This window comes from Falco punctatus (assembly GCF_963210335.1).
Source record: "Falco punctatus genome assembly, chromosome: Z".
NCBI lineage: Eukaryota > Metazoa > Chordata > Aves > Falconiformes > Falconidae > Falco > Falco punctatus.
This window is the reverse complement of record NC_137586.1, coordinates 54,418,609-54,521,696: the sequence shown is the minus strand read 5'-3', so window position 1 is coordinate 54,521,696 and position 103,088 is coordinate 54,418,609. Positions and strand designations below refer to the sequence as shown.

The window sequence follows — 103,088 nt, the reverse complement described above, 5'->3', positions numbered from 1 at the left end:
AATAATCACATTTGCATTTTGGTCGCCAGGGAATCCAGCAATTGCACCCCACAACTGCAAGAAATAAGACTGCCCCTTCTCCTGCTTAGCTACTCCCTCTCTGTGACATTAATACAGTTGTCCTACCATGCAAGTGGTGACTTCAGCCCCCTCCAGCCCTCCTTGTCTGCCTGATCTGCCCAGTGCTGTAGGCCTTTCTTTAGTCACATGGTCTTTGTCCTACTGACAATTTCTCATGGTGCAAAAATCCTCTTTCCTGGGTCCCTGTGAACAGTGGTGATGGACAATGTCGATAAGCAATTACAATGCTGAAGCAGGAAATGTAGCTACATTCTTCCATGACATATGAACTTACCAATATAACCTTCCTAAGTAAGGAATCCCAGACAGTCTTTTTATTACCTTTATAGCCTTCTTGCCTTACATCTCTCCCTTTTCGGAGCCCAAGTCTTCATTTTAAAATGAACTAACTTCAAAGTTCACCCACAGGTGCCAGTTGTTCAGTAGCACTGTCTTTGATTTACTTTAAAGTTAGGTACTTATTAATAGCTAAACACCACATTCTTTATGTTAAGAAATACCAACATGTAATGTAAGCACCTCTTGTTTTAGAAACCAGCTTCCTCTCTGACACTTCTTCCACAAATACGTGTATACAGGAGAAAGGTCTTTCTGTGTTGATTTTCACTGCTGGGAAATGCCATGCTGTATCAAGCTGGCATCATAAACCTGCTCATCTTAACACTCAGGCAGTATTCAGCTGTTTAGCTTAAGAAAGAAGAAAATGAGAAAGTCTAGCAGGCATAAAGAATGCAGGCTGTTTGCCCATTTGCTGACTGAAGTATGCACTTTGTCAAATTTGATGCCCAATAGCCAAGGCATCACCAAGGGAGAAGCTGAAGCTATACAAGGGTCATTAATAAGACGTGCCAGTGGATGCAGAGAGATCAGAAAGTGCTGCTTGTCACGGTGCAGGCACAGGAAACAAGAAAGTGTCAGCAGGCAAATTTTTAAAAGCAGGAGTATTTGTGAGGCGGGAAGAAAGAGTAACTTAGCTGTCTTTAGTCACCTAAGGTAATGAATCAGCATTGTCAAACTGCGGCATCAGTCAATTCTCAAAGAGGTTTTCAAGTGCTTGTATTTTCAGGATAAACCTCTTCCAATACCCTGTAGCTAGAACTTCTCGCTTTGATAGCTTCATCACCGATTAACAGCCTGCCAGGCAGATGTACCCACTTGCCCCCCTGCTGGGACAGGCTAGCTGCTCCTGCATGGGCCAGCGTCACCCTGCATCAAACCTGGGTCCACTCTTCTCCATGCCCAGAATCGACTAGACCTCCAAGACCATTGCTTGGGGGAGGTGTCCCAGCTTGCTTCTGCAATGGCAGGGTGCTGTGTTTTTTATGGGGTGAAGCTGGGAGTCAGATGTTGTGTGCCCTGGGAAAGAGCAGAGGGTGGCAGAGGGAACTCAGCCTGCCTGGGTGGGTGCAGGGAGCCAAGCCAGGGACAGTGTCACCCGATAGAAGCTGGTCCCTGAAACAGACTAACCTGCATCACTGCGTTTCGGTTACCTGTGTTCACACCTGCCTGTTGCATGTGATTTGCCAAGCAGAAAAACAAAACCGTCCAGGCTTTTTACAGTTTCATTTCTTAAAATGGGTGGACCTATTGCTTCGTCTGCCATTGGGGCATTTATGAAGCCTCACAGATTTCCAAGGTCTGATAAGGCAGACATTTGCCTTGCTGCTTCCAGCCTCTCATAGGCCTTCCCCACTTTACTCAAGTCATGCAGCATTGCTGCATGTCTGCCATGTTTCTTTGTAGCTGACAAGGGGATTAAAACATCAAAACAGACTGACATTGACATATAGACACTATGAGCCTGCAAGTTCTATTTCTAGAAGAAATCAGGCAAGGAGTCCTTAAATCTGGTTGCAGAAGCTTATCTGAACTGGTAAACTGACAAAGTTTCCTTGTCTGAGCTTTCTTTTCATTTCCAAAACAGCTTCTGACACATCCATCAAGCCAAAGGAGGATTAAGCAAGATTTCTCCCTTACTTTAGCCATTCTCAGTGCCTATTTTCTCAAAGTGTAGATGTAGAATCAGGTTTGGGTCATAGAAACACTGAAATTGGCTGAGCTTTCAGAAGATTTTTAAAGGTCACCAGTGTTCCTGATAGCGGGGAGGGGGGAAAGAGGACTATTTTGTGTCCCTTTTAATGACTTCTGAAAGCTTTCAGTGAGCACAAGAATGACTGTAACTAAGAAGCAAGAACTGTCAAGAAGATGAGATTTCTATATAGCACTTAGTAATAATGGGTTTCTGTTCCTTGAATGCCTCTACTATTAGGGCAGGCATCCTAGTGTTCTCTTTTATTGAAGCAGAAGTCTTGCATTACCCACTCCATTTTGAACTGCAGCAGACTGAACTGTGAGTTTCATTACCAGCATACCCAGAACACCAGAACCACGCAGTATATTTGCTACAAAAGGAAGGAGGGATTTTTTTCTTTGTTTTTCCCTCTGATTTGTGTGGGGGTTTATTTGTAATAGTAATTAAGCTCAGACCCAAAAATTCTGCAAGGAAGAACTAATTATGACAAATCAAATCTCTTTTTTCAAGCAAAACGGAAAGTAGGTGAAGAGGGCACCCCTCAGCCACTGAAACCATCTCTTTCCCATCATCTGCCTTCTATAAACCTGTCACACTCCATCTTGCTGTTCCAAAAAGATGACTTGCAGTTGCTAGAAAGCTGCTAATTTCCACCCTCAGCATATCGGTGACCCCTTGTTCATGTGCCAGCACTGCGTGTCATCCAGCTTAGCTCCTCTCACTCCCAGCTGGTTTTCCACCCCCTTGCGCTGATGACTTTGTAGAGGACACTGTCATTGCACCTTGGCCCCTTTCGGCTGTGCTGCACCCACCCAGATTATAATTTGTCACTCCTGACCTCATTTCAATATTGCAAGTGACCAGCGCTGCTCACAATGTTTCAAAGGACGCCTCAGTAGGTCGCTTGTGACTCTGAGCATCTCTTTCCTCCCTGCTAGCAATGGCCAGGACATAGCTGAAGAGCTTCTCTGCAATTGTGCCCCACCAGTGCTCTGATCATCTTGTAACCACCTGGCATGCTGTCACATGTTTCATTTCTCCTACACCACCTCTGAGGTATTTCCAGCTGATAACAAAGATTCTGGCTGCTGGTTCTCAAGAGCATAATCTTACCGCTTTAGGTTACTGAAACTTATGCCGTATCATTGTTCTCACCTCCTTAAATAATCCAGTTCTAATTCTTGTGCCAAAAATCATTAGTAAAAATGTAAACAAGTTATGACTCATAGGACATCACAGATCGGTCCTGTTTCTGAATGGGCTACTGCGGTCAGCACCTACTGCCTCTGTCCTTCTCTAAATCAGTTATTCCTCAGCAGCCCAAACTCAATAACAGTAAGTCTGTCTTCCTCATTTTGTTGTTTTAACATGACTTTACAAAACAGACATTTTCTTTCTTTCTGAACCTTACCGTTTCCCTTACTAGGTGAGGAAAATAATCCTCTCCATCTGACAACAGGTTTCACCACCACTATGCTTCTCTCCCTGGACATTTCTATCAATTGTGTTACCCTGGTTTTATCTGGTCCTATGTCCCCTTCCTGAGTACTGAAGGCAACAACAAAAAATATTCTTTGGCTTTTCCTCAAACTGTAGCTGTAGCAATCTTAGTTATTAACTGCTTAGAAGTCCTTTATTAGCTTGCAAGTCTGTCAGGAGAAAAATGTATCAAAGTTGTCTCGGTTTTCCTCAAGCAGTTGAAGTATGAGTTAACAATGGAAGCAGTCATAAAAAGGACATTAAAAGGGGGAAAGAAACAACACACCCTTGACAGTAGAAGTATGGAAATTTAGAGCTGCAAACAAAGACACCAGGTTATAAGCACGGTACTTCAGGATATACCATCTATCCAGATGCAGCAGCATCTTGCTATCAGTTTCTTGCTGCCTGCAGTACTTGAAGAATATTCAAAGGTGAGAGAGGAGAAAATCTATTACAGGAGGAAGGGGTTTAGGGAGAACAGAGCATTATGAAATACTGACAGTCAGAAAGAATGAAGCCGTTTCTACAAGGAAGGCTCCAAAACCACAAAGAAATAATCCCTTCACCAAGCCATGGTTCCTAGAAAGCAACCCTTCCTTCTATATGGAAGAATATACCATTTCTTCAAAGACTGTACACTGTCTATTAACTTTAAAAAAAAAAAATTGGCAAACAAGAAAAAACACATAAATGGCCAAACAGTGCCATCTGGGGACTGCTGTCATAAAAATAGGATGAGAAAAAGGCAGTAAAGTTATCTAAGGACCTGCTTTTCCCACTCAGAATGAGCAGAACCTTTTCTGTAAGAAGATTCAACTATTGGGACCAGCAGTGACCAGCACACACTGCTGCGTTGACAGCCAGACTGCTCCAGGGAAGGGACACCAACACACCTCTGAAGTGAAGAGCTGTACTCAAACAGCAGCTTTGTTACATTTTCTCAATACAGAGAATTTTTTCATTTTAAGTTTGTAGGGAACAAGAAACTACATGGAAATCAAGGAAAGGACAACATGACATAGCACCGAGGGAGAAATTCTTTCAGACCTTCGTGTTTTATTATGCTAATAAACAAGATTTTATTTCACAAAGCCTCCAGAGCACACTGTTCCCCCATTTAAACCAAATATTTTCAAGTGAGTCTCTGAGATTTTCCTTAAGGACTGTAGTGAAATGGCAGCAGCTGACAGGTACCTTTTTAAGATTGTGCTAGGAGTCCTGCATTATTTTATCTCTGCTGATATTTGCTGCAATGAAGGTGGTTCACCTCTTGGACAAGGCGCAGGTGTTTGCATCAGTGTATCACCCTATAGAGATGTCCCATAGAGATGGGACACAGCAAGCACAACCATGCAGCTGTTCATACAAGCAGGGGGAATACATTTGTTCTCCAGGCTGGTGCAGCTGATATGAATCCTGTTCTGGGAGCAGAGCTCTCTTGGAAGGACAGATGCATTGTTTCAGAACTGGCATGGGGCAAAGGCAAGTGCACGAGCAAAGCACCTGGTAGTGACTTCGATCAGCCAGAGATCCAGTCTGGGCTCTTGCAGGAATGCAAGCTTGATAGATGCCTGAAGAATGTAGGGAAAGTTTCCAGGCTTTTCAGCAGAATGTAGAACCCCCAGAGACAGACCAGATCTGCTGAGCTGGGTGTTGTGTGAACACAATACAGAGTGGCTGCTTTTATCACACAGTTGTATATACAAAAATAAGCAGGAAAGTAACAAAGGCGGTACATTTTTGCATTTCTTTCAGAGGCCTTAGTTTTCTTTGAAGGATTATGAGTATTATGTCAACACTTTCGAGCTTAAGCTGGATCAAATAGAAAAGAGGAACCAGAGAATGTGGGCTTCAGCAAGAAGCTATGGAAGCAATGCAGACTTTGTTTGTTAGTTTTACTCAAACTAACAAGGTAGAGAGCCAGGCTAGTTCTTGTAAAATGAAGGTAACAAAACTAGACTGTATCAGAAGTCTGTGCAGTGTCTGGCTACCCATCTGTGGTATTTTAACATCTTCAAGCTTACAAAATATTTGGTACAAGTATTCTCTTCTGTTTTATTTATAGAATTTATATCACATGCTATTTCTTTTGTTTAATATTTGTAGTGCATGCATTTCAATTCATCTGCTGTAATATACCGTTCATTTTCAATACATTACTTCTAATTTCAGTTCCTTTGCAAAGTTTGCCTTCTCTTGAGTTAATCCCTGGAACTCAGTTCTCATCTAGAGACCAGAGGCTGGGAAATCTGCTGAATCAACAGCACACGCTCTGCATCCTCACGAACTTGCCTGATATTTAGGGTCACCACAGAGCTGACGTTGTACCTGCTGAGTCTGGAGGGAGAACAGCAGGCACCAATCTCCTTCCCTCTTACATGTGCAAGGAAAGCCAAAGAAGTCACCCAACCATTTCTGCTAGAGTGAAGCCCATTTCTTCACCTTCTCACTCGGTCTGAGCAAACGTAAGCAATGTTTTGGCCATCTCTCTGTTGTGGTCACAGTCACCGTAGTGCAGCCCTGAAGATAACATTTATTAGAATGACTTGGCCTTATGACTTAAAAAAAAAAGAAAATTTCTTTCTGCCTTTACCTGTCCCATGTGAGAAGGCATATTCTGGACAGTCTGTGACAGTAACAAAGATCAACTGTTTTCACAGGAAGATTTGGCCATTGTACATTTCATGGAAAACTAAAATCATTTTGGAAATTAAAGACTGCTAAAGAACTTTTGTTTCTGTTTCCCAAAAAAGAAAACCTGTGCTGATACCCAGTGAGGTAACCAGATTCCTTTACCAACAGTGGTGGAAGGTATTTCCTTTGGAATAAACTAGAGTATACAGATATGGGCAGATACATCCCAGCCCACCTCTAGGCTGCCAGGAGGCACAGCACAGCATTTCCAGTATAGGAAAAGCTGCTTCCCAGGTCTTCTGTGAACAACTCCCAGTCCAAGCCACAGTCCTGCTGACTTGACAGCAGAGAGGTGTTCATAGTGAGGAGCTGCTGTGTCATGCTCAAAGGGACAGGCTGAGTCAATACTCAGACTCCTCCGTGCGCTGTTTAGCAACTGACTCTTGCTTTGAAGGGAGTTCTCTGTATTAACTTACAGGATCCTCTGGAGGGTCCCCTCCAGGTGAGAGCTGCTGAATGCCAGGGCTCAAAATGCCTGAACCCCTTGGTCAAGGAAAAAATGCTGTGTCTAAATTCATTGTCAAGCAGTTCCTCTTTTTTTTTTTTTTATATCACTTTATTTGACCAGGGTTCAGTGACTCTTGCAGTATATCGTGCACTAGCTGCTCAAACATCAGCACAAACCGTAGATATGATAACAGCATTTGCACTTCTAGGACAGTTTTTGTGGGTCTGCAGAGGAACAGCTGTGTCTCACTGTGCTGCAGTTTGTCTGTATCTCATCTTCTCACTGCCCTGTATTTCGAAGAAAGAAAAAAAAAATCAAAACCAAAGGAAGCTTATGATGCAGTCACAAGGGGGAGAACTGTCCGGATCATCTGTAATGTTGCATTTGGGTTGCCAAAACTGAGGGAACAACATTTCCGCATCCCAGAGTGCACGCAGGGAGTGCTCTCCATTCTGGAGCTGTGGTTCACACACTTCTGTGCATTGTAACAGAGGTGTTTAAGCAGGGGTCCTCAAACTACGGCCCATGGGCCAGATACAGCCCCCCAGGGTCCTCAATCCGGCCCCCGGTATTTGCAGACCCCCCTGCCCCCCCCCCGCCAGGGGTTGGGGGGGAAACCAAGCAGCCGCAGATGGCTGCCTGCCACTGCATCCGCGCCGGCCCCTGGTTAAAAGTGTGAGGACCCCTGGTTTCAGGAAGGACTGGTGGTCACCCTGGAGCTCAATTTCCTGAATGAATATCCAGCACTTCTGAGATCCTGTGGCAGTGAGAGCTGCAGGTACCAGCTACCAAGGCATATTTCAAGGTAGGTTTTTTTGCATTTTCTGCAGCTATACTGTCTGAGGACACACAGGGAGCCTTTGCATCTCCCTCTCTCCCAGCGGCTGTTTGCTGAAGAGCTGTCTGTTGCAGATGTACCCAGGGCAGGAGAGTGTCATGTAGAGTACTGTCTTCCTACATCAAGATCAGGCCAGGAACTCATGCAATTTTTGTTTCTGTGCAACTACCTCCTACCCAGAAACCTATTGAAAAGAGGGAGAAACAAACCCTCTTTATTCTCATCAGCAGAGAGGAGACTTTGTAAGCTACTAGGTAACAGGTGTGAGGGGGTGGTGAGGAGTTACTACCTTCGTAAGTTTTTTTTTTTAACAGCTGTTTGGCTTGCAGTGTTGCTTGGAACAACTGAACATGAGTATTACCCCTGCTCCCTGGGGTTCTCATTGATCAACCCACACGCAGGGATCCAGATCAGAGCTAAAGACCTGTCTAACAGCTTCAAGCCTTTCCTGTATTATGAAAAGGAACTACAAGGCAGTTTTTCTCAGGGGCTATTATGCTACCAGTACAGCTTGACCATTTGAGCCCTGAAAACAGGCCGCCACAGAAAGCACCAGAACATCAGCTGGCCACAGAGCTTAACGGGAGCTCAGCAGAAAGCTGCCAAGTTAGAGAGGAGCAAGGCTCTGCAGGGCTGTGTCTTGGTCTGTGCTCTCCAGCTCCCCACTGCTCTCATTTAGAGATCCCTTTCCAAGAAGAACCTGGTTGTGTTTGGTGGATGCAGCAGCTTCCCACATCTCAAGCACCACCTTGGACACCTTGCTCCCCTGCCATTCTGCAACAGCATTTTAGGCATGTGGTGAGAAACACGCTGCCCTGGGTTAGCCAGAGGAGAGAGTCTCCTGTTTGTCTGTAAGGCAAATCTGAATCCCTGGGTCCAACACCCTCACCAAGCAGGGAGGAGAAGGAAGCAGTGGGTTTCCCTGGAGGTTTTTTTTCTCCACCAGCCTGGGGAAAAACCCTTTTATCAGGAACCAGTTCCCAGCAGTGGAGGAGCAGGGTAACAGGCACCTGAGAGAAAAGCGCCACTCTGCGATGTTAGTTAGTGTAATACTCACCAACAATCCCCTGCCCCCCTCCCCAGCTTAGCTGGATTGAGATTCAGTTTATGAAGGAAGGGTACAGAGCTCCCAATGAGCCTCTCTGCAGAGGCCAGGCCCCACCACACTCTACCCAAGGCCCATCAGTTCCTTCTTGGGGTGTGCTGGGACTGGAAGAGACACAGCTCCAACCCAGAGTCTGGCAGTGGAGCACTTTGGGGGCTAGATCAGATGGGAGAGGTCCCTTTTCCTAACTCTGAGAGCATTTGGAAGAGGAGCACTGACCCCCAGACCTGAGAGATTTTCTTCAGAAGACTTTCTTAGTGCCAAAGCCAGTTACTCCACTTTCCCATCAGTGCCCTGATGAACGAGCCTGCAGGAGCTTTGCAAGGTGGGAGGAAGCCATCACCCATCTGTGGTGTGAGGCTGTGTTTGGGACTCATGCGAGTAGGGCAATACCCTAGCTCCAGCCCCAGCTCGGGGGTGGCGTATTGTCCAAGGAGGGCAAGATGGAGCTAAAACCTACCTGGGATGCTCCCACCTCCATCCAGCCAGAAGGACACGTCAGGGAGGTAGGGCTGTGCCCAGTCTCTAAAGGACTCTCACAAGAGGAACTGGGGACATCAGGATACTACAGGAGCTTCAATTAAAAGTCAGTCACAGGGCAGCTGAGTCATATCTGTTTCTCATGAGTCTTCTCTTTCCCTGCTGTGATGAAGAGGAGTGGAGATGGAGTACTGATTAACCCATGGATGATGCTGGGACATGATCTTGCACGGGACTTTACCAGCTCTTCAGGACAGAACGTGGTGAAGGAAGAAGATGGAAATTTCCAGGTCACTGTGAGGGCTGGCTGGGTTTCACAGACCATTCAGAGATCTGAGAAGTGGCTGAACTTCACAGGGAGGGGAGTTTTGGGGATCTAGGGGGGAATAACTCTTGCCAGGCCAGCAGTGATCTGGGAACTGCATCAGTAATAGCATAAAGGACAGACTGTATGGATAATCATATCAGAAATACCAAACTTGGGTATGAATGTGTTATCCCAAATCTGGGTTCTTCACCCGGTGTGCAAGAGCCAGTCCACGCACGGACCTCAGATAAGTGTTGACGGCACATCTGTCTGGAGATGGGTGCTAGGTGGTGAATCCACAAAGCTGACACCCCTTCTAATACGTGGTGAAACACTTTATACTCTTTGAGCGATTATTTACAATTATGTTTAGTCACATGGGTGGATCTTTTAGTCTGCTAATTAGGACAGTTCACACACAGTTCCAGTAATTTTCTGTTTAGTCTCATTAACAATTTGGCTCTCCTTGAGCTTATCTTGTTTCTCCTTACCTTGTCGTATTTATGGTGTCTATTCCTTCTCCCAAGGCCATGTTCTGTTAAATTTGTAAGGGTTAACTAACAGTCTCTGTTTTTCAAATTCTTTCTTGTTTTTCACTATAGGTATTTACATATTTATTTTTTCCCTCTTTTTCTTTTTAAAAGTAAATAATTCTTTGATCAAATTGCCCCTTTGAGACTGTATAAGCAAAGAATTTATATTTCCCCCTTGTATTAGTCTCAACTTTTCATTAATCAATCTACCCAAGATAAAACATCTCCATGTAAATTGAATTAATACATATAGTTACAGATATTAGAACTCTTACAGTCCCAATACATACTATTTTCTTTATCCACAAACTTAAATCTGATACCCAAGAAGTCAGCCATTTCCACATTTCAGCAAAGCCAATAGAATTGTCAGCCTTTTGTATCTCATGTTAGATATTCTATTGCTTTGGTACGCACACACCCCTTAGATGCGAATAGCATGTCAGTCTAACTTAACTGTTCCTTCTGGGGGATTGCATCTTTGGAAACAAGTGCAATAATTTTCTGGGAGATCAGGGACAGTTATTTCCCATTCCTCTTCTATTCCTCAGCTTATAGTAGAGGATGTTATTTGTCCATAATTCTCCCCAAGGTACATTAGAAAGGTATTCCTCTTTCCAAGGCTTCTGGGAACTGTGTACAGGCCCAGAAATTGGTTCTGCTTACTATTTGTATTGTTTTCTGCCTTTGTTTAAAAATGCATATTTTCCTCCCAAGGCATCCCTTAATGGCTGCCTCTCAGGTTCCTGCATTGCTCTGTTGTTGTAACTAAGCAAAGGACAGCCGTTTTAGTGCCATTTCTCATTACAAGGAAGTTAATATTTTTCTGGATGCACTCTGTTACTACTACAGTTCTTATTACTAGCGTCCAATAATACGGAATTAATCCTTAAGTACAATCTAATTCAAGGCATGGTTTTCCAGAATCCTTTGTACAGTTCATCGAACTTCAGTAAATTTCAGTTTACAGTCCATGGTTTGTTCAGTGGCCCACTGTTTTGTTATAGGTGCCTTCTTCACATGGGTATAATTATCCAGGAGTTGACTCCTAATTCCACGCCTGTGTAGGTAGTCAGTAAAACTCTTTATGGTCCTTTCCACTTTCCTTTTAGTGGTTCATCTTGCCAATTTCTGAGGTAAACTAAATCTCTTGGTTGAAACGATGTACTGGCAAACCCAAAGGCAAAAGAGCTCTTTGATTTACGTATTTATGTTAAGAATTATAAGATTCGTCACAGAGACGTTAAATATCTCCTTAACATTTCTTCTTTTTCAATATGCATTTTGTCCTTTGTTGTGGTTAGGCTGTTAACTGGGTATGGTTTCCCGTATAAAGTTTTAAATGGCCTTACCCCCTTAATTTGTTCCAGGAGCAACCCTAAGTCTTACTAATATATTAATATCACAGGTAATACCTCAATCCACTTCATACGAGTTTCCTGGCACAATTTTGTTATTAGTCTCTTAACTGTTTGACTCATCCTTTCTATTTTCCTGCTAGATTTTAGTCTCCAAGGGGTGTGCAAATCACATTTAAACTGGAGGAATTTGGATACTCCTTGGATTATCTCTGCAACAAAATGGGGTCTGTTATCAGAAGAAAATACTTCCGGAATCCCAAATCCAGGAATTATTTCTTTTAATATTACCTTAACAACTTCTCTTGCCCAATTGGTACAGCAAGGGAAAGCTTCTGGCCATCCTGAAAAGGCGTCTACTAAAACAGGTAAATACTTACACTGATTGCATCTTGGTAACTCAGAAAAATCTATTTGCCAGTGTTCCGCAGGAGCAATTCCTCTCTTCACATCTGCTGCTGGTAATTTCTTTCGGATTTTAGGATTATTCATAGAGCAGATCTGGCAATTCTTCACAGTGATGTCCGCAAGGGTCTGCATTTTTGTTCCTAATGCGTATCTTTTGATCATATGTCACCCACCATCCTTCAGAATTTTTGGAACATTTTAGTGTTGTGGCTAATTCATCTTCCTTTTCAGTGTATTTTGGTTACCCCAAACTCATTTTTCTTTCAGGTGTCAGTGCTTCCAGTAATGAGCCTTTTATTGCCGTCCTTCTTGACATTGCATCTGCTTGTTGATTTCCCAAGATTAGATTCTTGTCCTGGCAGGGTCAATAGGGTGGCAGAGTTCAGGGACGTTACTGTTTTAAGATTGGTGTCAGCTCGTTCCAGCAACGCGGCTTGGTATCTCGCTAGTCACTGTTCTAAAATGGCTATTACTGCATGAGGCACCAGGACAGTTACTGGTTGTCCTAAAGCTGATTTTCAGTTAGCAATGCTATAGAAGCTACAGATCATAGGCAAGCCTTTACTTACTTCATTTAATTGTTTAGAAAAGTAAGTGACTGGCCACTTCCAACGACCAGGCAGCTGAGTTAACAGCCCCAATGCCACCTGCTGTCTTTCATGTACGTAGAGCTGAAGGGGCTTATTCATGTTAGGTAAGCCCAAAGCTGGAGCTTCCATCAATTTTGATTTTACTTCATATTGAAGCACAGTAATGTTGTGGTATTTACCTTGCTGTGGCTCCATTTCCTTTGCAGATACATTACCAAACAGAGTGGGGCTGTTCTTGAAACCTTGTGGGAGCACGGTCCAGCATAACTGCACTTTTCTTCCAGTGGTCAGGTTCTCCCATTCAAAGGCAAAGACAGTCTGACACTGCTCAGCAACAGGTATGGAGAAGAAAACATCTTTCAAATCCAGAACTGTAAAATAAACATTTGTCTCAGGTACAGTGTCTGAAAGCATATATGGATTTGGCACCATAGGATGAACAACTACAGTTATCCAATTTATTTCCCTTAAGCTTTGAACCAACCTGTACTCATGAGTCTTGGGTTTCTTGGGTCCCAAGACCTACCAGATTCCCGATTTATAGTCTTAAATTTCCACTTTTTCTTGTGCGCAAATCTGCATATGAGTGCGTGCATAACCCTCAGCAGCTTCAAATGCACGTGCAGGGAAGCAGGGAGACCTTCACAGTGTGAGACACTCTTCAAAGATCTCTGGTTAGGTTGATCAGGTCAAAAGCTGCAGTGATACAACAAACGTTGCAGGTGCAACTTCAAACTGACACTCTAAAAATGGATTAGAAGAAAAATAGACACTGTTATCAAACTTATCAGGAAAGCTGGAACACAGAGGGGAGGTCTGCTTGCATTAACTAAGAACAGAAAGAGCAGATGACCAAAAGGAAACCTGGAGTCAAAGCCAGTTGATGAGAGAGGAAACTGATTATAGAATCTTTCTTGAATGAAAATGCAAAGTGAAGTGTGAGCAGCAGTAAGCACCTCTTTAAGTCAACCTTCAAATGTTCCTATTTTCATACACAATTAGCCTCACTAGAGCAGTAAGAGCTGCCTGAAGCCTCTTTAATGTAATCATTGCTTGCGGAAAATTTCCTCTTGCATCTTTGTTACAGTTTCTCCCACAACATTTCTCTCTGAATAGGTGATCATTTCAGTGAGTGGGAGGAAACATCTGGGCCCATCTGGCTCAATTAAAGTGCCTTGTTCCAAAAGCATAACCCATCATTTTCTGTTCATCTTGTTGTATTTTAACTTTTGTCTGAAATTAGGACACACTTGGAAACGCTAATTATTTCATGAACCATCTAACATCAGAATTAATACATCTTTGTTGTTGTTATGCAGAACCCTTACTTTTGATTCTTTTGTCCACTGATACCCAGTGTAAGGCTCTTGGGCTTATCTCATTTCACAGCTCCTAAAGCCTTCCCAGCAGCAACATGGGCTGTGCGCACCACAGCGTGATCTGCATACCCAGCACGCCTCCTCACTAGCAAATTAAGTCTTTGTGCACTCTGGAATAAAGGAAGGGAGAGAGGAGAGGGCAGATCATGCTGTGCGGGTGACAGAAAGGAAACGTTAGCCAGTTCCCACCACCCAACAGATGGGGTGCATTGCACCAGGGCTCTACATCATTTGTAACCCATCAAGCCTTTCATGCAGACAAGCATCAGGACTCCAAAGTACATACCTAAAACCTGTTCTGGGGCCAAAGCACACTCATTCTAGGCACAGACCTCACCACCTCAGGCCCAGCCACCGGGCAGCTCCTCAGGCAGACAGTGGGAAGCATTAGAAGGTGCCCTGTGGCTCAGAGCAATCGTTGGATGCAGGGGGAGCAGGAGGGGAGCCTGTGGGAAGTGCAAGCCCCTCTGCAGCACTGAGGAAGGACCAGACTGAACAGCAGAGCCTCTTGTGCTGTTGTGTTAGGCACAGATGTGTCTGTTGCAGAAGGGCACGTAGAAGACTTGAGAAATGCAACTTGGGATCATGAGGAAAACATGTCCCATGCTTTGTAGCTGTTGTGACGGGAAGAAGAGCAGGGATCACCTCCCTCTCCTAGGCATTTGGGACAGGATTTACAGGGCACACAGAAGTGGATAGGTTCCTTTGGTGTCCTGCCCCACCCAGCATGATGTATGGCATGGGGAAGCAGCAGAAGCAGGACAGCATGTGTCTCCGCAGGGCTGGCAGATGGCACCCAATTCCTTTCACTCAGTCCCTTGCCCCATGGCACAAAAGGGTACGTTGCCATGACATGAGCCTCTGGAGAAGGGCAGATCCTCTCTCTGACTCTGAACCTGTGTTTGCATGGTTGGCTGTTCCAATGCTTCAGACTCACACCATCACAGTATTATCAGGGAACTTTCCAGAAACCCTGAGGTCTGATCCGTCCACAAGAGCAAATGCACCAAGACCCTGTTCCAGAGGCCCAGACCACACAAGGCAGGTGGTGTAGGACAGAGTCCCTGGGGAAGCAATGTGCAGATTTCCAGGCATCATATGATGTGTTTCCAAAATATCTGCCCTGATGTCAGAGGTCTGAGACTGCAGCAGGTACCCAGCATCCCAGAGCCACTTTGCTCCCTGCAGCAGCCCCTGCAAGCCACAGAGCAAGCTCCTGCAAACAGTTCTCCCTGCAGTGATGTTAAGCCAGCTCCCTTGTCAGATTTCAGTGCTGAATCTGCAGCAGCAGGAGTAGAATCAGTTCTGCCTAGCAAGGTATTTCTGCTAGCCAGCAGTGGCTCATGCTGCACAGGATGTGCCTAATCCTGGTGACTATGCAAATGGTGATGTTGCAAGCAGAAAGGAGGGAACTGGCTCATTCCACCTCATCCTCCATGCCTCTAGAGCTGAACGGTCCGTACTAGCATATCTGGAAGCAGGAAAGATGCTAAGTGGATGTGTTATTTGCTAGAGATCAATTGTGGACCAGGGTAAATAGCTGAAATACTCAATTCACTTATTATGCAATTTATTGGAGGCTTATTCAGACAGCTCAGCTGGGTCTTACTAACGCTTCGATATTTATTCTGCCCCTTAGCAAAAAGCAGAACTGCAAAGCATAAGTTTCTTACTAAACTCTCCTGCTGGGAAGACAGCATGTTGCTAATGCCACAGAATCCCTCTCTGTCCTCCACAAAGGGCTATGGCCTCCCACAGACCCACCCCTGGGCCCAGCTTGGTTCACACAGGGCCTGCAGCAGCACTGCTCCCACATAGGCAGGCCCTGGCACCACCTATAATGCTTTCCTCGCACCTACGTGCCCTTTCCACAAGCTCTCCTATACAGGCTGCAGGGAATTTTCTTGCACAGGACTCAAGCTATTTCCAAGAAAAGAGAAGAAGAAAAATGTTTGGCTTTGCTCACACTGAACCCTAGGGACTCCCCGGGAGAAAGTGTAGGGGTGGCACAGGTGGGAGCTGCAGGGGTGTGTGTGCCTTCTCCTGTGCACTCTCCAGCAGGGATCATTAAAAATGATGCAGCCTTCATCCAATTAAGGGATGCAAAGGTCACCCATGTTCTGCAGACCTGTGCATGGTCTTTTACCATCTCCTTCTTTGTATGCTTCTGCACAAACAACAAATGCTTGTGCTAGGAAAAGTGCCTTTGGGAAATGCATTAGCTTTTCAGTCTGTCTGCGGAGAAGAGTAAGAAGTATTACATGCCACCGTGGATCACAGCAATAGATCTTCCACCCTATGCTAATCTTCCAGCTGATGCTGATCTTCCAGCATCAGGAGTAATCTTCTAATAGTATTTGCATAGCGTTGAAATTAAAGAACTGCATTTATCATTTCTCAGTTGAAGCAGACATGTTACACTTGACAGCAACAGAAGTAGAAGCTGAAGCTCATCTGATTTTATTTACCATACACAAGACACTTGATCATATTAAAGATGCAGTTTCCAACTAGTCCTCCAGGTAAAACTCAAAGTTAGCTTTTAAGGTCTTGGTATCAAATCTGTGTGAATTTCTGTCAGTTAGGCTGAATGTAGGAAGGTCTACTTCCTGCATGCCAGGTCAAATTTGCTTTGAAGTTGCTGGCATCTTTCTTTGGGCAGGAAACTTCCCAGTGCAGAACTTAATTCAGCACTCTAGGTATTTAACATGCCAGCCAGATGAATTTTGCGGCATTCATGGTGGGACATAGGAGCACTAGTGACGTAGCGGGACATAGGAGCATCTTTTCTATGAGAGCATGTGTCAAGGGTGCCACCTCTAAGCCTTGTGCTTGACAGTGCAGGCAAGCATCCTTCACAGCCACCCAGGAGCAGGTGATGGCTCAACCACCTCAGCGTAGGTGAAGCAGCCTGGGCTGAACAGTCGGCACAGCTTCATTTACTGGGGGCTTCAAGCAAGTATTGGGACAGTATAGCAGACTGTGCCACCAAGAAGCTTTGGCTCCCGAGTTTATTCTTCCTCCCTTTGTTGCAGGCAACTATGTCTGAGTATCTGCACTCTAAATACTTGCACATGTGTACCGAGGGTCACATCTATTCACCATAGCCCGGCATTTCCAGTCCACAGCCCTGTGATCTCCCTGCTTACTCCTTAGCCCTCTGCTCTCCTACGCAGTTTTCAGTCACATCCCCACGCACCCCAGTTCAGTGACTCCTGTAGTGCACGTCTCCCCCTTTTCTCCAGCTCTAAAGATGACCAACAGCAAGGTAGATTACTTGCTCCTGCTTCAAGTAGTGGATGCCCTGTTAAACTGGGGTAGCAGTTAAAAAGCAGCAGTGGTTGAGCCTGTGGGCTCCTGGAGGGGGAAAACCAGCAGCAGTGCCCCGGCTTGAAACGGCACCAGTGGCACAGCATGTTCCCCAGCAAAGCTTGGGGAGATGAGCTGGGTGCCTCTGCTGCTCTTCCAGCCCCATAGACAGCTGTGAGTCTTTCCTCAGGCATCATCAGCTCTATGAATTCAGACATCCAAAACCAGCCCCTTTTTTTGCAGCATTCACACACAAAACACTGAAACACATGCAAAATGATTAGTGGCACAGGTTTTGTTACAAACAAACAAAAAAAAACCCACAAAAAACACAAAAAACCCCAACCCAAAAACCTAAAACCCAACCCAAAACCTGTGAAATGCCTACGAACCTATCCTTCTTCCAGCAGATGGCTATCAAAATAAAGGAACATGATTACATCCGATTATTAATTCCACTGGTCAGGTTCATTTTATTGAAGTGAGAAATGCAGCTGCCACCCACCCTGAGGGGTGCACAGTAGAGGGTTGATGCTTCTCACCCCCCAGCTCCTGCCCCCTCTCCAGCAGGGACTGCAGCTGTCTCTTCTGGCAGAGCTGTGCTGGCCACAGTCCTGCCTGCCATCAGAAGGGCTGGCTCAGGGCAGCTGCCTCCCCATCACTTCCCCTCCTCCTCTCCCGGCAGGATGGAGAAGAACACTTACTGTGGAGCCCACAAGGCCAAGGACAGGCTGAGAAGAGCTGCCTGCATTAGGAAAAGCAGACCACAGAATGGAGTCCCTTCTGGCTCTCCTCCTTAGCTGAATTCCTAGGAAGATTTTACAGTCCCAGGAAATTACCATCTCTAGATGTAAAAAACCAGGGAACAATTGCAGCTCAACTCTCCATGGGGGGTGTGCTCCTCATGATGCCTCACACACAAGTAAAGAAACACAGAGGTCTGAAAGTGACCCATACCCTGCACATGTGGGGAAGCAGCTGCAGCAGGTGGGCACAGAAACAGATAAGGAACTGCCAGGTCTAATAGGTGTTAGACTCGTGCTGGTAGGGGCAGCAGAAAAGCCCGGTGAGGAAGTGGGGGAGTGGGAGAAGGAAAAGGGAGAGCAGCTTCCATGGTGAAGTGACAGTTGTGGGGGAAAAAAAAAAAAAAAAAAAAAGGTATTGGTAATAAAATCCCCGCACTCATCCCTGGTTTCATGGTGACCCGGTGAAGACAGGAGAGGCAAGTTTAGTCATAATATACAAAAAAGTCTCAGAGTGAAATTACACAGAACACACAGTGTTTCAAGAACCTTAATTCAATCCATTGAAACAGTTGTGAGGTTCCGGTTCTCATGGTTCATACGTGCCTGTAACAAACCCGACACCTCCGATTTGCTGGGTGAACCACAGCTAGGATTCAGACAGAGCAGGGATGCAGCAGGAAAGGAGGATCCATGACACACCACAGCTGCTTGCTGCTGCAGGTTACTGTTTCTGGTTCTGCTTTGCTGCCGGTCAGTTTCCACATGACGTCTTACGAACCCTTTGCCTTAGAAATTCCAGAAGCCTGGAGGAAGCTGGAGTCTTGGAACCAAAGACAACGGGAAAGGCTCTGGGTCAAGCACTCCATTAACAGCTACTAGCAAGGCTGTCAACATCACTTTGCATTTTTGAGCTTCATAATGAAACTGACTGGCCCCAGCTAGCAGAGATCGGGAGAGGAGCCAACCCAACGGAAGCACCGAGCTCAAACACTAAGCTAGGGAACACTCAGCACCTCACAGCACACAACATGCCCACGTTAACAAGCACCAACTACAACTAGCTCTCCTGATTTCCCTGGGTTTTGAGGCATTTTGATTCTACTTTCTACGTAAGTTGTTTCACAAACACAGTATTCCTCTTTCCAAAGCCAGCAAGGTTTTGGCCGGTGCTCAAAATTCACAGCTATGTACTTCAGTTTGTTTCATACAGGAGAAATAAACAGATTTAGCAGCTGCAATCTTAAACCTTTGAAGAGGCTTATAATTTAAATTAGCTTCCTGAGCAACTTGGATGAGCTGTCCTTTCAGGTTTCATCTTGCATGTTAGAAGTCTGCTGAATACAATGCATATTGTTTGGCAGGGAGGCAGCACACTGACAACCCCATCTCCTCAGAGTGCTTCTGCTGTCCTGCTTCTCACCAAAACCACGAACAAGGAAGCAAACAGCGAAGTTCACCCGTTAATAATGGCCAAGTGAAGCCTTGCTAAGCATGAGCCCCCAAACACCCACACAAAGAGAACTACTTAATTCTTGTGTCTGTCAGCAGCATTCCACACCGAAGAACTTCTGAAACATCATTCTGTATGTGCCTGGACCTTCGACTAGGAGCAGAAGCCAGCCCAGGAGAACAGCCAGCATTGTTCTACAGATTACAGGAGCTGAAGAACCCCTTGCAAGTTTGTTCTAACAGGGATCATTCCAGTTCAATCTTCACCTACCCATGTGCTCCATTTTCCCTTCTTCAGCGCTTTTTGCTCTGTTCTTCCATAGAAGGTAAAAATCTGTTTGAAATCCTCCTCTCACCCTCACGACAGAGGGTGGTGCTGAGGCAGGGCAAATCGAATCCTCTTCATCACTCCAGCATCCGGATCAGGTGTCTATGGTGCGAACTTTGAATGCTTTGGCTCGTATTTGCTGCAAGCTGCTCTGCACTCCACAGTACACAGTGTTCTGCACAGCGTTTCTTGTTGCCTTTTTTGAATCCCTCCATTTGCTCTTGCCATTTTATTTGCCCTACCTGAAATTGAATTTAAGGCCATGCTACTTCTTTGTTACAACATTCTGGTGTAATTACTACCTACCTGGTGTGATTACTTACTGACACCTGCCAGCTTGACACTGCAGGGCTTCCATCTGCTGTGGATTGTACTCCCAACTCAAGTCTTTCTAAATACACGTTGGGAGTAGACAGAGGCTTTGTATATGGCAAAGAAAGGTGCAACTGACTGTCATTACCCTTCCTCGCTGCAGCAGTAAAGGATTGGAAGCAGCTAGCAACACATTTTTCAGCAGCTTTGCACACTGAACAGATTAACAGCCAAAGGAGCAGCATGTTCTTTATGGGATACAGGTAGAAAAATTATTTGATAAAAAAATGCTAGAAAAGCTATCTTATATTAAGTTCTTGTAACTTCATCAGACTATTCAGAACGGTAAGCAGAATATGCAAAACATTAGCAATGGCAACAGCCTTTCCCTAACAGAGCTTTGCTTTGCTTGCTTCTCAGCTTGCTAACGCTTCTCCTCCCTGCCCTATGCTTATCCCACCCATGCTCCTTTGGTTACGTCTCCATTTTTCCCTGTCCTCCCTGTTTTCCACCCTTCTCCTTGGGGATCCTCTGTGGTAGTTCTACATTGCTATGCTTTTCTTTTTTTTAAAAAATAAACTTTTTTTAATGTCACCAAGTGCTTTGTTCCCAACTCTGAAAGATTCCACTTCCCTTATTCTTGTTTGAGAGCATGGAGCCAAAAGACACTTCTTGGCACATTGTAAGTACTGTCCCAGCAGTGACTCCTCCTCCTCCTGCGTTCCCTCACAGATTCCCCATATCCATGAAGACCTTCATCACTGTACGTTACACACCCCCACTCCCACCGCCCATCTCCCTTCAGGCTGCTCATTCCTCCCTCAGTCTTGTCCACTTGTTCCTGTTCTCCTTCCCTTTGAGTCCTGTCACGCAGATATGCAAGCTTCTTGTTTCTCTTAGGGGATGGGAGAGTAAGTTTCTCTTGGGGGATGGGATGGCATTGCATTACACCAAGTCCTGTGCAAGAACCCCTGACAGCACCATACAGGCAGTCTAAGAAATTCAGCTGCCAAACCACAGAGCACACTGCAGGGACTCTTCAACAGAAGAGACACTTCTGATGACACACTTGGTTTCTAAGAGGTTCAGTCAACTAATGAGAACCACTTCTCTAACACTCGCATATTGTTCTGAAAGAGGCAGTGTAAATGCTTTGTGTATTCGGGTTGCTTCTCCCTTGGGAAAGAAAAAACATGCAAAGTCATTTTGTTTGTTTTAATTGATCACTGGTTAAGTTGTAATACATTTCAAAGCAAAATATTCTGTGCAAGGACATTGTGCTAAACATCAAACCTACTTTGAAACAAGGCTTAATTTGACAATATTACCATTATATACATACAGGTATAATTTTCTTTTCACTATTAGCAAAATTACTCAGTACATTGCATTTCCTGAAAGATTGCAAAGAATGAATATCTGTTCTGTCCTTCCACATCCCCAAACTAGAAAAATCACAGGTATAGAAAGTACAATCACAACTACAGGTAAATACAATAAGGATCTCAGAACAACTAAGTCCTTATCAGAGATGACAATCGCTTCTAGAAGTCTACATTGCAAATATACAGTACATTCCACTAAAGAGTTTTGGGAGTTCTCACAATGCCTCTTAATCCTCTTTTGGTAATAAAAAGTTCCTGTGACAACATGTATCCTTTATAAAAATGACTGAATTCTTATTTTTGGAGCGTATGTTAGAAGCTTAATGCAGTCTGAACTGCAGCCTACAATAAACTCACCCAAACAGAGAGCAAGTGAGCACTGCAAGATTCATCAAGATCAGAACCACAGCTCAGCTGAGTCACACCCTTTGCTCCTTGTCACTGGGCATTCTGCACCAGGGACAGACTCAAGGGGCAATAAATGATACATTCCTTATACAGCTTTCGCAGGTCAATCACCCGCAAATCCTTGACAGAAAATGTCAACCAACTCACAAAGCACAGGCATCTGTAACAAGACTAATCTGAACTTATTTACAAAGCATTTGTTACATTGCAATTGTTATACAGTTAAGGTCACAGCTAAGGAGCAACAAGGCTTCCCCATTTATGCTACCCCGAAATATTCCTGTGAGCAACAGAAAACGCAACAGCCAATCACTACGCAAACATACTGCTGCTGCTGTGGCAACTGCAGTCTGGCCCTGAGACGTGGAACGGTGCATGCAACCTGGCCATCTCAGTCCTGGGCATGCAGCTTTGGGACTTAGCCTGCATTCAGGAAGGAACTGTTACTCTGTGCTTGGCAAGACAACATTGGAGGAACTTTCCAGAATTAGCAAGAAAGTGGAGGTAAACAAGCCATTTTTCATGAACACTAGTTACCCTCACAGGTGGAATGCCAAGGGCTTAGCCTCTATTTGAAGGAAATGCACTTCAGTACCGTTGTAGGTTTTCCATTCTGTACTTGCTGAATGAAGTTACCACTGATTAGCAAACTACCTGAACTTTACCCAAACGACAATGCAGAGGAAGTTTTCCTCCCAGGTTTGATGTTTGGCAATCGCTACCCACTAACAATACGGAGTATAACCCTGTGATCTAATATGAATGTATGCTCATTTTCTTTCTCTTCCCTGTTGTGAAGTTCAAGGAAATTTGACAGCATCAGGAAACATCAGAGGCATGCCCAAGGTTAAAGACACCAAGCGATTTCCTCCAACATGGTCAAAACACACCACTCTTCCACATGCGGCAGGTTCTAGTCACACGCACTCCTAACACAGATTCTTCTTCACAGATCTCCATTTTAAGGTAGCCTCCAGATCTAACAGCAATGTAACATAAGCAACTTAATTCAGAAATAACTAGTGGAAACCTGCCCTACCATTTTATAAGCCCTGCTTTATAGCAACTTCTGCAGAAAAGCCTAGCACTTGGTACTGCCGCTTGTCTATAGCTTACCAGTAGCACTTCTAAAAGGCCTGGAAAAGCAGGCTACAAACCTTTCTAGGTTCATTCTACCAGTCTAGACGACATTTTAGCAGAGGAAGGTAGGAATAGGTCAACTTCAGAAAAAAATCTGAGATGCAGATTAGAATCGGGATGTTCTTCTCTACTCTTTCCTTAATTTACGCTGCATTGTTTTTCTGTGCTCCTGCAATAACCGTGTCAAGCTACTGACTTTGAAAAACTGGATCCTGGTAGGCTACAAAGGCGGCATGGTATGAGTCAGTTGTCACTAACAGACAAAAGAACTTAGAAACATGGGCCAAAAGGCACTGTGATTTGCTACAAGAGTAAAGGAGATCACAACAGAACTTCAAGTGCCACATGTGAAGTCTGGTAGACACATTAACCTATTGGCAACATTCAGTCACCTCAACCTCAAGCTTTGCAGGCAGCAGAAGCAGATATAAAGTCTAGCTTTCAGGGCACAATTTCACTTCAACATTTCAAAATCTAACTGTGCAATGAATAATAATATAAGCATGAATGGAAAATACACATTTTAAGCCCACAGACAATTCACAGTATCTAATCAAGTCTCAGCTTAATCATTTTTTTTCTGTAGCCTGTTCTAAAAGCTTTTCAGCTTGTGGACATTAAGAATATAGCTACAGTGAAATGGGTATGTAATAGTTTGAGTGCAGTCCTAGCCGGTACAGCAGACAACCAACTAACAATGAAGTACAGAGCATGAGAAAGGCTGAAAAGCCCTCATTCCCAGTTGGTTGTTTTGGGGTTTTTTTACCACTTCTTACTGCTTTAAGATAACTTCAAATGGAACTTCTGGATTTTTCTTCCAAATGACCCTCTCCTTTAGAAGGAACATTAAGACTCAACATATGTTTCTAGAGGATTTACCTTAGCTTCCCTCCCCCCAGACTGCTATAACTAAAAAAATAATAATAATATAAGCCTTATGAAACATCTTTATTGGTCCTCATGCTGCTTTATCTTCTACAGAAAACAAATCTTCGGTTCACTATGTTCATCAGTGCATGGCAGTGGAAAGCCTCATCCAGAACTGTTCAGTTGGAATTAAAAAAAAATCTCACGTTTTCTCTTCAGATGTTGTTCAGCTGAACAGGTACCTCTGATAACGGTACAGCTTCACTCTCAGTTCAGCATGCAAAATGTGTAAAACAGTGAGATGATAAAAATATCCCCTTAAATGCCCAACTGTACTTTCTTCAAGAGACTGCTGCCAAAGCTTTAATACCACAACACTTAATTTTCTACATTTTCAACTTGATACAAAAATTGCATTTTGTTATTACACAGAGTATAACAGTCATTGGTCATTTGCATTCATTCACCCCAGCACTAGTGAAAAACCGCCTTCTGGACAGGGATGAGAAAACATGGCAAGTTTTGTTACGAAGTTTGTGTCTACTCATCTTGCACTAGCCAGTGCACGGAAGGTAGGTGAGCAGATATGCAACAGTCTACCAATACACTCTGTATTTTCATGTACACTGATGTCATGCATATCTCAAAAATACGTAAGTTCAGACATGCAGCAAAATGTGTTAAAGCACTTCAAATGCTCCCCAGATGGTAGTGAGTAATGTAGTATTACTCAGACAAATCAAAGCAGAGTAAAATGTTTTGTGCTTACACTTCAAGTTTCAGAGTAACATTATTTCTATCAGAGTAGCTGAAAGTCCAATGGAAGGAACGTTCCACTGAAATCAGAAGCAAGAGACACCATTTTAAGAGCTAGGAAAGTAAGTTCTCATCAGAGTACTGCCTTCCAAAGGTTCACAATAAATAACAAAACAGCAGGAACATGCAGACCTTAAATTTAGTCAGGATTTGTTTCTAGATTCATGGTATGTAAGAAGACTAAAGATCAAGAACAACCCTGGCTTACTGTCCCATATTTGGGGTCTTTTTGGCTAAACACCTGTTACTTTGTTGTAAGAAACACAGGTATTGCCAGAAAACATTATTTACAGAATGATTATCAGATTGATTACAGAAAATACAGATAAAAATATACACCTTCAGCTCTGAGATAAGCCAAGCAAATTCACTGCTGATAACCAAAACTCAGTAAGGCGACAGGCAGCAAACAAAAAATGAATGACAAAACTACTGAAAGATAGTAGACAAATTGAGGAAAGCAGAGGGAAAACAAAGACTGATGAAATTGGAATGATTTCTAATTAATACTAGTATACCAGAAATCATGGAGCTTCATTAAAAATCTATTTTACCATATACAAATCTGAAAGGAAATCTTTACTCCCAGGCTGATTTCTTCAAGTACTAAGCAGCTGGTTTTTTTAATGCATCTGTGTAATGCTTTGTACTCTACATCTTCCAAAATACATCACCACACTAATGAATTAATAGAAACTGCTGAAATCATGATAAAGCTCTTCATAAATCATAGGCACAATAAAGTCACAACAATGCTCAGCTCCAGCTTTTGGAAGCAGTTCTGGAACAGATTAAGTTTTAAAAAAGGGATTTTGATCCCTGGTTTTCAAACTCTGACCATGCATCATTCAATTCCATGAAGATCATTTTGGCATACTGCTCATAAGGTTGTCCTGTGGCCTGAAAAAAACCAGAACACATTAGAAGCTTAAAAAGAATAGAAGTTGTGTGACTCGGGAAAGATCTCACCCCTTTTATATTTGCTATCTTATTCAACAACTTTAGACTGCTGCGTGAATATAATTTTGCAGACCCACAGCTCTCTCCAATCTTATCCAAAGTTTGGCATGATTATTTTAAACAAAGCCGAAGTCTTGGTTTCCTTACATCACTTCAAACTTTTAGTGCAATTCATAAACAACTTAAAGATTTTGAAGCCGTTCTTTTCATAAATAGTTTTAGTGAGTATTAGTTAATGATCAAATCCAGTCATTTTGGGGATTGCTTCCTGACAGACCTTGCAGTAATGTACAAGAATAACATTTAAGCACTATTTAAGATGACCCCTTTGGGACAGATTTCCTGGAGAAAAATCTGTTGCTTATTGTGAATGATACTAAGATTCAACATTAACTACATAGCACCTCCTGTGCATATGCCTCCATATTCAAATGAAGATGGTATGCTCCTGATTCCCTGCCTGTTTCACATCAGCCCTGCCTCTGGGCCAACCCAACCCTCATGCTTAGTAAAGATTCAGTCCCACAAGACGAGCCATTTTAACAGGTTCTTTCCAACACAAAAAGGAAGCCCCAGAGCCCTCTCCATTATCCCTCCCTTTCTCCTGCTGCTTGGCTCTTGCCAGCTGCAGTACTTTAGACACTTCTACGGACTGCTTTAAGTCAAAGTGGCAAACAAAAAAACAAAAAAAAAAAAAAGAGGAAGAAAATGCCTCTAAAGACCTGCATTCTGACACTGATGCACTAAGGGGCTTACAGAAAGCACCAAAAAAACCACCACAACGGTGGAGGAAGGCACATGGCCAAGAACAGCAACATGGCCAAAATCAGCAAAGGACTGGGGGGAAGAAAAGAATGAACAACGTCTTGTTTCTTTGTTACAGATACAGGAAAACATATGGCTTAGAATATGGCTCACTGAACCACCAGTGATACAAAACCCTTAAAATTCAAACCAGGTATATTCAATGTTTATCTTTTTATCTCAAACACAGCCTAGAGCAGTAACTCAGGATAAGAAGCTACCTTTATACATTGGGAGAATAACAAACAGCAACAGAATGCATTAAATATTTTTAAAAGACAACTGGAATGTCACATTCATCAAGTATTTTTTAACTGCTAATTTGTTTACTCTAGTAAAGTTTACTTTTTCTGGTTCCTAGTAAAGTTGTTTATTAAAGGAGGCTCAGCAGGTTTTTTCCACCAGTTTTGCTGTGGTGGCCTCCAAGTCTTCATACACTGGTGAATAGTCCTAAAAGACCTGAAGTATCAGCTGGCAGAAATAAAGCAGATTCTACTAATCAGCATTAAACCTGCCTGCAGTCAGTCAGAACTCAGCATAACTGACTTTGGTGCTCAGTACAACCTTAATGGGATCTTTCATTTGTTAACATTTACCTGTTGGAACTCTGCACTGTGACAGGGTGACAAGAAAAATCCTGTACTACCTGAACACAGGAGGACACCAAATCCAGAAGACAACAGAAGCAAAGTGAAGAGCATCTAGTGTGCTAATCAAGAAATAAGGCTGCATCACCTCAGGGACTAGCATGGTGTGGTAAAAACAGTTCACATTCCTTCTTAGAAGGAAACAAGATCCGAGGAACATGCTCACCTTGTCTGGATGTACTACAAGCACTGCTTTCCTGTAGCACTTCTTTACTTGTTCAGGAGTTACTAGATCTGCCATGCTGACTGGTTTCCACTTATTTTCCCCTTCCCAAAGCACTGTATGAAGCGTGGATATTAATGCTCTGATATTTCTCTCCTTTCCTTCAATCCATTCAAGAATCTGGGAAAAACAGAACGTATAGAATGATGCAGCACTGTAAACGTTCTCAGTCTGTCTGAAGACATAATCTTCACTCTGTACAGGACTACAAGATTAAGACCCAAGTACGGTTGTCTTGCTGCATTCACCCCAGAGGTCCAACTGCCCTACTACATTTTTTCTTTCTGGTACCCAGACCATTAACCACCTAAAAGTGGTATTTTACATCTGTCATTACAGAGTAGCTCGTTGTTACCAGTTCACTGCAGAAATTCAGCTGTTGCAAGATAAATTATGAGAGTAACATTATTACAAAACCTTGTAGAATTAATGACAAGAAAACTGACTGGAGTAATTAAGAACATCTGTCACAATTACATTAACTCCCTGTCAAGCCACACAGCATTAGTTTACTAAAATTCTTTCTTTATTTGTACAAAAGTTTCAGATCATGTATATTAATAGTTAATGTTTACTTACGCAACCTGCAGGGGTGCACAAACTGAAGTGTTCTTTCAGATACCCCCAGGAAAGTTGATTAGAGTAACTAGCTGTTTTAGAGACTTCAAGAGAAATATTCAAGTCACTGTGATACAGTGACACAGTGTCTTCACTGAACACTGGTTTCAGTAATCTGAAAATCTCTGCCCTCTATCAGCAACAAGTACTGTAAATAAAAATCTGTATGTATTTCCATTTATGGTGATTTGTGTGAAAAGGTAACCATGCAAGCTGTGTACACTCTCTTCAAGTAAAACACTTTGTGAAAACAAATTTCATCATCCCTCCAAAGTTCTTTTATTAATTTCTGAAGCACCATAAAGACTACAAAACTGGAAGTTACTAATATTTGATATTATGAGTAATACATCAAAAAATCTGAACAGCCAATCAGGCAACACCCCACAGATTAGTTCTACAGCCTATCTCCAGAACTGTACCTTTTCATAATTTCTTAGGTTAGCACTTGTTAACCGGTAAATGCAAGGAAGTGGTCACCCTGAAGACAACTACTCACCCACCTGTTTTTTGAAAGTGTAGTTTTGTATTATCAGCCAAACCCACCTTTTCTAAGGAGACCTTTAGGAATATTAGAGATAAAGAACAGTCTGGGCTTCAAGAAATGGACAAAATCCCAGGTTCTTAATTCTCCAAGCTTAGCTGAAACAAACAGGAACTCAAGTTCCATCCACACACTTCTTGTGCTATATTCACTGCCAACTGCTTCTTGCTCATGCTAATTAACTTTTACAGTTATATTCGTTTAAATACAGATAGAACTTCATTCTGTTCTATTAGTTTGCTCTGTTAATCATTGTATCCTTCTGCTGTTATCAGTAGTTCCAATCACGAGTGCAGCTTTTCACTATAAACCAAAATCAACATTAAACAAACCTTGAGTTTCAAGGGATCCATATCTTTGGACATTTCTTGTTTTCTCATCTCAGCAATGGTCTTTGGTCCCTTTTTATCAGATTTAGTTGAAAACCCTTGATTAGATAAAAGATCCTCAAAGTCATTTTCTGAAACTTTTGGCTTTTGACCTATGAAAGAAGAAAAACATTAAATGAAAAGTTTAATAGAAGAATACATTAACGGGGAAAACACACTGCACTTAGACATACCTGCATGAGATGTCACTACCATGACAAATATTCTTCAGTGGCCTGATAAATGAATTACAAGACTACGGAAGGATAAGAACAAGAGGGGTTACTGACAAGTTCTCAGCCCAGCAGAGCAGATAACCTCGTGTGTGTACATGTGACTAAATACTTATACATCCTCTTTTTTAAAAAATGGAGCACGAGGGAATACACACCTACCTATTTATGATTTTGGAAACAGTTCCACTTCTCCACCATAAAGTAATTCTAACTGCCGCGCAGCAGTTTTTCAAGTGACCATATACTCACTCTAGTCCAAAGTATTTACTCAACATTTAAGTATGTTGAAACAAGCACAATAATGAAGGGATAAAACATGAATAGTCATTATAGAACCAACAAATTTCAGAGAGCTGTAGAATAATTAAATTCTGAAGATGTGTTTGGATGTCATCCAGCCCAATGCCCAATCAAAACAAGGACAACAAGATAAGTTTCTCAGGTCCTTGTCCAGTTGAGGTCCACCTATTTTCAAGGACAAGGAACCACAAGATCCATTTCCCCATTTCAGCATTTCATGATGCTAAATGAAATTTTTTTTCCCTGTTCTCCAGACTTCCCTGGGCTGCAACTTATGCCCACTGCCTCTCTATCCTGTCACCTCTTTGCAGATACAGATCAACAGAATTACTTCAACATACATAAGTACCTACTGCTCACCATAATCCTAATAAAATAAAATAAAATTTTCCAAGAAGGTTAACATAGAAGAGGCTATGCCCATCCCTATATGTCTAGGCTTGCCTGTTCAGTGGGAATATCTTAAGGAACTAGTTCCAGGAATGACTCCACCTGTTCCTGTCCCCATCCTTGTTGGAAACACAAGAATTTCCAGTAAGTTTAACCTCAACCTTTCTTAAGGGTAGCTGCTATTCTTCAGGTGGGAAGAATGTTGCATCCTTTTACCTGTGTATCACAAGTGGACTAGCATGAAGCAACATTACCAACCACCTCCCCCTGGATAGGTCAAATTTACCTTTTTAACCCAGTGATGCAAAACCAGTACCCATGTGGGTTAGTGAATATAGCCTTGAGACTTTATACCCGCACCTGCAAATATTTTGGGGTCATGGCCAGTTTATCTCTGTGATATTCCAGTGTAGTTTTGCAAAAGCAGGACACCAGATTTGCCAAGCTTTTTTCTGATTTCTACTAGATAATAATCTGAACAGAAATTAAAAAATGAAGGTACAAGAGCGTCTGCAGCTAACAGAGCATCTGACTAACTTCAGCAGGCCATTATAAGCGATGCCTTCAGAAAACTTACCAAAGCTCAGGGTTCTGACTCCTCTTTCTTCTCGTCCCCCAATGACACTGAAGTTTACTGTGTAATTGGGTTTAGCTGCTGTGCTGGATTTAGGCTGGGACTGCCATGAAGTACTTTGTGGTTTCGTCGATTTCTGCCACTGATTTCCCAGCTTCTGAGATGGAGCAGTCTTCTGACCAAAGCCACTACTTGAAAGTCCACCACTGGAGGAACCTAACAATAAACACCTAATTAAGTTTTTCAGCTCAGTATCTGTCACCTGTTTAATACAAGTAAGACAGTTTAGTTTTGACATCCAACCACATCGTTTATAGTGATACCATTATACAAGAGAACACTTACAGAAAAACTTGTATAAAATGAATTGAAGAGTCTCATTAACGAGTAACTTGGATGGCAGGAGCTAGAACTGTTACTGAAAGTCTCGGTCTCTTATCATTAAAGTTCTCAACTGTTAGTTTTAGCAGAAGCATCTGCTCTTGCCTGGTCAGCTAGGCTTGTGTAAGGTCAGAAAATAATTTGGCAGTGACATTAGTTCTGCCTCCCAATTCATTATACTTCAACAATCGTTAATATGCAGAGGACAATGAAAATATTCTCAATATATTACATTTTCTTGATCATAGAATTAGTTTTTCAAATAAATGCTTTCAAAGTTTCTAGTGATTTCTTGCACTACTGTTTAAGAAAGATGAAAACATTATCCTACAGCAGCATTAGCAGGGAATGTTGCACATGAGTAAAAAAAGCACTGAAACCTGCAGGAGACTGTTGTAATCACCTTGGTGTAATCAACAAGCCTCTGTATCAACACAATATTGACTCAGTTTTTAGTATCCCATTTCCTTTCATTAAACCAGTATAAAATAACCCTGCTTAGCAGCTTCGCTGCTCCTTACTTTGGGAAGAACGTACAGGGCCTTTTCTCAACTCTACAATACTCATTGTAAACAAATTGAGCTCCAACCTTCTAAATTCATTATTCAGCTTTTTGTCTCACTGAAGAAAATAAACCTGATTTTTTTTTATTCTAAACCAAGCCACCATTCAGTTGCCCTTGACTGACTTCCTTTGGAAAGATTCCTAGAAACCGAGTTCCCTTGACAAGTTGCATATACCTGGCATTATACCGAGGCAAAAAATAGAATGACGACTGAATGTAGATACATATAGATTTTTTTGTAAGAGAAACATTTGATATATGTGGCATCCTAAACAGCTTAAGACTTCTTCATGTTGGAAGAATTCCCTAAAAGTGAGAGAACCACAAATTCAAGACTAGTGGTCAAATGTAATTACACACCTGAAGCCAGTCAGGAAGTCTAATATGAATGAAATACCAACACTTCAAAACCAGAAATCTTTATCACTGGTCTTGAATGACAAACTTATGATCCCATCTCATTATTTCTTGGAAGAAGGTAGATTATTATTTGAATCTCCACATACATTACTGATCAGCTGCTGCTGCTTAGAACCGAACTTTCAGATCAAACATATCCCAAGCCAGCTTAAACTTACTTGTTCTTATTTTTATCCCCTTTGATTCAGCCTAAAGCCTCAGAAAAAACACCCAAGCTTGTCTGTGTAGACACAGCAATGTAAACTTCGTTTCTTCTTTCAAAACTCGTTCCCCACACCTCAGATCTCTTGATAGCTCTTTCTGGTAGCCACTGCTCATAGTTGTAACAGTTTACACAAAAAGTCTCCCCAGGGCCACCTACAAGATACCATACTATACCTCTAATACCATACCTGATAAAACCTGGTACTGCAATACAACACCTGATAGAATCTACAATTGCACTAGTTTTTTTATGAAAGCATACAATTGCATAGAAGTGATTGAAGACTCAGTTAACTAATGTGTGAAATTCACAGGAATAAAAAATAAAATAGCCCCGTCACTTGTCAGAGTACATAACCTTCCACACTGAAAAATAATCTCATTCTACTACTCTTTCCAAGCATTCTACATTCCTTATTTCATTCTTGAAAGCCAATAAATTCTTCCTGTAGAACAAGCTAATGCCTCACTAGCAACTTTTCAACACTACACTCCTACTTTCTGGTACAAGATCATCCCTAGAAATGAAGGGTGTGAGAACAACTATTACAGAACAGTCTTGGTATCCCACCACTAGCCTCATACACCACTAACACCTCCCTCTAGCTATTGCTTGTTTTCTGTTTAGGTAGCACTCCCAATTAAGCAGCTTTCATTATGACTTTTATATGAAGGCCAAAACTCCTATGAAAAATACAACACCGAGTCTAAACTCCAGTTGCTATAACTCCCTGAAAATTCTGTTCATGCCTAAGAAGGTTAACTAGCACAGTGACACCTGGCTACTTTCTAATGCAGTCATTTTTCCTATTGAAAGTTACCTGAAAGAATAACAAATTGATCTAAATCCTGCTAAAATCAGTAAATTTCTCCCACTGGTTCAGTATGTCAAAGATAAGTTGATTTTTTTTAATGTCACACTATCTATAGATTTAAAAAGTCCATAATAACCTGAATTATTAAGCTAGAAAGTTTTTGTCAACTGTTTACTGCAGAGCAGCCTTATTGGTACTGCTTCAACACCGAAATTTTGCAAGTAATTATGCACAGGCAACATAAAGAAGCCAAATAGTGTATGTTACCTATGTTTACATAAGATAATTCCACCAAGAGGGTACTCAATGCAATACACAACGCTAATCGCCAAGGCAACAGGATAAAACCTCTGTCAGCTCCAAGCTAAGGGAAAAGCACATCTCTGTAATTCAGCAGCTCAACAAATACAGGCTGTTCCAAATCATTCCTTGGACTCTTGGCAGCTAGGCAAATTTAGCAGCTACAAATCAGCCATTTGCTATGGCAGTGTGGTCCTGAAATGCACGGACCTCAGCTCTTTTCATTGTCCTTAGTTTTTCTGCTGTTTGAGAATGCTGCAGGGCTAATTCCTGAGTCTGGGGTGAAGATAACATCCTGGAACAAGTGTTACTCCACGTTGTGTCTTATCTTCCATAATTTCTTGTGCACAGCAGTGCAAACTGACAAATAATGCTTATGCTATAGGTGTACAAGTATGGGCTTGATTTGTGCTCATCTTGAACATGACAGATTTGAGCAGCGGAGCTACAAAGGCCTACTGAAATAAAACAACTGCTGCTTTGGATCTAAAAGAATTTAACTCAGGTTTCACTTTATATCCTTCACAGCACAGCATCAATCAATGCTGGATAAGAAACTTCATGCTCAGTTACTTAATCAGCAACCCTGGGTTTCTCTTACCCTCTGAACTAGATTCTGAAGCTCTACGTATTACACTGTTTCTAAGTCACAGTGTGGTTATCTTCTTAAATACTATTCTGGATGTTTCATGCAATCTGAGTAAAAATTCAGTCTTTTCTTGTTACTTGTCTGCTCCCAGCAACTGCCTCAAGCTGTTTGTTAATTAAAAGAAAATGGTTTACATAAGCTATCAGTTACATTTATTGGTACAAGAAGCAAATCAAATGTTAGTGGCATTATGTATAGTCTCTTAAAAGTAACATCTTACCTGGAAGACCAGATCCAAGATTGGCAAGATCAGCAAAAGGATCAAAGTTCTGAGACTTAGCCTGGCTGAAAGACAGACCTGAAGACACACTGGACTGGCTCCCTGTGGTAAAAGCTTGGCCTATGTGATAAGAAAACATATCATGCACCTGGTGTATTTGGAAATTGAGAAAATGAGTAAACACACTATTCCCACAACGCCTCATGTAAACCTCCCCACCATTCTGCCCCACAACATCTTTCACCATGGCAAGAATCACCATTACTATAGACAACAAACTATTTGGTTCCTCAGCCTTGAATGTACTTTGAAAAACTACACAGGTGCCTTACTAAAGAGGCATTTAAGCACAAGAGCATGGAGTCCTTTAAGCAACAGAGCAAAAAGGCATGAAGGCATGTTCAGCAGTATCAGATGATTAAACTAAGTCTGGAGTATTTCTTATTCCCTTTAATGGAAGAATTTAATACCTTCAAAAAGAGGCTTCAACTGTGGTGATGCTACATCACTCGTTGCCGAGGAATCTGCCCAAGAATCCCATCCACCTAAGAGATCTGGATGGCTTGCAGAAGATGCTATTTTAGGTGGCTCTGGTGTCAAATTCCCTACAGAAAAAGAAAACCATCACAATAATTGATATCCTGCCAATACCAATAGAACTGTGTACCACATTGCCAGCTACAATGACCAACTACACAGCTTGCTTAAACTTCCCCGTAACACAGCCATGCAGTCTTACACAGGACTCAGAAGGGTTTTACCACTGGAATTCCTTCTTTTGTATTTGAAACATCTCATGCACTTCATAGAGGAGGTATTTTCATGCATAGGCAGTGCTACGATTTTAACAACTTCGGTCTCCGGGGCAAAAGGACTAGCTAAGGGTTGGCTTCAGGGCACACTGATGATCCTGACAACACAACGGCTAACGAGAAAGCAGCAGTGCTTAAGAAACAGTGCTCCATATCACTCAGCAGTCTGGGTGCTACACAGGTGGAGCCAGGTCATTTCAAACTGCAGGTTTGACTACTCCAGGCCTCATGTGACAAAGGGAGCTCTTGACAAACTAATAGCCCTTTTCAGTTCAATACATGAATGAATGCATGCAATTAAAAAGCAGAATACAGGAAGAGTGATCTCTTCTGCGAAAAGATTGAGAATCACTAGCTCAGTGGATAAAAGCTGCTTTTCTATGTGCAAAGCAAAAGCACCATGCTAACTGAGAACAGATAATGAAACAGTCACATTCAAAAGGATGCAAGGCTGCTTCCACTAACTTCTAGAATGTGCCCTATCCCATACAGGGTTATAACTGCCACCACCTGACAAAAAATGATTTTGCACTTTCTGACACACAGAGTATGAGGTGAGCCATCCTTGGAATGAGAAGTCCTAGATAAGGAACACTCAAAAGCTGCATGCCAGCTCTGAGCATTCCCTTCAAGCACAGCTTGCAGAGACAAAGCAGAACCGCCCCTTCAATGCTATGACAACAGTCAGTGCTACAGAGCAAAGGTGGTATTTCAAAGCCAGTATGTTTAGTGGTACTCGAAGACATTTCCAAAGACCTAGAATTTGGAAAGCTAACCCAGCCATCCTTTCAGAAATTGTGATGTTTTGATGCTTTGGATGTTCAGACACTACATCACAGCTTTTCACTTCTCTCAGCTTTACATTCTGAATAGCTACCAAGTCACAGAAACTATTTTATCTTACTTGAGGAAATAACTTGAAGCAAATTAAATATCCCTTCCACCACCTCAATCCACTAATTGTATTTATACTTAGATCTTATGGTTGCAAACAGAGAACATTAAATACTCTGCAGGAAATGTCTGCCAAGAGCCTGTATTTCAGCATTATCATCTCTGCTGCATGTGAAGGAAAATATCAAAATAAAATGCACAAAGACTCCAAAGTCTTCTGAAGGTATGGTACAATTTTCAGCCCTTTCTCCAGACTTAAGCTTGAGAGAAATAAGAGTAAGCTAGACTAAACTACAGCTGAATGCACTTGAAAGACTGAGAACACACTATGGGAATCAGCTCTTTTATAACTGCTAGTTTAAGAGCAATCAAATTCATCACATCCCCCACCCTGAACAAAGCAGGGAGCAGCCTAGTTGTTCAGCAGTAAATTCACTATAAATAGTACAAGCTTACACTCATCCGTTACGCTTTTATCACAAAAATCTGAAACAATGGAGTACAATGTGCAATACACTGAACAGGTAAGATGTTCCTTCTGCAACTGTTTATTCTTATGCTACATTCTTTCTAGTTGTACAATTTGGGCATTACAATAGATTTCACATCAAGAAATAGTGCTACCAACATGATACTCCTACCTCTACATATTTTTGAAGAGACCGCATGCTGAATCCCTGATTTTTGTAACCTGGCACACTGGAATCATACAGATACATTACGGTAAAGGAGCAGAATATCTAAAGAAAGAGTAAAACATGAAGCATAGCTAAACGTTCAGAAAGTTGAAGCAATTTATTACGGGCAAGGAGATCCATAGCTGCTTGCCCCTTAAGTTCTTCTTTAATGCACATGTATAATCCTTAGCCATAAAGCAGTAAACTGCTGAAGGTCAGAGCATAGTGCTTTACTAACAGTGCTCCAACCAAGCTAAGATACAAGAATAAGTTGGTGGTAATCAGATCACACTTCCCAGCTTCCCAAAATAAGAGCCCTACATTTTAGTCTATCAAACACACCACCTCACATTAGGTTTTCTTTATTTAACTTGTCATCTCTACAGGAAATCCTTTAATCACAGAGGGCAACAGGATTTTCTGTGGACCAAGAGGCTGGTTTAATATGACGCAAGGTTTTTTTAACCTTCTCTAAAGCCTGACTGAGAACAGCCTGAAACTAACTTCTACACAGGAGAATACTACATTGGTCAATCAGCTTTCTTTTGATCACCTTCTGCATCTCCTGCTATCTCTTGATCAGATCAGTTCATTCTTGCAAAGGGAAATACATTCCTGACTCAACTTGCATTAGAGATGACCACCTACTTGCATATCCAAACAAATCATTTCTGTTCTCAAAAATGCTCGCTGAGCAGGTACCTACTAAGGAAAAAAGGATACTCCTCCAGCTACTGGTGACAGCTTGTATTTGCAAGTGTGGCCACTCAAGTGCAGGTTATCGATTCTGAACTCAGTCATCCTACTAGCTTCTCTAAATTACTAGTTTTTTCACAGAAAATTAAAATACCGTGTTAACATACTGCCATTTAGCAAAACTGATCAACATTTTTATAGTACAGGATAGAATGCCTTAACAGATCAGATATTCTTTAAGACCCATCTTTCCTACAAATTGAAATCACATTTTAACACTCCTATGATTTTAAATTTCAAGGCACCCTAAGAAATACAAGCCTAAAATTCTAATTCTTGATTACGCTCACTGAAACCGCTTTTCTCCTGTTATCTGTAGAGGTTCAGTAACTGTTTACTACTCCAGAAAGCTTACCCATCACTAAAATTTAATTCTAGACACGTATTACCGCTCTAACAGTAGATTCACCATGTCTCATGGCTGCAGCTTATTTTGAATGAACACTGACATTACTACTAATTTTTTTAGTGTGTTTAAAATTGTTCCTCACTTTAATGACTTCCTGTTTGCACTTTCTTCTGCTTGCTCAACATAATTCTTCCAAATACGTCATTTGAAAACATGCTCTCATTTGCCCTCTTCTCCAGTTGCTAGTTATCACGTCCTTTCACTCACTCACGTTAGAAGCATTACAGCTATTAATTTTTCTAACTTCCCTGCTAAATACCTGAGCCTTTAGCATTCCATCTGGTCACAAATACATACTCCATTTCAGCTGAACACAGAAAAGTTGTCCATTTTAAAGTCGTCCTTTTGGTAAAGATAAGGAGCATGAAATATTATCCCAAGTCCTCCACTCCCACAGGGTTTTTAAAGCCTGAATATCAATGGAGAAAAATTGGGAAATCCCTGTATAACTGTAGACTAAACAAGAAGATGGGTACATTTTAAGCATCTTTTCCTTGTGTTGACAGAAAGCTCCAGAAATCACATTAAAATAGCAGTATGCTAATGCATTTACCACAGTGCAAGTTTTCAGCCAAAATAAGGAATAGTACACATGAAACAATAAGCAGTGAAGTCACGTGTCAAAATATTTCTTTTCTTCTGTACTTGCTCAGATGTTACTAACAGCTGAACATTGATGGTGGTCTCCTAGAGGTTGCAGGGAAACATTCAGAGAGCAGAAAATCAAGTTTATGTATTTTTACAACTTAAATTTAGTATATGAAAGAGTTCTCTGTCATATAGGGATTGAAGCACCTCTGATATGAGGACAGGCTGAAGATCCTGGTATTGTTTAATCTGGAGAAGAGAAGGACTGGGGGTGGGCAATCTTATCAATGTGTATAAATACTTAACAGGAAGAAATAAAGACAGCCAGGCTTCTTAGTGCTGTTCAGTGGAAGGGCAAGAGGGCAACAGGCACAAACTGAAACACAGGAAACCCCATCTAAGCAGTAGTTTTTTCTGTAAGAGTAGTCAAGTACTGGCACACAAGTTGCCCATAGAGGTTGTTGAGTCTTGTTAAAGACTGCATCCTTGGAAACAATGAAAATCAGCAAGGTCATGGTCTTGAGCAGCCTGCTCTACCTGACCCTGCTTTGTGCAGGTCAACTAGATAATCTTCAGAGGTCCCTGACTCTTGAGTGAGATGAGATTTTTTGGCCAAGATGATGCTCCACAGATCAGTATTGATTAAAACTTCTACTTTACAGGAAAAAAAAAAGTATCATCTGCTTGGTAATCTCATGTAGTGACAATGAAAGTCTCATAATTAAAAAAGTGGCAAAAAACTGGCAACTATACAACTATAAAACACAGCTGTTACTGTATCCAGGCCAGAACAAAAATGCTGCAAAGAAAGCAGCAAGTGGGATCTTCTCAGCAGAATCAACCACAGCTCAAATATAATGCTTAAATACATGGTAGAGAGGCTAATCAGCTGGCTAGTCTTATTTCAAGGATGAAGGCCTCATCTCAGACAGGCAAATACTGCATTTTTTTAAACCAGTTTCTCTGTAGCTAACACTCAGACTGCATCACTCAAAGGCAGGGTCAACTAGACAAGACTGTCCAACAATGATGGCAACTCAAAACTGCATGCAGTAAGTGCTGGGAAGAAAATGCTGCTGGATTCAGGGTGAGGAATGTGATACCACCATTCCTAACTACATCCAATTTCTAAGTAGGGGTCTGCAAGGGCAGACTCTGTGAGGAGAGGCCTAACTGCTCCATGCTGGACACAACCAGCTCCAATAGACCCACTGCAGGATACAGCTGCCAAGTGCTGCTCAGCCAAGAGGGGATGTTTTCACCTCTGGAAACACATACATAAATAAGAAAGGGTAAAAAACACTGCACGGCAGCTGTGAGAAGAGTGAGAAAAACGAATGAAAACCAGCCCTGCAGACACCAAGGCCAATGGATGAAGGGGAGGAGGTGTTCCAGGTGCCAGAGCAGAGATTTCCCCACAGCCTGTGGAGAAAATCACAGTGGAGTAAAAATATCCATACTGCAGCCTGTAGATGAGCCCGTGCAGATGGATGTACGCTGGACACAGACACAGCCCATGGAGAGGAGCCCACACAGCAGCAGGCTCCTGGCAGGAGCTGCAGCCCCTGGAGGACCCACACTGGAGCAGTCTGCTCCTGAAGGACTGTACCCTACAGAGACCCAGGTTCCTGAAAGCCTACCCCATGGGAAGGGCCTACACAGGAGCAGGGAACAGTGCGGGATGAGACAGCAGCAAAGAGCTGTTACAGACTGGCCACAAGCTCCATTCCTATGGAGAGGACCTACACTTGTCTTTGAAAGTCAGATTTAAAATGCCAACACTTCTGGCTCTACCACTCCGTTTCTGTAAGGGTATGCTTCTCTAAAGAATGAGCATGCTCAGAAGCTCTACTTAGTAACACTTTGAAAATAATGTGTTTAGCAAGGAGATATGAGAAGACCGAACAGATCACAAAGCTTTTTGTTTAATGACAAATAGATTTTAAAATAAATGCATGAGGAAAAGACATCACCAAGAATACGTCAGAAATTAAATGAAAGAAATAAGATTAGAGTATTACATAATGTACTCCATAAGTGTATTACCAGAACACGTTCAGATCAAGAAGGTCCAAGCTAGCTTCAGCTTGCATTTAAATAATTGGCTATATTATAATTTGACTTGCTCATTTCTTTTCCAAGTCTTTCAGAAAAAATCTTTAAAAACTGAATACAATCAAAATAGCATTGTCATTAACTTTGCAGGTGTTTGTGTACTCTCATTTCTAAGTACTCTCAGAGGAAACTCCAGCTCCCAACAGAAGGTGAGCAATGCTAGAAATCCTCTCGCCTCATAAATATTAGCATGACATTATACAGGAGACTCTCACTACTTGGTGCATTTGTATTTGCATTCCCAGAACATGGAGCTAATTAAAACAGCAGTCAAAACAAGTGGATCTGTTAAGACACTAATCCACCTTGACTAAGCTGAAAGACAAATGCACAGAGCAGCAGCAACTGTTCAGAAACAGAACACCAGAAGCACACTTACCTAAATTTAAGAAGTCTGAGCTGGAAGAAGGCGGAAGCGAACTGTGTGTGGAAGGAACTGTACTAGGTGTAGATACCGAGCTTGGATTAAGGAAGTCCCCAAAGAGGTCTGGACCAGACAGGGCTTGATTCTCTGAAGTTGATGACATTGTGAATGGGTCAAAAGGATCAGCTAAAAAAGAAGCAAAACCAAAAATTATCTTATGACAAATTTCAGAATAAACAAAGTTGAAAAAGCCTTACTCCTCTGGAAGCACAGACAAAAAGCAAAGTTCATGTCAGTAACTGCAGTAGCCTTCTAAGACTTTTTCCTGGTACAGAGTCACCATTTGTCCCTTCCTCTAGACATCTGTACTTCAATGTTGGTACATACACAATACGAACAGCTATGTTTTCAAACAAAAGTCCTTGAAAAGGCTGCATACTTTCAGTAACATTGTTAACTTCATCCATGTAAGAAACATCTTAAATTTTACCGATCAACTGCAAACAGAAGAATTACATTTTTTAGATGCTCTATAATGCCAAACCTCCAAAGAATTTAAACAAATCTACTATCAAACTACTAAAAAGATAAACTAAAACATTCATACCACCGTTTCGACTTGAAGGCATTAGTGACTGGGGTAGAAAGCACGTCAACTCAAAAATGAAAACCAAAAGAAGCCAGGCTTTCAACAAGTCTCTAGTGATCACAATGAAAAAAAAACTAAGTGGAAGAGTATTTATAGTCAGCATGGGGTAACACGTGACAGTCAGCTGGAATCAAGGCTCGAGATCTTCTGCTGCCCTCTAGGGTCAAAATCCTCAAAAGCCCAGGGGCTCCTGCCACAATTCACTCAAACTGAAGAAAGGAATAACCCTGCCATAGTGCCCTAGCACATCCTGAGGTGATGGCCACATTGTACAAGACTCAGTAACACTTCGAAGAAACAAACCCTGGATTGTCATCAAGCTATCTTAATATAGTATCAGACGTACACAAAATCTCAAGTACAAGTTTGATGTGTAAACTAAAATACAACAAAAGTCCAAATATTCTCACTTCTGCCATTATCTTTCTCTTATCCAATTCAAAGGTAAAATTAGATCCATACATGGCTACTACCCAGGTGTTTCCTGGAGTAGATATAAGAAAGGCATAGTTAAAGTATTAAAGATTCTCTTTTATGGACTTCTGCCGGTGTAAAAAAGGTAAATTGATTCCTCATTCATCACAGTATAATACTGCACTGCTTCAGAATAACAGTATTTGAAATCACCTAAATGTTCTACAAAAACACTTTACAGCTGTATGTAGATCAAAGCTTTTAGTCTAAATGAATTATCTTTGTGCAAATAAGCTAAATCTTGTAACAGTTACCCAGATTATTAGACTTAATATTCTCAGAAATCTTAGCGTTAACATCAGGCAGAGAGTTGCTGTTCCCTAAAGTTTAGTCATGTGACAGGGCTAATGATCCATTGCTAAGAGGAGCAGAACCTCTGAACTGGAATGTCTTGTTTCAAATACCAAATACAACAGGACGTAACATTCTCTTTCAGGATACAGACCTGCCAACAACATCAGTAAAACCAGCAAGAAACACCTTTTAGCAGTACCCTTATCCTACTGGTTTGAACAACAACCTACAGAATTTCCAGCTGCCTAGCAATCTTACACGATTAACACAAAAAACCCACACAGATGCTTGACCTAAACTCACAGCTCTGTACCACACCTAATGCTACTGCTTTCTCCCACTTCGTGTAAAGCAGTAAGTTACTACAAGTCTATGCCTTAGTAGGAAAAGTTATTTACACATGGATTTAGAAAAGGATGTAGCATGTAATGTTTGTATGGGGAGGTTATGGATTCTTTAAAAATACCGAGTCCCCTTTAAATTCAAAATTTGATTCTTTTCCATTTACATGGTTTGAAGTTAACAGGATACTAGCAACATAACAAAATACTTGGGTAATATACAGCAACTTCTCTCATTCATGCAGTAAAACACCTGCTCTATGTAGATTCTTGCTATAGACCAACAGGGCTTCACTGGACCAATAAAAATACAGTACTCATTTTCCAAACACAATGCAAGCAGCAGCTTTTATCTTTTGGCCAGCTGAAGAGTACTAATGTTAATTTTATGTACCTGAAGACATGGTTGCTGCTGAAGACACACCCTGAGTAGCAGCTGGACACTGACTGCTGAAAAAGAAATCTGTTCCTTGTCCAAGGAGATCTCCAGTGGGCTCTTCTGAAATCTGTGATGCATTATTCACAAACAGATTGTTCAGCAAGTCTGCATTACTTGATGAAGAGTTTATTTCTGAGATAGGTTGTTTCTGTTCTGGTGAAATGTCGGAATGTAGTCCAAGTAAGTCTACATTCTCTTCAGGAAGAGATTTTTGTAATGGTGCAGATGGAGCTTCAAAATTTGCTTCAAAAAGCAACTCGCCTTCTGGAGTAACACAGTCTTTTTCATTATCAGCGACTGCACTTTCTTCACCTGGAAATGTAGGGAATTCCTCATCTGAAGGATCACTCTCCTCCCTATCATCAGATAGCTGAACACGATCATTTTTAGATGAACTGTCCTCTATTCCACTTTCTGGACTTTTTCCTTCTTGAATAAAAAGAAACAGCTTTAGATTACCAGGATTCTTCTGTCAACTAGGATAAGACAGACTTACACAGTGACATCATATGAAACCAATCATTAATTAAACAAAGCTCACAAAAGCACTGACGAAAAAAGAACTTTTGCCTACCACCTCTTTATACAGGGCAGGCAAAGGGGCAGCTCACTACCACGCTTGCCACTCTGCATGGTCAGGTGTTAGGAACTTTTTCAAAATGAGACTGACTTGGACATTCACCTCTGGACATAGTACCACTTATGGCTTAGAAGATGTCCTGGTTTCAGCTGGAACATGCAGTGCTGTGTTCCAGATTTGGTGTGAGAACGGTGTTGATAACACACTGATCTTTTTAGTTGTTGCTAGGTAATATTTATACCAGGACTTTTTAGTTTCTCAGGCCTTGCCTGCAAAAGGGCTGGAGTGACATGAGAAATTGGGAGGGAGCACAGCCAGGACAGCTGACACAAACTAGACAAAGAGGTATTCCATACCATGGGACATCATGCTTGGTATATAAACAGGGAAGGGTCAGCTGGGGCCTGCCAATAGTTGCTCAGGGGCTGACAGGGCATCTGTCAGTGGATGGTGAGCAACCATACTGTGCATCACTTGTTTTCTTTTCTCCCTTCCCTTTGGATTTCATTCCTCTCCTCTCCTCCGTCCTTTTCACCATAACTGTTATTATTATTATTCTTTGGGGTTTATTTTATTTCAATTATTAAACAGTTCTTATCTCAACCCTTAAGTTTTACATTCCAGTTCTCCTCCCCATCCTTCTGGGTGAGGCTGGGGTGAGTGAAAGACTGTGTGGTACTTAGTTACCGGCTCAGGCTAAGCCACGACAGGGTAACATACTAACATTTCCAGTTGTTGCTAAGTAATGTTTATAGGAAGTCAAAGAGTTCCCAGTTTCTCAGGCCCTACCAGCAAGAAGATTGGAGGAGCACAAGAAATTGTGAGGGGACACAGCCAGGACAGCTGGCCTGAACTAGCCAAAGGGATACTCCATACCACAGAATGTGATGCTAAGTATATAAACTTGGGGGAGTTGGCCAGGGCCCACCAATCGCTGCTTGGGGACTGGCTGGGCATCAGTCAGCGGCTGACAAAGCAATTGTACATTACTTGGGGGTTTTTTCCTCCTTTCCTTTGGATGTTATTCCTCTTCTCCCTTCTTTTCATTACAATTGTTACTATTATTATTAATTATTTTATTTCAACTATTAAATTATTCTTATCTCAGCCCTCAAGTTTTACCCTTTCCCTGGTTCTCCTCCCCATCCTGGGGCAGGGTGTGTGTGAAACGAGCAAGTGGTTGTGTGGTGCTTAGTTGCCAGCTAGGGTTAAACCACAACAGATCACTAACTGCTGCTCCAACTCAACGATAACATCAGCGACAGCATGAGCAGTTACTGATATTTTTGCCAATAAAGCAGAACCCAGAAAAAGGACTTACACATGCACTACAAATTTACATTTTCTCAGTCCAAACACTGATCTGGACTCCACCGGCTAGTCTACTTTTTCTCTGTTCCTCAGCCAGCCTAAGGGGGCTGTGGGAAGGCAAAGGTTTCCTTGCAGACCTTTAAGGTTAAGATTTGTGCAGAAAAAGAAAAACTTAGCTCTGCGTTTAAGCCACACACAACACCAAAACAAACCATTACTTTACACAAATGAAGCAGAATGGCCTGTAGAGCTCACTCTTTAAATAGTTTTTTGTCATGGTCTGGTGAAATAGTGACTTCTGCTGCATAAGAAGATTTAAGCGCTCATTGGAAGGTGTATAAGACAACAAGCATAACAAATAGTTACTTCAGAGGAAAACCCATACCTTTCCAGTCCAGAGAATGAAAGAAGTTATTTGCATCAGTACTACTGCTGTGTGGGGATTCTGTATCAGTAGGTGCACTTTCTGAAGACTGCTCCAGCTGGGATGCTTCTGCTTCATATTGTGCAGTTGAACCTGGTTGTCTAGGAAGCTCTGGTTTCCCTATAAAATAGAGTTTAAGTCAGAACCCTTGGGGAGAAACTTCCAAAACTCAATCCTGGTCATAGCAGCTAGTATTTGGCTTACAGAATGACTGCTGTACCACAACAGTCTCAAAGTGCCTATTATTCTACAAAGGCACAAAATTCCCTCCCTCACACTCCATTCGAAATTGGCATTATTGTTTCAACTGCAAAAGCTATCAAGACCCTGTTTTCAACTTTAACATCAGATTACATCAGATTCATAGCAAAGCACTCAAGCATTCTGACATTTGAAGGAAAATGTAATTGACACCTCACTTGTGCCATTGTATAGAATATGCAAGAGCTAGGAACAACATCCGCAATACAGAACAGAACAGCAGGAAAGAGCAAATGCAGCTACAGGAAAAAAAACAACCAAGCAGAGTATAAAGCCAGAGAAGAACATGGCAGTTGTTAACAAACATCTCCAAGGAGTTAAGTAATACACTGTGTTCTGTGATTAACTACTCCTTACATTTATTATTTTACTGAGGTCACCAGATTATGTGACTCTCGTGTAAGACTGAGTTAGGCTGAGTTACCTACTGCTGTATCAGCTCTCAAAAAGGAGATTTCTCCAAGGCAAATATGTAGACTCCCTAAACTAGTAAGTGTTCATTCACTGTTTGAAAAGAATGTGATGAATCCTTGGAAGAAAGCTAGCTGTCTAAATCTAAATACCAAACCAGGAGAGCACCCTCTTTCCACATATTCAGTTGTAGCTTACAGAGAAGCTGAAAAAAGTCTGTCTCAGAAAACATACATGAAAGGTCATGAATAATGGAATAGTACAAATTCAATTTTAATAAGCAAGTTTTATAAAACCTATCGTCCTTATCCTATATCCTTCCCACCAGTTTTAAGAAATATTTTTAGTGAGATTTGAAACTCTTACATTTCATTTATCAATCAGAAAATGAAAACAACTTTAAAAATGAGTAATTGTTACAATCCTCATTGTCAATGAAACAACTTTAGTGAGTTGTGTTCAGAGATTTTTAAAATATACATAACCTAAGTTAAATAGAAAATTATCTATATCATAATACTAACCAAACATAACCTGCTAAAAAAAAAAATAAATGTAAGACAGCAGCAACTACCTTGTATCAAAAGAAATGTAATTAAGATGTACCATATTAAGAGCAGAGACTAAGATGTCGTGTATGGTGTACTAAAACCACCACAGTAATCTCCATCATGCTTTTTATTCTGGAAGCACAGAGAAGGTTTAAGAGCCTTAATGAAAATGTCAAAGCTCATTACTGATACCAGGAGAAGAAGAAAGATCCTGAACAGCATTAACCAGAATTAATGCAGACATCTACAGATGAAGCACAGAATACGTAGTACCAGAAAAACTGAACATCTGCTGGAGCACAATAGAGAAAGTTGAGAAATTGAATTATGACATTACTTGGCTATACGCAATTAAAAATATTTTTATGTTTTATTCTTAAGACCATTTGTGAGGAACGCTCAGATGATTTTAAGTGAAATAATGGTGCCGGTTAGCCAAGTGAAGTTCTTTCAAGACATTTTGCCTACAAATCCTGGTTGTTACAATTCCATTTGCTAAAATCCCTGCAAATAGGATATTCATAGCTATCAAATAGTAAAGCAAGCAAATGTAATGACAGTGGATAAAGTGTAAAGACAAGGAAAATTATAATCCCTTATTGAAGGATAATTTATACTCTTTCATATAATGGAAAATTTTAAGTGATATTTACAAAAAAATACACCTTTTAAATTTCTTTCATTTAAAGGAATGTCAGAAATGAAACAAAAGCCTCAAACGTTAAGGACATTAGAAACTTTAGCATGTTCTCTAGTTTTTCAAAAGATTCATTACCAAATTTTGATAAAATCTCTTGTTGCTCCTCTCGGGTGGAGAAGAGGATCTTGGGATTCAGTCCCTTTATATTCATGTTATCCCATGGTGGCTGTTCACAGCTAGGTCTGCCTCTGGGCTCCACCTCTACTTCCAGATTGACTTGAAATAAATCAGGATATTTTTCTTGTATGTCACAGGCATCCAGATCATACCTGAAAAGATGCATACAAGTAGGTTCTTGATACTGATTGCTAACTAGATTAAGTTCACCACAGTCCAAGGCAATTTTTTAAAGGAGTTAGTATCAGGCTGTATCAGTATCAGTTAGTATCAAGCTGTATTTGTATACTTTTTCTACAAATTTTAAACAGATGGTATATTGGTATGTGGGGTTTTTTTGCTGTATTATGAACAAAACCTTCAGTTTCCTTCAGATGAGAAAACAAAAGAACCGTATTGCAATCAAAGTCATTTACTTCCTACACTAACCATATTTCCTCCCCCTGCCACATGTTGGTTTGGCAGACTAAACAGTTTCAAATAAAACTTCTGCCAGATTCCTACATAGGAACGGGTGTCAACATACTTGGCAAATTTCACTGTGGTAGCATTTCGGGGCACAAAACCTGTGTGGAACTGTATCTGAAACATCTTCATTGAAGCCATCTGTTGAAAACAAGAAATACAGGGAAAATAGATAAATCCACATGATTAGTATTCTGCATAGTGTTCTGCCTTCATTACAAAACAAAATATTTTCAGTATTAAAATATTTAAAGTGTTTGTTTTGCTACCATTTCACCTTAATTCTACGTATACTTTATCTTGAGAGACTTAAATGCAGCTTGAGACAGAATGTAGACAAACCTATTACTACCAGAAACAAACCAAAAGACCTCAAACCAGCTATGTCTCACTAACCTAAGGCTATCAAAGTCTGTTAAGCACTTCCAGACCCTGTTCTAGAGGCTGAAACTGCATGACCTCTGTTGCTTTCCTGAATATCATACACCCAGAAAACCTCATTGTGCAATACACTAATCAGGAAATATACATATAGACAGGAGTCCATTCAGAACAGTTTTAAATGTAGCACATTCTAACGGACACTTCGTAAGAAACGCAGAGCTCTTTCCTATGCAACTTCAAGTCAACCATCCATCCCAGAGAGAATTATAGGGCTTGTCCAAACTGATTCATTATAGCCATTCAACTTTCCCAACTCTTTTTTTTCTGCTGACAGAAAGACTACTTTCCCATGCCTGATCAGCATGTGAGAGTCCAGAAAATGCTACTATAGAAGTTTAATGTACCTCCTGGTCTTGCACAAATCTAAATTACAGCAAACTGATACATCCACAATGTATTTGTTCACTGGCTTCAGTTACAACACATGTGGAATAGTCTTGCCAGTCCTTACAAAGAAAGTATTACAGTAAGAGTCAAGTAAATATGACAGACTAAAATAGAATTATGGAAGTTCTTGTAAATGAGCATTTATTGAACATCATAACCAAAAGTCAAGTGACAGACAAAGCACTGCTAGCAGGTTGAGGGAGGTTATCTTTCCCCTCAATCCAGCACTGGTGAGGTCACATCTGAAGTCCTGTGTCCAGTTGCTGGGCTCCTCAGTATAAAACACACATGGACATACCAGAGAAAGTTTTTCTGATCCATCCATCCCTACCCTGATCTACATATGAAAACCTGAACACCCTATTAAATCAGTTTTCTTAATCCCTTGCTGTGCAAGACATTTCCTAGAAGATAAACCAAATCCCCCCTCAGATTAACTGTGAGCCAGTGGGAGCCATTCACAATGCCCAGCTCTAGGCACATAACAGCAATATTGAAATGTGGTGGTTGATCTCTGTAAGAGTTCTGCACAGAGCTTCACGGAGCAATTTAGAGGACATGCACCTATGGACACATTTAATACCTTTCCACCAAGGCTCCACACCAGGATCATTACAAACACTGTTGATGTATCAGTTACAGCAGACGGATGGGAAAATCCTAATGTCTTCCAATCAGTGAATAAATGCCAAAGAAACTTATCTCTGAAACTGAGATCGCACAAGGAGTATAAACTCAATTTTCCCCAGCTGCATGCCTTCTTCACTGATGATCTTGAACCATATACTAGTTATTTTTGTGCATTAGAGAATCTTTTCACTGAGCTTTCAGGTTTAAAGTATCTTGCATCTGTCCCACAGCACTCTGGTGACATTAAGAAAGTTCTGAATCTCTGCAACATGACAAGATTTGATACTCACCTTTCTACGATGTAGAAAAAACACAGGGGAAACCATGTATTTCAGTAGTAGTAGATATGTATGAATATGCTTGTTTGCCCCAGATGTATGGAAACTGTCTGAAGAACCCCTGGATCGATTTTCACAATGCTTTAAGTTATCCTAAACTTTGCACTACCCCTTCCTATCTTCTACATGGATCTCCAAGTTTAATTTGGGTTACTCATCTAGAAGAAAAAAAAATCCCATGCTTCATTCTTAGAAATTGGAAAACAGGCTTCATTAGCAAGTTTTTTGGGATCCTGCAATACACTTGCATCCATAGTTGAATTAAAGGAAACATGCATTCTGCCTAAGAAAACAAAGGCCAGTAAGAAAACTTGCTATAAAAACTTGACCTAGCTCTCCAAACAGGATACAAAACCACATGGTTTCTTCTAGCCTCTTATGTACAGGCAGTCCCTGAAATTCCACTTTTTTACTGGGTGGAGGCTTTCCGTGCAAATATAGTGAATATCACTACTGAAGTAATCTCAAGAAATGCTTACCAAAGCACCTACATGCAAAGCACCAAGAACGGACATACACATTACCCTTGAAAAAGCTGAATTCCCAAGTGCATGAAAACCTCACATGTCTTTGTTCAAAGGAAAGGAAATAAAGCCATGTACTTAATGAGATCACAAACACAAGTATAATACAAAATTGTAACAAGAAAAAGCAAATCTTCCATGCAGGCTGTTACATTTATCATTACCTTAGCTTGTAGTCGGCCTCCTAGTGTTGACCTGGCATGATAGATCACAATGAGAACATCGCCCTGGACTGTTATACCTAGCGGAATTACTGCTTTCCCATCTTCAATTTTAAACTCTCTAAAGAAAAAACATAACCACAGTTAATTTCATTTTTTAAAAATAATGTATTACCTTATGTTTTGTTTGGTTTCTCCAAGGCCTTCAATATCAACCCATAAAAAACTGCTTCAAGTTCTTATTACAGAGAATTTGCTCTAAATGATTAAAATTTAAAAGCTGCTCTGTAACACCCCACAGCTGTTTCTGTTCCTGCTCTCTTCAAATTCATTAAACTCCTTAAGGGGCTTGGATTTATAGGAAAGCTAGAGGTATTCTCTCATCTTTCCTCTCTCTGTGACTACCTACACCTAATACTGTTCGTACCCTTTGCAATTCCTGTGCTGTATTACAACTGCAGATACCAGAGCTGTACAAGGGCTAACAAGCACTCCCCTTACAGCTACCATGCCTGTGGGATCCTTATTGTTTCCATGACTGAAACATGGTGTTCAATTCAGTACATGTACACCAGGAATCAGTCTTCCTAGTTCACATCACGTGGAGTGAGAGGAAAGAGGCTCTTGTTCACCTCTGCTTTGCCATGTCCACTGTGCCAACCCCACCATCATCCCCGCTTTTTGCAGGAACAGATATAAGCTGCTATTGTAACTATGTTGTCTCTTCCACAAGAAAAAGGGGACAGAGGAGCTGTTTCATATGTTAAAGAAGCTTTGGGCTCAGCTGGGACACGCAAGATCATGCTTTCTCTTAACAGTGAGCACTTAATATTAAAGGCGGTCCAGAAAAACGTAATGTGCTGTTTCAGAGCAAATCATAACCTGTACTTACCTCATTTTGTCATATTCCTGGGAGGTAGTGGTTACTCTCTCATCTCCCACATAAACTTCACAGAAAGGCCTGCAGCCATTACGCTGCTTACTGAAAAGAGGAACTGGAGTCATGACTATTGATCTCACAAGGATGGGCTTGCTGTGAGGAATAATGGGTTCTTCAGCCATCATGTCACACATATATTCGATGTATCTAGCAAAAACAAAGAGGTACTCATTTAGCCAGAAAACAAATTGTAAACATAGGTAAACACACAGCTGAGTTACTTCTGTTCATACCCAGCCACTGAGCAGTGACAAATGGTAACAATAAAAACACTGGGAACAGCATTTTCAGCAACCACATTTTCAGGTCTGATAGGAATTCACAACAGGAAAATGAAATGGAAACATGGAGAAATATTTATGATCCCTAGCTGGCCTCCCAATTTAAGGGTAGAAACAGTTTCTGTACAAAAGCCTGATGGCTGCACCACAATGGAAAAATGCACTGCCCAGAAAACTGAATACAGCACTGCATATGAACTCATGTGCACCTGTGTCCCACCTTCCAGACAACTCTAGACATTGCTTTAGGTCTGCAGCCTTACATATATTCAGTTGTAAAACAAACTAGCCACTCTTTCCAAAGGCTTTAAAACACCAAACAAGGAGAACTATTTATTATCTTACACATAACTGATTGAAGTTGCATAGCAGTTCTGAAGCTAGTAACTCAAAGCTTCCTAAGGACTTTAATTCATCCTCATTAATATGTTATCTTGTAGACAACCCATTAAATATACTGAAAGTAAACCTGCACAACAGCATAATGTCATTTATACTTAACTAATCCTTACTTCTCACATTTCTAAATCTAACCCTTTTTGTAGGAAACGCCCTTACTGCCAGTGTCACTTGCTACTAAGACTTCATTGTTATAAGATCTATCAAATTAAATCTAATATCAGTTTAAAATATTCAAAGTATATGAAAGTCACCTCTTCATGCACTCCTTTAAAAAAGCAGAAGGCATCCCCTACCTAAACAAAAATTGTTAGTGGTCTTTCCATAGAACCTGCAGTGTTCAGACACAGCAAAACCTGTTCTAATAAACTAGTAAAAGTGGAATAAGCCTTACACACATGCAAGAGGATTTTATACTTAAGAGAGCATTCAAAAGCACTGCATACCCTTATTTTCATTCCTGACATTTCTTCACTACAGGTCATACTTGACTCACTTTTAATAAAAGCATCACAAGTAACTCAAGGGCTCAAAAAATTCAGAATTACTTTCCTTACTCATAATATATTCCAAGCATTTTGCCATTCAAACACAGACACAATTGAAACAATTTATTTTCCTAAAAAGCATCCTGTAAAAGTAGTAGCATATTCACAATTGCATAATGACTTGCTTCAACAGTACCTACAGACTGATACCATACCTCTTATGAGAGGGCCAAATGCCAGGAGGACAGCGTTTCATACTGAACATATAAACTGCAGCTTCAGCAGTAGTGAAGAGACGGCAGAAACACAAAAAAGAACAAACTACAACAGCAGACGCAGCTCTCCCGTCCTACAAAAAAAAAAAAATTTGTGACCGTTATTAAACCCAGTGGAAAAAGCATTACAGAAGTTAGTGAAGAGCATGCTATCTCCCTATTTAGTGTAATGAAGTCCAAGGACTACTGCAGTCGTCAGATTTGCACTTTCTATCTGAATGTGCAATGTTTTCTTTTTATTTCTACACACTACAAAGGATACTACATATTATCTGGTTGCTCAAATGCGAATAGTTGCTTTAACTTAACACTGGTATTTCGAATTGATGCTTATTACCTTACTACCACTACTATCTTTACATTTATTTCCTGGCTGCTACCTGTAACTCCAGCTCAGTGCTATTTTTGGCTGATAACCATGGATTTTTGCTACAAGAGGCGTCCTAAGATTCAGAAGAACTAAGCCACACTAAAAACTCTTTAGTCTTCTGCCTGAAACTGCCTGAGGTAATAAATTACCATGAAACGCCAAGAAGGAAATTAAAACACTGAACATCTTTCTGCAGGGCCCACAGCTACACACAGCCCAGATTAATCCCTACATCATAAAAGACTGAAGATTCAGAAATAAATAATGGTTCACAGAACAAGACCTGTCAAGTTTTTTCGCTAGCAATACAGAACAGATTTTCTTTTGGTGATCATTTGGCATATAAGTGTGGAAATGGGAAAGAGGGAAGTGTTTTTCCTCAACTTGTTTTAACAGGCATTTCCCTCAGTGCCAGGCTTTAATTCTAACCATTACTTAGATCAGTGAAGAGAAGATCTGCCAGCACCATAAAAGCCAGATCTTTAAAGATCAGTTCAACAGATCAGTATTCTTACTGCTGGTGTACCTAGCAAGCCCAATGATTTCCAGAAGTCACTAAACTAGTTTATGATTACATGGTCTGGATCCGGCTATTCAGTTAAATTTCACACAAATGCAACAAAAACATGGCCCCTACGCTGAAAGGCCTACACTTAGGACAAAACATTAATGAATGCAAGGGAAGAATGAAACAACACTGACCAGCATGACAAGCAGTGACCTATGTACCCTTGCATTAAAAACCCACTTCCAAATTACAGCACCACACCAAGGGGAGAAAAATCATTGTCCAATGAGGTCAGCTAGCAAGTCACAGCAAACCCTTTGCAACTGCAGCAGGAAGTCAGACAACAACTTTACAAGATTTAAAAGACAACTTTACAGCTAAAAATACATCATTCAAAATAAAGAGTATCTTATTCATTAGTAAACAAATTTGATGACAGAACTTTGCACTTCAGAAAGAAGCTTTCTAAGTTGCAGAATAGAAACAAAATAAACACTCCTATAGGGAGATGAGACAGTAGGAATTTCAACTGTCCTTGTATGATTTTACAAGGATGACAGATCTTGGCTACGAAAGTATAAAATCCTCAGGCATAAACAATCACGAAGGCTGCCATAAAAAACAATGATTGGAAAAAGATACATTATGAGTTAAGTTTTGTTCCAAAGCCTCAAAAAGCCAGAGGAGTTTTGTGTCTGAACTATTTTGAAACAAAATAACCTTCATAAAATAATATTAAATAAAATAAATATTAAACATAACTTTTCATAGTGCATGCGAGATTATCTCAGCTTGGTTGATTTAAACACAGGTCAGATAAAACTACCTGAAGGAACACTTAAGCACACTTAGAGAGCAGCAGCACACCCAACTGCAAGTCTCTTTGCCATTAAGTTCCATGAAGATGATCTTTGTACTCACACCTTCTTAAAGCTGTGCGAGTTTTCAAGAATGACCATCACTGCATGGCCCCAAACAATTACACAAAGTATTACTGCACGTATCCAGGAGTTACTCCAGCCTCTGGCATACATGCTACAGTCTTGTGATATCATCAGAACAGGATGCCCCTTAAAAAACTGATCCCAGGCATTGCCAGTGGAGAAAGACGTAACTAGCTGAAGCAAGGAGCTGTCACCTAAACCTTGTTTTCAACTGCTTCTAATTTGAATAATCCAGTTGAGAATAAGTAAAAATTTAACAATTCACTGTATTACTGCAAACCTCTACAGTAAAGATCAAAAGACCAGGAAGCCCTACCTGAATCTTGGCCAGCTAGAAGCAGTTCCACCTTTACAAGAAGCAACTCTTATGTTTTGTTATTCAAGGAAGTTTATTAGACTAAAATATTCTATCTCTACCAGACAAAGGAAATCTAGGTTAAAAAAAAAAAGAGTGCTAACTTTTAAATCTACAAAATTTCCAGCTAAGTGAATCCAGGACACATTTTGCAACTACTATTCATTTCTAGTAGCTCTGGTCTATGCTCTTTACATGACATTGGGCACGCAACCATACATATACAAGCTTCCCTCACATCTGAAGAAAATTAATGAGTTAGGTACCTTAAAGGAAACACTTTAAGGGAAAGATGTTACAAAAACTAGCGCTAATTCACCACATCTGTCTCTTCCCTACTTGATAATACACGTATCATGTTAATATAGAACTAGATTCCTAACCTCACAGCAGCACTGAAAATCCGATTGGTTTTCAGGAGCTGGCATTAACCAATTTTTTCCTTGCAAAACTCTGTTTAAGGAAGTACACTATACCAGATTAACAAATCCTCTTTTAGGCTCTGATAGTGATATTCCATATAGACTACTATATCACATCAAAGGACTGGTTTTGAACGCTTTCTAGCAACATCATAAGCCTTGTAACAACTGTCATGTTTCTCTTCTTACTCTGCAGGAAAATAAGAATATCAAAATACCACATGCAATACTCTTACACAAACATAAGAGTAACCTCATGTTTTCAGATCCTGAGTATAGTAAGTATTTTTTAAATTATTTCCCACACACACACATTTGACATGAATTGGCTCTACCCAGAGATTTTGCTCTTTTGGGTTATATCAAGGTTAACAATACATTAGAGAACAGCAGAAGTTACATAGCAATCTGCTGTCAGCAAAAGCAAGTTGGGCAAAAAGTCTCAGTCACTTTCTGCAATTCTGCAGATACAGATTACATTCCAAGCAGACCGTAGTGGGAAATGCTGTACACACTCAGCTGTCACTCAGAAAATATGAACAAAAAAATGGAGCAAACACAGAAATAGTAGAGCAGAGTGTTTCTCCCAAAGGCTGTTTTGTCTTAATCCCTCCTATATACTTACTGCCTTCCATGCTACATGCAAGTAAGCAAGGGCTAAACAAATTTACCTGAAGACAAAATTTCTGCAAGTAACTTTCCTAAAGACACAGCCAGATAGAACTGCCTCTTGGCCTCACAGTGAAGAAAGCCAGTAATCTTCACAAACTGAGTGAATACTAGCATACAATTTATTATCCACAATTTAAAGCTGGATTGAGCAACACACTTTAGATTTAAACCAATTTCTTACAAGGCAGTGCACAATGCAAACATTTTTCTGGTCCTGTTTCAGCCACAAATGCATATTCTTGCATATGCTATAAAGATTCTGAAGATTTGGCGCTCGTCTTGCTGGCCAGCCACATTCAGAAACCTGCAGTGAGAGAGACAGCAGAGGTGAGAAACAAGATCACATAATCACATACATTTGCATAGCATAAACTGTGCATATAAGAGGCAATTTTAGACTTTAATGCCACCTTCAGGTAGAAATTAAGCAAGCTGCTCAAGAAAAGCAGTCTCATACAGTGTAAGCACGACTTTATAGGATGCAATGCAATAAAACTCCAGTCCTGTTTATCATCTGCTGCACTAGAAGAATCAACAACTCAGATTCCTATCTGAAATTTTCTTAGAGCAAGGAATAAAGTAAAACAGCTTTCAACTCAATCCATGCACATATTCCTAACCAAAAATAGAAACCAAACCAGACTTCGTTTGCTTTTACACTTGTTCATTACTCAAAAAACCTCAACAGTTCATTAATATCCCTTCTGCAACTAGTATTGCAAAACACTACTGAATAATCAGCTTCATTGCTGAAAGTCTATTTTCTTAGAATCAGCTGTCCAGTTAGAATGCAGTATATGAAACCTGATCCTTAAGCACTTGCAACAACTGAAGAGCAAATGTTGTGCCAGGACCAAGAAAACAACTTAGACAGCAAGATTTTTCTATTTCTTTTTAGCTAGGATCACAACTGCTGGATGTAGAAGACCAAGTTTTTCTATCAGCAGCATGTCTTCTTACCCAGATAAAAGAGTTCAAGGGTTATTCTGGGATGAATTACTGAAATAACCAAGTATTACAGAAAATTCTTAATGAGATTGTTTCTTTCAGTCTTTTGTCCTCAGCTTGGCACAAAAACAGTCTGATACACAAAGACTCCTATAGCATTTCACTATATTCTAGTATTTTAAATAAAAATGAAGGCAGTTTCAGGAAGTGTCACTCTGATGTATTTAAATTGAAAGTTCTTTTGTTAGTGAAAGTTTATGTAAAATCACCACTGAACAAATAAAAGGTAACACAAGCAGTCTTTTATATTTCTGTTCATAACATGATTCGATGTGGGCTTCATTACATCTCAAATATTAGAACAGCAGTAAAAGATTCATACTGCAGTGTTACAACTACAAACCAGAAACCAGTCTAGAAAAGCAAGCGTATTCAAAAACAGCAAAGAGAACTGACTTTTTTCTGATTTACCATTCACTTTCTGCCCAAACACTAGTTCTGTTACACAATGCATACCATAAAACAGCCAACGCAGAGAAGGTAATGTTGTAAGTTCAAAATGTTCTAATGGTTAGCAGAATGATGGAGAATGCACAACCTCCTTGAGCAAGCAGGACTCAAAACTAGCACAGGAGGCTTCCAGACTACCATTAGCTTTAACCACGGTTAAAGAAATTTGTAAGAGTTATGTACAAATAGCATACAGCAAGAGAGCAAGGATACATAATTTCATAAATACTTACTAAACAAAATGTCAGAATTAAGAATTTCAGAAACCATTCTCCTTTGATCATGTCTGAGACTTGCCATAATCTCTTTTGCAGGTACTGAAGAAAAACTAAATTTCCTTAGCTTCCTATGTGGCTGCTCTCACTCAGCACTGAATAACAAAATCAAGTCAGTCATATTGCTCGTTGTGCATGTGGGTTTCAAAGATGGACAGGGAAAATTTCCCCAACATCTTTAAAGAGTATGTTTTCCAAGTAAAACAGCTGCCTGCCTTAAAAAACAAAACCAAACCAACAGAAGGCAATGTTTTGTAGAAACTTCGTAAATACTCCCAGTCAATGAACCGGCCAGGAACCTAGAATATTTTGACAAAGTGATGATCTACTATTATTTCCCAGCAAAACAAAGATGGTAAGACAAAATGAATGTCAAAAAGAGTAATGTAGACCAGAACAGTTCCAGGTCACTGCTAGATTTAGCAGTGCTCCTATTTGTACTGTAAATGGCAACGTATCAGGAATATCACTATATAGGTATCTCAGACTTGCATAACCAAAACACCATCCCCAGGGTAAACAATTTCCCAGTCACAGAATTCATCACTCCATAAACAGAGATTGTTAACATTGTTGGATGAGGAATAAATGTATTCCCTATGTCTGCTTCAGTGGGCTTTCCAGCAACATAGTGCTAAAGATTTTGCTTTGAGGTACCTGCTCTAAATAATCATGCAGGAGGAGGCTTCCTGTACAATTAAGCTTTGCCTTCCATGTTGAACAATCTCTGTCTGAACCTCATACTGAACCAGATGCAGGTAAGAATTTGATCACCTCCACCCAAAGAGGCAGTGTAGTGGGCTTGCATGGCAAGGTTTTAGTAGCAGGAGGCCTACAGGAGTGGTAGTGCCTCTGTGATAACATATTAAGAAATAAAAAATAAAACAAAAATAATAGAAAAATATCTGCACCAGTAAGACAGAGGAGTGAGACAATGTGAAAGCAACAGCTCTGCAGACACCCAGGTCGGTGCAGAAGGAGGAGCAAGAGGTGCTCCAGGCACCAGAGCAGAGATTCCTCTGCAGCCCATGAGTGAAGGCTGCAGCCTTGAAGGTGAAGCCCACGGTGAGGCAGGCTGTGCCCCTGCAGCCCATGGAAGTCCACAGTGGAGCAGATATCCACATGCAGCCCATGGAGAACTGGACCAGGTGGGTGCCTGAAGGAGGCTGTGACCCATGGGAAGCCTCTGCTGAAGCAGGTTTGCTGGCAGGACCTGTGGACCCATGCAGAGAGAAGCCCACGCTGACACAGGTTTGCTGGCAGGACTTGTGACCCTGTGGGAGACCCACACTGGAGCAGTCTGCTCCTGAAGGGCTGCACCCCGTGGGAGGGACCCGTGATGGAGCAGTGTGTGAAGAACTGGAGCCCTGGGGAAGGACTCATGTTGGAGAAGTTCATGGAGAACCATCTCTCGTGAGAGGGACCCCGTGCTGGAGCAGGGGAAGAGCGTGAGGAGAAAGAAGTGGTAGAAACAACTGTGATGAACTGACTGTAACCGCCACTGCCTGTTCCCCTGTGCCACTCTGTGGGAGATGTAGAGAAATCAGAATTAAGTTAAGCCCAGGAAGAAGGGAGGGGTGGGGGGAAGGTGTTTTTCTGATTTGAATGCTAATAAATTAAATTCGTTTTTCCCAAGTCGAGTCTGTTTTGCCCATGATGGTAACCGGTGCATGATTTCCCTGCTCTTATCTCAACCCATGAGCCTTTTGTTACATTTTCTCTCTCCCCCTGTTCTGCTAAGAAGGGCAGTGATAAAGCAGCTTTGGTGGGCACCTGGCACCCAGCCAAAGTCAAACCCACCACAGGCAGTAACCTTTTTTTAAGGTGTGACAATACTTTGTTTACAGGAAACAAAAGGAAGTGACAAGCACTATACAGAACACATTAGACATGCCTCAGTCTGACAGTTTAAGTGAAGTTGGGTACCTGAAGTAATGCTAAGGATGGCTCTGCAGGGTGAAGTCCAGAAGGGGATTTCCTGTAACAAATAATGCTTCTAGACTCTCTTCTGGACAGTTAGTGTCGTGGGGAAGGGCCATGATCACTACAGACTGTTCAGGTGAGGTCTAATGTGGCCAATGCTAGACAACTCACAACACAGTAAGCTGTGGACAGGGAGTGGAGAGTAAGTCTTCACTGATGAGCTACTTACAGGACAGCTGAGGTGTATTTAGCAGCAAACAGTGAAGTTCAATACCTCAGCACCTAACAAGCTGTCCTTACTACCTTGTTACTAGGCAAATGTCTTCACCCTAGTATCAGAGAAATAGCCAGGAAGGCTAACAGAGGCTCAGCTAAACTGTATCAATATTTCAGGCAGTAGCAACAAGCAGTCAGTTAGGGCTGAGTAAGCCATATAGTAGTCAAATGATAGTGGCACAAGGAGAAAGCCCAGTAAACAGGTTGTGCAAATCAGTTACCAAAGGAATACTACCTCTGACGAAGAAAAACTTCTGAATGTAGGAGAGACTGAAAATTTAGTAAGATTTTAAGTTTTCTCCATTTAAATCTGAAGCATGTTCAGGACCTGTGCGTGTTTTCAAAGATATCACTAGCCTAAGAAATACAGGCTCTAGTCGGTAAGATTAAAGATTAGTCTTTAATCAGTTAAGTTTGGATTGAAAGCACCCAAGCAGAATACAGATCACTCTTTGACCTCATGTTTATACTTATTGTCACCTTTTTGGATTAGGCAGCCTATTTTAACATATTTCACACTAAAATGTTGAAGGTATAATCAAGACATTGTGTTGAAAGACCTTTTAAAGAAATACACAAAAACTATACGCACCCTATTATGGAATCTTGAAGGCCTGTATGTTCTCGGAGAGAGATTGTACACAGCATAGTGGCCAGGATGTTTAGAGTCCAGATATAACCGCACATCTTCTATGTTATTTTTGATGGCAGATTCTACACCTTCAGCTGGAAAGGACATCACTGAAGACAGAACAACAAACACCATGTAAAGTATTGATTTTTTAATATATATTAAGAACAAACAGAAGTTATTCTGAAGACAGACATAGCTATCCTACCAGCAATTCTGGAAGTGATGTATGATATGTCCAAGTCTCCTTTTGCATAACTGAAACAAAATATATTGGAGTTAATACTGGGAAGTAGAACCATTCAAGCTGTAAGGCTAAACCCCAGTTCTCTCAGGCCACACCCACTACTATGAATATTTCATTTCTTCCATCAGAGGCTTGTCACCTCACATTTGAAGGTTTTTAGAACAGGGGTTGTATTTCAATTGTTATGCATTCACATCAGTCACAACAAAATAATTTCTCCTGATTTTGCACAGATGCCTTCAGTGTTTAACTTCCTTAACTCTAGCCCCTGCTCCTACCGATAAATGTTCATAGCAGGTATATAATGAGGATGCATTAACAACTTTTATAGAGGACATCAAAATGCTTAAAACAATGACCATTTGTTGAAACATTACGTTTTAAATTATGTAGTTCTCGCTTATTACTATCTGGCCTAGATGGCCAAGCTGCCCAATTTCTGGATTCCACATGAATCCACAGGTACCTGAATCTCTTTCCTCATTTAAATAATTCCTCCAAAAATTCACTTCCAAAACTCTCAGTGAGCAAAGCATTAATCATTACTCATCCCCTTCTCATATAGTTGTCCACAGTTTTAAAGAGCAGCCTTTTTTGAAAAACGGTCTCACGGTGATTTTTTGTTGTTGTTGAAGTCCATTCCCTTCATCTCTATCCAATTACCCACATTATGCCAGCAATTTTAAGACCACTGTTATTTTTTTGTTCCTAGCGTATCTGCTAGACTATTAACTATAGGCCTGTCCGCCTGACCTTGATGCCAGGGAAGGTTATGGGGCAGATCATCCTGAGTGTCATCATGCAGCATGTGCAGGACAACTGGGGAATCAGGCCCAGCCAGCAGGGATTCATGAAAAGCAGGTCCTGCTTGACAATCCTGATCTCCTTCTATGGCAAGATGACCTGCCTAGTGGATGAGGGAAAGGCTGTGGACATTGTCTGCCTGGACCTTAGTAAAGCTTTTGACACCGTCTCCCACAGCGTTCTCCTGGAGAAACTGGCTGCCCATTGCTTAGATGGGCATGCTTTACACTGGATAAAAAGCTGACTGGACAGCAGAACCCAAAGAGTGGTAGTAAATGGCTGTACATCCAGCTGGCAGCCAGTCACAAGCGGTGTGCCCCAGGGCTCAGTACTAGGGCCAGTTCTGTAATATCTTTATTAGACTATCTAGACAAGGGGATCAAGTGCATCCTCAGTAAGGTGGCAGACACCACTAAGTTGGGCAGGACTGTAGATCTGCAGAGGGATCTGGACAGGTTGGACCAATGGGCTGCGGCCAACTGTATCAGGTTCAACAAGAAGTGCTGGGTCCTGCACATGGGTCACAACAACCCCACACAATGCCAAGGCTTGGAAAAGAGTGGCTGGAAAGCTGCCTGGTGGGAAAAGACCTGGGGGTGTTAGCAGCTGGCTGAACATGAGCCAGCAGTGTGCCCAGGTGCTCAAGGCAGCCAACAGCATCCTGGCCTGTATCCAAAAAAGTGTGGCCAGCTGGACAAGGGGAGTGATCATCCCTCTGTACTTGGGACTGGTGAGGCCACACCTCGAACACTGTGCTCAGTTTTGGGCCCCTCACTGCAGGAGGGATGTAGAGGTGCTGGAGCATGTCCAGAGAAGGGCAACGAAGCTGGTGAAGGGTCTGGAGCACAGGTCTTATGGGGAGCGGCTGAGGGAACCGAGGTTGTTTAGTCTGGAGAAGAAGAGGCTCAGGGGGGACCTTACTGCTCTCTACAACCACCTGAAAGGAGGCTGTAGGCAGGTGGGAGTAGGTCTCTTCCCCCAGGTAACTAGCAACAGGACAAGAGGAGACTACTTCAAGTTATGCCAGGGGAGGTTTAAGACTGGATATTACGAAAAATTTATTCACTGAAAGGGTGGTGACGCATTGGACCAGGCTGCCCAAGGAGGTGGTGGAATCACCATCCCTGGAGGCATGTAGAAAACACCATAGATGCAGTGCTCAGGGACATGGTTTAGTGATGGACTTGGCAGTCCTGGATTAATGGTTGGACTTCAAGATCTCAAAGGTCTTTTTCAACCTTAATGATTCTGTGATTCTATGCTATATAGCAGGGCAAAAAAACTCGAAAAAAAGACTGAAGAGCCAGAGTACAAGCCAATACCCTTGAGTATAATCAGAGGTCTGCACTCCTGATCGGCAAAGTAAGAACAAGCCTCCACTACAGAATATAAGTAGCATATTATCTTCAGAATATCAAGAAGTCATCACAACACTATAATGCAGGTTTAAGAAACGCAGAGGCACTATCAAACCAATACTTCTGTATCACTACAAAGTTTCAAGACACTGCTTGAAAGCGCAGACAGACCTAGGATACTGCACCCAAATTTTGAAACATTGCAACAACATTATGCTTTAACTCCTTATTGTTTGCTAGTATACGTGAAGGAGGCTGGAGGGACTGATCGGAAGATGATTGATTTTACAAAGACTGGGAGCAGGATTTTAGATAAGGCAAGAACATCTGTTCAGAAAGCAAGGACATTATGCCATTCCACATAAATGTTTAATCAGTCTCCTAACAGTAGTAATGACCCAAGGTCTCAAGGGAAACTGGTATCACCACAAGGAAGTTTGAGAGTCTCACCAGACAAAGACCTAAAAATACTCAACCTTGAAAAGTCTTGCATAAGAAGGTAGACAAAACGGCTAAGTAAACACTATTTCAAAATTCTTTCCATCTCTGGAAGGACATAACTTCATCACCTAGTTCAAGTTGCAATACTATTGCAGTCAACAGCAAACTAAGGTAGAAATTTACGTTCAGAGGTAGTGATGAGCACAGTCCTCCACATGATTGAAGTGTCATTAGTTGCTTACATGCACCAGCTTCAAACAAGAAAACATGCAGGTAATTCTAATGATATCAGCTTTCTTTGACAGCAAGGTAAAGAACCACCTAATACGATAGCCTGAGAACAAAGAACCATCAGCACTTTGATGCTATATGCTCAGGTTAAGGAGCAACTTGAAACAGAAGTACAGAACTATTAAGAGAAAAAAACAATTATAGTCCTCACACCCATTCCCTTGAGAACACTTTCAGAGACTGACTTCTTGCTAGCAACACCACTCAATTCAGCTTTGCTTTTTACATCTGTGTAAACTGAAATGCAACATTATTAGAAGCATGGATCTCACCATACATACACTTCTCGAAAAGTGCAGCTTTGGACGTCAACAACAGAGCACAGCCAATTCAAGCTTGATGTCCTGCAGGAAAAAAATCTGTATGCCTGTTACAGCTGAAAAAGCTTTAGAATGGTTGTGCTGCCTTAATTAAAACGTAGCTGCTAAACTGTGAAATCAACACAAGTCTCCTAAAACACATGAAATTGTCCCTGAATTACTATTCCTTGTACTTTATTCTGAAGATTTCAGAACTATTCCAGTAGTTAAGACTTGAACACAAGGTACTCTTTTTAGTGGAGTGTTTCATGTCAGATTGGCAACTGAGATTGCTTTAAATGGCAGGGAGGTGGGAAAGAAAAAAAAAGGGATATTCTTCACACTGGTAAGTAATCCCACACCAAGATACAGTCCTGTAACTAAGAATCAGGAATAAGGACTTTCTTTTCATGTTGTTAACAGCAGACATTTAATTTACATAGTGATGTTGCTGGCAGGTGTTAGCAGCAGAACACGCAAACAAATCAAGAGACTGCACAGAGGGTTTCTGGCTTGTGATCCATACGGAAAACTGTGTGCTTTTTAAGGCTCTAATTAAGCTAGACAGGACAGTAAGTTATGATGCCAATATTTAGTCACTTTTCTGATGATATCAGGCTACTACAAGTTTTTAGTGAGAAGTCTAGTGGAAAATGTAGCAAACAAGATATGAATTCTCATTTTGCGGAATAAATACCTCAACCAAATCATAAGTTTTAATTAAATGTTAAAAACTTTTCACTGTGTAAATGGTTGGTGTCATCAGCCTTGCCAGAGAACAGCTGCACTTAAAGACCACAACTAATAGTAAACAAAAGACCATTCCAGCAAATTAAGAACAATTAAGTTAAAATTAACAATTCACAAAATAAACTAATTAGCATGCACCACAAAATTCTACAACAGCATATAGTTACCTTGTATTACTAACAGCTGCAGATGGGAAAGAATAAATGACAAAACTAACCAGCACAGCTACAATGTGAGCACACAGTTATCTTCAGTTAAATAATGCTCTTAACACCAAAAAATCTTCCTCCAGACATCTCTACACTCATAAGAGTAGAAAAACATCTATTCATTAGCTAAATACCACCATTTTAACAGCTTATTTTCTAAAAGCCAGGAAGAAACATAGCATTGAAATTCACATAAATCTGTTCCCACTTGATTTTGCTTCATAAAACTGAATTAATCATTCAACTACTTAGTGCCACACAGATGCATGAAACAAAACATTAATGCAGCATCAAATCAGAAAGAAAGTCACCTTAGGAGCAAAGGAAGCTAGCAATAAAAGAGCTAATTGTTCCCTAGATTACTAGATCATAGACTCTTCAGTGAAGGAGACTGTTCTCACACACCAAAACAAGACTGATCATAAGTTTTGCATGCTGCTTTCGATACCAGTGAAGATTGGATACTTAAAACATTTAGATACGTTTTTTGGCAGGGCATCTGTAACCCATGTGGATGCAGGTATCACTAAGCTAAAAGCTGGTTAAGGGCACAGCAGCATCACAAGCAAGAGATGGATAAGCTGAACAGAGGTATGTTGAGGCTGCAGACTGAGTTGTCAGCCATACACAGGTACATCTGCTGGAACCAAGTTCCCTTGCATAGAGACACTCCTGTGCCAGTATCACGCTCCTCCAAAGAGCAGGGTATATCTGGTCAAAGCGTGTATACACCCTAGTACTTCCCTTTAGGTCAGTTGGTATCAAAGGAGGGCAGAACCTCTGTTGCTCTGTGTTCTCTCTCATGTAGCTATAAACTGCTTCTGCCTGACCTGAATCTGCAACAGAGGTTGTGACACCTGCAAGTGAGGTGGCCTTGGGGACAATCAAGACAGCCCTCATTCACTCTCCTGTTTCTAGTAGCCTGTGACATATGTTTCAGTTTTCAGACTTCATTACTTATTAGAATAAACAAGAGACCAAAATTTGAATTAAGATAAAGGCAGCTATGGAGGAGAAGAAAAAAAAATTTTTGTAGCAACTACACAATACTAACTCTTCCACTGTAGTTTGGATTCAGTAAGAAGTCTGTCCGCAGGTAAAGGAAGTAACTCCACAACTCAGAAAAGCAACAGTAAGTAGGAAACAGGGAGCCTGCCTAATGAGATGACTCCAACACAAGAAGTGCTTAAGTGTGGCGGGGAAAATGCATGACAAGGAAGAGAATGTCTGCTTCTCGTGTTGGTTGAAGAATTTTGGAAAGGCAGTCAAGAGTACAACAGTAAAGAAATATTCTCACATCCCTGATGGTATCGGCTGTAGCCACAGCACAAGTTTGCAAAGGCAGAGGATGACTATAACAGAAAAAGCTATGTCCTATTGTAGATGTGAACAAAAGCATTAACACTTGGATTGGTTAAAGCATAAATAATTTAAGAATGCACAAGCCCAGTGGTGGGACTCTCAGCAGCATGGTGAATGTTAAATGCTAAAGACCTGAGGCTACCTTAACTATTACATTAAATATATATCATTAAGTATTGCTTACATTAATTCATGTTTTGCCATTTCAGTGAACTGTTAAATACAGTTAAGATTCAAAATACAAAACGGACTTATCAAGGAATGAAAATTACAGAACAAAGAGCCACTGAAGAATATTGGCAAATTACAAGTGGACAGTTTCTCTTTCGGTATTGATTAAGTATTATCTGGAAATTAAGTAGTGAAGTAACTGGTTCTTATTAGCGTAATTATGTACTTGGTGTGTTCCCTCCTTTTCTTTCACTCCCCAACCAAACAACTAAATTTACTCAGATAACACAAGAATACAAAAAGGCAGTTGTATGAAGACAGAGGGTCCTCCAATTAAACAAAAATCTGAGTTTCACATACCCTGTCAGAGATGATGTGCACAAGTCACTTGAATACAAACCCTTATTTAATCAGCTTAATCCAAAACATCTGGTGAGGGACTGATCTCTTCATGATGAATCTTGGGACTTAACACACACTGACAATCCTCTGTCAATCCATCACAGCCCATGGAAGTGCTATTTTCCCCATCAGCTGGAAAAGCCCTGTGGTTCTTTGATCAAATTCGGATATTACAATACTCTCAAGCCATTAAGAGGTACAAACCAAAACCTGGTCAGTTCTAGCGAATATCCACATGACTAATTAATACAAACAAGATGTAAAAATAATGAGCTTTTCTTTGACTAATATTTGATAAGTTCCGCAAGACACGAACTGTCTCCAACAGTACTTGCATTCCTGACAGAGGCTCAACCGCTACCACAAAGGAAACAGTCACGCCAGAAAGTTTGAAGCAGCATAGAGGATTCTAGCAGTTCCTTACGTTCCATACAAATTTAAGGCATACCTGATCCTGCTACAGGGCTCTGTGCAGGACTCTAGAGACTCAAGTTCCATCTCAATCATACTTTCCCATCTTTGCCAAAAACGATTCTAACTCAAATGCCAAGCATATAGTTAAGCTGCAGAACACCAACTAGAAATTCAGAAGTAGCATAGTAGAAACTTCAAGACAGACGCAAGACTTATTTGGGGCAGTTACTATAATCTAAGCAAACAATTGCAGAGAAGAGCATGTGAACTGAACCGCATCTTTTCAGACAGCAAATAGTCACTGTCCCATACTTCAGAAGCTGCCACATGATCTCTGCAGATGCATCTGGATGTACAGTTACCATTTTATTCTTTGCACGCTACACCTACTACAGAACCAAAGGAAACCACACAGACCAAAAACCCACACACCCCTGTTAGGCAAGAGAAATAAAAATAAGGTACAGGCACAAAGTAAACCATTCCATATTAAAAAGTCAATTTTAGACAGTCCTAATCCACCACTATGAAAGTATGGGGAAAATGGCACAAGATTAAATTTAAAAAAGTAATTAAACTTCCAGTGTCCTTTAAGGAAGTAACCGCTTGCAAGAGTGGGAAGAGGAACTTCTTCACACGTAACTGACTGATGGAGGCACAATAATCCAGAAAGTCATGTGAAGACAAGAGCACAAGAATGTGAAGTATAGGAATACTTCAGAAGCATATAGTGCACAATCAAAATACAGTATCAGAGTAAGAACTAAAAGAGGAACACAGGCATGGGAGAGCAGGGCTTACAACTGTCAAAGGTAGAGAAGAATTTAAATGTTATCTGTCCCAAAGGATGAAAAGTAATTTCTCCACTGTGAGCCTCAAATCTAAGCAAAACCGGCAGAATTTAAGACAAAGAATTTAAGTACCTTTGAGTTTATAAATAGTAGAGCTGTCAAAGGCAAGGAATCTGCAGAATATTTCCATGTTTTACCACACAGTAAATTTCATTTAACAAGATACCACAAAAGGAACAGAAGTAGGACTGAAGACCAGTTCCACAGAAGGTAGCAGGTACAAGAAGGTAAAGAACAGAAGCCTGCAAGACAGCACAGTCAAAGAAATAAAATGGAGAGTAGTTGCTTAAAAGTTGTAGCTCATCATGTTACTTCATACATGGAATTCCTACAGTTCTGCTAAGCTGTTAACAAGTCACCATTTTTCATCATGCAAAAGTTCACTCCCCTTGTACACCTCCCTGTTTTCTCTTGAGTCAGTGTGGTTTAGTGTGGTTTCCACAGAGTGAAAAGTTTGATGCTACTGTGCCAGTTGCTTCTGTAGAAAGCTTAAGGACAAACCAAAGCTGCACAGCCTTTAAAAAAAATACAGGACCTGGCCTTTCTAAGCCAAGCATAGGAAATTTAAACAGACTTAAGTGTAAGAGCAAACCCCTAAAAATGCACTTGAAGTTGCTACAGAGGTGCAAGATCTACAGGTCTAACTTATATGACCATTACAAACATTTTAGAGCAGCATTATGAACAAATTATATTCAGTCACAGAAAAACACAATGCAAGCAATAGATTTCAGAAACCATAGTGCAGTATCCCAATTAAAGGGCCACAAATACTACAGTGATGGATAAGGTTCAGTATTCCTTAGGAGGTATTCAGTAGTGACTTACCTGCTCTTCCTAGAATGAAGAAAAATGTTTTACACTGCGTAAAATTTTATTATTAAAAATTTATAAATCATACATATTGATCAATATTGATCATACAGAGGTACTAGAACATTTGGAATGGGACTGCAAGTCTGATTAGAAAAAAATAATCACACACTAGGTATGCGAGTACACATACATCAAAACAGGAGAGTATTGTTCTATGCAATACAGTGCAGATCCTCTGCCTTGAGGGCACAGGATTTGACCTGAAAACTAACCAAAAGAGCTCACACAGTATTTCCCCGCAGTTTTTCTTCTCACCTCCATTCCCTTTATTTGTACCTTTCACCACTCCATCTTTCTTATTTCCTCTCTTATTTATGGAGGCCCTATCTATTAATTCAATTCATTCATTTTGAATCATGATAGTCCTGTTCCACACCTCTCCACCCTGCTCCAGCCCCACCTGCTCGTATCTCTCCCCAGCTTTCAGTATCTAAAATACAGCAGGGAAATTAGTACTAATGGACAGGCTTTTGCACCCATTCTCATTTCTAGTATATGACTGCTATAGTAACTTTTGTATTAATATAATTCATAGTATCTTTGGGCTAGCTACTAGAGCTCATACTTGGAAAAGTATGCTGAATCTTATCACTTCTGGAGTAAGCTCCTGACCCTTCATTTAGAAATCTTACCAGCAGAACTTGGTTTTTGGTTTTTTACTCACTTGGCCACAGACTGGATAACTTTAGAAGATGTATCCTTAATATTAGTGAAAAATCGCTCTGTTCCACCCCTCAGAATATCAAAGAACCCTCCATAAGTCTGGTCACATTCCGCAACGGTCAGGCCTAGAGTAGTTGAATAAAAATAATTGTACTTTAAGTCATATCCTGGAACGGGCTCCATACTAAAGCAAGTTGCCTACAAAGCTGGAAGTGAATGCACATACAGCCTATGCCTTGCTGTAAGGCTCACAGTTCTGAAGCTCGCCTTCATTATGACCTATGCAAAAAACAATACCTCCTGTGGTCAGGAGGTACCAGCAAACTACTAACACATTTTTAATAAACTGTCTGCATTTAAAAGAAAACAAAGTAAATAATTTCTTAAAGTCAAGCATTTATTTCATATTGCCAGTGAAGCAAAATACTGTATTTTTTTTAGCATTAGTCTCTTAAAGTGCAGCTTATTATTAGCAAATGCACTCAGGCACCCCCAGCTGACGCAGTTTAATGATTTAATGCAGGACTTCAAAAGCAGCTGGTATAATTAAGTTTACTTCTGAAGCACAACATCCCAGCTAGCACAGCACCCCAGCATAACATCCCTATTAATATGACTGTATACAACAGTACTTATTCTTGCACAAAACAGATGGCCAGACAGTCTTTTGACTATAATCCTATTAGGAAGCTGGATTCTTCCACAGGAACTGATACACCGATAACATTACTGCAACAAATATTAACCAATTTTAAGTTTCCCTGGAACATTAATATCCTTTGTCTCATTGGCAATTCAGCACAAGGAGTATCAAGAAAAAAATATCAAGCTGGAAGGAAAGTTGAATACAGTATGAAATATTCCCTCAGTATCTTTTACTTAACTGAAATGTTCTACATTAATATATATTAAGATGCGTGCAGAAATTGCCTTTTAAGAAAAAATCAGATGCAAATAAGCTTATCAAGCTTCTAATTTTCTTTTTTTATTTTAAATGAAGTGCAGGTATTTTCACCTAAATGAAGTGTAGAATACCTGTTTTTCCAGAATAGGTATATCAGCCTTCAATTGTCTTTCTAGAGACATGTTTTGGTTGACTCAATTTATTACTGCTACTCAAACTACCATTTTACAGTTTTCTTAGATGAAACCACACCTTCTCACCGCTGATGTCCTACGGTGCAACCATCTTCTGAAGTCCTCCCTGCACAATCCTCCCATAATTAGCTGGGCTCAAAGCAGTACCAGCTATGTACAGAAAGTACTGACTCGATAGCCAACAAACTGAGTTTAGGCTGTTGCTTTTTCCCTTTTAGTTTTGTCACTTCCTAAAGGCTCATGTCTCACAGCCTCAATAGCTTGAGTCTTTGATCACTCTATCGGATGAACTTCAAACTATTGCAAGGGGTCACAAATCTTTTTGGCAGGGGAGAGAGGAGAAGAGAGGGGTAGATCCTCGATGCTTACAGAGTAATTTTTTCCTTATACAGGCTTTCTGCAGGCTCGAAGAAATACATGTCAGGTCCATGACTACTTAGCATTAATGAACTACTGTGGTCCATAACCAAAATCCCTACAACTGCTTCTGTTTCTTTACTGGACTACCTCGACTGTTAGACACCAAGCCTGTTTTAGCATACAGTTATACCAAAAGCCACAGAATGGCTACTATCTTTAAGTTTTAACCTATCTGATGTTAAGTAGCATTTATTGGAAAACAAAGACAACTGTCATTTTCTTACACCGAAGAACCAATATTGTGCACAAACTCAGGATATGTAGTGATTTCAGTAACTTCTGCCACAAAGTAACATGGTTTCAGTTAAGACACAGCAATAAGATTTATTTTTTTAAAGAGAAATGTAAACTCTCAAATTCTCTTTAAACAAGACACTTACAAGTATCACCGCCTCACTGAACTGGAAGTTTTGGATTTAAAATAAGCCATTTTTGTTGGTTTGTCATAACCTGAAGACTACTTTCTCTATAGCTTTTGTTCTTAAGAACATTATTGCTTATTGTATCCACCACCCCCCTCAAGTTTTAGCTCACTTATTTCAACTCTCCCACATCTACAGGTTGACAATGCATTTTAGTTTCAATTTTACATAGGAAACCAGATTTTAACTTGCCCAGCAATGAAATTGAGAAATTCAGATATGCATGTATCTATGTACAACCAAACCCTGCAAAAAAATTAAAACAAGGTTAGAAACAATGATATAAATGCAAAATAGCTAGTACTTGTGCAAAATGTCTAAAATCCTCAAATTTTTTTTTTCACATAGAAGATACACATTTACAAAGATGATGTCTTTTACTGCACTCACCTGCATTGTACATGTTGTTGAGCTGTCCTGCAGGCTTGGAGCTCTGTGAAATGGAGGTCACTGATGTCCGAGGCTGAGCATTGTTTCCATAGCCTCCATTCTGTTCCAGGAGCTGAGAACATTAATATTCACTGTGAGTATTTTCTGGCCAATTCAGCCAACTTCTTATGCTTTGTAATTTACTACTTCTTGGTGAGAACAAGCAAGCTGAACCTCAGCAGAAACCAGGAAGTTAAGAAACACTAACTGATTAACTTGCAGTGTTGTGCAAATTAAATATCGAACAGAAGACACCTAAGTGGGTTTCGAGTTCCTATAGGCATGGTCTTCATATACTAGATTTTTCTGTGCAAGTTCATTATGATTGAATGCAGCGTGTCACACAGAACTTGCACATCAAAGAATGACCCAGTATATGAGAAGTTTTTCAACAAGAAGTAAGAACAACTAGTTTCCTTTGATGTCATGCAAGCTCTGTGCTTTAAAAGGCATATTTTCAAAGATCCTACAAGTGATACAGATCAATTCACAGTTGAATTCCAAAACAAATGAGTGTGAAGTTTACAGAAGACTAAGGAACAGGGGATCTGCTCTGACATGTTACTAAACTCACACTCACTAGATAAGAAAGGAGAGAAAGGAGGCCTAATCAATAATACTCCTTATAAGGCATCTTTACCTCTGTGATGGGGGATTTAGGATTCACATTCCTAGCTGCTGCAATCTCCTGCAGTTGATTCACAAGTTCAGTGATTGACAGTCTCTCCTCTGGGTTCACCTTTAAAGTGGATCCTAAAAAAGGAGATTCAGACAATGTAACAGAAACCCTTCAGAACTTTTCTCCCATACATAATTATTTCTTCAATGCGCTCCAGTGCAATAAGCAATCAAACACATGAACAGAGTGGAGGAACTGCTACATCTATATCAAAGTATCATTGCCATAACAGGTATCCATGAAAAAACATCATTTAGTGTAGAAGAATGGCTGCAGAAGCGTGGCCTTAGAATCTCTGAAGATCTGCACAATCCAGGCCTGGTATTAGAATAGGCCTGTAATCAGAATTGTACTGAAGTTGCTGTGCTGAAGACAACAAGAAAGGTAGCCTTGAGCTGTTCTTGAATCCTGAGACTAAATTATGTTGTGCCAACAGGCCATGGCTGTAACAAGCTACAGCTGCTGGGAAAGCAGGTGCAGGGCCAAGAAAGATGGGGACCAGTATGGGAAAATAGGGAGTAACAAACTACAAGGCTGAAGCACAGCAACACAATTACCTACATGGATAGAATGCTTATTTTAGTCATGATAATTAGGGGTGTGAGAACCGCGCACGTTTAGAGACTACTAACCAATTATATTTCTGCTTTACGAATATGCATGTGTATCAGTTCTATATAAGTAGTGCTAGAAACTAATAAAGTTGAGCAAGATGCATAACTCATATTGAGCGTCTTCTTGACTCCGGCGAACCCTTCTTCCAACAGTTTAGGACTCAGAGTATTTCTAACAATATACTTTAGGATCAGTCAATGAACAACCTCAAAAGTAACTTTATATCCAATACTGTTGGAGCTGGAGACATATTTCTGGCACTGTAATTAAATTTTCCAGTTATCTATTTGAAATTTAAAGAAAATAGTTCTAAAGCAAATTCAAGGAAACTATATCAAAACACTAGTTGCTCCTACGGACTAATTCAGATCCTAATCAAGACAAGCCACAGCACTAAAACAACCAAAAGTTTCACTTACAATTCCCAGATTTATAGATAATGGATTAAAATTTTTAATAGAACATGAGGTTGTTGAAGTTAACCTTTTTCACTATAAAAGGTCAATAACATTTAAGTATCAATAACACAACATTGTCAATAATGAGATCTATGCATAAAGATATCAAATTAAATAAGACTGTAAACTTACGAATGAGATCATGAAACACAGAATAGCGGGTGTCATTTTGTGGGAAGACATATTTCCCATTCACTATGCGAAGCTTCGCTCCATCTTCGAATGGATGTTGCCTAAAGCACAGCAAGTACAGGATACAGCCCAGAGCCTACACAGAGATAAAGGCAGAAACATTTCATAGAATCATGAAATTATTTAGGCTGGAAAAAAAACCTTAATATAGAGTCCAACTATTAACTGCCAAGTCCATCACTAAACCAGGTCTCTAAATGCAACATCTACACGTATCTTAAATACCTCAAAGGATGGAGACTCAGCACTTCCCTGGGCAGCCTGTTCCAATGCTATCGTAATAAGCAATTTGAATTTCCCCTGGCACAACCTGAGGCTGTTTCCTTCTGTCCTGTCGCTTGTTACCTGGGAGAAGATACCTACCCCACTTGCCTACAACTGCCTGAAAGGCAGCTGTAGAGAGCAACAAGGTCTCCCCTCAATCTCCTTTCCTCCAGACTACACAACCCCAAGGATTAAGAAACACCTTATCCTGTACCTCTCTACACCTTATGTTGTGTCCCATGACAGATAGCATCGTGGTCCTACAGGAAGCTGGTAGGTCTCCACAGCCATGGACAAAAGGAGCTCTGCAGCATCCACCTTCTTTCTGTGAAACTTATCACAGAATGAACAGAGTTTATAAATGCAAATTTTCTGATTCATGAACCCACTGGCTTGTTCTTCTTCTTGTTTGTGCTGTGTTTAATTCAGGCAATGATATTTAAAGCAGAATTTTAGACTATGGAATTGATTAAGCTTCCTAATACTGCCTGCAAATCACAGTTTTCCACCAACTGCTGATTCATGCAACTCTATGTATATTCCCAGTGCTTTAGACATCAGCTTCGTAGGCTTTTAGAAATAATTAGTATTGATGTTTCTCTGAGGACAGAACACTAAGTGAAACATTCATTTGTTTGGCATGTCAATTAGAGAACTCCAAGCAGCAGTACTGCTACTAAATAGGTTTGTGGGGTTTTCAGGTTCAGGGATTCTTCTATTCCTGCCTCTAAAAATCCATTTTATGAATTTCTCAGTATAGAAAAAATTACTAGTCTTACAACACTGAACATGTTCAAGACCAGGATTTTTCTTACAAAAAGTCTCAGAAGTTTTATTTCATATCTTCATCCTGTGCTTCAAGAAGACTAATATTATTTGTGGGGACAGAATTTGGTCTTTTGTGTTTCTAACTCAGATGCATTCTGCTATGCAATCCACCAACTAAGTATAAATCAGTTTAAGTGACACTAGGGTGACAACATCATCTCTAAAAGACTTGCTTTCGTAAAGATTTGAAGAAAATAAGCCTGAACTGACAGCCCCTTTATTCCCTACAGTCAGAAGGCAATTCTTGTACAAAATTTAAGATCATTTTCAGACAAGTTCATACAAGCCTCAAAAATCACAGAACTGGGACTACCACTTTCTGGGAGCTCTGAAATTCCTTGGTATGCCCAAACCCAAGACCTGTGCAACCTGACAAGGGAACAGGCACCAAAGCTAGAAGTCAGTTTGAACTCTAATCTGTGAATAGTCCAGGTGTTACAGATTAATTAGGATAATCTCATCTGTTACTTAAGCAAAAGTTTATATATATATTTTTCATATAAATTAACATATGAAATATACTGGCAGAGATACACTATTGTAGTATAACCATCTCCATCTGACCTGTAAAAGTTTAACAATAAAGCATCCAATACCTCCAAGAAAATGTTTGCACAACAGAATTCCTCCTCAAAGTTTATGCTGAACCCTGTCTTAGCTGCTTGACCATATGGGCTTCTACAGCACCCACAAATAAAAAAAGCCAGTGAATATGTTAGTTAAGCAATCTGCTCACTATCTCCAGTCCTCTACATGGACCACCTCCAACTGTCCTTGGCTGTCAATTTATCCCAAGAACAGTTTCAAAGATTTGAATGTTATTAAAATCTCAAAGGTTTAAGATTTAGTTACTCCAGAACACTTACCAAGTCTCTCAATCCAAGGCCAGAAATAAACTGTATATATTAATTCTGTATTATTGTATAGCAAGTATATTTTGTCAGTCTGTTGACAAAAAGCTCTCCGTAGCGTATACACCGAGGCATCATATAGTCCACATTAATTAAAATCCAGCAGGGGAGTACAGGAAATACCACCTACTCTGTTACGGAAATGCCTGTTTACAAGTATGTAAAGCAGATCATAATTTAGTTGGGAGGAATGAAACTACTCCCTGCGCACCATGCACATCAGAAGACAGCAGCCACAGAGGAAAGCACAAGGGCAATCAGCTGAGCACACAGAAAGTGAAAAGACCACTTAGATTTTATCTTTAGTTTAATTGCTAGAGAATGTTTTTAATTCCATCAGCTTCATCTGTCATTTAGGACTGTAACAGTGATACATTTAGAATATTTTAAACACCAGTTGGGATTCCATGTGGCTAAAAGGCAATTCCAGTTGCAGCAAGGCAATTTCTCAAAGCCAACATCATGCACATAGCCTCAGCACCAATACACTTAAGAGAAGGGCCCATTATCTGTAGATGTTGCTCAAAAGCTGCATCTATACATCTACTGTAGTCCATCTACAGAAGCTACCTGGATCAGTCTGACACTCACGTGCCAGCACATAGAAAAGCAGCATGACAGAGTGACCAAACATAACTAGGAATTACTTTTTGACCTGCTGCTGGGCCTTCATGAGCAGCTAATTTAACCTTTCCTTAAGGGGACAGTGGGGTTGGGTGTGTGTGTGTGGTTCTAGTAATGTTTGGCGTTGGCAGGGGTGCTTGAAACAAATCAAAATTCTGTTATTTTTCCACTGACCAGCTTCAGGCAATAATGAGCACACTTCAAATGATGAGAAATTCTACAATATAGCTGCAGGATGACACACAGGTATTACAGCAAAGTACTTTCTGCATAGAATTAAAGTACATGAAATCTAAAGAGATCATTCGGCTCCTGCAGAATTGAAACCTGCAAGGTGTCTCACACTGATCAGAACAATTTTTTACCAGATATTGATAAGGATAACCTAACTTTGAAATTAACACACGCTGAAATTATTCCAAAGCACAAATTTCTGAAAAAGCAAAGAAGTGCAAGAGTGGGAGTACACAAAAGGCCTTTCAAGCCAAAAGACAATGTCAATGAAGAAGAATCTTCATGCCAAGGTAAAGCCTGTCATTTTAGTGAAATTCAGTTGAATTTCAGTTCCACAGAACTTCAGAAACCACATTAATTTGGAAAAAATGGAACTAAAGTTATTTGAGTTTAGTGTTTATTTTCTGAAGATCTCTAGACTTAGGTAGGAAGTGTACAGAAAGCAGCTGACTGAGCCTAAGGACCTCTGCTCTTACAACCACTATCTAACCACATTCCCACTGTGGCATCTATGTGGTTGATAACTAACGTTTCATCTATGCCACTGTTCTAAGAAAGGTATTTCTATCTCCTTTATGCTTTCAAGCCCACACAGTGGCAAGCACACAGTCCTTACAACCATGAGTGTTACTCACCCTAACTGCTCTCTTCTTGAAAACTACTTTGTTTATCCTAATCACAAACCACACAACCAGTGATGCTTCCTGAGACAGCGCCATATTCTATTGCCAAATACTTTGCATGTTTTCACTGAACCCAGAGTGCAAAGGAAAAAACACAGAACAACATGTTCCAATAAAGGCATGGTAGATGGAACAGCTCTTCCAAAGATACAGCAGGAGACAACCACTACGTTAATTCTAATGGATACAGAGTCCTTTAAACAAAAAATAAACTGCAAACTGCCCTTCCAAGTGTGGTTTTTGTTAAGTGCATTTGTAGCATTGTGTTTAACTGGATGTAATATTGGCTCAGACTGCCAGCATTTAACACATGCAAAGCAGCCAAATGGACAGAAAAATGTATTTTTCCTGGTGCTTCTTCACATATCAGAAGAAAACCGCTAACAGCTTTTGTAGTGGAATAAGAGTTTCCACAACATCTTGTAACTAAACTGAATGAAGTTCTGTGATTCCTAACAAAAACTTTTAAAGCACCAGTATTTGTCTTTTGACACGCTCCCAATGCAGACAACAGCTGAACATCTTGACACCTGCCTGTATGAAAAATATGCAATAAACAAAGTCCCTAACCACAAAGTCACTGGGCAGTACCTCTGTACTATTACAGTGTTACACAACTGGAAAAAGGTACAATTGAAGATTTAAATATTTACCTTTAATTTTAGCTACAGATTTTTAGTGAATGTTAACAGCTTATCATGCTCCCTACACAAAGCATGAATGATTTCTGCATCATTCTCATCCTTCCTACCTGTCAGTATTTTATCTAGATTCAGTACCTAGACATAACCATTCTGAACCCAGCAACAGGCTGTCTCACTCATGGCAGCACATGAAAAGCAAGAATCTGAATCTAAGGACTGTAAGTATTCTGCCTCTATGGCAGCAAGTTCCAACTAGGCAACAGCTCTACTGAATGTCAAATTTGTTGAGCAATGTCTCTCATAGTGGAAGTCAAGCTAAATCTGAGAGAAAATCTCAAATATGACATCTCGTTCTTTTAATACTTAGATACACAGTTCATACTATTCAAGTTTTATTTTGACATGATAGTCTATTCTATGTTTATGAAGGTGCTTTTATTTATTTAATAAGCAAATTAACATGAAGATGGCAAAATCAGTTTCACTATGACATAAGCAGCTATGATACAGCAAGAGAAAAATTTCTTACCCAAATGTCCTGTTTTTCACCAATTGGAAAATTTGAATACAAGTCTATCATTTCTGGTGTCCTGTACATTGGCGTTGTATTCCTTGTGATCTGCAGAAAACAGAATTGCTTGAAACCAATTTGCATAATAAGTTCTAACTGCATTCAACCACGGAAACAGTCTTAACTTTGAAAATTGATTACAGAAATACTTGTCAAGGCAGAAGCCATCAACTGAATCCTGGAAAAGTCACAATAGCTTTGATTTAGAGGCCAGATAAAGATGTTAGTACTCAAATAACACTGTGATATTCAAGAGTCCTTCCAAAGTGTAAAGCACAAAGTAAAATGACAGTTCTTCATGAAGGAAAAAAAGCAGTATGAATATAAAGAACAAAAATCAACAATAAAACAAGAAGTGAATTCATGCTCCAGTGTGTATTTCTCACTTCCTCATCACATTTAATGACAGTGCAGACACATCCAAAGAGTTAAGCCATGCTCTCAAGCATCCTTGAAGAGACCTTTTCTACCATTTTCTGGCATAGATTATACAAGACAGTGGTACAACACCATCATTTCTTCTCCAGAAACTGTTGGATTGCTCTCTAAGGACGCTGGATTCAAAAACAAACAGAGTTTACAAAGACTTACGATATCACAAGTTGCACACAATTTGAAGTGACTGTATTTTGCTATACTTGAAAGTCTGAATCCAGTTGATGTAATACATGAGATTTACCAGCATTACTGTCAACTCTAAGAACAAATGCACTTTGCAATATTACACTGCATGCCTGACACCACCACTGTAGTCCTAAAGGCACTGCAATACTGCATATTCAAATCCTGCTGAGCAGACTTGCCACCTCTTTATATATCATTAAACTGAGAAAAACAGATGAGAATGTGAGAATCACTTTGGCATAACCAATTTTTGACTTCCTGTTAAGAGTGCAATCAGAATAAACTCTAGTAAACCCTTCTGCTTTCACACGAGATTGCAGAATGGACACTGCTCAAGTTGAAGTAGTGTTTGTATATGCAGTACAGAACACAAGCTGTGATTGTCTCCAGTCAGTGTTTAAACTCTGGCAACACAAATACAAAACCAAAACTTTATGAATGGAAACAATCTTCAGTTGCCTTTGAAGTCCCATGAATCTGTATCAGATTAAGAGCAACAGTTAAATGAATCCACTGTTGATATTAATTACATAAAAACAGTCTCACCTCTTCTTCAACCAGTGCTCTCTTTAGTGCAGACCAGTTGTAGTCAGGATAGTAAGCTATAGTTGTAGCACTACCGAAGTCACAAAGTTTAATTGTTCCTTGGTTACTAATAAGCAAGTTTTCCACCTTCAAAAAGAGGTAGAATAACAAATTAAAGATGTCTTTATTTTTATTTTTCTACACTAACACACATGCTTTTAAACACCAACTCACTTGTGCATATATATAAAAAAAATATACTCACTTTAGCCCAGAGAGTTTTCAGACTGTGCTGTAGATTTATATGGTAGCAATACAGCCAGTTTTTTTAAAAGCAGCACCAAAGCCACTATGAGCAGAAAATAAACCCCAGGGAAAAAAAATCGTTTTGTTAGTGCCTAAGAGGCCAGTTTTTCAGAGGACCACTTGTAGAAGCAGTGTCTTGGGATCCAAATATTTTCATGCATAAAAACTGAACACTGTTAGCTTAATTGCAGTGGATTGGATGTTAGGACTGCTGCAGACACAGAACAGGAAGGTACTAGTAGAGAGGTAGGCTGCTGGGTGACACCCAGAAAGATATAGCTGTGACCCTGTGCAGAGACAGAAACTAGCTATTTGAGGACCATGTGCTGCCAGAATTTTTTCTACTTCATAAAATCCAGCCTTCCTGGATTGCTAAATGGAATGCAGAAGAAACTTAAAGGGAGGGTAAAAGTAGGCAGAAGTATTGTGGAGTCATAACCACCAAAGGGCTGAAAAAAAATTGTACCTCTGGATAAAAATCAGGAAAATATGTAGAAGTTAAGAGGCGTATCAGTAACATTGCAACACCACACAGAGGGCTAAGTTTGTCTTCCCTCTGAAACCACAACTTCTCTGGACTCCCTTCTGTAAAACCTGTTTTCAGAACATCCTATTAACCTCCCCAAAAACTACACTAGCATCTCAGGTCTTGTTGCAGGTTGGCTCAAAACTCTGACCTACAGTTTTTTATGCTGCTGACCTTAGTTCACCCTTCTAGAAAGCATAGCAAAGTTAAGTGATCCCTGTTTGGCTCCTGGTTGTAGTAAGGTCTCTGCCTGCTGCAGAACAACTATCATTTGATCTTGCTTTGCAGCCTCTTTAACATGAAACCAACATGCAATCAAATTCCTGCCTTTTCCCGTATTTTATTTCTGCCAGGAACTTGCATTACTTGACAAGAAAAAAATGAATTACAGCATCAGTTCAATTTCTGTGGAGCTGGCTATGTAAGAAATTGTGTATTTATTTGTAAATAGCTTTCCACCCTGTTTTCAGAGAAGAGATGCATCTTTTCTATGAGCTTTTCTAGGCACTAGGGTACATGAATTTCAGTGAAGAATAAAAGATTTTATTTTAGAAAGTAATGCCAAGAAAGTTCTGTTCCAGCTGGGTTAAAATTTCTTTGACATGACCTAGAAGCCTGCTCAATGGTACTGAGGGGAAAAAAGTGCATCATAATCAAAATTATTTTTATATAAAGAGGCTATACTAGTGCCTAACACGAAAGCTTTCAACAGGCTTGAAAACACTTAGCACGTATTTACTTTTAAAAAGCCGCTTGGTTTTCTTCTCCCCAAAGTAATCTAATACATACTTAAGAAGAAACAAGTTTTCCTTTTTTTTATATTCAGCTGATATCACATCAAGCAGGAAACAGACATGTAAACTTCAGACACTGTTTCAGGAATAAAAATCTTCTTTCTCTTATTTTGTTTATATTTACAGAGACCAACTCCTTCCACTACGTTCAAACGTATATGTAGTACAGCAGAGACTCACTGATGATTAGAGCTCCTTTCTCTAAAGGGCAAAATACAAAATTCCCTGCCTTCAAAATACAAAATTCAAAGACAGATAGAAGTCCTTCCAAATCTCCAGAGCTTCTAAGGGAACACCACCTTCTACAGCATAACCTCAGAGCAATCTTGGTAAAGGCAACAGAATGAAAATTAAGAAACAAAATAGATTGTGAATTATGCCTACCAAACTTTAAAATTCAAGTTAAAAACAAACCATAAAATGCAACGCAAGTTGTTAGATCTAAAACTAAGAGCTTACTACACATTCTTAAAGACTATGTAATCTTTCACAGAGAATGTTATTTCTTTCCTCCTTCAAATCTTTACCTCTTCTATTTAGCAATGTGCTCACCTCTAAACTGCAACTCACAAGTTCTAACTGGTTATTTTATCAAAAGTCAACTACTTAAAGACTAACTCAACCAGCTAACCATGATACACTACTTTTCTGTCAGCATGTTCAGAGAGAGTACAAGTAGCACTAACCACAAGGAAAAGACATTTGAAAAGATGCAAGTATTGCAGTGAGGAAATTCAAGTGAGTGACATCCAAACGGTCCTGGCAAGGCAATACACACAAGCACTATGCTCAAGGGTGTCCGCTCTATTCGATCAAGTCATAACACTGATTCAGCCAAACATGCTCTCTGCTGTTTAAAAATTCAGCCTTTATTTAAACATTGTAACATACCTTTAAATCTCTATGGATAATAGGAGGCTTCTGTTTATGCATATGCTGCACTGCTCTGCAGGTCTGATAGAAGATCTTCAAAACTGTGTCACAGGAAATAGCTCCTTTGGACTCTACTTTCTTTAAGAATTCCACCAGCTGTCCTGCAGGAAATCAAAGAAGTTCACATAAGCACACACAGTACACCACAAATTCTGAAAACTTGGCATGAATAGACAAACACTTCTTGTCAAGGAAGATTTACAGTTTCGAGTTGTAATATTAGATGAATATTCTGAAAATGGCAAATTCACACCAACTGCAATGCCAAAGGAAAAGGTGCTCTAAGGAAGTATTCTTTCCTTTCCTTCCTCTGTCTAGTCTCAAACACTAAGAACTTGATGATCACCTCATATTTAAGATGAGGTTGAACTGTAGTCTCAAAGAACATGATCCTTTATCTTATGAAGGATGCGGCTGAACTCCAGCTCATGAACTGAACTACGCTATCTTTAAGAGGATTTCAAAGCTTCTAAGCTGTGAAGAAACCTGTGCAAAACAGCTGTCAGAAACAACATGCACTCTGGGAAAAGAAAGTTTACCTTTACACAGCTCTGTAAGCAGAAGAAACTCTCCCTGTCCTGTATCAGATTCTTCTTTTCCAATAGATGCAGCAGAACAGAACTGGACAATGTTGGGGTGACCGGAAAGTTTTTTCTGGAGATAACACGTTCAAGGAAGACAACTGCCAAGTTTATTGATACTACTGTATAAAGCAGTTCACAGCCAAGTCATTTGAAATGTTAGCTTAAAACCACAGAAAACATCACAGCTGCAATTAAAATGCTAAGTAGAACAGAAAAATCCATGCCTCAGCTGAAAAAAAAAATACTTCAGGGGAAGACACTGAAGGTAATGTAATAAAAACACAACATAAAACATTAAAAAAAATCCTTGTGATTAAGGTTCTCTAAGAAAACTGGACTTCAGTAACTAACAGGCCTAGTTACTTCTTTTTCTCTTTTGACAATGACTGCAAGGTATTAGGTACAAGTACAAGAGAGATCTTTTAATTGTCAGGTGCTTCTTTAGTTGGCTGATCAAGAAAGGGCTGTTATATCAACACCTGTCTTTACCAAGCAAGTATTTAAGCAAAACAAAGTTCAAAACAAATGAAAGCTCTAAAGGACCCAGGATCTTATCCTCCCATCATTAGTAATAATTCTGTACACTAAAACCTTAGCCATGTTTCACTTCCAGTTCAAGGTATCCTTTTTTAAATATGTAAAGGGGAGTAAAATGTGAGTGATCTCAGACCCTGCCAGTGGAAGTAACACTACAACATGCCTCTGTGTTGTCCCTGGTATGCATCACCTCAGCCATATGCTGAGACTCATGCCTATGAGAAAAACACACAATATTTACAAGACGCATTCACCAAGTTTGGAGAGAAAAAAGTGAAGACACAATAAGTAAAGCAAAGCTATACAAAAAAGGGCAAGCTGGATCCACCAAATTAGAATGACTCCAATGTACTACTTTATCTTATGCAGTTCTTCACAACCTTGTACTCCAAGCCGCAGGAATTAATTTCATTTCAAAATTATATCTTGGAAAGTCAGCAACAGTTAACTCTTGTTCATGTCATACATATGCCTTAATGAGCCTGAGCTGTGGAAAACATCCAAAGAATATTCAGGTTCCCTACTGCTGGCAAGATACAGCGTAGCTAGAAAATATACAATGCTATGGTAGTCTGTTCTTTGCAAGTGTACCTCTAGCGAACAGTGTTTAGTGTTAAGATTTTGCCAAGCATTTCACTAATCATAGGAAGAGATGTTTGAGTGGCTTAATTTAGTATCAGTGGGCTTGCCTAGTAACTTAAAATGAAGCTAAATACTAAAGAGTAGAAAATAAAATAACAGCACACCACAGCTACTCACTGACTCTTGAAATAAACTGAGGGTCTGAGTAGGTGCTGTGGAGCAAATACTCAATTTTCTGAAGCCAGGGATTAAAACACTCTGAGATTGCTTTATACCCCCAAGATGACATTATACCCTACCATCTAACATCACTGAAGACAAAAAGGACAGCAACAACACTGAAAAACATCTGCTTCTTGTTTCTGATGCTGAAGTGCTGAGGCCTGAGCAACAGGCCCTGAGCTAAAGTTGACCTCTACATGAACCTGCCAAACAAACTTTATATATACATATATATATATATATATAATTTTTGGTATCCTATCATTAGCAAAATATGCTTAGTGAAAGATGTAGCTTCAATAAAATGTAATCATTAGTGAAGATACAGTGCATCCCTCCTTGCTTAGAGGCAGGGGGACAAGGCTGTGAAACCAATGGTTGGCCTTGTTTGGAAACTGGTGGTTAAAATCCAGTAGACAAAGGAAACTCACTTGGTTCCACCCTGAGCCCTGGCCAGGCTTGGGTGGGATCTGAGGGGAGTAAAGCCAGGTGTTTCCACATTTGATATTAAGTGAACTTGTTTATTCAACAGTATAAAACAGGGGCCCTCAAACTTTTTAACCAGGGGCCGGCGCGGATGCAGTGGCAGGCAGCCATCTGCGGCTGCTTGGTTTCCCCCCCAACCCCCGGCGGGGGGGGCAGGGGGGTCTGCAAATACCGGGGGCCGGATTGAGGACCCTGGGGGGCCGTATCCAGCCCACGGGCTGTAGCTTGAGGGCCCCTGGTATAAAAGCTGGGCCCTCCTGCAGTGACTTTGGAGACATCACCTATGAGGGGATGCCCTGTGTAGGACTTCCCCATTGCTGGGTCAGGCTTTCTAAATTGTCCCTGCAACAGGGGCTCCCCAGTGACTGCAGATCTGGCTGATGGTAACGTATTAGGGCAATGGATGATGTATCTTTCTTGCTCACTATAGCTAATCTTGAGTCATAGTAACTACGTGCATTGCATTGCTTATCTGTTTTATTGCTTGAATCAGGGTATCATAGGCTAATCCATTTGTATGTGCATATTGCCTTATTTTCTGTATTAATTTAAAATGAACAGTAAATCAAGGTTATCTTCTCTGTTGGTGTCTGTATGCTATCTATTGACCCCATCAACTGGTAAAACAGATGCATGTATCCTACTGTAACTTCTTCCTTAATATTCAGTATTACTTTTTAAAGCCAGATGTATCTGAGGCAGAAATTAAGAAACATTGTGAGTAAAAGAAGTTCTGAATAATCAAAAAGGCAATAAATCCAGTGCATGTGAGGGAAGTGTACTTAAGATCCAAGTATCATCTGAATGGTCAAAAGGTCTGTTTACCATGGTCAGAGGACTGCAAGAAAGCCCAAATATGAATTTCACTTCTGGCTAGATAAAGTCTACACTAGCTACAGAAGTTTTCTGCACACATTGAATTCCTGCAATTTTTTAACAACTTGCTGGATGTTGGTGTCAGATTCAGGACAAACCAGGAACCTAGATCTTCCTCAGAAGGTCAGTCCTCTTAAGCATTGTAGGGCATAGAAAGAACTGAATCTATAGAGCAGTCCTCTATTTCCCAGAAACATTTGATAGCAGGCAATTAAATCAAAACTTTAAGATATGTTCCAGAAAAGATACCATAAAACAAACTTCCTGAATGATGGCTTTGTTCTTTTCTTCTTCATTGGACAACAACCGCTGTCAAAAAATAAGAGTAATTGAGAAGATACAGTTATTAAAACTTAGAGAAAAACAGTTCATTGATTTTTTTTTTTCCAGACCACAAAAGATAAGCTACAGTCAAAAAACTAAGGAAGTGTGATGGGACAATAAACAAACTGGGCTTGTTGTACATTTGGACATACTGCCATAAACATACCACCCAGTTCTGCAGGTACCTGTACTATTCAGGTTTAGTGATAACTGAGCAGCTGTAAACTTTGACACTCAAAAAGTAACTGCTCTGACAGCTTTGTGATGTGTAAAACACTAAAGTTTGAGCACCGTGCACTGACAAAGAAAAATTATTCTTCTGCCTCAAATCTTTAGACAGAACTTTCAACCTCCTCTAACCAAAACTTCTCCAAATTAGGCAGCCCAATTTTTTTCAACAGTACTCAAGTAATCATCAGCAAAATCAACCGTAACAACTTCCAGTATCTGCCTGGATTTAGACTAGAATCAATCTACAAAAGTACCAGTTTTACAAAACACAGAATGTACAGTAATTGTTCACCTTCCATCTATTATTTTTAACTAGGGCTACTTCTAGATGACATTTTGAACATATATACTATATGGATTTGGTCACGTTTTGTTACTGTAGGATGCGGTATGAAAAGTAAAAACACAGACTAAGGAACTACTGGTCGTGTAATGCCAACTTACCTCTCCCAACTCTCATACTACTATCCTTTCCACTTTCTCTCAAGATAGGTACAGGCACAGAACATCCCCACCCCAAAAATGAAGCCATTTTGTGGTAAAAACAAGTGACATGATATTTTTTTGCAGCAAAATATGACCAAGTAAATTACTTCACTTTATTGTCCTTTACATAATACTTCAGTTTTTCAGCTGTTACATGACTATTATAAGCTTTCAGAAAACAAGAATCCAGTGGCGTGTCTCTGAAAAGTGCCAGGATTAACATTTGATGAACGAGTCAAGAGTGTGGAAACTTACTGTGTAAGTACAAAGGTAGGCTAACCAGCAACCTAAATCTGCTTCTGAGGAGTGAAAACATTCCCATACAGGTAACTAGGAAAAATTCCTTGTACTCATGTAACAGAATGCTTGGGAAGGGTCATGAATTTCTAGACCAAATGAAGACAAACAGCAGTAGCACCCAACAGAGCAACTCCCATCTTCAACATCTAAATGTAAAGTGCAGGCCCCTAACAGGAATGACCATTCTGAATACAGGTATGGTGTGCTAAAAACACCACTTCATCATTCTGATGACTTGTTCAGTGGCATACACAAAGGATTAACTATCATGCTAAAGCACCAAGCAAAAAGACAGACCTTGTAAACTTGTGGTGAAGTAAATTTGTTTTACCTTTAAAGCATAATCTTTGCCACTTCCAAGGTCTTGAGCTTCATAGACAAAAGCAAAACCACCTACAAAAAGAAGGCACATAAAGTCAGTTTTAATCTCAATATTCGGGTAAATAGTTATTTTTAGTCTAACAAATCTAGCACAAGAGTATAGACACATCTCTGAATGTACAAATTATACGTATTTTTCAGTGGCTTGCCAAGAGCATGGGTAACCTACATACAAGAGCTAAAATATTCTCTTCCTTTCTTTTACATATGCCAGAAGCACTGTTACTTTCGTGCACTCTGTCAGTCTGCATATGCAGATTTCCTAATGAAGCAACCTTTTTTTTAACGCAGGTCCCTATGCAACCAAGATTCACTACCGCCAATACTACCTAATGATTTTAAGTAAACTACTCCTTTGTTTTACACTGTTAGGCTTTGTATAAAAACAGCAATAACCAAGGGAGATAAAATGTTAAATACATACCTCCTCATACTTTTAGGATAATTTCCATGCTTCAGACTTCATGTTAAAAGTGGAAAGCATTTTCAAGCACTGAAGCACATAATTCCAATGACAGCGATACTGTTACTAAATGCAATTTGTCACTGCATACAGCATTATTTTCATTCCAGCTTCTTTTGTCAGAATATCTATTTCATCAAACACTACCGATTTGTTCAAGAACACTGCAAATTTCCACAAAGTAAAAAAGACTGAGAAAAAGTTACAGGTCTACTAAATTTCCTCAGTTGCTAATTATGTTAATCTAACTATCAAAAGAACATACTTGAACAGTTCTACTCCCATTGTAAAGATCCTGGTATTACTCCAATTTCTTCTAGGAATGTCATCTTCATGGTTACACAAACACTGTAGTTGCATACATGCTCACTGTGCATTACAGAGTATCTTTAGTAGATTAACAACCAAAGTGACAAACTTCAATGATTTGCCTTTCCACCCTTTTAATATAAATGCTATCTTCATTGAACCACATAGTGATGTTTTCTCTAGCAATAATTTGGAGAATAAACACAGAAGATGTCAGCAAACCACATAAGCCTAAGGGAATAAGGTAACTAAAGAACGAACCACCACAGACAAGAAAGAAGTTGACAAGGCCCTTTTAAAAAAAGGTGCAGAATCCAGGTCAGTACAGTCACATTAGTACCCAATACCTTCTTGTGGATGGGGAATATTAACAAAAGGCTTGAAGTGGACACAGCATTTGCTTTCGCAATTCAATAAACACAACATTTTTCAAGAAGAGTTTTACATGGCAATTGACCAGAGTTCTCCAAGTACCATTCTGAACGGTACTGCCCACACACCTTGTCATTTTTCCAGTAGCATGCAAAACACTAAATAAGTGACAGGCTGCTGAATATTACCTTTGCTTTTGATATCTAAATAGGAATTACACACAAAAACAGCAAAACCAAGACTGCACTTGCAGGAAGGACAAGCAAAAGACAGGGAAGAGTTAAAGTACTAATGAGAACACTGAAGATGACAGACAGCAAGGGCTGCTGTTCATTCCCACCATGTATCACCTATGCATGCATTGTGCTTATCCATTTACTTTGACCTATCCTATAAAAACAGTTTTGGTACTTCCCACAACAGAAGTTTCCTTAGCTTTTCTAAAGCCCCTAGTGCAAGTCTTCTGATCAGCAATTACAATCAGCATTTCAGGCACAGATGGGAGAGGGGCCAAAGACAGAATGAAGTCCACACTTACCATCATCTTAAAAGCATTACCTCAAGATACTTTGCTTCTTTTTGAATGAGAACATACGCAAGAAGAACATGGTTCTGGACAGTGCTGATCAGTTATGACTATTGCTTACAGATTGCATAGAGCTGGTGAAAGAAGCAAGGTAATTTGTGAGTCATCCTTCCACTGAAGCTGGATGCTGGGAAACCATGGGTTTTGATTGCTCTTCCCAACCAGTTCCCTATTCACATCTGGGGGCATGTCCCAGGTTTCAGAGGCCGCTATCCTAGTGAATTGCAAGCCCCCACACCAGTGTGTACCAGTCACTACATTACAGAGCTACTGCCTACACATCTTTGACCTACACAGATGCTGCAGACTACCTACACAATGGAAGTACTGCTGGCCCTACAGAAGGAAATCATTACATTCATCCTGATCAATATTTGATTTTATTCTAATAACCCTTCAAACCCGCCTTGAAAATATATGCTTCCATTTGCAAAATTAGGGACTTCAGGCCAGCACAAACTTCTAGAACATTAAATCACTCTGATCAACTGTGTACACTGCCAAGGGTTCCAGGAGGGCTGGAATGGGGCAAGACTACTCTTAATTGCAAGCATACACCTTGCTAGTACCTCTACAAATGTCCACAGACCTACATGCATGTTGTAAAAAAAAAAAAAAAAAACTATCTATGCTTCATTCAAATGCATTAAGGGCCCTCCTGGAAATCACACATGTGAAAGCACCTATGCATCAGAATTAAGTCATCAAATCAATTCAATGCATCACTTTCAAGCATGTACCTGATTAACACCCAAGCTGATCCAAACTCTAAAGAAAGGCCCTAGAAGCACTGCTACCTTTCCAACTACTTCAACTGGTCTGATAAGCTTTCCTACAAGCTCTTCCTACAATGTAAGAAATGTTTACAATATAGACCAAGTTTCACATTATCACTAAGCTTAATCCTGTTGACACTGAGTACAAAGGAGTAAAAGGAGGAATCAGTGTATACAACTAGAAAAATATTACAGCGAGTCTTCAAAAAGAGGTATTTCTTAAACTTTCACAGAAGTCCTGATCATCATACAGTCCTCCTCTACACACATTCAGTTGCCCCAAAATTTTCTTTCTGTTCACAAATCTTGAAATTCATGCTTAAATCTCAGCCACTTTTATGAAAACTACACAAGTTCATTTCTTGATGGAAAAGGCTGTGTTTTTAACACTTAGAATCACAATATTAAAACCACTTCAGAAGGGCTCCTGAAGTTTAAGTAATTTCTGTTCAATTTCAATAAACCTCACTTCAATCAAAAACAATTAATTTCAATCCTCTTAATAGCTAGCTAGGAATCTAAAGAAATCTTATATTCAGCGTCATAACTACTTCAAAACATCCACTGGATGTAGGTTTCACTATTCATTTAAAGTCATTAATGTTCATTTTGGCCTAGCAGCACAAGTGAACATTTTGGGCAATGCAAGCCATTTAAAAATTACTTCCTGTTATAAACAGAAGTTAATACAAGCTCTGCTTCAGTTAAAGCACAGGTATTTAAGTGAAGCATAATTACCATTATCTGAAAATCCAGTGGAATCTGCATAGAAACTGTCCATACTAGGATTTTGCTGCAGTTAAATACAAAGCTGGCAAGACCTAACTTGCGTATTAGCAAAATACTTTGTTTACTTACTACATTTTCATAGAAGGGGTCAACAAAAGGAAAAGTAATGAAGAGAGTCTTCTTTAATGTCATTGCAATGGTGTCACAGCTTACTAGAGCTCCTCATGCAGTAAGATCTAACAATTTATTAGAGGTATTAGAATAATAAGCTGAAGGGAGAAACTTAATTAAAATAGTGATACCTTCAGAGTACACAAGTAGTTTAAAAGACGCACTTTTAGTTCAGTGACGGTACCTTAAAATCAAGTACTGAAATGCTAAACAGATAGTTAAGTTCATTAAACTTTTCAGAACTCCAAACAAAAGCCAGTGGTATCATGCCTGATTAAATTCCTAATTCATTGCACTGGTTTTATAGGTAAGTTCACTGCTATGGCCTCTAACCTCACCCTTTATAGCTATGCCCCTGTCAAAACATCAGTTTTAAGTTTCTCATTCAGTCACTTCATTGTTTCACCTGAACACAATTCGTTCCCTGCAACACTGCTCATTCCAGGTGGTGGTTAGTTCACAACTACTGCAGCTCTACAGCTGATAGCAATTTTAAATTATGGATTTTCTGGGGTACCAGAAGAGGTATAATAAGTTGCAAAGATGGCTTTTAAAAAAAGTAAATTAAAAGTATCTGTTATTGGTGATTTTTTTTTCCACAAAAGGCAAAATTAGTCCTACTGCTTCCTTATTGTTTTGTTTAGGGTTTGAAGCTGGCTTCCTTGTGGAGCTAGTCTATTAAAACAGTTTTAATATAACCTGAATAGGGACAACTTCACTGACAAAACTTCTTTGCCCTAACAGCTTACTCCAGGCCTTCTGACCAATGTAGTCTGCAATATAATTCGCAAAAATTTTAAGAAAGTTTCACCTGTTTAACTATAACCACACCAAGGATTTCACAGTCAACACAGCCATGGCAGTTAACAGTCACACTCCTACACCAACATACCTGTATGAACAAACACCTGTATAGCAGACCCAACTGAGGCAAATGACAACATGAAAGTTAAGAGTAGGAGGACGTTGGTTTCTTTCCTAGGGGTGCAGAAAGAATATATTTTTATTTGGGGTGGTTTTGCTCATTATTTCCACTCACATAAACACCTGAGACCATTTTAAGTCAGTTTTCTGAAGTTTTTTACATCAGCAGAATCATCTTAGCATCTCCCCATAGAGGTTACCAGTGTGCATATATGTACACAGCCATCCCAGCTCTTGCCCTGAGACACTAAGTGAGAGGGCTGGAGGGGCACAGGAAATCGGGAGGGGACACAGCCAGGACAGGTGACCTGAACTAGCCAAAGGGATACTCCATATAACAGGACATCATGCTCAGTATATAAACCGGGGGAAAAAGGAAGGGGGGACATTTGGCATTATGGTATTTGACTGCCCAAGTAATGGTTACACGTGCTGGAGCCCAGCCTTCCTGGGGATGGCTGAACGCCTGCCTGCCCATGGGAAGTGGTGAATGAATTCCTTGTTTTGCTTCGCTTAAGTGCACAGCTTTTGCTTTACCTATTAAATTGTTCTTATTTCAACTCTCAAGTTTAACATTCCTTCCTGATTCTCCTCCCTATTTCTCTGGGTGTGTGTGGGGGTGCGTGAGCGGCTGCGTGGAGCTTGGCTGCCGGCTGGGGTTAAACCATGACACTAGTTTTTCCACTGACTAAGCATTTCATAGTCCCTTTCTCAGAACACAGCCCAAGCCCTAAAAATGGTCTCAGATTATTATTTTCTGCCTCAAAAATTATCACAGAAGAAAACTAGTTTTCTTTCTTTTCTGCAGCACAAGCTTAAACATAAGAGGTTCACTATAGCGTACCACACCAGCTCATGAAAATGGAGTAGCCAAAGTACAACAGTCCGTCCTGGAATCAATCTTGGCTCGTAGCAGATCCAGAGAAACACGCTAGACCACAAAGCTTACCAGCCTCCCCTTTCTGGCCCACACTGAGACCATCTGATGACTTCCTCTGCATTAGGAAATTAGCCCTACCTCATTTGCTTTAATAGAAAACAATCTACACTCATCCTTACACCACTGCAGCCCACAGGCATTACTCCTGTCAGTATTTTAGCATACTCTTGTAAAGATTAGAAGACCCTTTCTTTTCCAACCCAGAGGTTTGCCTTCTCCCTCAAGTTAAACCTTGGCATCAACATAATATTGAATAAGTTCACTGTACTATAAATCAAATTGGATTTAAAACTGCTCCTTTTTTTATCCTGTCCCTGTTTTCTCTGTCTTCAGTGATTTTTTCATAGAAACCATTTCAGTGAAATGACAGTTTTCCTACTTATCAGCTAGTGAAGCATCAAAATAGGGACATCAACCACAACATTAAAACTGCTTACCACTGTAATGTATTGTTTCATTGCACACTTAACTAGTTATGAGAAAAGGGTGGTGTGAATAGCTTCCTGTTTATAACAACTTGGTATGACTTGTCCACTCCCTTCCCAAATACTGACCAAATTTGTTCCCTTATCAATACTAAGTAGCTTATGTTTCAATCATAACTTCATTAAAAATCTGTAATTTTAGCCTGGGCTCCATGTTAGCTGTTTTTCCACCAGAGTACAGGCAACATCCTTAATCAAAGCAGAAAGGATGTTCTGTGATTGTTGCCAAGCATTGATTCATAAGCATGTTTTTTGAAGTCCAGTCACATAATTGTGTCAATTTCAAAGTCCTAACGATATCAGCAGAGTTCAAATTAAATGTAAATATGCTCCAGTTACTGTAACTTTAGCTATTGTGCTGAATGCTCATGAGGTCAAGCATGGAATTTTTTAACAGGAACTTATCTTAGAAAGCAGCTTTTCTTTATTAGAAAAATAAACACCTGAGCAGTTAAGGAAGCACAGGATACTTACAGAATGCCTACAAAGCATACGGTGAAAGTAACAGCCATAAGGGTATTTTGGAGTTAACTTTGAAATGAATAGGGGGCACTGACTCAAGTGACCACCAATGACTAACCAGGATCCACGTGCATTCATAGTATAGCTTTGCAATGATAGCAATATGGAAACATAGTAGCTAGGAGGAGTCAATGTGACATATATGCTATACTAACAGTCTATGTAAATTTGAGCATATAAATACACTAAGTTTTCTGTCCAACTTTGCACTCCATTTGGGGAGTTTTTCCCAACTGTCCTGATTCTGCACACAATCAAATAACGCAATGTCTCCTTCCTAAATGTAGTCTTTTCTGCATTTCAGGAGCTCAGGTAAAACAGTAACACTAATAACAAGATTAAACAGGCCTCAAAAATGAAGTATGGCTCTAAAATCTGGATTTTTTCCCATGACTTGAGAAGTAGAGAGGTATGACACCCTAAAACTTTCAGCGCTCACCTGCAAGCAGGAACTGCTATACCTCAGAAACACCAGTTTTAAAAAACGGCACTGTTCCGCTTAACGTTGAAAAACTTCTCTACATCTACAGTAAAGGGAATGCAAACTGGAAAGCTGCTAGGTCAGCGTGCTTCAGCTCTTCAGAGACTATCATATTTTTCTCCTACTTCCAAAAACTCTGCCTCACACATTATTTGCAGAGTAACTGTCAGTTCATCCTTTACATGACACGCTGTTGCAATTTCTCTCTGATTTGATACGAGCTCTCCTCCTTTCATAGTAACTCCAAGCATCTGTCAGCAAATCAAACTAAAACAATGTTTGCTGAAACTTGACCATTAAGTGTCCATTGTAATTCTGCTGCCCAGAGTTTTATGAATTACTTCCATTAAAAAAATAATCCACATTTAATTATGTTACCACCATCCTATAAATCCAGAAGTTGCAGAGACCATGAAATTGTATCTGTAAATTTGGTAAACTGTAATACTGCCTATTCACACTCAATTTACTGAAGGAACCTTTAAGTCTAAAGCAGCAACTTTTTGATACTTTAATGACAGATGCAAGTTTCACTTTGTCAGAACAATGACAGCTTTGTAAACTCCAAAAAAATTGAAGTCTGTAGCTGCTACCTTTCTGACTAAGGAATGATGCTTTCTTCACAGTGAAGAAATGCATCAGCAGTCTCTCAACAAATAATCTGAGAGCCCAGTGACCAGGTTCTATTCCTTCTACAGTATAGGTGGAAACCAAGAAGTTTCCCATACTTACTTGTCCACCATCTTTTAAGTGTCACCATTATCAGGTAAACAAGCATAAGGTCTTAACAGAAGAGACACTTGGTCCAGTGCAGGCAAAAATGAAAGCCAGCAGCATCTAGCATTTGAAAAACACATTTGCAAGGTTGGTTGTCTATGCAAATATGCCAGTTTACAGGAGCAAGAAACAAGAAATTTCTGAAAACTACTGTTTAGCCTGCTGTGGTCACTTGCTCTCCCCATTCTCATCTAAAGTCAAATGTGCAGGCTGCAAGGATTCCTGAATCATTAAGAACTACTTTAGTCCCTCAACTACCTAGTACAGATTGATACAGGAATCCTGACATTCCTGAATGAAAGCGATGGATACTCCAGGATGTTAAATGACAAAGCAGAGAGTCAGCATAAAAATGCACATACTGTTCATGTGAACAGTAAGCGATCTGACTGAGGCTTTTCAAGAGAGTTTAAGCCTCTCTCACCTAACCCTACAAAACCCAAATGTGTTAGCAAGCATTTGGAGAATTACCACATATATCTGGACTATGCACATGCAGTCACCCTGGTGACAGCAGACATCCATGTTGTGATATAAACAGGTACGGTATACTCAGACTGCAATGACTTATGGCCATACAAGAGAGTGCCCTCTGTCACAAGAGTGTAAGATAGTTACTTTTACTAATACTGTCTACTTCTATACGCAATCAATGACTATTCTACTTAAGTAAAATTGTGTGGCAGTCTGTGCACTTAACTGGAGGACCCAAAAGAACCACAGCTGAACCAGCATCACACAAAGGGCAAGTAGGGATTAAATGTAAAGGCCCCAAGCCACCTTCTCTAAAAATTTCTTAACTGCAGTAAGCTACCAAAATACCCAAGTAGAAAATACAAGAGACACTATTCTAGGAACACTCAGTCTGTCCTGTGACACACTTCAGTCTGCTCATGCATTTGGAGGTAGTATCAGCACTAGAGATCATCACCAGCCTGTCCCCCCCAGGTGGCTCTCAACTTCCTGCAGCAGCCCACCACGAATCCAAAGGTGGTGCTGCCAGTTTCTCAGCTTACAGCTTGGCCAAACATGTATTGCACCGACACAGATGGGCAGCACACTCCAGAGCTGGAAAGAGCTGTAGAGTGCGAGAACTGAACTTACACTGCCATGTAATACTCGGTAATGCTAATCCACAGACTGTGTTCACACCAACTGAAAAAGCAGCAGACTGTACGATCTTATGGAAAAGGCTACCCCTCTGCACTGGCTGATCACACACAGTTCATCACTGATTTGAAATCTAAATTCAGAAAGCAGCACTTTACGTTCTAGTAGTGAATTTAGCATGAAAGGACTCCATTAAAAAGTAAAACAGATTCTGAATTTTTAAGTATGGAAGAGAATGCTTATAAACCACAGTTATGCAAGCATGTATCAGGAGGTGTCAAACACAGGTTCAGAGCTCAAAGATGAATTCAAGTTCAGCCACAAAATAAATTATACACCAAGACAAATACAAGTCTGAAGACAGCAAGAGGCTGGGACTTTTGCATTTTATATTTATACTGAATTTACCTTAAGGGTTGTTCTAGCCCAGCTATGCTGGCTGGAAAGTCTTACTTTCTAGGTAAAGTAAGCAGTTAGGCCCAATTTCAGTCAGGGAAATACAGAGAAAAACAACATGAAATGAAACATGGAACACAAAGCAGTGGTTACAGATCAGTTCTCAAGAACACCAGACTTAAAGCATGTCTCCATTTGCTTTAAATCATCTAACCTGGCATCCTTCCCCTGACATTTTAGAAAGCCTGTGTCAGATTGTGGGAGACAGCAGGCTGCTGCCAAAGTAACATATGAAATACTTGTTTCAGAATCAAGAACTGAACAGCAGATATATCTCAGATATAGCTTCCTGCCCTTCCTTTCCTTTGTTGTTCTTTGGAAACTGCTGTGGTCACTCCTGGTAGGAATGTCACAATAACAGCAGCACCAGCCAGTTCATTCAGCATTCACGCCACATTGAATGCCAACATTTCACTTGCAATTCTCTTTCGTGAAGAGCATCTAAGTAAAGGCTGAAGGCAGCATAGGACCTGACATTCAGTGTTCTAAATGCAACTCATTACCTACAAAACTGCCAGGTTTTGTCTGAGATCATATGCCAGACGTGTTTAAGCATTAAAAGTAACAACTTATTTGTCCTTAAGAAAATAAAACATCAGTGAAGACCATGTCCTGTTGTTTTACATGAGCAAATTTTGGGGGAGTTTAGCTAAAGTAGCTAGTCTTGAAGAATCAAATTTTTCTTCCACACTGGTCACCAAGATTTCAATGAAAAACTACTCAGGGAAAAAGATAATCAATACATCTATTTATAAAACTACTTAAATACAAGACAATAAAAAGCAACTATAAAAAACAACTTAAATAATGGAAAGGGGCTCTGAAGAGAGCTTTGGGATATTTAATCTAAATAATACTAACCATCTGTATAAAGTTAATCAACTATAACTGTATTAATATGTACAAATTCACCTTTTAGTCTTTTGAGACAAGCTTCCAATGTCTCTTCTACAGGAAAAAATAAAGCAATTCCTGTGACCACAAGCACAAGATCCAAATCTGCGCTAATTTCCAAGTAGTGTGCACACCCCAAACATAATACTTATTTTAAAACAGAGCAGCAAGTAGTGTGCCAAGGTGCCTACCCAAAAATCCAATGAAACTAAAAACTGTCCAGACATTCAATTCCTGTGCTTCAGTAAAGCCTATATGCAGGCCGAGATCAGCTTCCTGACATTTGTGTTTAAAGTTAATGTATTTTCCTGCCTTTCCGCTTTCAAACACCCCAGAACGGCACAGGCAAACATGCACCTCGGCATAGTACTATACATCTTTGTTTATTTTTTGTAATATGCACGCAACCCAGCACTTCCATGAGGACCTCCCGTGGATCATGAACTCCTTGGAGAGTTGTATTACGCGGTGAAAGCATTCCACCCCGTAACGCAGGCGAAGCTGCGGCCGCACAACACGCCGGCCCGCAGCGGGTGCTCCGAAGCCCGCTAACAGCGGCAGCGCCGCGCACCCCCGCTAACCCGCTGCGCGGCCCTCACCGAAGCCGCACTCCGAGGCCGCAAGCCCCGCGGCGGGGCCGCCTGCCCTCGCACCACGAACCCGCCGGCCCCGGCCCGGCCCGCGGCGCCGGCCTCTCGCCCCCACAAGGCCTCCCCCGGCCCAGAGGGCAGGCCGCCCGGCCGGGCGAGGGGCGGCGGGAGGCCCGGGCCCCGAGGGGAAGCGCGGCCCGGCCCTGCACCGCCCCCGGGCGCGCCGCCGCCGCCGGGTCTTACCTTCTGCGATGACCCGCTTGATGCGCAGCTTCATGTCGCCCATCTCCACCGTCTGCCCCACGAAATCGTTCTGGTCGCGGCTGGCGGCCCCCAGGGAGCCGGGGCCCGCTAGGAAGTCCAGGGCGGACTGGAAGAGCGACATGGCCCAGGCAGGCGCTGTCCGGCTGGCTGCCGAGAAGGCGGAGGGGCCAGGGGGGTCGGTGAGGTGAGGCGGGGTAACGGGGCGCGGCGGCTCTGCCAAGCTACTGACTGCAACGGCCGCAGGCCGCCACCGCCTCAGCCGCCATTGCCTCCCCTCCTGGCTGCTTCCGGGAGCGATACGTCCTATGTGACCTCACGGGGCCGCCTCCCGCCAGCCCGCCCCGCCGCCGCAGCCCGGCCGGCCGGCACCGCCCTCCCGGCATGGCAGCCGGGGACGGGCGGGCCGGGGCTCGCCTTCCCGCCTCGTGGGCGGGGGCACTGGGCCGCGGCGGGGCGCAGGGGCCTCCCGCCGCCGGAGGAGCCGAGGGCTCGGGGCGGGCTGGTCCAGGCGCCCCCGGCTGCCCCCCCGAGGCACCTTGCGATGCCGAGCCGCCGCGGCCTGGCTGAGGAGGAGCGGGCCGGGGCGGCTGGGCCGTGCTCGGGGTTGGGAGCAGGGGCTGGGGGCGGTGGACACCGGGCTGGCCGCCGCCGTGAGCAGCCGGCAGCTTGGCCACCGCTGAGAGGTAACGCTCCTGGCGTCCGCCGCTCAGCCCCGCACGGGTGGCACTCGGGCAGGACATGCGCGTCCCCCACGGAGGCTGCCGTAGTCCTGGCACTGTGCTTCTGCCCTCGGCACCGCCCGCCTTCGCTTTTCCCTGCAACCCTGGCAGGCCGGCCCTTGCCCAGCCTGCATCCCTGCCGCCCGCACCTGAGCGCAGAGCGGAACGTGGTGGCGGTGCCTTGGCAGCACGACGGGGACATGGGTGTTGGTGGTGGCTGTGGTCCGCGTTGAGCGTTAGCCTGCGTGTTCAGGTGTGAGGCCTGGCTGTTGGGTTCGCACCAGCAGGTCAGTAACTCGTGGGGCCTGTCAGCTGCGGAAGGCTGTACGGCCTGGGACAGCAGATCGCACAAAGCAAGGCTGTCTAGAAAGCTCCTTTCAGAAACAGTCCTGCTAGCCGGGGCTCTGCTTCCAGAAGCTGTGTCTCCTCACATTGTGGTCTGCGCCCTGCTGGCAGCTGTCACTTTGAGACAATCCCAGACACGCCCAAATTCCATAAGATTTCAGGTGGCTGTGCTTACTTTCTCCTGCACAGATGAACAGTCAAATGTTTTAAAGTTGTATTTCTCAATCAACCTCCATAAGCCAAGAACTTGCTGCTCTTCATGCTACTGTGTCAATTATGAGGGGCATGGCTCTTGTACTTCCCTCACTGTCGTGCTTCCCTCTCACTGTTCTGTAATGCTGTACCAGTCAAAAAGTGTGGTCCTAAAGGCCAGTACATTTGTCCAGAGATCCCATGGTTTAATATCTCTTCTAAAAAAAAAAAGTTTAAAACATCGAAGTCAGATTATATGAATAATCTCCTCCTATCTGTAACGGAGGTCAACTGCTATTTTTCAATTCTTCTTATAAGAAAACCTCTTTTGCTATTATAAATCATACCACCATCACCACTTTGAGAACAGCAGATTGTATTCACAGCAGGAACATTCTGCCTTCAATCCCATTTTGGTTTCTGACTTTTCCAATTACTTTTTTTTCAGGCAAAGGCCAAAATTCTTTTGGACAAACGAAAACTGCTAGTTAGACTTGCTACGCCATGCTGTTACACTCATTGTCTGTTGTCCTATCATTTACCTGCATATTCCTCTTCAAAGACTCATTCACAAGGCCACTGGAAAAGGAACAGGATCCATTATAAGGAACCACAGAAGTAATCCTTCTGTATTTGAAAGTCTAGATTTTACGTTAGCAACTTTCTTATTCCCAAGAGCAGGACTCTGTTGTAGATAGAATATGAGGCAACTAAAACTCCAGCTTAAATGGAGACTGATGTTTCTGCTATACCTTCAGTAACAGATGGAGTGACCTGGGCTAAAAAGACCTCTTCTTTGGGGTGATTGGTTTTGTGTTTTTTTACTAACCAGCTTTAATATGACTAGTTCCCTGACTGTTCCACTGCTAAGCCTCACCTCTACCTCAACACAGAAGTGACATCCCAAAGGTCGGAAGAAACAGCTGGGGCAGGACAAGGCAGCAGGACTATTTATTTCTTTCAGCAGTAGTACAGGCTTATGCCTGCTTGGAATGCCCATAAACCTACTGTCTCAGAATCTTGATTTTCTTATCAATGTGTGCATTTTTAGTGCATAAAATTTGGCAAATAAAATCCCTTCAGTGAAAACTGATTGTATGTAAAACTTTGCATTTTTACTATTTACACAAGAGAGATTTAATTTGACTGTTCAGAAAGAATCTTGGCACAAATAATCCAAAATTTCAGTCCAAAAATTATACATAGATAGGCACCAAGTGTGAGGTATGATACTAAAAGCTCAGTCCAAAGATTTGTACAGTTCCTCTGGTTGCTTGAAATTGCTCTAATAGGACAGTCATAGCTTACATTGGGACTTTGTCCTAAGAAAGACTGCAGGAGCGGTAACTATCTGTTACACATGAAGGAAGTATAAGAAAAAAATGCAGGATAAGAAGCAGGAATGTTACATTTGAAAAAATCAAGATGGATTTGGCACTCCAACTACTGCAGGTACGCTAGAAGAGAGCCTTGATGTAGATGCAGCTTTTCTGGCCAAAAAGTTTGAAAGAATGCCTAAGTAATATTTTACTGACCTGTCTTTTTTAAATATCCAAGACTATACTGGAGAGGTCAAGCAGACCACTAAGTAAGATGCAGTCTGAAATGTGTGCAGCTGTCTAGAAGGTTCCCCATGAGTGGGGCTGACCTTTTTATTTATTGCTGAGACAAAAGTGCGGTAAAATACTCTAGTTTTTAACAGTGCTTGGCCAAAAAGAGTAATGTATTCTTTTTATTTATGCAGCTTGACAGGCCTATAGATTTTTTCCTCAAATTGTTAAAGGCAGTAAGACTTACCCATTTAAATACTGACATCATCCCTTGAAAAGCAGAGGAAAACCAGGTTGTGCCATCTGTTACTAATTTGCATCCTAGTTCTGACAACCACACTGGACTGCTGCAGGATGATTTTGCTCCTGATGAAAAAAGCTCTGCTTCAGCCTTCCCATTTTAACATTCACCCAGTCTCCTCTTCCTTCTACAGCCTCACCCAGAATGAGCCAGGAGTCCTTCTGGCCAAAACTCCTGGGTGGGGATGGTGGTAAAGAAGGAATTTCTTTTTGTATCATAAGGTCAAGGCAGGACAGAGCTATAAACTGGAAAATTATTAAATTAAAAGTTCATTCTGTCTATTAATATGAAGTAAAGATATGCACTTTAATTTCTATTCCAGTAACTGCATTCAGCTCCTTAGGAATTAGATGAATCAAATAGTAAAAAATTAGCATTCTACCTTGCATTTCTTTATATAGCATTTAATTGAGATATAGCTAGGAAAATGTTATATATGATAATGTCTGCATGGCTCTAAATAGGCTTTATTGGGTTCAGCACAGCTGAAAATCTTTTTCAGAAGTACATCTTGGAAGGAAGATTAAATACATCTCCAAGGTTTGTATTTTTTAATGCAGCTGCTCTTGTGATGTACTTTGAAAGCATGAGTCACAAAGCTAATCCTGTCACAAAGCACACAGAACAGGTTTGACCTGTCTCATTTAGTGTCCTCATTTTGCATGCTGAGACCCTTCCTCCCTTCTGTTGCCAGGAAGATGGGAAAGTCACTTTCAAAACCAAGATGACATTTCCGTTTCAGTCATTTTCTTCCTTAATTCGCTAGTCTAGGTTTGTGTGAAACCATGCCCTTTTGAAAGATTTAGGTTTAATTTTGCCTCACACCGTCCAGTAAGAATCATCAGCTTTTGAAAGCACGCATCCAAATAAACTATTTGAAAAAAAAAATTATAGAACAGCCACTACCTCTACATGTTACACCCAAGTAATTTTGTGTAATAGATTTTTCATTCATGTAGCTTTATTGTATTAACTGAATATCTGTGCAGCCTGCTACTTTGGATGAAGTTGCAAAACACAATTCATAAACAATTGTGTTCTTTTGATGTGCAGTTACAATTTTTTTTTCTTAAACAGATTATGAGCTACTGTACTTTGGGTGATTTTTACAACATATTGTAACCACATATTTCAAAGAAGGGCCTGTTCATTTCGTATTAAAATAGCAAGTTTAATAAAGCAACAGTTGCAACATTTGGAAATACAAATATTTTGATTGATCCCTGTATGTAGGCTACATTACAGTTTAGCTAAACTGTCAGCAATAACTGCCATCTTAATGCTTATGCCTGATTTGGGAACCCTTTTTCATTTTTTGAGGTTCCAATTTAAGTGATTAATTTCTAGAATAAGAATGGTAAAACATGCCAATCATTAAAAAATAATCACTGATTTTATGGAGCAATAGTTTTATCTCTGACTTCGGACTAGACACTACAAATTTAGCAGAGGTAGCTTTTCTCTGCTTGTTTCAAACAAGACGTGTGTCTTTTTCTGTTCTTTGGAAAAATTTTACATAGGGCGAATAAGCTACACTAAATAAAATTAATTCACTAGTTATTAGAAAACTTGCTAAAATTTGTATACAGGATCTCTGGAGATTGGTTGTATAACATAGCTGTTCCAAACTGTGGTTTGGGGTCTCTTCTGCAGCTGGTGTTCTCTACCATTTGACCACTCCCTTTTCAGGCTGTTTAGAAAATGTGACTCATTTATATTGGAAAGGGAGAAACCTCACTTTTATCCTAGATCAAGAGCAACAAGTAACTTTGTACTAGCATCCTGATATCTTACCCCAAAGTAAATCGAGTATATCTTTGGAACCTTTAAAGCACATTTTGAAGGACACTGAACACACGAGGAAACATTTGGCTACAAGAAATAAAACCTTGACTGATAGTCAAATACGGACTGTGATAGTGGGTCAACAGCTAGTCAATTTTGGGCATCAAATAGAGCATGAAACTGCCCGTCACTGGTGGGATATAGTTATTGGATATTCACCTTCTGCAACTGAAGTGTTAAATATTTTACTTCATCCTATAATTGCAATTTTTATTTCTATTACATTGTTAACATTGTGGAATTTTCATATACGATATAAAATTTGTAAGATAACACAAGATCCTATGATGATACCTTTATTGTATGTTTTTCAT

The 103,088-nt window shown here is 40.7% G+C and overlaps 1 protein-coding gene across 2 annotated transcripts; it reads right to left on the bottom strand.

Moving 5' to 3' along the window:
• Positions 1-21,079: 21,079 nt before the first annotated feature.
• On the bottom strand, positions 21,080-98,092 carry GAK (cyclin G associated kinase). Of its 2 annotated transcripts, none has more exons than XM_080371717.1 (28): positions 97,802-98,092; positions 86,924-86,985; positions 85,501-85,560; positions 82,504-82,618; positions 81,923-82,065; positions 79,427-79,552; positions 78,215-78,304; positions 73,438-73,573; positions 72,194-72,306; positions 71,515-71,626; positions 69,186-69,309; positions 60,255-60,304; positions 60,008-60,156; positions 55,665-55,787; positions 52,153-52,286; positions 50,722-50,916; positions 49,833-49,950; positions 47,407-47,486; positions 46,839-47,032; positions 44,802-44,960; positions 42,481-42,954; positions 40,344-40,514; positions 34,184-34,318; positions 33,714-33,833; positions 30,163-30,375; positions 28,624-28,772; positions 27,073-27,249; positions 21,080-25,395 (listed from the first exon to the last, which is right to left on the bottom strand). In XM_080371717.1, the coding sequence occupies exons 1-28, from the start codon at positions 97,941-97,943 to the stop codon at positions 25,294-25,296; spliced, it is 3,966 nt and encodes a 1,321-aa protein (XP_080227843.1). In that variant the 5' UTR covers positions 97,944-98,092; the 3' UTR covers positions 21,080-25,293. The 2 variants fall into 2 exon arrangements, with proteins under 2 accessions (XP_080227843.1, XP_080227844.1); XM_080371718.1 differs by having other exon boundaries at positions 42,481-42,951.
• Between the last annotated feature and the right edge of the window lie 4,996 nt (positions 98,093-103,088).

Bases quoted from the DNA above. Each gene is read 5' to 3' on its own strand.
- GAK (XM_080371717.1), bottom strand. From the start codon at position 97,943: ATGTCGCTCTTCCAGTCCGCCCTGGACTTCCTAGCGGGCCCCGGCTCC. The intron at 40,515-42,480 runs GTACATAAAATT...CTTCTTTTTTAG, and splicing joins AGCAGCAACCATGTCTTCAG to CTGATCCTTTTGACCCATTC. The intron at 28,773-30,162 runs GTAAGTTTTCTG...CTTCTTTCATAG, and splicing joins AGTCAGAACCCTGAGCTTTG to GTCAAAAGCCAAAAGTTTCA.